The sequence below is a fragment of the Phalangium opilio genome, unplaced genomic scaffold, assembly GCF_054372755.1.
Source record: "Phalangium opilio isolate 3A_F unplaced genomic scaffold, DU_Popi_V2 ptg000062l_1, whole genome shotgun sequence".
NCBI lineage: Eukaryota > Metazoa > Arthropoda > Arachnida > Opiliones > Phalangiidae > Phalangium > Phalangium opilio.
This window is the reverse complement of record NW_028324179.1, coordinates 327,901-453,975: the sequence shown is the minus strand read 5'-3', so window position 1 is coordinate 453,975 and position 126,075 is coordinate 327,901. Positions and strand designations below refer to the sequence as shown.

Genomic DNA, 126,075 nt, shown 5'->3' with positions numbered 1-126,075 from the left:
ACGACATATGCAATAATACACATACAATACGCAATCAAATCCAAAATCTGACGATTCTTTGGGTTTGGGGAAACCGCAATAACATTTTTCAATCCTATTTTCTACGCTTGAAATGAAAAGCAGCAATTGAAAGGAAACTAAGAATTTTAAACTCCTCCTTGAAGTCACGAACTGTGAATTTATCCTGTGAAGGATCCAAAATTGTTATAGATCTTGATTTGCAGCCTGCTACAACAAACATGTGATTTTCCAATTTCATAGAGGAAATTAAAACAAACAGGAAACCGTTTTTGGTCTTTATATTCGCTCGAACCGTGAGAGATACGATAGGCATTAATGTAGGGTCACTTTCTACAAGAGTATAATCATGAGTTTTTGAAAGACTGTATAATTCAGTTGTGTTCGCCTCATAAATTACTGATTCAATGGCTTTCTCTAATAGAGGTATAGAAATGGGTATTTCCGGACTTAGAGATTCAAAGTTTTTTTTCCTTGACCTTTTTTCATATCCTTAGTCATCACGAGGGAATGTATTTATTGCTGTCTTTATCACCTTCTCTAGCATTTCTCGAAACAGAATTGGCCTCGTTTTCGAATATGTCACAGTTTGAAAGAATCCTTTTTCTTGCTGGTTCTCTCGTTTTATTTATGGCTGGTGAGATTTCATTAACTGCATCTGCCGAAATACATGATATGTGTATAAAAAACCAGATGTTATTGAGTGGTTAAGAGAAAAGAAATTAATCGCCAATTCAAGAATTTGCAGCGTTTGCAATGAACCCATGGTATTATCCGTTAGGGAAAATACTATTGTTGAACATGCTTGGCGATGCCAAAGAAAAAGAAAATTGCCCAAAAAGAAGGAGAGAAAGGTGTTTTCCACCGAAATTTTAATAAGGAAAAACTCTTTCTTTGATAGATCGAAATTAAATTTAAGAGAAATTCTTCTCATTGCCCATTATTATGTGTACAATGTCAACCCGCAGACGTATGTCTGGCGAGAACTTTACGTCTCGGCACAAACTCTTGTCGACTGGCAAAATTTTGGTCGAGAAGTTGCCTATGACGCGGTCTTTCGCCGAAATGAAGTGATTTGTGGCGTAGGAAAAACAGTGGAGGTGGATGAATCCAAATTTGGGAAGAGAAAATACAATCGAGGAAAAAGAGTGGAGGGACAGTGGGTCCTAGGAGGAGTAGAGAGGGAGACTGGGAGATTTTTTATGGTGCCAGTAGAGAAAAGAGACGCCGCGACACTGGTTCCGATACTGAAGAACTGGATCCTTCCTGGTACTACAATCCGTAAGGATTGTTGGAAATGTTACGGTAAATTAGACCAGGAAGGATTCCAGCACTACACAGTGAACAACTCAAAAAACTTTAAAGATCCAGTGTCCGGAGTTCACGCCAATAAAATTGAAGGTGCTTGGGCACATGCTAAAGCCGCTATGCCAAGAGAAGGGCGAAGGAAGCATTTTTACTTTGGCTACTTCGCCATTTACATGCCAATTTGGCTTTTTGGAGGCAGCCGCCCTTCTGTATGATCCCTCAAAGCCATCCGAAGAAGATGTACAAGCTAAAGGGCCAGCTCCAAAATACTAACTTTTAAGCCTTTTCTTTTAAATTAAATTTCAAAAAAAAACATTTTTCCTGACAATTCTTTCGTTGGAAGCACTCAAACTGAAGCTGACACGTTTCGATTAAAGAAATTAACCAAAAACCGCAACAAAAAGCACGAAAAATTACTCAAATTAACCGAAAGTCCGGAGCGCGGCAAAAACGCGACTTAAGCAGACGACATTAAATTGAGTCATAGTTACTCCCGCCGTTTACCCGCGCTTGGTTGAATATCTTTACTGATTCAATGGCTTTCTCTAATAGAGGTATAGAAATGGGTATTTCCGGACTTAGAGATTCAAAGTTTTTTCCTTGACCTTTTTTCATATCCTTCGTCATCACGAGGGAATGTATTTATTTCTGTCTTTATCACCTTCTCTAGCATTTCTCGAAATAGAATTGGCCTCGTTTTCGAATATGTCACAGTTTGAAAGAATCCTTTTTCTTGCTGGTTCTCTCGTTTTATTTATGGCTGGTGAGATTTCATTAACTGCATCTGCCTGATCTGATATCATTCGAGACACTTCATTAAGATCTTCATCTTCTTCAACAAAAGCCTTGTTATTGGTATCTAGTTCATTTTCGGATGAATCAAAGCCTAATGAAAGTCTTTTTTTGCGCGGACTTCTAACCTATTTCAATATCTTTATCACCATCTATAGTTTCGCTTGTCACTACCTTCTTGGTGGGGTGAATGTCAAATTTAGAAGTTTCCAACGTTCCTGTAGTGACTTTAGCATCATATTATAAACTAACTTTATCTTCATCAGATGTAAGTAGATTCTCATTTTTGCTTTTGGCATTAATGGAATCAGGGGCATCTAAAATCGTATAATCTACTAGGTTTGAAAAGTTTCCTTTGAGGCCTCTCTTTCCTGTTGATGATGCCTTGTAGCTATCAAAGAGTGAAAACGCCGGTTTTTTTGGCACTAGGAGTACTTCTCTCACATAACATTTTTACAGCTAAAAGGTGAGAACACTGGCCTTTGGCATATCTGCAATAGCATTCTTTTAGAGTCTCTCGCGTTTACAACATAGACACGGCTTTTGTGAAAAGGGTTTCTGACTTTATAAACTTGTAAGTGAGGGCAGAGCTCAATTAGTCCATTTTCAAGAATCATTTCGGCTAATGTTGTAAATGATAGTCTGTATTCATATTTGGAATGCAAGAGACGATTATTCCGTTCTTGACCAGAATATAATCCAGACTTGACTGCTTGAACTACGTCAATAACTGCTTAACTAAATCAACTTCTAAATGCAGGTCTAGAACTTCAGCCTCTAAATTTTCTTTCAAATAATAATTTCCATGATTTTTAGAGGCTCGATTAAATTCAAACAAAAAAGAGTGAAAATTGATACAGCTTCGTCAAAATCATCTTCAGTATTGTTGGTTTTGTCTTTTAACTACTTATGAAAGGATTCACTGAGATTATTAGTTTTCGTGAAATGCAGAAAAACTCAGGTATTTTGCCGCAATAGCATGATTTATGAGATCTTCCTTCAAATGTTTATCAAAATACTCTAGAAATTTCCCTGACCATTTTCTATGAAATTCATCATATAGTTCATCAAATAACTCTCGAGTTTCGCACTTGAGTAACTCCTGTAAGTGGAAATTACAAGCTGGGATATCATCATCCACATCTTTAAAACGGCGAAACCAATAGATAATGTTATCCTTAATATGATTGTGGCAATACAATAAATTTTGACCAGCTGTAGGGCAACTTCTTTTCATAGCCTCAACGATTCCCCTCTCACGATCTGTTACTATTGGAGAATTTCCTCCAAGGTCATTGAAGTTGAGTTCTAAAACTAATTCTGCCCAAAATGTTTTGTGAACAGACCCAAATTTGTTTTGATGTAGTAATTACAACACAGGAAAAAGGGGGTCATTTTCTATTTCTTTGTTTTTCATGACGACGGTGGTGATGTAAAAATTCCCAAGGTTAAATGTAGTATCACAAGTGATGCATTTCTCAATAGTTTCATCATTAAAACACTGCCTTAAAAGACGCCGTGCCAATTTTATCGCTTCAGGGTCACCAAAAAGTATGGAGAGATCAATTTCTCTAATAATATTTTCATATTTTCCTTCTTTCAACATTATTACACCATGAACAGAATCCATGCTTATTTTTTGTTTCTTTTTTATCAAATACTTTGCATTTTCAGCTTGTTTGGTATTTCTTGGCATTGCTCGCGGCTCTACTTCAAGAATATTGGGTTGATTTTCATCTAATTTACATTCTTTTAACTGCTTATTAACATCTGTTACTATTTCATGATACACATCCTTAGGAGCAGTAGCCTACGTTGTTAAAGTTTTCACACAAGTTATCGTTGAACGATTTGTTGGAAACCAATTGCGTTTTGTATTTTTCTTTGTATTCCCATGGGGTCTATCAACCCACAATTTTTCATTCCCTTTGTAATGTACCAAAACAGGATATGGACTCTTATCCACATCAAGGGTATAGACTTGCTTTTGGAACTTTTTACGGCCTTTAGCAGAATTATTAGTCCTTACATAGAAAGTCAATTTAATAATAGATGGTTGGTTTTTGTTTGATGCTATTGCCTTTAACTGCCAACGCATCCCATCATTGAAAAGGTCTTTCACTTTCATCACATCACTTGTCGATAAAATAAAAAATATCACCTCCTTTTATCCCCTTCCTTGGACAGAATTTTAGAACATTTTGATCAAAAGTGCTATCTTCCACTGAATTTAAAACCTTAATCACGTGTCTCATGTCCCGAGTTTGGTGAACATAACTTTTAAAAGCCAAAGACTTCTTGCATTCAGCTTCAACAAATTCGTTACATTTCATTTCATTGCAAGGTATGTCACATTTGTCACTTTCTTTTGGAGGCTCTTTGTTGGCCCGATACTTATAAAATTGCAAATGATGGACACGCTTATCCCAATCACAATCATCAGTACAATTGTTATGGTTTGACGCAAGAACGACTCTGGGTTTAACTGGTTATAAACTCTTTATTAATTTAATTGAAACATTTAAGTTAATTTCCGGGAACGCTACTGACAACTGATATCTGAGAACAGATAACTTGGAACTGATCAACTGTGAACTGATTAACTGTGAACTGACGAACGTTATCGGAATGTTATCCGGTTATATAGTTAAGGCATCGCGATAAAAAATAAAGATTACAAGAATGACCGCGATGCATAAAAAAACACAAGTATAGAAAATAGAATCTGGATATAAATAAAAAACAACCGGTATTATCTCTAATTTACAACAGTCCCTCTTAATATCGGTGGTTTCAATCTTCTATCCAGGGGTGGTCATTTAATTATTTCCAGTCCAAGGGCTTTGACGCAGGGAAGATGCTTCGGACGGAACAGGCTCTTCGTACAGATGTTAGCTGGTATTTCCTCTGTTGGTAGATACCGCAAGGCTATATGTCCCTCTTCTTCCAGGTCCCAGGTCCATTTCTTTGCTCTGGCAATGATTGACTTGTCGAACCGGGTTGACTTGACGATTTCTTCGAGAGATTCTGTTAATCCTTCCGGGATGACCATATATATTTCCTCCTCGAGTTCGCCATTAAGATAGGCCGTGACGACATCCATTTGGTGGACTTTCAAACCGATTTCCACAGCAAGGGCCATAAGCAGTCTTATTGAGCTGGATCTAATGACGGGTGCGAACGTCTCTTGGTAGTCGATTCCTGGTCTCTGTGCAAAACCTTTCGCTACGAGCCTTGCTTTCCTTTTCTCTACTTCTCCGCTGGGTCAGTACTTCGTTCGGAACACGAGACGATTTCCAAGGACCTTCTGGTTTTCCGGACAGTCAACGATGTCCCAGGTTTCGCACTTGATAAACGAAACGAACTCTTCCGTTACTGCTTTCCTCCAATCGTTTTCGTACGGAGAAGCCAGGGCTTGCTTCATGGACAAAGGTTCTGATAAGATGGCTAGGTTTGCTGACTCATCGGACAGGGTTTCTTGCTCGTCAGTAGCCTCTTCAGTAGACTCTTCTGAGACGCTCGAAATCATGTTGAACTTTTTCTTCGGTCGTCCGGGAACTCCAGTTCTTATTTTCTTTGGTCTTCCAGGACCTTTCTTCAGAACGAGGGTTTCTGAGGGCTCTCAAATTCAAATTCAAATTCAAAAATGTTTATTTTTTACTTCTCATTACATATACAGTTTGCTACGGGGCTAAGTCCTCGTTTTCCTGGTCATTAGATTCTTCCGGGGTTTCATCTTTGAACTCCTTTTTGACTTCTTTGAATTCTTCTCTGCCTGACTGTTTTGCAGCGTGTGTAGTGGCCGGGACTTCGATTTCGCCTTTAGCTTTGCTTCCGTATTTCAGGTTGACTTCTGGAGTGACGAAATCGTCATATCCGCCTTGTTTATTAAATTCTCCCAGGAACTTGACATTTCGACTTCGGTAAATTTGCTTCTCGGACGGAACCCAGAGTCGATAGGCCTTCGAGACTTGAGAATAGCCGATGAAAACGCATTCTTTGCTCCTGGCTGCAAACTTCCCCTTCCTTTTATTTTCGTCCAACAGCAAAGCTTTGTCGCCGAAAATCTTCAAATGTTGCAGGGATGGCTTCTTTCGGGTCCATCTGGTAAATGGTACTTCTCCATTTATGCTCCGGGAAGGACAACGGTTTCGAATGTAATTAGCCGTGGCCATCGCTTCTGCCCAGAATGATGGTGGAAGTTGCGCTTGTATCATCATACATCGGGCCATATCCAGGAGTGTTCTGTTCTTTCTTTCAGCAATGCCATTCTGTTCCGGGGTGTATGGTACGGTGAGTCTTCTTTTTATCCCAGAGTCTTTCAGGAATCTGTCGAATTCATTGTTGCAGTATTCGGTTCCGTTGTCGGACTGAGAGGTCTTGATTTTTCTCCCGGTTTCCACTTCAGCTCGATGCCTGAATTCTTTGAAGGCTTTCAACACTTCGCTCTTGTGTTTTAAAAAACTGACTTCACTCCACCGGGAATAATCATCAGTGAAAACGACGATGTACTTGGCTCCGCTCATCGACGTTACTCTCATCGGCCCGCATACGTCAGAGTGTACTATTTCCAGGACATGCGAGGTTCGGCTATCTTCGGTTTTCGGGAACGGCTCCTTCGATTGCTTTCCTTTGATACAGATTTGGCAGATTCCCAGGCTCCCATCTTTTTCAATGTTGAGTCCCGTAGCCAAATTCTTCCGGGCCATTTCCTTTAAACTTCTCTCGTTCAAGTGACCGAGTAGGAAATGCCAGTTCTCCAGGTTGCTTCAAGGCTTTATTTCCGCTTGCACTGCATGGACCGTTTCTTCAGCCTTTCTCAGGAAATAAAGGTCTCCAACTCTGTCAGAAACTGCAATCACTTCTCCGGTTGCCGTTTTAATCGAGGCCTGCGACTTCTTGAATGTGACCTCATGTCCTTTGTCTGTCATCTTGGCAATGGATAGGAGATTTGTTCTTAAATCCGGGACATGAAGGGCTCGTTCCAGGCGAAGAATTCGATTGTCGCTGCCATTCGTTGCGGGTACTTTTACTTCGCCAACACCTCGTATCTTCGTTGACTCTGTAGTGGCCAGGTTTAAAGATTTCGTTGTCTCTTCGTAATGATTGAAGCAATCTCTGTTAGATGTCATATGTGAGGTGGCTCCGCTGTCCAGGCACCAGGAATCTTGATCAGCCTTCAGGTGCAATGCGAATTCTTTCTCGGCCACATTTTCTGCCAGGACATGATGGGCATTTTCTTTCTTTCTGGTTCTTATGCCTGAACCATTGTCTCTGTCGGGGCAACTGGCTACCTTGTGGCCGGGTTTCCTGCATCCATGACACTTGAAGGTCGTGCTTCCTCGTCCACGTGAACCTCTTCCTCTACCCCTATCTGCAGTTGTCCGGGAAAAGTGGTTACTGCCCATCATCGCATTTTGCACGGGTTCGTCTTCCCTAGAGTTCTTGGCGTCCGATTCCTCCAGGATCATTATTTTTAAGGCTTCCGGATCAGGTAACGTATCCCTGGATTCTATTGCGCACCGGAAGTTCTCGTACGATTCCGGTAGACTGTATAACAACATAATGGCCAGTAGGTCGTTGTTTACAGCTACTCCCATGTCAGCCAACTAGTCTACTGCATCGAAAAATTCTCGGACGTGATCCCGGACATCTTCTCCCTCCTTCATTTTCTTGAGGGTCAGTTTCTTCAGCAGCGTGGCTTTCCGGGCAGGTCCACTGGACTGGTAGATGGATTCGAGCTTCTGCCATACTTCCCGTGAGGTCGTGCAATTCTTTACTTGCTTCAACTCCGACGGACTGATCGACAAGATTAGGTCCGCTCTTGCTTTCCGATCATTACTGTCCCAGGTAGCGACCGCCTGGGCGTTGCCTTCCGTTCCCCGTACCAGAGTTGGCCTTGTTGAAGTTCCATCTACGTACTCCCAGAGGTCGTTCTTTTGAAGCAGGGCTTCCACTTGCATTTTCCAGGTATCATAATTATCTTTCGTTAACGTCTCGATTCGTCCCAGGTGATTTCCGGCCATTCTCCGTCTGACTCCGCACCTTAAAGGACAATCTTCCCGGCGTTGAACTTCGTATGACTTCTAAACCTCTGCGCAGTGGAAGCGTGCTGGGCCCATAACCTGTTGTGGTTTGACGCAAGAACGACTCTGGGTTTAACTGGTTATAAACTCTTTATTAATTTAATTGAAACATTTAAGTTAATTTCCGGGAACGCTACTGACAACTGATATCTGATATCTGAGAACAGATAACTATGATCTGATTAACTGTGAACTGACGAACGTTATCGGAATGTTATCCGGTTATATAGTTAAGGCATCGCGATAAAAAATAAAGATTACAAGAATGACCGCGATGCATAAAAAAAAACACAAGTATAGAAAATAGAATCTGGATATAGATAAAAACAACCGGTATCTGATGGGACATAATTGTCTTCGCTATCTTCAACAGACAAATCCTCGATAGTACTCATTGTTAAACGTTTGTCAAAATTTTATCAACTATGACTATTAATATTTTTAGAGTTTTGTTGCTGAAACAGTGGTGTCTTATTTTTACATTATTAGCCAACAAAGTGGCTTCTAGCTCTCTAAAAATGTCATCGAAATAGTCGCATCCTATTCTGAGCCAAGTGGCTTTTCTCAAACTATGACTGAAATAGCGGACTCTTTTACTGTTATGAGCCAAGTGGCTTTGAGCTCTTAGAAATTGTCACTGAAATAGTGGCCTCTTATAGTAATGTTATGAGCCAAGTGGCTTTGAGCTCTTAAAAATTGTCAATGAAACAGTGGCCTCTTAGAGTAATATTATAAGCCAAGTGGCTTTGAACTCTGTGAAATTGTCACTAAAAGTAGCATCCTATTAAAAGCCAAGTGCCTTTGAACTACATGAAATGTAGAAATGTCACTAAAAGAGTGGCACTCTATTATAAGCAAGTGGCTTTCAGCTCTATATTTAAGTCACTACTGTGGCTATTTTTATATGACAAGTGCATGGGTTCAGGCCAAATGGCCTGATTTTTTTTATATTAGTAAAACTAACAAAACTAACTTAACTACATTACTACACACAAAAGGGCAAAGGCTTAAAGTTGCCAATCGGCCATAAGTACTATTAGATTTATGCTTTTAGCAATTAATATATTTCTGAACCTCATTTTAATTTCACAAAATGATGCAAATCGAAAAGTAATATAGATTAAATATGATATTACCATTAACTTAAAAAGTTACAATGCACTAAAGCGGTACAGTACTATACGAACCAAACACGTTCTTTCTATGATACCATGGAATTAGTATAGAAGCTTACGTTTCATGGATATATCACTCATCTTTAAAAACGCACCACATTTATTCTTCGTCTGAAATGGTGCGAACTGGTTTGTGACGTAGAATTTGAGGCAAATTCAGTGGAGGAGGGGGGTTAGTGGCACGCGCGTTTGTGACGTGGAATTTAAATCAAATACAGAGGAGGAGGGGGGTTAGTGGCACGCGCGTTTGTGACGTGGAATTTAAATCAAATACAGAGGAGGAGGGGGGTTAGTGGCACGCGCGTTTGTGACGTGGAATTTAAATCAAATACAGAGGAGGAGGGGGGGTTAGTGGCACGCGCGTTTGTGACGTGGAATTTAAATCAAATACAGAGGAGGAGGGGGGGTTAGTGGCACGCGCGTTTGTGACGTGGAATTTAAATCAAATACAGAGGAGGAGGGGGGTGAGTAGCACGCGCGCGGAGAGAAAAAGAAAGTTGGTCTCCATTTCTACGTCATCAGCGAGCTTGTAGGGACCCGCACGAATTTTTATGACATAAATATGGTTAAAATCGAATAGACATATTCACACTTATGGTCGCGCATGAGCAGTTTGAATGTTTGGGGGCATGACTTATCCGTTTTTATGGAGTTAACGTGTAAACTAAACTACGATGGAGATGCATGTCGGAGAACTTGGAAATTTAATATTAAAATAAATTGCCTAGTATTTACAACCGAGATAGTACAATTAAAACCATGTTAAGAAATAAAGTGTTAAATTTCTTATGGAAACGGTGCATAACTCACTAAGCCTTGGCGACGGTATGGGATCATCGCTTCATCGGCGAATAGACGGCGATGTCCGCCTATGCCGTACCATGGCCAACGTAGATTACCGGTGGTAGAAGGCCAGCCAGCCTCACCCGAGCCCCATGTTAATTAACGACTAGCAAAATCGCTTCTAGTTCCAACTTTCGCCGTTAGGTGCGCTACCAACCCAGCTTTCCTCCTAATGCTTTTTCTATGGGAAAAAAAAGTGGACTCGGTTTTTAGAGCATTTCTATTATATTTACCGATTTTTTCGTGGCCGAGTTTTAAATGAGAAGTCAAGTAAGTTCTAATCTAAATTTTGAGACCAATTTCATAATTTTCCGTCCTTTATTTGACGAATAATCAACATTCAAAGTTGGAGTTCTTTGAAAAATTTTTATTTAGTCACTAAACATATATTATTTAAAATAACACTGAAAAAAGGGGAAATTGATTTAATAATTTTCAAATAGTTTTAATAGAAAAGGAAGATTATTCGTAATAATATCCACGTCCTCTTCGACCCCGGCCGTACGGCCTAGGCCAGCTCTCACCCCGCCCGTATGGGCCTTTGTTTGCATAGCGACGGCCACGCCCCCGGGTTCGGCTGAGTCCAGCAGAGCCTTCGTCCTCTGCATGTTCCTAGTGGATAAAGTAACATATTATATGAAAATTAGTAATTTTTTTTTTCGCGACTTTCGTCTCTTTAAATTAGTCATTAGAGTTATTTCTTTCTTAATTGGAAAAGACCGTAAACGAGATTTCAACATCGCCGAATGTTTCGGTTCTCGAGAAATCTATTTAACCTTCAGAGTTAAGGGGAGATCGAGTTTAACAATGACGGGGGGAACGTAGGTAAAAAAATCAAGAAGAACCGATTTTGTTTCTTCTATTGGAAGGACGAGGAAAGGAATTCGAAAAGAGAGAGTGAAAGGGTTTGCCTCTCCTTCCTCCCTCTCTCGCCCGCGCGCGCACGGGCCGGGCAGCCACCGCAATTTTTCCGCGAGCGTCGATTTTTTTCTTTAGAAAAAATCGCCGCTAATTCCGCTTGGCGCGACGCGTCAGGTTAATTAAAAAACGTTTCTTTCTGACGTTTATATACGAATTGCTCTTCCTAACTTTTCTTATTCGTATTTTATTAAACTTCCTAGAAGGACGTCGAATGATACCGTTCGAGCATCCCGCTTCCGTTTTAATAGCCGGTAGTTCCGGTTGCGGAAAAAATGGCGTTTTGTTGTCGCGTTATTAAACACAGACGATATGTTCGAACCTAAAATAGATCGAGTTGATTGGTATTTTTCCGAATATCAACCTTTTTACGATGATATGAACAGAAATTCTCGAGTTAATTTTATTCGAGGATTACCGGATGATATTTCGATATACGACGGCAGTAAAAACGTCTTGTTAATCATCAACGATTTAATGACCGAGAATAAAAGCGCGTTAATCGCCGATCTCTTTACCAAATACAGCCATCATAGATCTTTGTCGGTCTTCTTTTTAGTCCAAAATTTATTTCATAAAAATATCCGCGAAAAATCTTTAAACTCTAAATACATAATTTTAGTCCGCCAAATTCGCGATAAAATGCAAGTTAATTTTTTGTTTAGGCAAATCGATCCTCGTAATTGGAAATTTATACAAGAAAGTTACGCCGACGCGACTAAAAATCCTTATTCTTACTTATTATTCGATTTAAGTCAGAATTGTCCAGACGAATGGAGAATCAGAACTAATATTTTTTTCGGCGAAACGAACGTAGTATACCAAAATAAATAAAAGAAAGTAGGTATTAATAGACGCCTTCATTTACACTATGACTTCGAAAAGTAATAGATCGTCCAAAAAACGAAACAAAAACTGTCAAAGCTTAGCCAAGAAAAATATAGATTTAATTAAAGTCTTAGCGCGATTAAAAAGGAAACAAAGATTTGGGATTTTAGAAAAAGCTAATAGAGAATTGATAGAAACCCTCGGCGAAGTCGCGTTGAATACTTTAAACGGAAATGTTCGATTAAGTCCGAAAGTTTTCTCACCTAAGAGAACATCACGGTAACATAGTTACTTTATCCGATTCTCTAACCTAAGGGAACACCACGGTAACTTTGTAGTTACCTTATCGTAGTCTCTCACCTAAGAGAACATCACGGTAACATAGTTACTTTATCCGATTCTCTAACCTAAGGGAACACCACGGTAACTTTGTAGTTACCTTATCGTAGTCTCTCACCTAAGGGAACACCACGGTAACATAGTTACTTTGTTGTTACATTATCCGAGAATTTAATGCGAAAAAAACAATACTGACTTTGATAAGGGTAATTTTTATTGATTACTTAGAAATGGTTTACAACATTCATTATTTAACAATATCATGAGATAATAACAAATTAAAAATGATCTGACTTTGATTAGCAAATAAAAATATTCTTAATTCTCTACTTGGGATTCTGTTTTCATAGTTTTCTTTTTCGCATTTTCCTGGAAAAAATTCATTGGCAAAACTTCTGAATGTTTTGTATATTATATTAACCTTGTAGTCATTTATGTCCAGGGTTGGCAAGTTTTAAACAAATTGTTTTAAAATTTGGTTTAAAACTTGTTTTAAACAGCCATGAAAACAAAAACATTAATTTGTTTAAAACGTTTTAAACAAACAGTTTAAAACATGTTTTTTATGGAGAGGAATTTCGAATATTTTTAACTCGTTTTATTTGAAAATGAGCAAAAATATTAAATAATAGAAATAATAAGCTTCAGTCAAAACCTTGCAATAATTTGACTGTTTAATATGAGTGTTTAATTGTTTGGAAACCCTTCCAGTTGATTTATCCGTTACGAATCTGTATTGAAGACTGATATTCAATAATTTGATTTGGAATAACTTATTTTGTCGTCTACCTAAGGTAAAGGAACCACGTTTTTCTACAATGTTGGTACATTTTACAGTTCTTAAGTGATTACGCGTAATATTTAAAGCCATGCCCTTACGCTTAATCCGTAAACGGAAAACATGAATCGCCTACAAAGTAGAAAGGGGTGGTGAAGTTTCAAATGTATGAGTTCTGACCAAGAAACTCTGCAGTATGGAAGCGAAAATTCCTTAATAGTGGCCACAAAAGAAATCAAGCATTTGGACATTTGGGGTTAAATGAACAATTTTACCCATCACCCTCATTTTGTATGCGCTATCAAAAAATTACATTTTCGTTTTGAAAAGATCTCTTGCTCTTAACAGTCAGTAGAACATTTCAACTATTCAAATTTGATCCCTTAACACGTACTCCCTTTTAAATAATTAATTTCATGATAAAATGTTTTCGGAAAATCTAATTTTAAATCGTGTTTTAAACAATAAAGCACAACTTTTTTTTACTACATTTTTGGCAACCCTGGCAAGGACCCTTTCTTACACCTTCAAATTCTAAATTTTAGAAGCTCTTGATTTCGTCTTTTCGTGTTTTTCTTCTCAATACGTTTTCGTGGTCCGTTGGTCAAGCTGTATGATACTCGCTTTGGGTTCAAGTGGTCCCTGGTTCTAATTCCACACGGACAATTTCTTACACCTTGAAATTCTAAATTTAAGGAGCTCTTGCTCTTTTTAAACAGTAAGTAGAATATTTCACATATTCTGTATTGATCGCTTAACACGCACTCCCTTCAAAATAATTAATATCATAAAATAATTTCGGAAAATCTAATTTGTTCTTGAAAAAGCTCAAATATGTTATTTTTCAATTAATATGGAGGGAATAAATCGATTAACAATTAAATAAGTTGATTGAACTAAATTGTGATTAAGGAATAAATTATTATAAATAAAGAAAAATCGCAATGTCGGATCTTCAGTCAATTGATAAACGTCACTCTCATCGTTTTTTTTTTCTGTCTTGGTCCAAACCAAGACCATTTTGTTTAATCAAGCAGGCTGTGAAAATAAGCGCCTTGCGCTAGCAGGAGTAGTGGCTTAAATGGAGAGCCGCGATGTATAATATATAGGCTATTAGATCTGCAAGAGTGATTTTAAACATGTTTAAAACTAGGTTTTTTTTGTGTTTTTTACAGTTTTTTCTACTTGTTTAAAAAACAGTTTAAAACAACAAATCGTGTTTTAAACAATAAAAAACTCAACTTTTGTTTTTTTTAAAAAAAACTCAATATTTGCCAACCCTGTTTATGTCGCTATCCAGCTTCATAATGGCTTTTTCAATATCTGATTTATATTTAGTAATTCTTTGATCCTGGAGGGTGATTTTTGCTTGCTGCACGTTTAATTTTTCTAGTTATTATTTCCATCTTTTCAAATACATTATTTTTTTCCTCTTCTTCACTCAGTATGGAACTGCAGATCAAAAACGTAAAGTTAATTTTAATATTCGTGCATGATTCGGTTCACAGACTAGGAGGATTCAGAATCATCCTTTCTTGGATTCCCAATCCTCACAGTCTCAAGGCTACGTATACCTCATTGATATAGTTTGCGCAATTTTCTCTGGGTCTGAAGTTTCCTCAGTTTTAAAATTTGGGTGATGCTCTGTAACCTCTTCCCATTGAAGATTTAGTCTCGGTGAATTATTTCCAGCTTGACCGATCACTGCGATCAAGGCCAAACGTCGCGAACTGTCTTATATAACTCTCATCGCCGATTTACGTGCCCAATCATCCACTATTACTAACATTAACTATTCTAGGTCTGCTCCTCAATGTCTAGCGCACCCTGATGCTGACATACCTACGTCTGCCACGCCTCCTCCCGCTGCCATTACCGTTTCCGTTCCTCCTCCAACAGCCAAACCGGAAGCGCTGTTTTCGTCCTTCGACTCTTATGTGGCCAATGCTACGACTCCAGCCGATTTTCGTGCCGTCGGCATCTTAGTGCTAGCAGGTGACCCGAGTGCACTCACTGAACTAAACGACTGCTTATCTTCTCGTTTCCAACCGAAACCTGTCCCAGTCTCACGCCGAGCCACTGGTCAGGTAAGTGCTAGAATTAAAAAGAGGCATAGTCCCTTTACAAGTTGAACCCAAAGAACCTTTCTAAGCTCATTCTTGACCCTACGAAAATAACCCCGTTCAACCCAGTGAGATCGACATCGCAGGTACGTTTGGAGATCTATTCTCTTCACCGTCCCCACCTGGTTCCAAGCCATTCATTCCGAAACCATCTAACTGTCATACATACTTTCCGATCTGTGTTGCGGAAATTTCGCAAACACTTTCGCGTCACAAATCGTCATCCCCTGGTCCTGATCAGTTAACACTTAAGGATGTCCGTTCTCTTCGCGTTGAGGACCTCGCGTTCATATTTAACGTGTTATTCTACTAAAAAGACTTACCTCTATCTTTGAAGCAGTGTCGGACGGTCCTTATCCCTAAAACCGGTGACCTTTCACGTGGCACTATTTTGAGGCCGATAACTTTACTCTCACTTCTAGTTCGGTTGTTTCACAATATGCTCGCCGGTCGCCTCCGTTTCGCTTTAAATCTTAATCCGGCTCAGCAAGCATTTGTTTCGGCTGACGGCGCAATTAAACAATATCTGAGCCCTTTTTATAACTCTTTTCTTAGCTCAATTATGTTTGAAGTGATATCGGTCTGTTATAAATAAAACATGTGTAAAAGACATGGTAATTTTGATTTTATTTCTAAAAACCAAAAATAATTGGGTCTAATTCGGGAAACAGCACATGATAGTTTTTGATTTACCGACTGGGAAAGATGGCCTTGATAAACAAAATTTTGAGCAGCCTGATTTGTACTTAAACCGTGTAGAGAAAAAATTGAGAACTTTACATTTTGTTTTCTAACAATATTTTCGATGAATTTGTTTGTTTTCTAAAAATATTTTCATTGAATTTGTTTGTTTTCTAAAAAATATTTTCATTGAATTTGTTTGTTTTCTAAAAAATATTTTCATTGAATTTGTTACACAAATTATTAGTTCTTTGTTGTTTGCGAAAATGGTTACATTCCGAGTTAAAAAAAGGCCCAAGGAAAATTTATTATGATTCCCACTAAATTATATTAATTGTATATGTAAACTGGCATTTCATATCGTAACAGCAGTATGGAAGGCCGATGTATGATCGCTTGTGCCGTTACTGTCACTTAAAGCCACACAAGAGAGATTTTCTTGAAATTTTTGGAAATTTTTCCTTTTTTGGTTTTTACTAAGCTTGATAGTACGTAATTTCTATGAAATTCGCACCTCTGACTAAAATTCTTCGCAAGGTAAAAAGAAACGAAAAAAAAAAACATTGTTTTAGGTTTCCGAGGGGTAACACACTTATCGTAAACGCAGTGGTAACTACAGGGGAGCAGAGCCCGAAAATGCGGGCGGGCCCATTGCTTTTGGGGGGCCCTTTCGAAATTTAGCTCATAGACTCATTGTCTCATATTTTATAGTGTCCTATAATTTTACAAATCGTCCAATAAAGTTCAATATTTCTGAATTTTCAGAGTAATAATTTATAATCCCAGCTGTATGTTTCAAACGCAGAAATAGTGATATCTCATTTGGTTAGATAAAAAAATCGAGAAGCTGGCTTTGCTCGCTCGCTAATTGTTTATCCTCAATTCTCACATAGTTGAATTTACACGATTTTTTAAGGTTTATATATGAAAAAATAACAATTAATTTGCATTCTGAGCCCCACTCCAAAATAACACAATTTAATTTCGCCTCAGACCTTTCATTTAATAAATAACTCAGCCCACAGATTGAACTGCATTATAGCATAAGCCTTTAAAATATGTTTAGTTAAAAAAAAGAGTTTTGAAAATCTGCAGGGGCGATCACTTGGGAGGGACAGGGTAGGGCTCCCCCCTTAAAATTTTGTTGAGTTGGCAAATTGACGCTCACTTGGCAAAGTGAAGATAGGGGAAATTGAAAATAGACCTAAAAGGTCAGGGAAATGTCAGTGAAAAATATTTTGGAGTGAAATTGAAATTCTGGAAAACAGTATCAGAGTGACCGGATAATGTATTATCTGAGATTTGAGCAGAGAGCAAAGTTCGTGGAGCTCGCTCCGACTATAACTTTAATGGAATTCAAACAAAGTAGTTTTCTTATATCTATGACAATGACTTTTGTCAAAATAATTCGAGTCATTGTCAAGACTATGGTCATACTAGCGCCCGCTGTCCTAGTCCTCGGCCTGTCTGTGGGTACTGCTGTAAAGCCCATACTTACGCCCAATGCATTTCTGAAGATGATCCTACCTGCTTCAACTGCTGGGATCACAATCGCCGTCATCGTACCTCTTTTGATGTCTACCACGAAACCAATGACCACCGGTGCGAAGTTTACATTCGACAAGTCTGGCTTTATCATTCGCGGGTTTGCTACTAATTTCTCTGTTTTTTTACCTCGTTTTACCATGACTACTTCACATGTTAATAACCTTGCTGCTAATTTTATTTATCCCGTCTCTAGTGTGGCTTCGTGCCCAGCCTGTGTGTGGGTTTTTGCGGACCACAACTTATATAATGTCCTTAAATTCGGTCTCTTTCAAGGCTATTATCGAGTACACTGAATCAGGACAAATCTTATTTGCTCTTCGTGCCAAATATTTTAAGTTCGCTGCCTGTTTTGTATACCTCGGCAGTGCCATTTTTTCGATGTCGCCAACTTTCGGTTGCTGGACCTCTTTCTGAAGATTTTTTAGGTCAACTTTCACCTCGGCGGTTATTTCCCTAAAAGTTTCTTCTGGGTCATTCTTTTGACCTTTCACTCTAGATTTCACTTTATTTAACGTGGATCGATTAGTAGGATACCAGGGAACTTTTTTTGTTTTGTTTTGAATTTCCATGTGGTCTTTCAACCCATACTGTTTCATCACCTTTGTTAATACAGGATGTGGGCCATTCGAACGATTTCGCGTTTCTTCTGGTTTGAGGCTTCTTGAAATACCACTTTTATATGCAAGGGTTTTTGAAGTTCCCAAAATATCACGCGTGAAATTTCCAATTTCGCGCTCAGATTCTGCTGGACAATTTGGATTTTCGTCTCCGTCAAGGAATTGGGCCACAATGTGCCTTTCTTCTTATAAATTACTGTCATGCAATTCATTTCCAGAGGGGTTCCATTCTCTTCCCATGGACATGGTTTTAGTGCAATCGGCCTCAATAGGTAATTACTCAACCCCTCGAACTGAATTCTTTGCAGTTAAGCTTTTTTCAGAACAGTCATCACCATCAGCAAATCTTTCAGAGTAATCATTACGTTTATGCAAAGAAATGATGTCACAATCGACAGTATCATTGTTCAACGACTCTAAAAGTTCGTTTACTGACGCTGAAAAAACCATAAGGAATTCTTTCTGATCAAAATTTTCAGAACTCATTTTTAACGTAGCTCTTATTTTCGCCGATAAAAAGTACTAAATTTGTACTCCGCAGGATTTTTGTACATCAATTTGATGTTTTTATTCAAATCCGTGAAAACTGGCTCTTTAGTGAAAGGCTCAGTTTAGAGGCACTTTGGCTCTCCTTATTTAATTTTGCCAAGAAAAACGTACAAATTTTGTACTTGGCTTAATTTTTCTACGAATCTTTCTGATTCGATTAGAAAATTAACCGAAAATACTGTTGAAAACAGCTAACGGTTTTATCGCTTGTAATTAAAGCGTTTTGGACCTCCTATTAAGAATCGTGTTTGGCTGAATCACGCTAAAAAGGCTTTTCAAAAGCTGTAAGACAACCTATACGAAAGCAACGTGCGAAAGTCCCAGACGCCAAACAGATTCTGACCGGAATAATTTTGGCGCTCTTCGGCCAGTGGTAGAGCAGAGACAATTAATGAAGGGAGTGGACGCTTCGCGCCATCTAGGTTTTCATCCGATAGAACACTTTCAACTTTTTATTTCTGTAAACCCCTTTCAAGTATTCCCCCCTAATAACCACAAGTGACTCAATGGTGAGAACAGAAATTAAAGTCTATTTAATTAATTACTTTAATGACCATTAGAGTCGGGATTACTATAGTGTTTGGAAACGTTTCATAATTATTCTAGAAAATTAATAATTCGTTTCAATCCTGATTAGTTATTTAAATTTTATTAAATTAAATTTCTTAGAATAGGTCAAAAAAATTCGCCCCTCTCCAGGTAAAATACAGATTTTTTCGAATCGCCCGCCGGAAAGATCCCATTTTATTATTGGTTGAAAAAATATCTCACACTCAGCGGGTGTCTAAGGATGATTTTAATAATTGTAATTTATGAGAAAAACTTGGTTTTATACCCTTGGACCACCTAAAAACAACTAAAGTCAAAATTTTAAAAATCTTAAATTTCTATGGCTTTAATATTTATTATAGGAAAGTCTCAAAAACTATACTAATTTTAATCAAAACAAATCATTACGTTTATCCTAACAATTGTGCTACGACAAACGCTCAACAGACGCCGACAATATAACGGAAAATAATAATAATAATAATAATAAAATAAACAATTCTGTACTAAGTTCAGCTTCGGCCACTTTTAATTTTTTTATATTATCAACCAAATTAATTTCAATAATGCATTACAAACCACTAATCATGATTAAAAAGCCGATTGGAACTTCTTGAATGCCTTTCTAAAACATTCGCCCCTTTTGGCTAATTTAGATCAAATAAATTTTTAAACGATATTTAAAAGCATTTTAAACCATTGGCAAAATTAAAAAAATTGCTATTTTGAACTTCAATAGCTATAATTTTAATTAATAATGCCTTCATCGCACCTAGATCTCCTTAAATAACACGGCATAGGAATTGGTTGTTAAAATACGAAGAAAAAACTATTGCCGTTTCCCATGGACTAATTTTGTTGGGTAGAGAGTGAAAGTTTCCTTATTAGTGAATTAAAATACAGCTACGTCTCCTTGGAAAACGGAATCAGCTTCCTTTTAGGTCCGCTTGAGGGCACCCTTGAGCGTGGTAACGTTTTTTTGTCGTTTACTACAAATTTCGAGGGATTCGCGCTCTGCCGCCACAAACGGTTTAGCTTTGGCCGTGACAAGAACTGCAACAAAATGAACGCGTTAAAAATAGACAATTTAGTCGCGGTGTTACTTAACCCGGAAGGTTTGATAACGGAGCGGGCTTTGTTCAAAGCGGAAGAAATCGGGATTCGAAGCATAAATTTATTAAAAATTGAGGTACGTTAAGGCTAAACTATACTTTAGCTCGCGCACTCAAAATACAGTTTTTTCAATAAATATCATTTATTCAAGGTTAATTTGTTAAAATTAAGGTGCGGAAATTAATAAAAATATATATTTTCCATGTTTTTCTATATTTTTCCCTTCATATTAAAGGTTTGGTTAGGTCAGGTCAGGTTATGTTATGTTATATATTTAGATAGTTTATGGTATTTGGTGGCTATAAAGAAGGAACTGGTCGGGTTTTAATGGTCGTGAAAATATTTATTAAAATAGTTTCCGCAACTTAAATGTAATAAATTATCATATAATAAACCTCCAAGAAATGATATTTATTAGAAAAACTGTTAATAACGAATATCGTATTATGAAAGAAGCCCATCTAGAGGTGTGAAATTACCGTAATTTTAAAAATGGTAATTTACCGGGTAAATTAGCGAATAAAATTTCGGAATAACAAAAATTACCGTAATTTATGGTATTTTATACTTTCACAGGCTTAATACCGCGTTATTTAACGTAGTTCACTGGTAAATTACCGTTTTAAAATTACGGTATGATATAAATCGGTTTTTGGTAAATTACCGACTCACATCTCTAAGCCCAACCCGCTTATAATTCTATTTTCTTAACGTAGGCGTTCCTAAGGTTTGAAAACAAGGCTGAAGAAGAGCAAGAACTTCAAAAACTAGTAATTCAATTACAAAATCTGAGAAGGAGAAATGCGATTGAAAAAATTAGGCCACGTTTTTCGGGAAAAACAATTATTGCGCTACAGTCTATTGAAAATTGGACCGATGAAGAATACCTTTTTGGAGCCCAGTTCCAAGAAACTCTAAATTACCTGGAAGAGGCGACGAAGCAATTCGTAAGTACAATTTGTCTGACCAAAGTAATTTCATGGGCATTGTGAGTGAGTTTTCAAGCATTATTTTATGATTTTATCTAATTTTAATTTTATAATTTTTACTACAGCCTCTTCGGTTTGAACTGTCGAGGGTTCCGGTAAGTTAATTCTTTTTATCAATCGTTCAATACTTTATTAACCCTCTTTTTTCTCTTACCCACAGGGTCATCCTGGAACTCTCGCAGCTCTATGCGTACCCTCGGGCAGCTAGCACGAGTGTACGAGGGCAGGGACGACAAAATGTTCTAATGCTTTCGTACGCTTGTGCAGACCCTGTCGCTGCCATAAAAAAATGTAATTTTTTAAAAAATTATTTTTGCAAATTTAAAAATAATAAAGTTTGTTCTGCATTTATATACTTCTCTTTATTTAAATTACGATTACATTTTTAGCCTCAAAACTTTATTTCTTAGGCTTAAATAGTAAATGAAAAAAGGAAGAGAGATATAAAAAAGGTATGTCTAGTATTAGTTATATAAAATGGAACAGTTTTTCAGTTAAATTCAATTTATTATGTAACATCAAAGAAAAAACCAGTTAGCAAATAGATGTAAATTGAAAAATGAGTTAACATATGCATTATGTTTTTCAAAAAAGGTTTTTTTACCCAAAATTACAGAGAACAAATTGTAAATATAAAAATAGTTTTCAAGATTTTCTTCCTGTAATAGGTTGTTAAATTTCATCCCCACCTGGTACGAGGTTACAAAATTGGTGAAGTAGCCCACAACGGCGTCAAATTTTTCGAGCTGTCCATCTAAACAAGGTATATGATCGTGGTCACAGTATAAATTATCGTAAATGTTGTTATAAAACTATAATAATGTCGGCCATGGTGGTTACTGATCTCGGTAAGATGTTCCTTAACAACACTCGAAACTCTATTCAAGGCCGCTGTTTCTAGACTGTCCAAATCAATGGAATCCTCATTTAACAAATCTTTTATGTGACCAGTATTATGATCCGCCACAACAGTTGTTTTTCGTTCGCGTTATCGTTTTAAACATTTCAAAAGTTGTTGGTTTCGTGGCCCAGCGTCCAGCCTGCTAGTACGGGTAAACGAGGCATTAATTTCTCCCATGTGCTTGTAGAATTAGCGAAACTTTTTACCGATTGCTTCCTACATAGGCGAATCTCTGGATCAAGGGTACAGTTCACGAACCCCGTTGATAGGAACAACTCTTTCGAAATGTGGAATCTGCCATTTCGCCAACTTCTTGATTTTCTATCTTGCAAGTTTAAGGTCTTCTCGAATAATGATACTCTCATCTCTTGAATCAGAGGGTTTTTATACTAAAATTATTACGTAGCTATTGCGAAATATCTATTGTTCTTGACTGTCCCATTGTTAGACTATAAGCCTGTAAGCGTATTTTTTGTCTAAGTTCTGAAACCAGAGATTTAGGAATTCCAGCAATCCCAAGATCAATAAAATAAATAGTACAATAAGTAGTTTTTAGGGGTCAATCTCCAAGATCTGACGTATTCTCGACAGCGTTTCTGTACTTGACTCCATAACACCTTACGAGTAAACTAATTATACAAAAGTAAAATTGACCTGTTTATCTCTTACTCCTAACATTCCTTAAATAGACCTGTCAATATTTGATTGATGGACGAAATATTTTCCTAACATCTTCAAAGACCCAGGGTCATTGTTGAAACCCCCCCCCCTCAACTTATGAAATGACGCACCAACTCTTTTGTTGGGATTAATCCTTTTGTTGAATTATAAAATCTATTGCAAATTTATTCTTTTGTTGTTCAACTATTTGACACCTTTTCCGTCATTTGTAAAAATCAATCGGCCGTCAGTTTTTTTTTGTGAAACATATATTATTTTTGATAAATTTAGCTAAAATTGAACTCAACGTTTTTTATCTTTTGAAATGATTTTCTAATGACTCGTTTAGTGTCAGTAAAATGTCACGTAAACGACTGATTTCGTGTCCATGGTTTATTCAAGTTCTTGAATAAACATTTCAATTATAGCTTTCTTGAGATTCACGTGTTTAATTCTTAACACTAAATCGTCATTCGGAGTAAGTGTTGTTGGTATGGGTTGAGTTGGCGGAAGAACTTTTTCTTTCACCCACTCCTCTTGAGGGACATCTCTGTACTTTCTGGTTGGTGGTATGTCTTTAAACGCGCAAACGCGGATCTTAAAATCTTGCAAGAAAAAATGAGAAGTCCAGAAGCAATGGAGTATTATGGAAGTTAAAAATAAAATGGAGATACATAGCTGATAGGGCCACCTGGTGGTGGATTTTGGGAAAGGATGGTGCGTTCCGTTAAGGAACCCCTCCGCAAGATACATGAAAGAGCCCACCTAACATACGAAGAGACAGAGTATCTTCTCATAGAAGTTGAAGCGACAATAAACTCCCGTCCTATAGCATACATTTACGAAGACCCAGGAGAGCCAAGGCCATGTCGAGACTCTGGGTTCCCCCAAACTAAACGGTCCTTCAAATGAAACTCCTACCATCGAACTGTTTTTAAAGCTTTCAGATTAAATTTATGGTTGAAAAAAATGTGTACATTTCGCTTGAAATAAAAATTTAATTCATACTTGTTTTGCTTTGTTAAGTGGATAGAAGTAGTATAAATTGCGCTTTAGATTTATGGAAAGTATCTTTCTAACCTGACCTGTCCGGAAGTAAATACGGAATTAGACCATGGAGTCTAGCAAGCCCACCATCTGTAGAATCATCTATACCGCGACTTTAGGGATAAAAGCGTAGAGCTGGGAGTATCGAAGATTTTCAGTATCGATACCGGTATCGAGTTTTAAACATTCTACTCATAGCCCAGGACTTTTAGGGTTTGACCTAGAACATTTGAACATAAAGATGAAAATTGGTACATGTGTTATTTTCAACTCAACAAAAAATATACTAAAAGTCCCATGCTGTAGAGCGCGAGCTTTCGCCGCCATCTTGGAAAATGGCCGCCGGGAATGCCAGCTACAATGTATTCCACGTTCTTCTTCAAAGAATATGAAAATTAGTACACATTATTATTGGGACCACTTGATTATCATGGCAAAATTTTATAGCTCTGTGTTCAATAGTTTGGCCGCCATATTGGAAAATGGCCGCCGTTAATGCTAGGTACAGTATATTTCACCATGTTGTTGGAAAATTATGAAAATTGATAGGTATTACAATCAGAGCTTTGTGAACCTCATAGTAAAATATTGAAGCCATTAATTGGATAGTTTGGCCGCCATGTTGGAAAATGGCCGCCATCAATGTCATAGATACAGTATATGGTTCAAAAATTATGAAAATTGGTAATACTTATGTTGAAGACCGTCTAAGCATCATACTTGACTATTGAAGACGTGCTACTGATAGTTTGGGCGCCATCTTCGAAAATGACTGCTGGAAATGCTAAATATATTTCAAATATATAATTCTTTTTGAAATTCCTTTTTTGAATAGATGATTTTCATTAACGTAATAAACAACAAAAAATGGATAACTCGAAGTCGAAATTATCGACGCCATCTTTAAAAATGGCCACATGAAAATCATAGCCCTAAATTCTGAAAGAAAGAAAAGTTATTCTAAGCTGTTATTCTCAACATGTTGATTAGAGAATATGATTTAATATGGGGTTTATACATTCTACTGTTGTTTAAGATTAGAATTTAGACAGATCTCTAGCATTTCATACATATTCATCGTCATCCTGAAGATTTTTCATAATAATTGCATGTCACAACCCTTGAATAGGCGCTACACATAGCTGGGGGCCTTAACAGCGCCCCTCCCCATCATATTCCAAATTGAACCTGCGGAACCGCCGTCATGGCACACGAGATCGGCCAGTGGGACCGACAAACGCCACTTGAGCAAGTGACAGAAGCTGGACACCGTCAGCGGCGAGCCCAGTCAGAGGGTGGTGGGTGACAGGGAAGGATTAAAGCGGTATTATCCCATTGGACCGAATCCCATTCGACCGAAACCGCTTTATGGTTTTTTATGGAGAATATATTTAAATTTCCAGCCCAATGGCGGGTTTCTGCTGAATGGGAATTTATTTGAAAGAATTAGTTAATTAAATGTCTGTGAGGATTTCGAATCACCGCAGCAGCATGGTAGAATATCAGGCTTTTAATTCAGAGGCTCGGGTTCAAACCCAGAGAAGGAAATTGTAAGTTAAGTTAGGTTAGGTTAGGTTAATAATATTTTATAAATCATTTAACAATGTTACGCCTTTTCCAAAATATTGATGTCTTATACCTTCATTGACTTCTCAAATAATATGCCTTTTTCAAAACTTTACTGTTATGTTAGGTTAGGTTTGGGTTCGTTATGTTAGGTTAGTAATATTTTACAAATCATTTTACTATGGTACGCCTTTTCCAAAATGTTGATGTTTAGCTTCATTGACTTCTCAAATAATATGCCTTTTCCAAAATATTACTGTGATGTTAGGTTTGGTTAGGTTTGGTTTGGTTTGGTTTGGTTAGGTTTGGTTAGGTTAGGTTAGGTTAGGTTAGGTTAGGTTAGGTTAGGTTAGGTTTGGTTTGGTTTGGTTAGGTTTAAGTTTGGTTTGGTCAGGTTAGGTTAGGTTAGGTGTGGTTTGGTCAGGTTTGGTTAGGTTAGGTTAGGTTAGGTTTGGTTAGGTTTAGGTTAGGTTAAGTTTGGTTAGGTTTAGGTTTGGTTAGGTTTGGTTTGGTCAGGTTTGGTTAGGTTAGGTTAGGTTAGGTTAGGTTTGGTTTGGTTAGGTTTAGGTTTGGTTTGGTCAGGTTAGGTTAGGTTAGGTGTGGTTAGGTTAGGTTAGGTTAGGTGTGGTTAGGTGTGGTTTGGTTAGGTTAGGTTAGGTTTGGTTAGGTTTAGGTTAGGTTAGGTTCAGGTTTGGTTAGGTTAGGTTAGGTTAGGTTAGGTTAGGTTTGGTCAGGTTAGGTTAGGTTTGGTTAGGTTAGGTTAGGTTAGGTTAGGTTAGGTTTGGTTAGGTTAGGTTAGGTAAGATTAGCTTAGGGTAGGTTAGGTTAGGTAAGATTAGCTTAGGGTAGGTTAGGTTAGGTTAGGTAAGGTTAGGTTAGGTTTGGTTAGGTTTAGGTTTAGGTTAGGTTAGGTTTGGTTTGGTTAGGTTTAGGTTTGGTCAGGTTTGGTTAGGTTAGGTTAGGTTAGGTTTAGGTTTGGTTTAGGTTAGGTTTAGGTTAGGTTAGGTTAGGTTAGGTTTGGTTTGGTTAGGTTAGGTTACTTCTATTATTCGAACCTTACAGGAGGGATTTCTACAATTATAGTAACTAGTTTTATCCTTTTTCTTATTCAATTGAAACAAGTAGCCATTATTAATGTAAAGAAAGCCGCCTTTATTAGCAATTCTCTCCGTTATCAATCACTCTTAAAGTTAAATTTTGCATTTCAAACATCAATATATATATATATATACAACGAAAACTGTAGGGTAAAAAAAAGCCTTAAAAAAAGTGAAAACGTTTGCTTTTTAAATTTTGATATATATTTTCCCAAAACCGCACATTTGGGCTGTTTTCGGTTGAATGGGAAACGCGTTCGGTCGATTGGGATTCGGTCGAATGGGACACAAGCATTAAAGCAGCAGAAGGCTCGAGGGGACGGGGAAGTTCTCTCCAAGCACAAAAGTGCCATACGGCCCAAACAAATAGAGTATCCGCGACCCCTAGAGGCTTGCCAATAGCGGGGGCGAGCCAAGGCAGCACCTGGGTGGGGCCGAAACGGCCCAGCAAAACCTTTACGGAATGGGGCAAGGAACGGTCTGAACCAAGGGTGAACCCAAGGAACTCCCGAACCGTCACACCAAACTCGGGCCCCCTCCGCCACGACAAGTCCTTTGAATTAAAAAGGTTAAGAGAACACTTCTTTCATTTATGTGCTGTAATTGGGTGTGGTTATGATAAGGCGTGGTTTAAAGTAATGACAGATAATCAACATATTACAAATTTGTTGCGTTTTTATAATGACCATATTGCATCTAGGGAAGCCATAGCTGCTGCCGAAGAGAGATTTCTTTTCGCTTTTTTTAGGGTGATAATTGGCACGTCACGCTTTATTTATGAAGATATTACACGTATAATGGAACCGTTGCCACATATACTGCCAAGTCCTCATTTGATCTCGCTAAGCTTCATCCAACGACCGACACCGCAAAACTACATTCTTTCTGAGCGTATCTTCAAGTCCAACAACAGCTAGAAAACGATATAATCCCGAACAGTGGGGATTGGTTCGTGATCACGGAAGTCGAAGACCCATTCACACCATTCTCCTTCCGGCATCAGATAAACTTATTCCACTCATTATTTGTACCTACAGTCTGCAGAACATCTTGTATAAAGAACTGTGAATGTAGACGATCTGTATTAGCTTGCTGGGCAATGTGTGGTCATTTTCAAGGTATAAGCCGTAATAAAGAATCTTCAGGTGGACGAGAAATATGAACGAAATGTAAAAAATGTGTCTTAAAACTAATCCTCAACGACACTAGAATGTAAATACCACATATAAAACGGTTTTTCATAACCAAAATCCGAGTAATATGGCTTTCCTTTTCTTTTTTCCAGATTTTAGGATAGTAATATTTAAGGGACCATTTTTGAAGATGGGTCGATAATTTAGACTCGAAAATATTTATTTTTATGGCGTTTTATACGTTCATGAAAATCATCTACTCAATAAAAAAATATAGAAAAAATTTATATATCGGTAATATATTTGGCACTTCGAGCAGTCATTTTCGAAGATGGCGCCCAAACTATCAGTAGCACGTCTTCAATATTCAAGTATGATATTTAGACGGTCTTCAACATAATAATTAATAATTTTCATAATTTTTGAACCATATACTGTATCTAAATGGCATTGATGGCGGCCATTTTCCAACATGGCGGCCAAACTATCTGACTAATGGCTTCAGTATTTTACTATGAGGTTCACACAGCTCTGATTATAATACCTATCAGTTTTCATAATTTTCCAACAACATGGTGAAATATACTGTACCTAGCATTCACGGCGGCCATTTTCCAATATGGCGACCAAACTATTGAACACAGAGTTGTTAAATTTTGCCATGATGTTCATGTGGTTCCAATCATAATGTGTACCAATTTTCATAATTTTTGACGAAGAACGTGGAATACATTGTAGCTGTAATTCCCGGCGGCCATTTTCCAAGATGGCGGCGAAAGCTCGCGCTCTACAGCAGGGGACTTTTAGTATATCTTTTGTTGGGTCAAAAACAACACATGTACCAATTTTCATCTTTATGTTCAAATGTTCTAGGTCAAGCCCTTTTTTGTCCTATCTGTCCTGGCCTATCAGTATCGGTATCGGTATCGAAGACTAAAATACTCGATACTTTTTGGTATCGAGTATTTTTTTAAAGTGGCGAAAGCGGCACCTATTAGACAAAATAACATTATTAGAAAATCTTTTGGTTGGAAAACTATTACAAAACTAACCCTATGAGCCTCTAAACGACTTGTTCTAAAGAAATATCTGTGAAAGAAACTTTGTCACTGAGTCTGATCAACTGATACAGATTCAAAATTTGTAGCGACTAACGAAGCATCACTTACCTTATGTTACCTATAGTCGATTTTTCTACCATAAAATAATTCAATATATAACCGCTAATTGAATCAACCAAGCCTTTCAAGATCCTAAGCCTGTCGAAAACTCGAAAATGTGCCCATCGTGAAACTAAGTTTGTAAACATCAACATGCATCAGCTGTCAGTTTATACGAAATAAGTTCTGATAACACAAAATACTACTTGGTAATTGAATTGTCCAATTGATTACGTAAATAATAATAAAAAAATCTTATTTTTGTCTCAAAAAATCAGATATTTTATTTTTACAAAACTTTAAAATCTTCGGAATTGAGATCAGCTTTAAATCACAGAAAATACACTTTTGTTTCATTATAATAACATTGGTCGAGCTAACCAAGTGAAAATACAGTTTTTTCATTCAATTTGAATAGTAATGTTAGAAGTTATTAGAACTAATATTTTTGTCACAAAACATCAGGTATTGTTTTGTCACAAAAAATTAGAAAAACTTTGGAATTGAGGTCAACTTTAAATCACAGCAAATACACTTTTGTATCATTAAAATTATATCGATTGAGCTAACCAAGTTAAAATACAACTTTGTGTCATTCAATATAAATAACAACACTAATAGTTATTAGAACTAATATTTTTGTCACAAAAATATCGAGTATTTTTTGGTCACAAAATTTTAAAATTTTCGGAATTGAGATCAGCTTTAAATCACAGAAAATACACTTTGTTTCATTATAATAATATTGTTTGAGCTAACCAAGTGAAAATACATTTTTGTTTCATTCAATTTAAATAGTAATGTTAGTAGTTATTAGAACTAATATTTTTGTCACAAAAAATTAGGAAAACTTTGGAACTTTAAATCACAAAAAATACACTTTTGTATCACTAAAATTATATCGGTTGAGCTAACCAAGTGAAAATACAACTTTGTGTCTTTTAATTTAAATAACAACGCTAATAGTTATTAGAACTAATATTTTTGTCACAAAAATATAAGGTATTTTTTGTCACAACAAATTAGAAAAATTTCTGTATTGAGATCAACTTTAAATCACAGAAAATGCACTTTTGTATAATTATATCGGTTGAGCTAACCAAGCCAAAACACGACTTTGTGGCAATCAATTTAAATAATAACGCTTATAGTTAATTTAGTTATTTGAACAAATAATGGTTAATTAAGCTAACGTAGTAAGGGTGCTATGGCTATTTGAAAATGGCCCCCAGAAAGGTTGTGAAAATGTTGATAGAAACCTACTAGAGAAAAACATAAGTTGTCCCAAAGGGCCAATCCCATAAAATATCTAACTGTAGCTTAACAGCAAAATATAATTAAAGCAAGTTTAAGGTAAAATAGAAGTTCACTGAGCGTCCTCCCATTCTTTTTGACTAAAGGAACTCAAGAAAGTTAAAGTCTTCAAATGTTCCCCAGTTAAACTTTTCCGTTTCTCTGACATGATATTTCCGGCACGAGAAAACAACCTTTCTGCTGGTTTAGAAGTAGCGGGAATTGTCAAAAACTTTAATGCAACCATAGATAACTCTGGGAATATTAATTTATATTTAGACCAAAACATTATAGGACAACTTTTTCTGTCAAGCAATGGAAGGTTCAAATATTGTTTTAAAGATGGGTCATACTGATCAGAGGAACCGTCCAAGTTGTCTTTAGATTTTTGAACTAAACTGTCATGAAAATCCCAAATGCTTTGGGAAGAAGATACAGGTTTAGGTGCTGGATATTCTTCAGTTTCATTTACGAGTGAGTTTATTTTAATTGTCTTGTCTATTTTACTTAACATCTTAGCAACAGCCAATGGTGCTTCAAAAGAGCTTTTCTTAAACCTGGGATCAAGAAGCGTTGCACATGCAATTAGTTCATTTAGTTCTACATTACCAAATCGCCTTTCAATTTGTTCTAAAAGTTTTGCTTTCAATGAAGCACCACACTCTGTTTTACAGTCTTGTCGTGAAATGCATAATTTTAAACACTTAGTTAATGGAATCACTTTCGAAAGCGTCGTATGCTTTTCTGAGGAAATCTCTGATGTTACCTCAAATAAAGGTGCCAAAAGAGATTTCAATTCTAATAATTCATCCATTTCAGATGCTGATATAGTTGGGGGTGCTTGCCTACTTTTAGACGAAGCCACAATAACACATATAACGATCAATCATTGAATAGCAAGAATTCCAACGAGTTGGTACCTCTTGCAAAAGTTTTAAAACAGTGTCATTTCCTGATTTTACCTGTGCATCATTTAAATTTGAAGTAGCTAAAGGGCTAGACTTAAAAAAATGTACTAGTGCTTTCACTTTTTTGACTTAAGCCATGGGTTTGGCAACGGATAACGCTTCTTGAGCAACCAGGTTTAAAGTATGGGCAAAGCATGGTAAATGTTTAAATTCGCCGAAGCGATCTCTTACGGCTTTAACAATATTTGATCCATTGTCGGTTACACAAGCTACCACTTTTAGTAAGGAAATGTCCCAATCAGATAAAATTTCAGTTAGTTTAAGCGCAATATTATCTGAAGTGTGGCTACCTGGGAATTGATCAACCGTCAAATTGTGGGACCGATGCTTTTCCTCACAAATGTAGTGAATAGTAATGCCAATAAAAGAGGCGTTGGAGCAACTCTCAGACCAAATATCAGTAGTTAATGCGACATAGTCTATGGAACTTATTTCAGATTTTCGAACTTCCATCAATTTCTTGTACTTTAAATCTAAACCTGCCGTGATAGTTTTCCTACAATGAACTTTAAATGGGGAACTAGAACTTTCATTAAATGAAGAAACCCCTCTCCTTCTACAACATTCAATGGCAGTAGGTCTCGAGCTACCATGAACTGAATAGCATCATTGATTTCTAAATTTTTATTTCCTCCCAAATTGAAAGCTGCTCTTCTCTTTAAAGTTTCAGTTAATGTGAGCTGTGTCTTTTATATTAAGTCTGAGTTTGATTCTTCACTACGGCTATGGTTTGATTCAGCTGAAAATGTGCTAGTGCTTGGTTCAAAAGTTAAAATTTGCTACGGTAGATTTGCATTTTCAGTTGAAGGTACATTAAGGTTGTTTTCTACTACCTGGTGAGGCTTGTCAGTCTTGGTTTCAACCGTTAAATTATGATTTGTTCGTAAATGTTTTAATAAATTACTTGTATTACCAGATGATGAAACTAGTTTGTCACAATAATTACATGTTGCCATACTTTTAGTTTGTTTAGTGAAGTGATCCATACTACACTTTTTCGCTTAATGGGGGCCATTTTGAAAAACCAATAATTTGGGAAAGTAAAGCAACCTACGTCTACATTTAACTTAAGAGCTATAAAATTAGAGAACTAAATAATCTTGCTAACTTGCTTGGGAACTAAGTTAAAAAATTACAATACATGAATTTTGGAGAGGACTTGCTGATCTCCAAGTAGCAGCTTGTTGACCTCAAGCTCCAAGGCGTATGACATAAAGAGGTAGACGGTAGATGGGATATCAATGGGCATGAGAGCTAAGGTGTGGACTTATATTTAAAGATTGTCATGGTGTGGATTTAAAGATAGTCATGTTGATTGACTTGAAAATAAAAATCGTCATAGCTTGGAACGTGGAGAAGTATATGATCATGATGGACTAGATAATCTCTTTAATGGCAACTCAATCATTAGCAGAACAAACTGGAATAAACAACAGGCTTAGTCTATCTCACCTCTTATTGAATAAACAGTTACCACTGGCAACGAGAAGTGACGAAAGCAGAAATGCAGGATATATTACTGACTGACTAAAGAGTACAATAATAGTGGAAGTTGGACTCAAAAAGTAAAAAACAGTCCAAGATGACATTGCCTTGATTGGATATGTCACTTTGAGAACCACTTGGACAAGTCTATGGTCATGGGGTCATGGTTCTGTATGGACTAGATCTGAAAGGTTAACTCAAGCCCTAGAAGACCAAACTACAAAAAAAGGACTTATTAAATCAACAGTTATTGAGTTACCGACGGCAACGAGAAGCGGAGAAAGGACGAAAGCAGAATTGCAGGATATATCTTAAAAAGTTAAAACAGTTCAAGATGACATTGTCTTGAGTTGATATGTCACTTTGGGAAGCACTTGGACAAGCTTATGGTCATGGTTCTGTATGGACTAGATCTGAAAGGTTAACTCAAGACCTAGAAGACCAAACTACAAAAAAAGGACTTAGTCTCACCTCTCATTGAATCAACTTTACCAACGGCAACGAGAAGGGAGTCAGGGACGAAAGCAGAAATGCAGGATATACCTGACTGACTTAAGAGAGCAATAATAATGGAGGTTGGACTTGGAAAGTTAAATAAACAGTCCAAGACGACATTGTCTTGAGTCGATACGTTAATTTGGGAAGCACTTGGGGAAGTTTAAGGACTAGATCTGAAAGGTTAATCAGTTGCACTATAATACCAAACCAAACTAGAAAATATATAGGACTTACCGTCACCCATTAGGCTGTCACACAGTCACAGTTTCACAGACTAGCGAAAAGACCAAGGTCCGAGACTCCGAGGCCCGAAATTGTTGGTTAATACTTAGCGCGCGGCGCGCAAAGTTGCTAACATTAACAAACGAAGAGCATAAACTTCGCTTAGCTAAGCTAAGGCTTAGAATTGTGATGCACGCCGACCGCTGCCCGGCTGCAGCGGTTCTTCCCGGTTCCCGTCAGTCCGTCACTCGGACTCGCACCGCCTAACTAAAGCTCGGGCTCTGTGTTACCTATCTCGCTGACTGAGTCGTCTCTGACTCTGACAATGACTGAGTCTCTGTCTCTGATTCTTACACTCCTCAATGCTATACTCAATACTCATTACTCAAACGAAAACAAGTCTACTCAATACTCATACTTATGGTCTGAACTCTGAGTAAAGAACTATCCATACTACCATAGCCGGCCGCGGCATTAGCCGCCTTTATTTATTATTGCCTACTCGCGGTGGTGGCGCTGCCTGGCCTGCCAGGCTGCTAGCCCACTGCCCCAGAGCGACGCTTAACGATAACGACTAAATGGGTAAAAATTACTCGATACCTGGAATATTTCGATAGTACTCGAGTATGGTATCGAAACAAAAATCCGGTATTCGATGCCAGTATCGGAAGACTGAAATACTCGATACTAATTTGGTATCGAGTAGTATCGGACAGCTCTATAAAAGCGACGAATTTAGAATTAACATTTAAAATATTTGAGACGATTGTTCGAAAATATCGAAAATCATGGCATAATGGAATTTTTCTCGACGAACCAGCAGGGTGGATAAGAGTTGGATCTTTCTTACCACGCTCATTTAGAAAACATCAGGCAAAATGGACTGAAAAAGAGTCGGGGGAAAGTTAATCTATCCGAAAATCTATATCTTATTTCTGTTTCTATTTGTATTTTTTTCTTAAGGTGGAGAATATCCCGTTGCCGGTGGACGGCGGACGGAAATGGTGGACATCCTAATTTTCTTAGGGCTTGAAGTAGCCCTTCCATTAGCAGTGGTCACCCAACCTCCCATTTTGACGTTAGATCTACCATCCTTCCAACCCATCCCATGTGCCGTGCTGTCTCTGCCGCCCCCCCACACACGAAATCTGGGGTGTCGAGACTATAACCGAACGAACCTTCGTTTGTCCCTAAATTAGGTTCCGCCAGCCAGAGGAAAAGACCTCAGCCTACAGGTTCAGAGAGATCTAAAAAGAAAAGGAGGGTGAAGCCCATCATCGAGACGGAAAAGTTACAAAAACAAATCAATCTCGATGAGATAATGACCCAGAAATTGGCAGATCCTGAAGAGAATTTCGTTTCATTTATATACTAAACAATAAAAAAAAATAAAATACGTTCACTCTCCCTTTTTATTTATCTACTAAACACACTTATCTTCAAAGATAAGAGAGAATGAAAGTTTCAAAGGAGTTCGAGGAGTCAGTTCACCCTGCCATTTCATTTTTTGACTAAGCAGACATTTAACTCCCCAAATAGCCAGTGCGAGATTTCAATAGTCTCAAAGTGTTTCGAGGTGAAGTCAGTTTATAAAACCCCGAAATATTCCTCATTATTATTACACCCTCCATAAACGTAGTAGTATTTCATAAAATTGGTGTAAATTTTTCTGTGTAACACCTGTGATAAGCGGTATAAGAGTGAAAACACGTATGCAAGCAGCATGACGATTTTAAATGCTACAATTGTGCTCGGAAATTTAAGATAAAATGTTCGTTGGAAAGACACATCCGCGAACAGCATGGCAATACTAAATATTCGTGTGTTAGGTGCGGGAGAAGTTTCGCGGGCGAAAGTCGTGTTAACCGTCATTCCCAGATACACAGTCGAAATCCGTTACCATCACCTCAAAGGTTTTCCGTCTCTACCCAACCTTAACAATGCCGAGGAGATGTTAGCTCTGGGTGATGCCGTTCTTAGCACTAGATATACCCCGCCAGATATTCACACCGACTCCGAACTCTTTAATGCCCCTCTAATCCTCAGTTTAATTATTTGACCTATCAAATGTTTAAGAGAAAGGGGATAAAGTGGAATATATTGATTCGAGCACGTTATACTAAAGTCTTGGACGATGGTATAGAAGTTGAACACACCCCATACATCCGAAGGACAACTTAAACTTAACGAACACGTTTTGTTAGGTTTCAATACTACATTTATTTTATCAGCTATCAACGATTTTAGTACATTTTATTCTCCTTGTAGAGCCGAATGCTCAAACCTAACTGCATATTTTTTAATAGAAAGTATAATGCACATGTGTAATGATTTTAAAACGATGCCGATATTTCATAATGAAATATTTCTACTTAAGGTATTTTGGTGAAAAAACTAAGATAAGAATTATTTTCAAATATTAAATGTTTTATAAGCATGGCATCCCATTGTTCTAGGATTCTTTTTACAACCGTTTCCAAAGACAGCCATCTTGTTTGACATTGTCGAAGTATTTTCTGGGGCTCTATTTTTACGAATTCCTGGAATTCTTTCAACCCGGAAATTCTTTTTGCGCTAACGCTAAAATACGAATAAATGTCTCAAGAGAGATCTTCGATTGTGCGCGGCAATGTCTCGCAGGCTGACGAAGCACACAGATTGAATGAATGGCAGACGCAACCCATGACGTATAAATTAGGACAACGCTCTTTTAAAAGAGCTTGAACGCCACTTATGCTCGCCGTCATTACAGATGCATTATCTGCAGCAAATGCGATCAAGTTTTCTAGTGGAAGCCCTAACGCTCTAAAAGTTCAAGAAATTTTTTAAATAACGTTTGTGCGTCTGCTTTAGGAACTTCCACTAGTCCCATGAACGAATCACGAACGCGATTAATTTCCTCGTCAAAATATCTTGCAACAAAAATGTTTCAAGACATTTGGAACGGTCATTCTGAAATGGGTCATTAAATTATTCTTGAATAATTGGTAATTATTAAATTATATTGCTTATCTCTCACATAACTAACAACTGACCCTCCATAAAATTACTAGTAATAAAAGGGAGCTAGTATTTGCCAACCAATATATTCATTGCAAGCGGATTTTATTTGCCTAATTATTTTAACCAATTTAATTTTACATGGGTAGTGTGACTGTTCTTTTTTTCAATTTCGAGTTGGGATAGTTTAAAGTCACAAAGCCCAATTTTTAATAATTATTCCTTTGATTTACTTATTCTTTTTTATTTTTGAAGAAGATAGTGGCAATCCATTAACTCCATGGATATTGGTCCCCATAATAGGGCCCGAAGAGGGTACCCCAGAACTTCGGTTTATGTCAGCTTTTTTAAGGCTAAATGTACCATTAAAAGGTGAAATGGATATCTAAAGCAACGCTTTCGGTGTTTGCTAAAGGCTAGGGCTCTCCATTACAATCCGAAATTCGCGGCACATATCATTATGGCATGTGTTGTTTTACATAACATGTGTATGGCGAATGGCCTTTGGGAAGACATTGACGTAGAAAACTACAATGCCCCATATGTGTTAGCGTGTTACTATAGAAGATGGGAATTAAGAAAAATAACAAAACAGAAATTCAACGCTCGTCGTTGGCTCGGAAAACTTCATTCTTTCAATTAACACCAAAAATAAATAGGGGAAAGTGTCGGACTGCCAAATTGTCCTGCCTTTACCTTAGCTTGACATGCATTTCGAGACGCTCGAGCGCGCGAAATGGTATCAACCAATCAGATTTGTAGTTGATGATGTCATTCTTCCCGAAAATAACGCTCGTACGCCACCAAACGGGAGAATTTGGCATAGGCGTATCTCAAGGAAGAGTCACAACCTGCGCGCTCTGTTCTATTTTCTTTAGTGATTTTTTCGCGTTTGAACGAGGTTAAAGTTTGTTTAAATCGCTAGCACGCCGAAATTAAATTAAAAATGCCCCAGATGTTCTTGAATCATCATTTAATTCAAAAATACTCATCGTTAAAATCCTTTAGAATTTCGTTTAAACTTGGGCCCTGGGTTGTCATTATAAGCTAAAACGTTTTTCTATTAGTAAATAACATCAATATTGTTACGTAGGAATTAGTACCGAGACGGAGTTTCTAACTTTAACTTTACAATTTTATTAACGATAAGCGGAAAATATACAATGACAATAGGCCGTAGGAAACTAAGCCTTGGACGGACGGAGATGTTCCACCCGTGAACGCGACGGTACGCGGAGAGCTCCCGTACGGAGGAGACTTCGCTAGGGGCTAGAGCATTTCGTTCTCGGTACCCTGGCTTAGTCTAAGGGATTAGGAGCTGGCTTTTTCAGCTGGCGATCCTACCCCGAATTGGTAAATAACATCTATATTAACAAACTAAATTAATACAATCATGTACATCATCAAATTAAATTGTGGCGATAAACTGCAGTGGCCACGGTTAGCCTATGTCAAAAGCAGCTAATGTAAAATAAAACCGCACTATTTCTTCACGCGCAATATCACAAATTGTCTTAGGTACGTGGTGAATGGGCGAGGGGGATGAAACAGATTTCGCGAGTATGCATTCACCCCTCCAAATGCATGTCACAGACGAAGGAGAGAGTCCGACACTTTCCCCTATTTATTTTTGTTAACACCTGTTAATTTTTTTATAAATAAGACAAAAATAATACAATAAAGACAACGAAAGTTGGAGAACTTTGACTACACTTATCAAAACTTAACATCCTTCGTAAAGTTTTTATTTAATTTAATCCTTAATAATTTCTTATCACATTATTCAAGCCGGCAATATTTTCTATTTAAATACGGAACTTTGTGTAATAAAATGGAAAGCGCAAAATTACTAGCAACGGTAGTACGTAGACGAAAGCCATTTTAATTTACTCGTGGCCAAGCGTCCGAGTTAGATTTCACCTTCAAGGAAATGGTTAACACCATGCAAGTCATGCACAACATGTACTGTACTTTAATGAAATGGTATGCAGGGAGGGAAGGGGTGTCGTGGAGGTACTTCCGAATGTAGGGAAACTGAAGGAAAAATTCTGCAAATGCGGTGGGGTGATGCAGTTGAGTAATATAAGAAACTTTTATTTATAAATAAAGAGAATGAAAATATAATAAATATATTGTGTCAGCGTGCACTGCGTTAAGTGCAGCTATGGGACCTGAGAACCTCCACTGAGAACCGAGGGGGGGGAGGAGATGTTTCTAAACCTTTTCGTGGAATCGATGGATGTAACAACATCGACCCCATCCGGAGTTCCTGTTGCACCTCCCCAACCTCAGGAATTCCCAGTCACCGTACCATCCATGGCACCACCACCAACTCAGCCGCCACCCCTAAGACGGTCTAGGGGTCAAAAGAGACCAAGATTGAAACAACCAACGGAGGACTCTAGACCGTCCCTAGAGGATGGATTGGTGGACGGTGACGGTATTTTAAGTTTATTTTGAAGAAAAATGAAATAAAAAGAACAATTTAAGATAATAAAATATTTTCCCAATTGGATAAAAAATTACTACTTATTTCTTTGCTAGAGGCGAAGCATACATTTTCTTTTCTTATTTAATTGCTGTTAAATATGCAAAGTTATCATAATTTTATTTAACATAGTATTATTGCAATAGGTATTACACATTACTAACAGGAAATAAACTACAGATAAACCGCAGACGAAGCCCTAAAAAACTGGCTTTGTTTAACATAACTACAAAGTAAGACTATTTTGAAGAATACTACCTGCACCCTGAAATATAATAAAATATATACCAAATGAAAGCTCACACCTTACTCTATTCATTGCACATCATTATAATAAGAGCAAAAGATAATTAACGGTAGTAATTAGTAATATACATAAAGCAGTGCCTATGGCTTTGCCGGGACCCGTTTATATACAAAACGAAAACGCGCATGCGCGAGAGAAAATTAGACATAAACATAACCTCAAAAACAAGAAGTTGCAACGACCCGGTTGCCGAGACGTTGTAGCCGCTACGGCGTGGAACCAGCCTCAGCAAGTACTCGATGTTCGTTGGTCGAGATCACCGAAGATGGGACGAGAACTTTCCATTTATTCAGTTCGCCATCAACTCGACTACACATACAACAACAGGAAGAACTCCTTTCTACCTGAAGATGGGTAATGAACCGAGATTTCCCTGGGACTTGGACGTGGGTATGCCAGTAGCGGACTTTGTTGAAAGGTCCGCATCGCTCTCGGCTTTAGCGAAGCAACTTGCTTTGTCTAAAGAGCTTGCCAAGAAAGCGCAAGCACACCAGAAACGCTACTATGATCAAAGGCGGGAAGGGATTGATTTTCCCGTTGGTGCGCTTGTGTGGAAGGAGACGCATCCCTTGTCTCAAGCGGCACGTGATGTCGCCGCTAAGTTATGTCCCAAATGGGATGGTCCCTACAAAATCGCGAAGAAGCTAGACCGCTTGCGATATCAACTAGAAGACCCAGAGACTGGAGAAAAGAAAGGAATAGAGAATATCGCTCATTTAAAGCTGCATTGGTCGAATAAAGATGTCTGCCAACCTGACGGAAGCCAGTCATCCTCAACGTCAAGTAGTTCATCTGCAAGTTCTACCTCGTCACAGTCCATACCTGTACTTCAGGACGCTGGAGTCAGTACTGGTGACGAACGTCGTGAGACTCGACGAGAACGAAGACAACGACTGTTGAGAGACCAAGAAGCGCAGACCGAGTCGTCTGGAGAAAACCTCATTTTCATCCAATGATGATGATGGATCCTCTTATGTTCCTTCGGAAGAAGTACCAGGGGTGCTATTCTACTCCGATACTTAAGAAAACGTTCCTTAGACGCTAAGGAGAAAACTTAAGGATCGCGTACGGATCGAACCCATTTTTACTCGAAATTCGTATTCTACTCCTTACCCGAGAGTCAATCTTTAACCTGTCCTTAGCGTAAGGAGAGAAAATAATCCTTACCTCTCTCCTCTCAACTTCCGGACGCGCTAGCGAATGAGAGAAGCTCTCAAGCCTTTATTTACATCACGTGGTCATAGTATTTGTTGTCGTCTGTCTCCGACTTTATTTATCACTAAACCTTGGTGTACTTTCTTGTTAGAAGTTTGTTTTATTGCTAAATTTGATATTGTTAAATTGTTTTGAATAATGGCTAAAAGATCGGGTAGAGTTAGTGATCGGCAACGTGAAATTATGCTTGATTTTATGGAAAGTAATGAAGGGTTAGTAACGAGTAGACTAACTGCGGACTTCACAAAAAAAGATTTAGACAAGTTATGGGACAATTTAACACTTCGACTAAATAGTGAAGGGAGTGGCCCAGTAAAAGATGTTAAAAAATGGAAAAAGGTATTTGAATATTTTATTTAAGAATTAATAACATGGAGACCTAAGAGATTTCATTCCTAGTGTTGGCAAAGTTGGAAATCTGAAACCAAATCTAAAGCTTCGACTGGAAAGAGGCAAAAGAACATAACTGGTGGTGGAGATAGGCCTGATGATATTGATCTTACACCACTAGAAAAAAGGTCTTAAGCATTATAGGGATCGTAGCTGTGGAAGGGAACATTGAATTGAATGAAGCGTTTTTTACTGCCAACACAGAGGTTAGTTTGTTTCGCAAGAAATTGTTTTATGATTTAAGTTATTTAACTGCGAACATTTCAGCTACAAAAGAGCCAAGAAAGAGATGTTGCATGGTGTTCGCTCAGTAAAGAATCGCAAGTGTTAGTTGAGCAAAATGAGTGTATTGCGACGCCAATATCATCAAGTCCCGTCCCCATATTCGTAAGTAATAATGATATTGAATTCACTATTGTGAATTCGATTTGAGATAATTTTTCTGGAAAACGTAAGAACAGACACCAGGCAGGGTGACTGATCCGCAATTAAATGGGTCTACGCTCGTAACTTTTAGTAGGAGGGACCGAAAAGTTAAACATCCTAAAAATAGGAGTTGAGTGTCTTTTTCGCACTAATGATAAAGCTCATTTAAAAAATTAAAGCCTTTACCCTTACAGACTTCTGAGTTGTGCCATTTCATAAAGGCGTCCAAGTTTTTCCTGGTAAAGTACTGACTTCTTCTGTAGGCGGTAAAGTATTTTCTAACACGTAGTTAGTCTCCTCCTGTCTATCAATATCAAACTCGTGATCCACTACGTTGAAAAGGAAATGAGGAAAGTACCCTTTAGCAGCATTAGGGAGGCCGAAAGTAGCTGCAAACTTAGATAAAGCGACGGGAATAAAATTGTACGAGTCAAGGAATAATAGATTCGATAGCTTCATTTCTAAAATTCGAGTTCCGTTAATTTTCAATGATTCAGGTACAAATTTCTCGTCTCGGTTAATTATTTCCCTAATTAATAGCTGGTTGTCATAATTGCTGCCAAAATGCGATAATACAATGACTTTCTTCACGTCGAATAAGCTGACCAAGTAGTCTAGGAACGCAGCTATAGGTTTTCCACCAGTGAAACGTTGTTTGCGAGGTCCAAATTGGTTGCATTTAATACAATTAAAATCTAGGGATTGTTCTTCCATACAATCTTCGCAAACAGAGATACTGATGCATAAGATAGCTTGATGTTCATACGCCCCCAACTTTTCCTGACATATTTTTGTTTGTATGCCTTCCACATCAAAGAAAACATACATTAGTTCCGGTATATTACGACGAGGTTTTTTCGAGGGGATAACGCTGGGGTTTTTGTCCTTTATCACTTGAATGTAGCATAAATGATCACTGGGTTGATGTTTTCCACATACTTGACAAAACATCTCCCCACAAGTGTGGTTAGTCTTGCGGCTTGCGAAATCAATTGTTTTAAAACAATTTTTACAAAGGTAGAGCCTCTCACAAAGAGGTTTTTTGTTACCTGCAGGGATCAAATGACTATTGTAACAATCATCACCCCAGAATTTTCGCAAACATGACCCACATGTTTTTTCGCTACCGTGACAAACTGTTGGACGCATCCATTTAAAGCACCAGTCGTTGCAATTCAGACCTGCAATTTACACCTAGGCTTCTCAATGTTATTTGGACATAATCAGTTGCTCTGTACTCATTTAACACGTGCTCTGTAATACTACTTATACTGTCAACGGCATCGTCAGTGATGTTTAGAACTAATTCTCTACCGTACATATTAAATTGCCCATAAAATTTTTCGCTCTGTTCCAAGATTTCGCAATAAGGGACATTCTGAATAGGTGAAGGGGGGCAGCCGCCACCCCATTGATCGTACGCATCGGCCTCGGCTTCTTCCGAGTCCACGAGAGACTCCTGTTCACTGGGTAGGTAGTCGGAGAAGTTCAGAGACAGGTACTCAAAAGGGTCGTTTTGTTGACATTCCTGATTCAAAAATGCCGCCATCTCTATATCGTATTGTGGGTTGTTGAAATCGGCGATTAAGGTTTCTTCCTGGTTAGTGGGTAGTAATTCATTCCGGCGTCTTTCGATGCGTTCGGCGTAGGAAATATTTAAAGGTCTAGGAATTAAGTTACTTAAGTCGTTTAGTTGGTCAATTGTATCGCAGTCTTCTAGGGACGGTTCTCATGTATTCAATGACATCAAGGAATGTCTGAATTATATTTAAACCTCCATTCATAATAAAAGTGGGTAAACTTGAGGGTACATTAGCAGGGTCGATGTGTAAATAGGCACATAGGAAAAAATAAAACTTGTATAATGAAGTTAGGGGCCAAGGCCTATTTACAGCTAATTCATCCAAATTCCAGCGAAGTTATTCGGGATCCATCTTGATGTTACGAGATCTAAAGTACGAATGCGATATTCTGATTTTTTCTCGCGTTATTTTATACTAAATTTCTCTAGGCTTATTAGCAGGGGGGGATGGAAGGTTACCTAAGCTTCTATTGGTCAATGGTACGTTGACCTTCCGGACGTGTTTAAACACGTCTACTATTGTTTGTCAATCAACAATAGGTGACATAAGATTGACAGCCGAGTGATTTTAAAAGGTGGCAGATGGTAACAAAAGGCTAGATTTGGTAGTTCAACAAATGGATTGTAACAAAAGAGATGATGCGTCATTCCATTAGCGGGGTTTTTACGACATTACGTGAAGATGTATTGTTAAGAAAGTATTTCTTCAATCAATCAAATATTGACAGGTCTATTAATATAATAGGTCAAGTTTACTATTGTATAATTTATTTACTCGTAAGTCGTTATGGAGTCAAGTACACAAAGGATGTCGAGAATTCGTCAGATCTTGGAGATTAATACCCAAAAACTACTTATTGTATTATTTATTTTATTGATTTTGGGGGTGCTGGAATTCCTTAATCTATGGTTTCAGAACTTTGACATAAAAATACGCCTACAGTCTAACAATGGAAGAGCTAAGGACAATAGATATTTCGCAATAGCTACGTAAGAAATTTAGTATAAAAACCCCTGACTCAATAGAGTAGAGTATCATTATTCGAGAAGACCTTAAACCTGCAAGATGGAAAATAAAGAAGCTCCCAAGAGGAAGATAGGTGTAACTAATGAACGTAAAATTAACGGGAGATTCCATATATCTAAAGAGTTGTTTTTAACAACTGGATTCGTGAACGGAACCCTGGATCCTGAGGTTCGTCTATGCCGGAAACAATCAGTAAAAAGCTTCGCCATTTCTACGGAAACCTGCGAAAAGCTGATGCCGCGCTTACCCGTTTTAGCAGGTTGGACTGCCGCCCATGAAGCCAACAATTTTGAAATCGTTTTAAACGATACTTCTAATGAAAAGACAACAGTTGTGGCATACCATAACACATGCCACATTAAAGACTTAATAAAGGAGGACTCTATTGTTTTGACCAGTATGGAAACAGCAGCTCTGAACCGCGTTTCAGGAGCTGTAAAGGAGCATCATGTCAAGATAAATAACCATGCAATTGAGTTTACACACATGGCGGATATCATTATAGAATTTTATAATGATAAGTATGACAATTTATACGGAGACCCCGATCATATATCTTGCTTAGATGACCAACCTGAGAAATTCGACGCTGTGGTGGGGTACTTCATCAACTTTATAACGTCGTACCAGGTCGTGACGAAATTCAACAATGTTCTTCAAGAAGAAAATCTTGAAAATTATTTTTATAATTATAATTTATTTTCTATAATTTCGGGTCAAATAACTTATTTAAAAACCCGTATGCATCTACTAACTCATTTTTAATTTTATTTGTATTATGTTTAAAATAAATTGAATTGAACCGAAAAACTGTTATATTTTCTAAATACATATCATACATTTTTAAGCTATCTTTTTTCTTTTACTATTTAAGCCTATGAAATTAGAGTTTAGAAAAATAAACTAAAACTTTGAAGGTAAAAATTTAAGCTTAATTTAAATAAAGAGAAGTATATAAAGCCAAAACAAAATTTATTTATTTTTAAAAATTACAGATTTTTTTAAAAAAATTTACAAAAAAGATTTTTTTTTTTACATTTAATTTTTTTTACACCCGCCCACCCACTTCCTCACGGCCGGCTGAGGATCTGCACTAGTGCCGAGAACCCTTGGAATAATATGTCATCCCAGTTCTCGAACACTAGTGCGGCAGCCGGCGGCACCTCCAAAAATCGTACCCGGCGGTACAGGGCTAACTGCCCTAGCTCGAGGGTTACACTGAGGAAGAGAGAGAGAGAGAGAGAGTAAAATTAGTTATTACTTGTTAATATTGTGTTTATAGGAGAAAGAAATGTATTTAGCTTACCGGAACCCTCGGCAGTTGAAGGCCAGGAGGCTGTAATAATAAAAAAAATTATAAAATTTAGTTTAAAATTTTTACGGAATAAACCCTTTTTAAAAATACTTACTCATCGGGGACGAAAATTGTGTGATTATAAATGACCTGCCGAACTTGATTCAGCAGGTCATTTAAGTAGTCATTATCCCCAATGACCTCCGAAAGTACCGCCAGGTACAATTGGACTTGATAGATGAGGCTACGAATAAACAGAAATTATAATTTCGCGTTATATTACCCCCAAAGATAAAAGGTTGACTTACAAGTCACTATTGACGTTGAAATCAGCCTCTCCCGGCCGAGGCATGGCTAACCATGGATAATAGATAGCCGGGAGAGGTTGATACGCAGGCAGGGGTTCGGGCGTCGGTGGTGGGGTGGGCGGAAGCGATGGACTCGGTGGCGGTGATGGGCTAGGTGGCGGAGTAGAGAGTGCCGGGCTGGGCTGACGCCGCTGCGGCCCGACGACACACTGAGGGCGTTCGGGGTAGGGTTCGGGTGTCCCGGAACGAGATGTCCCCTGTGAGTCCGAAAACTCACAGGGGGAATATGGTGTTTCAACACCATGCACATAACTATAGAGAGAGAGAGATTTTAAGTCTTCTCTTAAAAAACTAAGCTTTAAGAAAAAAAAAAGTTTTTTCTTACCTGGCTGAAGAAAGGTCCATCGGTAGTTGTTGTTGAGACATGGCTGGCTTGAGAGAAAAATGGTGCCTTTGGGGTCTGAACCTCGGCCTTTTATACCTTTTCAGGGCGTGTTCGAGATCAAACACGTGTCCCAAAGATGGTTAACATGTACAAGGGTAAAAATTTTCGTGGGCAAATTGGTCCGAAGCCATGTCATTGGACCACAGTTCTTCAAGTATATCTCCTTTTAAGGAGATTTTTGAAAAATTCCCCAGCATTTCTTTATTTGCTCATCCAAGCTTCTTTGGTTATCAGTACAAGCATCTTTAACCGTATTTACCATCTCGAATAGTGACAGATCATGTTAAAGGCTTATAGAAGATACTATAGTGAAAGGCAAGATGATGTCAACGCGTTTGTGGTGCTGGCCTACCGCGCTTCCCCCCCCCGCGAGCCGTTTGGGGGCGTCCGACCGCGTTTAGGGGATTCGCGAACCGCGCCGCGCATTTTAATTAATCGTGTTTAAGTATGAATGATAATTACAAATTTGTTTCATTCAAGTATTAGACATGATACCATTCACTACACATGGAAACTTAATTATTTTTGGTCCTTCGGGATCAGGTAAAACAGTTTTATGTAGAAGAATAATAGAAAATAAGGATAAAATGTTCGAACCTAAAGTTGATTAAGTTGTTTGGCATTATAGTATATATCAGAATGGTTACGATGAATTAAAAGAAATGGGTGTAATTATGCGTCAAGGTTTACCCGACGTCACTATATACGATGGTACTCAAACAACATTAATCGTATTAGATGATCTCATGTTAGAAAATAAAAATAATATTTTATCCGAAATATTTACTAAACAATCGCATCATAGGAAATTATTCGTAATTACCCTTTTACAAAATATATTTGAAAAAAACTTGAGAACAGCTTCCTTAAACGCTCAAGGTTTACCCGACGTCACTATATACGATGGTACTCAAACAACATTAATCGTATTAGATGATCTCATGTTAGAAAATAAAAATAATATTTTATCCGAAATATTTACTAAACAATCGCATCATAGGAAATTATTCGTAATTACCCTTTTACAAAATATATTTGAAAAAAACTTGAGAACAGCTTCCTTAAACGCTCATTACATGATTCTTATGAAAACCGTAAGAGATCTTATGCAATAAGTGGCCCTTTCTAAACAATTGGCACCCAACAACTAAATTTATAGTAGAATGTTATTTGGATGCGACTGAAAAACGACACGGGTATTTACTTTGTGATTTAACCCAAAAATGTCATTCCGATTTAAGGTTTAGAACAAATATTTTACCGGGAGATCAAATCGTCATCTATACTCCCAAGAAGAAAACTATATAATTAAATAACATTTCCGAAATTCAATCATTCTTTACGATGTCACCACCGAGAAAGGTCAAGAAAACATCGTTGAATAAAAAGAAAAAAGTTTAGCCGCTAAAAATATCAATTTAATAGCCGCTTTGGGGCAATTAAAAAAACCTCAAAGATTATCTATTCTTAAAATTTCTAATAGAGAAATTATTGATTCAATTAGCGAGTGTTGTCACAACGCCTTACAAGGCGCGATCAATTTGAAACCAGACGTTTATAATAAACTGTGTAAACATAAGAAACATATTCGAAAAATCGCTTGCAAAAATACTCATTGGAAAGACAAAAGAGCTATTTTATCTAAACAAACTGGAAGTGGTTTTTTAGCGTCCTTTTTCCTGTAATTTCGAGCCTTTTAGGCGGATTATTTGCAAAATGAATAAACAGTTAGTTTACGCTAATAAAATGACCTTAGTGCCTTTAGAACAACAGCAACAACAACACGAACAAAGTCCTAACCCACCACCCCGTCAATTAATAGCAACAAACAATGATATTTCAAAAAACAATGCAGTGTTATCAGAGTTGGATAAAGAGATGAACCTAATTATCTCAAATCCCACTTTAGATGAAAGAACCAAATGGGTTTTTTACGAGGAAGCCTTCAAACGATACCAGAACATCTTGAAACCCCGCCCATCGAATAAACACGACACCTGGATTAATATTTTTCCACTGAAATATAGGGGGGCAGCGAAAAAGATATTTGATCACTTGACAAGTAACTCTCATAGTATACGCTGGGATGATGCGGGGGTTCTTTATGTGAATGACCTTAAGATCCCTGATTCTGATATAGTTCAACTAGTATATTTTACTATACAACCTATGCTCTTCAACAAATACGGGGTAACTCGTTCGCTTATGGGGATTCCCCCTACAGGATGGACAGAATTTCAACCTTTTGTTCAAAACTTTCTACCTTCAAAAAGTAAATCAAAGACTCTCTCAGCATCACCCTCATCAATCAAGAAATCGCCTCTCTCCGTACCCTTAAAAAACAGGCTTCGACCCCGAACGTATTTAAGAGCGAAGAAGAGATTAACCTTTGACAATAAAGCCAGCCCCTTAATATTAAAGAAACAACCTTTTAATACCAAGGGTACAGTATGGGAGGTCTATCGCAGCTCCAAAAAGAAGAAATCTTAAAGGTCACCTATCTCAACAGCAAACACAGGTCAGGGTTCACGGGTTTAGCCCCCTTGTACAGGGCGGTTCAACATCTTGACATTTCGAGAAACGATGGCAAAGCCTTTCTAGAGGCCACTGACGTTTACAGACTACATAAAACTGCTACAAATAAATTCAAAAGACGTAAAATCCCTGTACTTAACATCTCGGATAGAGTCGAAGTTGATCTAGCTGATCTGGGGTCAATCGCCAAGTACAACGATAACTACAGATACCTTATGGTAGGCATTGATTGCTTTTCCCGAAAAGCTATTGTGGTACCCATGAAAAGAAAACACGCTACCGAAGCTACGAAAGCTCTCGAAATAATCATCGAACAAAGCAAACCTAAAGCCATCTGGTCCGATTTAGGAAAATAATTTATTAATTCAAGTACGCAAAAACTTCTAAAGAAAAATAAAATCAAATACGGTTCTATGACGTCAGAAAAATTCCACTGTCCTTTTGTAGAAAGATTAATTAAAACTTTAAAACATCGAATATTCAAAATGTTGACTCATTTCAATTCTGATAGATATATAGATCATTTGCCAGACATAGTTAAAGGCTACAATGCCTCTTATCACTCCGTAATAAAAATGGCACCCGATAATGTTTCCCCATCTAACGTTCTGGAAGTCTACAAAAACATTTACAAACCTGAATTGAGTAATAAACCTACTAAAAAAGATGTCAAATTTCGTGTTGGTGATTACGTAAGAATAAGAAAGCTTAAACCAGAATTTTCTAAAGGTTATGAACCTAATTTCTCGACGGAAGTATTTGTCATTTCCTCTATTCTGAGTTTCAGAAAACCAGTGTTATATCGTCTGAAAGATTTGGACGACAAGCATAAAAGCGGGTTGTTTTACTCTGATCAGCTCATTCGAACAGTGGAACCCAAACTGTTTAAGATAGACTCCATACTCAAGAAACGTAAACGTAAAGGGAAATTAGAATATTTTGTATCGTTTATCGGTTTACCTAAATCACAGAACTCTTGGGTAACAGCCGAAAATGTCGAGAAAATCTGAATTCTATTTAACGCTACCTAGCGATGCTAGTATGGACATCTACCCTAATAACACTATGGGTAGCTACATCACTAAACTACCGGATCCTATTAATTTACAAGGACAGTGGGAAATTTCGTTAGTAGAGATAATATATACAAACAGCTTCTACAACGTAATATACAAAACCAATAAGAGAAAAACACCTGAAGATCCATTGGATGAAGGTAACTTTAAAAAACCTAAAAACACCAAGTCATGTGACTTAAAATACCAGGTTGAACGAAAAGATGGAAAGCTGACCAGATACGAAATCTATCAGTTGCATAATATACCGGCTGGTCATTACAAATCACTAAACCACGTTGTGGAAACTATCAATACTTCCAAAGTATGCGAAAAAACAGCTTCTTTATTTCATATTAATGAAACGACGGGACATGTAAAACTAAAAACCGATGCCTCTGGTGATACAAAAATTATCTTCAAGACCCACAAATCATTAGCCGACATCTTGAGGTACAAAGACCATCTCAATATACAAGGTTTGAGCGATAGACCTGCCAGGCTAAACTACCACGTACCATCTCAATTATATATTTATTGCGACCTGGTAGAGGGGGAAATTGTCGGTAACATCTACGCCCCCCTCTTACGTATTATACCCATCGAAGACAAGAAACACGGGGATACCGTGTGCCTTACTTTTGTCTCACCCCATTACGTCCCTTTGTCAAAACATTATATTAGCGAGATTGGCATTTATATAAAGGATCACATGGGTGAACCGGCTTTATTTCAGTTTGGACTGTTGCACTGTAAAGTTCATTTAAGATGCGCAAGTCAAACGCGTTAGATAACAAAAGATGTGTCTACACGGATTATTATACCCAACAAGCGATGTCAGGTGGTGGTGGTCTGACTTTTTACGTCGGTAAACAAGGACAACACGGCCACGGCCAAAATGGACACGGGATAGGGTCCTTCTTGAAATCTTTCGGAAGATACGTATCACCTTTCTTAATTAAAGGGGCAAAGTTCCTTGGTAAACAGCTTCTGGGCACATCTTCAGAGATTATAAACGATGTCGCCTCTGGAAAGGATCTGAAAACTTCCGCTAAAAGAAGGTTCATCGAAACGTTGGATGATGTACAACAACAATACGGTAGAGGGGGTGCCAAACAAAAGAAAAGACTAGCTAAAAAGAAAAATACCAAAGAGAAAGAAATCTCTAAAACAAACCAACACAAACAAATTTAAATCAGATAAACGTAAACTTTCATTCAAAACGGTTCGCGATATTTTCTCTCCCTAAAAATGACTGAAGCTTGCAGCACGGGTTTCGATATTTTCGCCACCCCTCCCCTTCAAACGGCCATCGAAAATTCCAAATGGGTTCCGTATCAACCTTTGACTTCCTTGAAAGGTGACCAACCTATTGAATTTGAAGTAACGTCTAGCGGTAGCGAATACGAGGCTACAGCCTTAACAATGCTGTACACCAGAACTAAAATTGTAAATGATGATGGAACCGCTTTAACAGCCACTGACGAGGTTGGACCCGTAAATAATTTCCAACACAGTCAATTTGAGCGTGTCGATTTGGAGCTGGGCGATTGCGCAACAACACCCGCTGCTAGTAACTACGCGTACACGGCTTTGCTTTCGGCTCTGACGTCATACGGTCCGGCGGCTAAAGAATCTCATTTGGGGGCTTCTTTGTTTTACAAAGATACAAGTGGAAGCATGGATTCGCTTACAGAAAATATGGGTTTTGTTAAACGACAGAAACTTACAGCATTATCCGAGGAAGTTGAGATGTATTCCAGCCTTTACGTAGAGATGTTTAATATCCCTCGATATCTGATAAACGGCGTTTCTTTGAAATTAAAATTACACAGAAGCAAACCTAATTTTTGTCTTATGGGTAAACTTCCCGCGGCAGGCACTGGTTATAAACCTGCCATCGTGGAAGCCATATTATACGTCTTAAAGTTGCAATTAGCCCCTAAAATTCTAATTGCTCATGAACAAGCCTTAAGTATTAAACCAGCCCAATATAGTTACACTAGAACGGAAACTAAAATATTTACAATTTCGCCTAATATCTTAAACACATCAATCGGAAACATCTACCTGGGTACCCAGCCCTCAAGGATTACAGTAGCTATTGTAAAGCATACTGCTTACAATGGAACATTGGATAGTAACCCATGAGACTTTGGACATTGGAATGTCAATCATCTAGCAGCATTCATCAATTCCGAACAATACCCATCCAGAGCCTTAAGACCCAACTACAGTAAAAAGCAATTTGTCCGAAGCTATTACACTTTATTTTCGGGGTCAAACTGCCACTACAATGACAAGGGGAACAATATCTCTATGGACGACTTTGCCTCGGGTTACGCCATTTACTGTTTAGACTTAACACCTGACGGTTACGCGAGTCATTCAGATCATTGGAGTCCCACGAAGCAAGGACAATTAAGATTAGAATTGGGATTTGAAAAACCCACACCCACTACTCTTAGTTGTATCGTATTAGCCGAATTCCAGGCTTTGTTACAAATAGATAAAAATAGAAACGCGTCAATCGTTTGTTAAACAAATAATGAACGCCGATCAGATAACACGCTTTCTACGATTCACGCCACATTTCCTAGGTGTTTACCCAAGTGATTTATTACCCGAAAAAATTGACAAGTTTCCTTCATCCATTATAATAAATTTAGACAATCACTATAAAGACGGGTCCCACTGGGTAAGCATTTACTTTGATGGAAACAGAAGGGGTTATTATTTTGACTCACTGGCTTTAGGGAACTTTCTCCCCTCGATTAAAGAATTTGTTAAAAGAAATTCAAGAAAATGGTCCTTTAACAAAAGAAGACTTCAAAACTTGTCAAGTTCGACATGCGGACTATATTGTATTATGTATATAATACAAAGAACAAAAAGAAAGAGCCACAAATCATTCATGAGACAGTTTGGACGAGATTGCTTGAAAAATGACGTCATTGTTACAAACATGTTGAAGCGCGCCCGTAAAGATTAACTTAATCCTTTTGTTAGAAAATACTCTTTGTAATCTCTTTTGTATTTTTAAAAAAAAATGTGTCACCTTTTTTTAATACTGTTTTCTTTTATTTCATATATTAAGGAAGGGGGGGGGGTAAAAAAGGGGGGGTAGTAAATTTAAGGGGATATAACTCAGATAAGGCTATCATCATATTCATTCAGCATCATGAACTCCGAGCTGCAAAGATATCACTCTTTTTACTCCTGGCCTCAAGATGAAAACTATAAAAAAGCTTTAAGCAGAGGGGGTTTTATTCGTTCCATACCGATGATCTAGTACAATGTTTCGAATGTAATGGGATTTTGCTAGCGTGGAAACCGACCGATAATCCTTACGAAGAACATTTAAAACATTTCCCTAAGTGTAATTTTATCCAAGGTGGGCCTACTAAAAACATACCCTTTACCATTGACGAAACCGAGACGTACACCAAAAATATAAAAGTCAAGACCGACGAAAAAACGCCTGAAAAACCTCAAGAAAACAAGGAAGAAACTTATCATACCTTTAAAGTCAAAACTAAATATCTCGAAAGATTAGTTTTGGATCTCTACGTTAGAAAACAACTTAACGCCTTGTATATCAAAGAAAAACTTAATGACTTACGTAAGATTTAAAAATAATATTAAAATTTATCATCTTCCTTACGAAGATAGAAGGAATTATTTTAGATTAAATCAAATACATTTTAAAATAAATTGAAAAAATGTCTTTTTTATTAGAACCTATACTTTTAAAGAAAAGAAAATAACTTTTTTACTTTATATTATGGTCTTTATTCCTACAAAACCATCTTTTGTTATAAGCCTATACAATCAATCAAATACTGACAGGTAAAAAGAGGAGATCGGGAAAACCCGACTCCTCCCCCTTGAGTGGCCGCCATCTTGAATTACTCCATACTGGCTGCACCCTCTCTTACAACGATCTTAGCTAAAGAAAAACACTACTATAAACGTAAGATTACCGAAAGTATCTACATTAAAAAATTTAAACCTAACTTTAACTTAGAGGCAGGTTATGTACTTAATAATAATTGGAATGTGGACAAACTTATAAAAAATAATAGATAAATAATATAATTATACATTGTTAGTAATTAAAAAAACACGCGGCACCCTTATGGTATTCCCTCTAGCGACCAAATGTTATACTTCCCCTTAAAAATTTCTAAAAAATAACCTAGAGTAGAGTAGTATATTAACATGAACGAAATTAAGTTCAACAGACTGAATGACGAGCCGCGGCCCGAAACGTCTCTAAGAAATTTTAAATGTTTTAATAAAATCACGTTGGATATCTCCGTAAACGAAAGTTTTTAATTCTTTTATATCTTAAATAACCGTGACAAAAATAACTATGAGTAACCTTTTTTATAGTAAGCATGTGCTTTAATATTATATTTTTTTAAGGTATAAAAAAAGGGAAGGGGAGTTTGTTAAATTACTCCTAATATACTTAAAGATGCTTTTTAAAAGGGTAGTGATTTGCTATTGTAGAATCTGCAGTTTAGTTCAGAGAGTTAATGAGGTGCCTTGTATTTCGTTAGTGACATCTCCAATCCAGTTGATTTTAGGTTTTTACCTCTCCGAGTGACGTATGTCACGGAGAGGTTCTAATTTCGACGTGCTGTGTGTCTGTCCGTTGTTACACCCACGTGACCGCGTTCGCAGTTTGCAAATCGGAGCAAACGTGTATTCAATTTCCAGACCGCATATACAGTCCCGGAAATTGTATTCCACTTACAGGCTATTACTCCATTGCCTGTCTAACAACTCTGTTCATTTGTCCACCCCACATGGACACCAGTCTGAACTTACTGGCTTCTAAACACCACCATCTTCTAGTCTTTCGCCCATTCCACATGGACACCAGTTTGTACTTACTGGGTTCTAAACACCACCATCTTCTAGTCTTTCGCCCATTCCACTTGGACACCAGTCTGTACTTACTGGCTTCTAAACACCACCACCTTCTAGTCTTTGTCCATTCCACATGGACACCACCAGTCTGTACACCTGGCTTCTAACACCACCATCTTCTGGTCTTTGTTTTTGTCCATCCCACATGGGCACCAGTTTGTACACCTGGCTTCTAACACCAGCATCTTCTGGTCTTTGTTTTTTTCCATCCCACATGGTCACCAGTCTGTACACCTGGCTTCTAACACCACCATCTTCTGGTCTTTGTTTTTGTCCATCCCACATGGACACCAGTCTGTACACCTGGCTTCTAACACCACCATCATCCTTAAGGTTAAGACATACGCGGCGATCGGCTAGGATTACGAGAAACGTCTAGCCTTCCATTGGAGGGGTCTTCCTCCAAGGTTCACGCAATTGCGGTTGTTCTTGCTTTTAACTGTAGTTCGACACCCTAATATACTACCTATTTTAGTAAGGTGAAGCAACCGGCGTATGCTTCATTTCAAACGCCAATATTAGTCAAGTCTCTCAAGAATGTTTAATTGTTCTTTATCAAAACGATGTAACGCTCAATAAGGCGAACAACTAACGAAGAAAATATTAAATATTAATTATATGTATTTTAATATTTAAGATAATCTCTTTTCTCAATTCAAAATTAATACGGAAAGAGTTTAAAAGTAGTCTATTTTTTTGTCTGTGTGTGTCTGTCCGTTGTCACACTAGTGCGCCGAGTTAGCAGTTCGCGTTGTTTTGATGTGTTAAGAAATCCTACAGAACCTTAATATTCACTTTTTCCATAATATAAAGTGAATATGTGGAAATCTTTTTCGTAATTATGATGCATTTAGTACTTTTGTAGCTTTAAAGCTCTGTTTCATTTTGATATTCCAAGGATGTTTTTTAATATTATTATTTGAAATGGCTGTTTATATATTACTTAAGCTATACTAATCTGTATATAGAATAATCCTTGGTTTAGTTATTTCAAGAAGAAAGCCAAGGCCTGGATTCTATCGGGTAAATCAAGTTTGATCCGCAATAGGCTTAGTGAACCAAAGAGTAAATAATTGAGACCTGAGGTGGAGTAAACTTTGGGTTTTGATTATCGTGTCTGTAATGAAGGGACATTAACGGTTCAGAGTGAACCGAAAGTTAAATACACGTTTAAATAATCAGATTTAGATTTTATAATAGAAGAAAGCATCATGGTAGCAATTAGATCAGTGAAAGGGATAATCGTTATCGGGTTAGTGGTATGCATCAGAGAATAAAATTTAACATAGAACTTATATTATTTGTAATAAATGATTTGAAACCTAGGATTAGCGGATGATTATATATTTTGACAATGTAGAGAAAACTTTTCAATGACTTAAGCCTCGTTAGACAAAACAAAGCGAGAAAATGTTGCTCTAGTATTTCGATATTGAGTCGTATACTAGTCTTTTCCCCTACTCGGAGAGGTAATATTTTGGTTTTCCCAACTTGTTTTCTATATTTAATACTATTGAACTCAGATGGCGTTGGTAGTTAATGTCATTAATTGTAGTTTTTTTACGATTGAACAGCCATTTCGTTATCCCTTGAAGTTAAGAAAAGGTTTTTTTCAGTCATTTCATTATCCCTTGACGTTAAGAAACGGTTTCACAGGCATTTTGGTATCTCTAAAAAAGATTAATTTCGCCATCATTATTCAATTTTTTTTGATTAATTTAAATAAATTAACGTTCTGTTCTCATTAATCCATTTTAATAATTATTATCCCTGAACTTAAGAAAACGTTTCCTAGTCATTTTGCTATCCTCGAGGGGGTAGACACTTGAAAATTCAGGTGTACAATGTGTCTTGAACTCAATGTACTGTCAAAGCTGAACTCTGAGTTCCGAAGGCTTTGAACTCAGTGCACTGTCAAAGCTGAACTCTTTTGAACTCAGGTGTACACAGAGATCCAAAGTGTCTACCCCCTCGGCTATCCTTTTATCTTACAAATGGTTATCCAGCCATTTCCTTAGCAACACAAATGAATAATTTATTGTAACATAAATGAATCATTAATTACTGTAAACAAATACTAATTTTTATTAAATAATTAATTTCTTGATCAACTTGCGTTAATAAATTTCTTCACAACTTAATGACATTTCGACGAATTTTTAAAGAAAATAACTAAATATTTGCCTTTCTTTAAGTTTCTGCCTGCAAGCATAGCCCCACTCGATCCGCGCTCATGGACGCAAGCTGCTCGCGCTATATAATAATAATTGACCAGGTCACGTCGTCTGCTAAATTTAGGAATTGGACAATTAAACTATTAGAGCTACGCAAATCGCGTCAAAGCTAGGAGGGTAACACCCAAATCAAATCGACATGATAGAAGGGGCATATGATAGAGCTGTATATTCATAGTTATATAGATTCATGCTTCTATGCGACTAATTCTAGACATTCTTGAACGAATCATCTTGTGAAAATTTTATAAGGCAGGCTTCTGGCGCTGGGTTTTTTATGAGCCAAATTTGCTTTTAAAATTTAAAAAAATTAATTTCAACCTTTTTTCCTTTCTTCAGAAATTTAATAATGATAGTGTGTTACATATTTATCCAAAATTTATATTAATTAATTAACACACTGTACATCCCTTTAATTTGTAATTTCGTGCTTGGAAAAGGCTGAATTAAAAATATTGATTTGATGACAGGAATTAGTGATAGTGTGATTGAATCTCGTGCTTGGAAGAGGCTGAATTAAAAATATTGATTTGATGACAGGAATTAGTGATAGTGTGATTGAATCTATCATTTATTTTGCTATCAAAAAACGTATCTTCGTAGCGGTAACCGTTGTCTAGAAAACAGGGGGATCTTTCCTATTTACGAGGCCGCCTTCGCTAGTGGAATTTTTTTTAGTAGGATAGTAGTAAAAATAGTAGTATTTTTCCTACATCAAAAAGCTACACCGATGACGGAGAAAATACTATGGACAGCTACATTTGAATACTCATTAGGCATATTTCAGAAGCAACGTAATCACGTTTTCGTATGATTTTACTGTTTTAACTATTTTTTTGATTATTTAACCTAATGATCTCAACGATATTGCCAAAAAAAACAAAAATTTTGGACTATTAATGTGCTCAAAATAACGAAACATATGTCACCAAAGGGAACTTCCCACATCTCGGCCTCTCAACCAGGTGTCTATAGTCGCCCTATTGTGAGGCCACTCCTAGTCTCGTCTGTTTCTACACGGAAATCAGTAAACTACAACATCATTCTAGCCTTAGATACTGGCCTCACTAGGACCAAATTAAAGTGGCCTTGTAACTAATTGTTTAAGCGCCAAATATTGAAACATAACCTCTGCCGGGATTTCAAATCTAATGTAAGTTCAATGATCACGAAAACCGTATACATAATTTTAGGCTCAAACGATAAGCCTTATCAGGTATACAGTACTGGCCTTTCAAATAGGCGACTATAGACGCCTACTTGAGAGGCCGTATGGCATTAACATGACTAGACTAAAAGATGATTTGAACAAGAAGACAATAATTATCACGTTTTTATGCGCACTAGTGATATATTTTATTACTTGATTATTACCAAAAAAAGCGTTAATAAGAATCAGAAAGGGATTCTACTTTAGTAGGATTATACAAATTTACAATGTGGGTAAGCATTTCACCAAAAAATATTTTTTTATCCCTATCAGCTTTGTAATTCAACATATTTAAGGCTAAATAGCCTTGAACAGACCCTTTCTTGAACCCAAATCTTGGCAGATATTTCTTCGCAGCATTCCATTTGCCTTCTATTTTGTTTGTATGAACACCCGTTTCATAATCTTTGAAAGCAATACTGTGATTGACCTTCATGTGCACAAACTCCGGCATTTCATCTAATGAATCATACGCTTTCCAGCAATCACTGTATATCGTTGTACCAGGCTTGATCCATCGTTTGATTATTGGAATTAAGGTGGCAGCGCTTCGATCTTCCACAGGGACCATGAAAAAATCTCCCGTGTCGCGCTGCACACCACCAAACACCCAGGTACCTTGCACCCTGTGGCCACGATGAAACTTCCTCTTGCCGAACTTGCTTTCGTCGATCTCAACGATTTTGCCCTCACCTCCAATAGCTTCACTGGTCGTAATGGCAGCATGCTCCGCAACTTCCAGGAGCATGCTGACCCAGTCGGAAACTGTATTTTTATTCACTCCGAGGTGACGTTTGATAAATTTCTTCGACAGGTTTTCACATATCATATACGTTAACATCATGATTTCTGCCATCGATAGGCGAGAGCGCTCAAACCAGCTGCCTTTCCTTATGGACAAGGACGTCCCACACTCCCGTCTAGTGTTGCCATCAGAGATACTCTTTCGACAACGCCACGCTTGTAAATCCCCGCGATTTTTTAAGGGCAACTTGGTTTGCTTCGAGGCGAGTTTCATCGGGTTCCCACAGGATGGACACGATCTCTCAGAGGCAATCAGGTGATGATCAAACAAGAATTTCATAAATTCTTCCGGCCTTTTGGTTAGTTCATAGAACTCAAAAAGGTTGTACTCAAAATCCCCTTGAGAAATATCCTCGTCACTATTCGTACTATCACTATTCGTACTATCACAACTAAACTCATTATCCCGTTGTTCAACAGAAAAACTACAAGAAGCGCCAACATTAACATCACTCATCTTGAAGACAGTGTGAAATGAATCTTCTACTATTAAATTACATTCAAAATTAACTTTTATTTACTCATTTTTTACATTGTATACTTTGATTTTTTTACATATTTCCTTCTCATTTATTTTTTGTTCATATTTTGTACATATTTTTTATCTTCATATTTTGTACATATTTTTTATCTTCATATTTCCATTAAATCTCTTTTTTAAACACAGCTCCACTTTTTGTTCTCATTTAATCGTGTAACGGCCTCTCAAGTAGTTGACCATAAACTCCTACTTGAGCGGCCAGTGTAATAGTCCATGGTTCCATTTAGCTTGTTTATTCTCTACTGGCCTCTCAAGTAGGCCACTACTGACGCCTAGTTGAGAGGCCAGTGTAATAGTCCATGGTTCCATTTAGCTTGTTTATTCTCTACTGGCCTCTCAAGTAGGCCACTACTGACGCCTACTTGAGCGGCCAGTGTAATAGTCCATGGTTCCATTTAGCTTGTTTATTCTCTACTGGCCTCTCAAGTAGGCCACTACTGACGCCTAGTTGAGAGGCCAGTGTAATAGTCCATGGTTCCATTTAGCTTGTTTATTCTCTACTGGCCTCTCAAGTAGGCCACTACTGACGCCTAGTTGAGAGGCCAGTGTAATAGTCCATGATTCCATTTAGCTTGTTTATTCTCTACTGGCCTCTCAAGTAGGCCACTACTGACGCCTAGTTGAGAGGCCAGTGTAATAGTCCATGATTCCATTTAGCTTGTTTATTCTCTACTGGCCTCTCAAGTAGGCCACTACTGACGCCTAGTTGAGAGGCCAGTGTAATAGTCCATGGTTCCATTTAGCTTGTTTATTCTCTACTGGCCTCTCAAGTACGCCACTACTGACGCCTAGTTGAGAGGCCAGTGTAATAGTCCATGGTTCCATATAGCTTGTTTATTCTCTACTGGCCTCTCAAGTAGGCCACTACTGACGCCTAGTTGAGCGGCCAATGTAATAGTCCATGGTTCCATTTAGCTTGTTTATTCTCTACTGGCCTCTCAAGTAGGCCACTACTGACGCCTAGTTGAGAGGCCAGTGTAATAGTCCATGGTTCCATTTAGCTTGTTTATTCTCTACTGGCCTCTCAAGTAGGCCACTACTGACGCCTAGTTGAGAGGCCAGTGTAATAGTCCATGATTCCATTTAGCTTGTTTATTCTCTACTGGCCTCTCAAGTAGGCCACTACTGACGCCTAGTTGAGAGGCCAGTGTAATAGTCCATGATTCCATTTAGCTTGTTTATTCTCTACTGGCCTCTCAAGTAGGCCACTACTGACGCCTAGTTGAGAGGCCAGTGTAATAGTCCATGATTCCATTTAGCTTGTTTATTCTCTACTGGCCTCTCAAGTAGGCCACTACTGACGCCAAGATGAGCGGCCTGACACTTAACCTAACCTAACCCAACCCAACCCAACCCAACCCAACCTAACCTAACCTAACCTAACCTAACCTAACCTAACCTATACTTATCTAGTTTGAACGTTAGGACATATCTGTACTGGCCTCGCAATTAGGCCACTTAGGACACCTAGTTTAAAGGCCAATGTGATGCTTCCATTTCGTTTTTAATATTTATTCACGAACGGCAAAGTAGCCGACGATAAAAACATAGATAAGAAACCCATGTATTGTCCCTAGTTTAATTTTGCGTGTTTATTCTCTACTGGCCTCTCAAGTAGGCCACTACAAACGCTTAGTTCAGAGGCGCGTGTAATTGTACACGGTTCCGTTTTGAATGTTTATTTTCTAATGGCCTCTCAAGTAGGCCACTACCAACGCCTACTTGAGAGGCCCGACATGGAATTTCACCCGCCTCGCCTAAACCTAACCTAACCTAACCTGGTCTAATCTCGTTTGAACGTAAGGGCATATCTGTACTGACCTCGCAATTAGGTTAAAAGCCAATGTATTATTCCAACATTTCGTTTTGCATGTTCATTCTGTACTGGCCTCGCAATTAGAACACTTAAAACGCCTTGTTAAAAGGCCAGTGCATTACCCCATTTTATTTTTCCTGTTTATTCACGAAAGGCTAAGTATGCGCCTCTTTACACGGAAAAAGACAGTAATATAGCAATGTTTTGGAAAAGGCGGCAATTTATGATTAGTGAGAAATAATTTGGAAAAGGCGGCAATTTATGGTTAGTCAGCAATATTTTGGAAAAGGCGGCAATTTATGGTTAGTCAGTAATATTTCAAAAAGGCGGAAATTTATGGTTAGTCAGCAATATTTTGGAAAAGGCGGCAATTTATGGTTAGTCGGCACAATGTAGCAATTCATACTATTTTCTCCATCATAGGTTCCGCTTTTCCTCGTAGGGGGAATACTACTATTTTTACTACCATCCTACTAAAAATTTTACCACTATGGAAAACGGCCTCTAAAATAGGAATGACCCAAACAGGGAATTAACCCTTCTGCGTAGTTTGAAGTAATCTACTTTACACATAAAAATGTATCTAATTTAAACAAAAACGTTCATTCTAAATAGCGGTTATAAATAGTAATTAAAAACGTAACTGTTACCTAATAAAAATGATTGCAAGAGCCGGGATAAAAAACTGGGGTGTTAACAGAGTTTAGTGATCGTGTGATTTAATCTATCAATTATTTTACGACTAATTTAAACGAACAAAATGATCTACGCAGTGTTTACCGTTGGCCGCTTGCACCAGATATAATCTCTGTAGCGTTTATCGTTGGCAATATGGCCATTGTTTATTGTTTTCTTTGGAAACGTTAGAATGAGCGCAAAATAATTAATAATTCAATTGTTACCTAGTACAAATGATTGGAAGGACCTGAATTAAAATTATTGGTTGATTTGGTGACAGGGTTTAGTGATAGTGTCATTGAATCTATCATTTATTTTACCAGTAAAAAACGTATCTTCGTAGCGGTAACCGTTGCCTGATGGCACCAGTCGAGAAACCAGGGAACGAACCGTTGTGCTTAGTTTGCATTGATCTACTTTAAACAACAAAAATTGATTTAATTTAAACAAATTACCTAATTAGCGGCTATCGTTGGCCAATGGCACCAGGTGAAACACCTTAAAACGAACGCAACATGGCCAATTGGTCTCTAGTCTACAATAGTACAATCAGCGTGTCTTGAACTTTTGACCGAGGCTTAGTGAAATCAGTGAATTTAAAAATTATCGGCTAAATCTTAACTTTAAATTCTTTTGTATTAAATTATAATGAAGTTTAACTTACGAGAATAAAATAAAATTGGGACTAATTAACCCCTTCTTTTAGATGAAAAGTGAAAAAATTCGCCTTAAACTCGCCCATAAACAGAGCGGACGACGCATTTAGTAAACAAAAAACTTCGCTCTATTAGCGGTAAAACAGCGTAAGTCCAACAGTACGTTTCTCTATGATTTTAGCTAGGATTATACCACGTAAGTCCAACAGAATAAAAGGTCGTAAGTTTAAGTATGTGCTTAAAAGTACAAAAAGTAATACTTAATATTAATTGGTTTCAATAAAAATTCGAAAGGCACCAGTTTAATGTTCAACCTTTCATTTAAAACCCTTTTCAGACCTATCGAATAAATACTCTTCAAAAAATGGTCGTGAAACTTTCGCTATTACAGCAAACATTTCCCATGTTATTCCTATAGGAAAATTTCCCTTTTTTTGCCAAAATGTCTGAATTTTTTAATGGAAATGAAAACCACCCTTAGCAACTTTATTTTCTATGAAAAAAACTAATGGAGGGATCTCTTTGAAATTTTAACCACATATTAAGGGTCCGAATGTTAGTTCAGTGGATTTTGTTCAAAACAATTAATACAATACAAAAAAAACTACATCCAAACAAAAAACCCTCCTTATACATTAAGAGCAGTATGAGGTCTTATCTAAGAGAGCTAAAGCTCTCCTAGAATTATGTCATGGCCCAATTGACAACGTTTTCAAACCGCTTATCCTCTTCAAAATACGCGGGTTTTTTCTTAATGAACGACGGATTTGTTTCAAAGCATTGCGCCTTAAGACCTAACATAAAGCGCCATAACATCTAACAAGCATTATTTCGACAAAGATTCGATTCTCGATTATTAATTATCGCCATTTAAATCGAAGTTGCCAGATTTTGAATAAAGGCTAATTACTCGTGACCTACTCATCCGAATTGAATTTGGTGAAAACTTTTCAAATATGAATCGACCCCAAGGAATCTGAAAATCGCATTTATAACCGCGAGAATCCAATATTTAAAAAGTTGTTAATTTGGACACTTCCGGTTTCCGGTAAAAGTTTACAATGGACAACTATGAAACGGATAAGATTTGAAAGAGAAATGAAAAATTATTATAATACACTTTATTCCAGAGCGCTAGCTTGCATAGTTTCCGAAATATAGTAAATTATGTGCAAAAACTGCAACGCGCAATGACTTCTTTAACAGTCTGTACTCGGATTCATCGAATACCCCTTCACCGTCAGCGCCATCGCCTCCACCTTCGCCTTTGACACCTCCATTCATATTTAGACCCTGGCACGTATTTCCGGCCAAAAATTTCGAAACTTTAAAATGTAGCGCTGTAGGTGTTATTTTCTTAGCACTTAACCTTTTATAACTAACTTAACCTAAATATCCGACGTGTTTTGGTAGGATTAAAGCGGTGTAACATGGCTGCCAGAATCATTGGAGTTTCCACTCCTTGGTTCTGGCAGGGCATATTTAGCCTCCATGTTACAAGCCACTCCCCCTTCCGCAGTTGTAATCTAGAATAATTTAGAATTCTTATCAGTTCTGTTTTTGATTTCTCCTAAGACGGATCGACTCTTGTATACCAGTTCGGTTAAGGGTTTATCCCTATGTCAGTCAATTGAAATAAACTTGTTGAATTTGGATTAAAACTGTAAGTTGTCTTTACTTAATTTTTATGGCCCTCGGGAGTTTTCTCCCCTTAGTTAAATTATTAGATTGAGGGTTACATAAATGGCGCCCAACGTGGGGCACGAAACATGTTAGGCTTTAAGCCTCGGTTTTGTCCCTAAAACATTGTGTTGTTACCGGCGAGTTTTCAACGCCCCCCTCGCGGGACATTAAGCCTCGGCTCTCTCGTTGATTAATTACGCTGTTTACCCAATTAATTATTATTCAATTAATCCAACTTAATCATAGTTTTCCAAGTCAATAAAAGGAATTAACCTAGTTTTAACGGACTGTAATTAATTAAAAGTCGTATTGTTATTGATTGTTTACCATAAGACTTATTGTTCTATTAATTAAATTTAAATAAACGTAATAATAATGGCCCACGGTAAACTTCCTATGGATAACCAAAAATGGAGATCGACCCAAACTGAAGACGACGACGGCGATCAACCGTCTTACAATAATGAAGAAGATTCGGAGGAAGAGGAGTTTGATTCCTTACTACCGGCAGAACGGGAGGAAGATCTTGCAGCTTCCTTCAATAACATGCTTTACATGGAGGACTTAACAAGAAAGAAAAAGGAAGAGAAGGTTTCCTACTTAAACCCTTTAGCCTCGGGAGAAAATCCCTATCAACTCTTTCCGATGAGAGGCATTCCTCCTCCTGCGGGGTCTTCTACCCCTTTAACTATTCCTTCCTCTGATGCGAATAATCCATCAGGTTCCGATACAGAAGTACCTAGTGTTAGGCCAAAAGTTCGCTTTTTTAGTAATTTACAGTCTAAGACTAGATCACAACGTAATCCTAATAAGGAGGAGAATACTTCCCCTCCTAGGCCTACCGGGAATGATCCCCAACAATCTTCTGCAACAGGAACTACAGGGAATATCCCTCAAATTCCTCCTATTAATTTCCAATTTGGTCCAAATACATCCGCTGAGGATGTGGGAAATCATTTACTCCCCCTATTTCAGGCCATGGTGAATAGTTTAACGGTAATAGCTAATGCCCTACCTCAACTAGTACAAGCTAATGCCAATTTAGTAAAAGCTATTTCTCCAGCTCCTTCAGCTGTTAGAACCCCTGTTATCCCTCCTGAAAGGTTAGCATTTTCGGGTTCTCCAAATGAAAGTGCCGCAGAGTTTCTCATTTCTTATGAGGAATTTTCAAAGTTCCATAAACTTACAGATAAAGAGAGTCTATCTGCTTTACCTCTCTTGCTTAGAGGGCATGCCCTTTACTGGTTTAGAAATCTAACCCTGAGATATGATTCTGTACGCCAGACTAACCCAAATCATCCTAAGCTAACATGGAAAAGTTTTAAGAAACATTTTAAAGCTCAGTTTAGGGACTCTGAAGCAGATTCAAAACTTAGATTAGAAATTTCCCAAAGGAGGCAGAAAGATAAAGAATCTGTTGAAGAATTTATTGGGGAAGTAACTAAATTAAATCTGGGAATGAATCTCCCGCTAACGGAGAAAGAATTAGTTAACATTATAAAAAGTAACCTTAAAAAAGAGTTGGAAGCTCCTCTCCTTTTTATGCCATTTACAACTCTTGAGCAGTTAAGAACAGCTTTAAAAACAGTAGAAAGAAACCTGCACAAAGAAGATAAGCCTATTGAGAAGAAAAAATCTCCTCCTAAGCAGTCGAATAGGGCTAGGGATTCCCGTAATACTGGGGCCTTTGCTCCTCAGCCTTATGCCATGAATTGGATCCCTCAACCTATGTATTATAATCAGAATGTCCAACCTTGGGAATATCCTAATCAAAATATGGGAAACCAAAATAGGTCAATGATCCCAAATGTACAAGGAAATAACTCTCGACCTAATTCAAGGTCTAGGTATAGAGCCAAATCCCCAGCTAGACAATTTAACCCGCCTACTTGTTACATATGTCAGAAGAGTGGACATTACGCTACCGACTGCCCTGATAAACAAACCGTCAAGTCGGGGGAAGCCAAAGCGGGAGAGATCCCTCAGGGTCCCTCTCCCGGTGCAAAATAAATAACCCTATCAAGAAGCGTGTCGCGTTCCCTTTGAGGATTGAATCCGTAAAGAAAGGTTCCATTCACAAAAGGGTTACTATTCCCGTTACATTTGAACACGCGACAGTACACGCAAAATTAGATAGCGGGGCAGATGCTTCTTTTATTAGCTTAGATCAATGGCAAAAGATTTGCAAATTTAGAAATTCTTCAGAACTACCTGAAGATGAACATTTAGATTGTGTTGTCTGGGGCGACGGCCGTTATACGTTTACAAAAGGTTCCCACGAACTTGAGTTCTCTCTTAAGGATAATGGGAATGAAAATCATTTTAAATTTCAATTCTATATTGTTCCTTCCCTCACTAGTGACTTTATATTGGGACAAGATTTCCTTGAGGAATATAGGGTCAAATTAGATTTTGAATCTTCACATTGTTTAGTGGGTAATTTGAAGATCCCCTTTTCAATTCCATCAGAAAAGGTTCCAGTAAACCAGGAGATATTAGATAACATTAGGGAAGCGGTTTCCGCAGCCCCTATTTCTGATGAACAACGTCTTCAGTTAGAAGCCCTCTTAGTAAAATTTCCAGAATTGTTTTCGGATAAGGTAGGAAGAACAGGACTAGTCTTCCATGAAATCCATACAGGTAATAGTCCGCCCATTAAATCTCAGCCTTATCGCGTTAATGATCAGAAGAAGAAAATTATAGAGCAACATGTTAGGGAAATGCTGAATGATGGTATCATTAGACCCTCCATATCTCCTTGGGCTTCGCCCGTTGTTTTAGTTGATCAAACAAAACGGGGTAAACCCTATAGGTTTTGTATTGATTATAGAAAACTAAATCAGGTTACCATAAAGGACCCTTACCCCTTGCCTAATATAGAAGATATGCTAGCTAGAGTGGGACGACCTAAATTTATCACTACCCTTGACTTAAAATCCGGGTATTGGCAAATGGAAATGCACCCGAAGAGTAGACCCAAAACAGCTTTCGTGACTCATATGGGAAAATACGAGTTTAACGTACTCCCTTTTGGGCTTTGTAACGCCCCTAGCTCGTTTCAACGTTTAATCGACGAAATTTTTAGAGACGCCGATTACTTTCAGTTAATTGACTATTTAGACGATCTAATTTCTCTTAGTGAAGATTGGGATCAGCACTTAACGTGTTTGGAATACGTCCTAAATAGATTAAAGGAAGCGGGTCTCACCCTTCAATTGAAAAAATGTCGGTTTGCTCAAAAAGAAGCTGTTATTTTCGGTCATATAGTTAATAAACAAGGAGTGCATATTGACCCTTCTAAGATTGAAGCCATTAAGAAATTCCCTCCTCCTAAAAATATTAAGGAAGTGCAAAGATTTTTAGGAATGGCAGGTTGGCATAACCGGTTTATTAATCACTATTCTCAAATAGTAGCTCCAATTAATAAACTTAAAAGAAAAGGTCAGAAATTCAATTGGGGTACTGAACAGCAGATGGCGTTCGATAGAATTAAGGAAGAAATATGTAAGGCTCCGCCCTTAGCTTCCTTTAGAAGGGATTCCCCTTGCATTCTAACTACAGATGCTAGTGACGCAGGGTTAGGTGCCCTTCTATCCCAAATTCAGGACGATATAGAAGTCCCGATAGCATATGCGAGTACAGGACTTAAAGAAGCCGAAACTAGATACTCGACTAGCGAGAAAGAATGTTTAGCTATTTGTTGGACAGTTAAAAAATTTAGACCCTTTTTAGAAGGTCGTAAGTTTACAGTTCTTACGGACCATCAAGCTTTGCAATGGCTATTCAATATTAGGGAACCGAATTCTCGTCTAGTTAAATGGGCTATGTACCTTCAAACGTTTGATTTTAACATTAAACACAAGAAAGGAGTAGAAAATGTGGTGGCAGACGCTTTATCAAGAGCACCGATAAACGTCTTGAGTATAAACTTTAGCTCCTCCCCTTCTTTATCTATGAATCCAACCAGTAGCAGTACAAGTTCTTATTCTACTAGTAGTAATCCGTCATCTTCCTCTAGTGACACTGTTGAAGGTCGCGTTCGCCCACCAGGTCCTAGAACCTTATATTCTGTTTTCACCTTGGAAGATGTGAGAAAATCACAAAGGGAAGATCCTTTTGCTTCCCCTATACTAAATTCCTTACAAGAACCTAATCCTGTTAGACATAAATTGTTTGAACTGAAAAATAATCTTCTTTATAGAAGACCTTATAGAAACCAACCTGAGAAAATATATTTACCCCCGCGCTTAAGGCTAGAAGCCATGCGGTTATTACATGACCACCCACTATCAGCTCACAGAGGCAAAGATAAAACCCTGAGCAAAGTAATATTTAGATATTGGTGGCCTACTATAGTAAGAGATGTTCAGGATTACGTTAGAGGTTGTACATTATGCCAACAGTTTAAGGCTAGGAATAGAAAGAAGCCAGGGCTAATGCAACCCTCTGAAATGACAAGTCCTTGGGACCAAATTAGCGTTGACATAATGGGGCCTTTCCCTCAAAGTAGACACCATTATAAGTATTTAATAGTCTTTGTCGATTATATGACAAAGTTCGTGGAAATGATTCCACTGAAGACTATTACAGCTAAAACTTGCGTTCAAGCCTTAAAGTCTATTATTACCAGGTGGGGAGCTCCTAAAGCTATTCTTAGTGATAGAGGGGTACAATTTACTTCGAAACTTTGGCTGCAAACTTGCAGAGCTTTAAGAATAAATCCTAAGTTTACTACCCCCTACACGCCTAAGGGAAATCCCACCGAACGAGTTAATCGTGTAATAGGTGAACTTATATCATTTTATGTAGGGAATCACCATGATAGATGGGATGAATCCCTTGACCTTCTTCAATTTGCTATCAATTCTGCACCGCATGAAACTACGGGCAGATCCCCTTTCTTTTTGAATTTAGGGCGGGAGCCACGTCTCCCTTGGGATTTAGAAATTGAAGAACCCATTCAGGACCCTGATGACCCTGAGCGTACTAAAGCTTTAAAAGTTCTTAAGAAGCAATTAAAATTTAGCAACGAATTATCCAAGTTAGCTAAAGCACATCAAAAGAAATACTATGACCTCCGCCATGACCCTCTAGAATTTGAGGTAGGAACTTTAGTATGGATGGAAACCCATCCTTTGTCAAGTACGACAGGTCAGCTTATGAAAAAGCTCAGTCCTAAATGGGCAGGTCCCTTTAAAATTATTGCAAAACATTCTCCTGTAGTATATGAGTTAGAGGATGCTAACTCAGGGCAAAATGTAGGAAAAGTAAATCTAGAGCATCTGAAGCTCTATTGGACTAATGTAGCCGTCTTCGATAATGCCGAACATGCCCCTACTTCACAGTCGAACGTTGCAGATGATCCTGAGCTTAGTCCCAAAACTAACGGTGGTACCATTGAACACCCTCCTACTGCGACTTCCTCAACTACTTCATCTGAATCATCATCATCTTCTACATCACCGTCGCCTCAGGACAATCAGGAAGTCGATCAACAGATCATTCCTGCTATTCCGGATGTCCCGCATACGACGACATCTAGTACACTAGAAGATCAAGCAGCGGATCAACAGATCCCTCCTGAGACTTCCGATGATTCACATCAACCAACAGACTCTGATAGTGAACCGGGCATGGCCCTTTTTGAAGACCCACCTCTCCTTCTCCGTACTAACCATGATATGAGGGCTTTTCAGCTCAATCATCCCACTAACGATAGTCCGCCTTCTGCGGCAGGGGAGGCTTCCCCGTCTGATGGTGAAAAATCAGTCGCGGGAACTAAGCTACATCCACCAACTTCCAGTTTTTCAGAAGAAATTCTAACGCCGGAAGACAAATCAACGTCTTCTGAACAATTAGTCGCGGAACCGGCCTTACACCATTCTCCTTCTTCTGGTTTTTCGGACGAAATCGTATCTCCTGAACCGATTTCTACTCTTTCGGAGGAAATATCAACTCCTGTACAGATTTCTTCTCAATCGCAATCCCAAGCACTGCGTGAGTCCGAAAGTTCATCGGCCACATTATCTGAGTCGATGAGGACCCCAAGATTAAACAGGGCTTCCTTACCCGATATTTATTTAGAGCCTTTTAAATTGGGATGGCGCCGAGAGGTATGTAAGAGGGCGACGGTTCAGCCCGGAGGTAATGAAGTAGATATCTACTATCGACCTCCTGATAATAAAAGGTTGAGGTCACCTTATGAGGTTCAAGTTTACCTTAACAATAATAACGTCACGAACCTAGAAAGGGACTATTTCTGTTTTACCCGAGAACCAATCTCTGTTTTCCCTTGGGAATTTATTTCCCAAGCAACAAAAAGAAAGTACTAAAAGAGGATCATTCTAGATGACCACTACCCATGTACTTTGATCATCCGTAAGGAGAGCCTAATGTCACATTTATAGGGAAGCCCTTCGGATATGAAGATTGAACAGAAGCTCATGTAGCACCAATGAAGAAAAAATCACCGTTTTGTGAACGAACTTAAAAATACTTATACCCCTGCTAATGATTTTAAGGGTTCCTCGGGGTAACCCTAAACTGAAAAAAAAAAAAAAAAAACTTTCTATTCTATATTTTTGTATTATAATAACAGTTCCTAAAGAGGGGGGGGATGTAACATGGCTGCCAGAATCATTGGAGTTTCCACTCCTTGGTTCTGGCAGGGCATATTTAGCCTCCATGTTACAAGCCACTCCCCCTTCCGCAGTTGTAATCTAGAATAATTTAGAATTCTTATCAGTTCTGTTTTTGATTTCTCCTAAGACGGATCGACTCTTGTATACCAGTTCGGTTAAGGGTTTATCCCTATGTCAGTCAATTGAAATAAACTTGTTGAATTTGGATTAAAACTGTAAGTTGTCTTTACTTAATTTTTATGGCCCTCGGGAGTTTTCTCCCCTTAGTTAAATTATTAGATTGAGGGTTACAGCGGGATTCGACATTTTACTTGGATAGGAGAGGGTTTATTTCAATGACGATTTCTACTTTAACGAACTGCTGAATCAATCTATATCTATATAAATCAAAGTCCTGAATGACTGACTGATAATCAACGCCCAGCCCAAACCGCTTGCCCTAGAAAGCTGAAAATTTGCACGAACGTTACTCATAAGTAGTAGGCGCGTACTAAGAAAGATTTTTCCAATCCGCCGCCATCTTAAAAAATGGCGTCCAGAAATGAAAAAAAATCTTCTCTATGCAACAAAGTCCGCGCGTTTCAACCGATTTCACAAATATTTAGTACACTGGTTTCCTTTAACCTATAGACGGGCTGAATGTTTCGGGTTCGGTTTGTCGCCATCTTTTTAAATGGCGGCCAAAAACTTAAAAACCCTTCTTTATGAAATAATGTCGGCGTGAAAAGTAATAAAAAATGTCCCGACGAGCTGACGGGCAACGCCGAGTGCCTTTGCTCCTAGGGTGCTACAAAAATATTAGTCATCAGTAAAATCTACCCATTCTTTATATCCTTTTGATGGAAGTTCTTATTACACGCGAGCGAGTATTAAATATAATAGTTGATCAGCACTCAGTCATTGTTTTCGAGCCAAAGTAAAAATTATTTTTTTTATCAGCTATTAAGAATAGAATATTTAGATTTTTAATTGATCACAATTTTCTATTATTTACGTAGCCTCTTACCATTGAACTGTAAAGGATTTCTGTAAGTTTTCCCTTTTCTTATTTAATAATAATAAGGGAAAAACATCAAACTAGTTTCTAATGGCGGGTGGTTTTTAATAGAATGCTGATTAAACTAATGCAGCTTCGCCAATACCGAGCATGGTGGCAATTAAACACCATGCCAGCCGACGAAAGCGTCCGTGACGGGCAGAGGGACGAGCATTTTTTTGACAAACTGTTTTTGGCCCTAATCGCGGATTTAAAATAAATTTAAAAAAAGTCCATTTATATTTTTGCACACGACATCTAGATGGCGTTTGCAAAAATGTTAGTCCATACAGAAAATTTGACGAGGGAAAAGCCACTCTGTAATAAAGTCTTTCTGGGGGCGTACGATAGGAAGCGAAGTACGCCGTATAACGCGGAAATACACTCGTGATTACTTTTTACAGTTTTTATTTCAAAATTAGATCGGATTGAAGGCATATCGCCCGATTTTACGGCATTTAAACCTCCAAAGAGGTAATAACGTGGGAATACGCCAGTGCCTGATCTCTCGGACGGCGTGCGCTTCTCGTTGAAGAGGGGAAAGCCACTCTGTAATAAAGTCTTTCTGAGGGTGTACGATGGGAAGCGTATTACGCCAGTGCCTTATCCCTCGTTCGGGGCTCTCAAGAGCAGGTGCCGTGGTTCTTTCACGGTCACACCCCCCAGAAACCGTTGCAGACGACGGAAGACCGGACATATTGCTCGGAATATGTCCGGCCCTCTATTGTCTACGTCACCTCCTTCTTTTTCCTTTCTCTCTCCTCACCCCCCCCCCTTTTTATGATTTTTTGCATAAAAGCCAGACCCGTGAAAGAACCACGGCACTAATTTTTGTTCGGAAGCCGTCGGAGGGAGAATCTCTGGTCCCGCGTCTCGCGATAAGTTTTGTTAAATCAAGCCGTCGTCCCTCGAGAGTTTAACTTGTAAAAAGTTTTTTTCTTTGTAAAATTATAACTTCAATTAAAACTACGTTTTTGACTTCAACATGAATAATTTCTTTTATTAAGTTCCAACGGGATGAAGTTGTCAGACTAGGCCTATTTTAGAATCCCCTTTTTTTAAGACTTAACGTTGTCACGAGGTCCCCCTTAGTTAAAATCAGGCCTACCTAACGTCCTGTAACGGAATCTCCTTTAGCGACCGGCCAATTTAATTTCTTACTGGGGCATTCTGTTGCAACCTATCTTCATAATAAGGTTTCTCAGGAAGTTCAATATCTTATTATATAAGATAGCTACCAATAACAACATTATGTTAATGGCGATGAATAATACTAGATCTGACGAGTTAAGAGTAATGTCCGTCATTTTGATTGCTCGATTTTTTCAATATTTTTCAAAATATATGGGTTTTTAATAATTGAACCAACTTTGACTCTCTTCAAGACATGTCAAAATCCATCATATTGATAAGATTCCGAAGGATCGTATCCAGCCGACTGCGCCAATTTATAAGCCTTTTCCTACCTTTTTTATTTGTTTTTATAGGGGTGGGGTGGGGTGTTCGATTCTTACGAGAGGGGTGAAGATGCAAGACAAACACCTACCTCTTTGCACTTATGATTCAACCTCGCTAACGCTAGACAAGATGTTAGAATGCAGTCAGTTGTGGCGAGTTAAGGCCTTTTAATGGAAACGAGGGGCTCATAAAATTTCTGAATCAAAATTGACCGCGTTTGATGGTATGTGTCAAATGATAGTCAAATAGATTCTAATCCAAATTTTAATATTCAACATAATATTCAATCTTTGCCATAAATTTCACAAACTTTTTACAGGGGTCAAAATAAGAATTTAAGAAACTGGTATCGTTCCTTTCAACCGAATTCCCAATGGACCGAAATCCCATTCGACCGAATATGCCGCAATGATTTTAGATTTCCAGCCCAATGGCTATATTCCCGATGGACCGAAATCCCAATCGTCCGAATATGCCCCTAAAAAATACATGAATATAACTTGAAACACTGTAGCCGTCAGCGATTCGGTGGTGTAGTGGATACGATGTTGGACTGCGAAGCGATAGGTTGTTGGTTCGAATCTCCGAAAGGTATGTTAATAATATTAAAAGTAAATGGTTCGTGATACTAATTAAAACGCTCACTTTCATTCCTTTCAAGGCAAGAGATATATAGAATTAATAAACAAATTGTGCTTAAAATGAAGTACAGTCTTAATGGTAGTTCCATCAATGTCTTTAAATTTTAAATTAAAATTTTAATATTTTGGTTTCGGGTGGGTTAGGTTAGGTTAGGTTAGGTTAGGTTAGGTTAGCATAGGTTAGGTTAGGTTAGCATAGGTTACGTTAGGTTAGCTTAGGTTAGGTTAGGTTAGCTTAGGTTTGGTTTGGTTTTGTTCCAATAATTCGTTGACACCTTTTCCAAAATATGCTCCTTTTAATTAGCTACCACCTTTTCCAAAATATTCTCCCTTTAAATAGCTACCACCTTTTCCAAAATATTGTCCCTTTAAATAGCTTCCACCTTTTCCAAAGCATTCTCCTATTAATTAGATGCCACCTTTTCCAAAAGATTTTCCTATTAATTAGCTGCCAATTTTTTCAAAATATTCTCCTATTAATTAGCTGCAACCTTTTCCAAAACATTCTCCTACTTATTAGCTACCACCTTTTCCAAAACATTCTCCTATTAATTAGCTGCAACCTTTTCCAAAACATTCTCCTACTAATTAGCTGCCACATTTTCCAAAATATTCTCCTTTTAATTAGCTACCACCTTTTCTAAAATATTCTCCTATTAATTAGCTGCCACCTTTTCCAAAAGATTTTCCTATTAATTAGCTGCCACCTTTTCCAAAATATTCTCCTATTAATTAGCTGCCACCTTTTCCAAAATATTCTCCAATTAATTATCTGACATCTTTTCCAAAATATTGCTATTATTGCTAATAAATTGTTCGTGGTAAGAGGCTGGCTTTTAATACTCATATAAATAATCTTTTTACCTCCAAACAAGGTTGGGTTGGGTTAGGTTAGGTTTGGTTAGGTTAGGTTAGGTTAGGTTAGGCTAGGGTAGGTAAGGTTCGCCGTAATTAAAACGTAGTTAAAATAAGTGCAGTAATACATTTTCAAATCACATTTATTTTAAAAATAATAAGTTGTGAAATTAAAAATATATTTAATGCAAAACCACACAGTATGTCTTCTTCCAGTTCAATAGAATTTCGGTCCAATGGGACTATAATAAAATCGCACCTTTGGCTACGTTCGGTCGAATGGGACCCCCCAATAAAAACCCTTCTGTCGAATGGGAATTCGGTTCAATGGGACCAAAGCCTTCAACTTAGGGGTTTAAAAAATGTCTCCGAGTTTCTCCAAAAAATTAAGGATTCAAATTGATTAAAAATAAAGGTATCAAAATGAATAAAACAAAATCTCCGATTCTCTTGCGAAAAATTAAGGATTCAAATTGACGAAAAATAAAGGTATCAAAATGAATAAAATAAAATCTCCGATATAAAATAATACTCCGGACTTCTAAGGGTTTCTTAAGGGTGAGCCGAGAGGGTCTCGTTAAGCAGTTCAGGAATCGACTGAGGGTGGGACAGGAGGGACTTCGTATATATAACTTCTAGTTTCTCGCAAGGATTTCTGGGACGTTTGTTGATTGACTTTGGTTTGGCGAATAGTGGACCATATTTATTACGTAGCCGGGCGGATTCATGTTATCAACGAATAGGCAAAACTTATCTCTTGCTTCCGGTATCTTCCCCCATCAATGGAAAACAGCGAAAGTCATACCTATTCATTAATCAGGAAGCTCCCTGAAGCCAGAAAATGATCGGCCTATTTCGATCCTGCCCACCATTTCCAGTTTGTGCGAAAAAATTGTATACAAATTTTCCTACTCATTTTTCAATGAGAACTAGATCCTCTATGAGCTTCAATCGGGCTTCCGTTACGGGTATTCCACTACAACCTGCATGTTTAATCTTTACGAGTCCATTTTGGATGGCCTTAACGAAGGATCTTATGTCATAGTCGTCTTCATCGATTTATCAAAAGCGTTTGACACTGTCCAGCACAACACACTAATTAGAGCCCTTAATAATGCAGGAGTTGCAGATAAAGCCCTTGACTGCTTCAAATCTTACCTATCACATCGTAACCAACTCGTTTCCTGCAAGGCAGTAACTTCAGCAATAAAGGAGATAAAAAGCGGTGTTCCGCAGGGAAGCGTCCTAGGACCGCTACTATTCAACGTCTACACCTCAGACCTACATAAATCCCTGAAGTTTTCAACTGCAAATGAGTATGCCGATGATACGGCTCTCATATATACACACCAAGACTTATCTACATTAATCAAAAATATGGAACTAGACATTGTTAGCCTCAAAACCAGAATGTTGAGCATGGGGCTTATTCTAAATGAATAAAAAACTAAATTCATGTTATTTAACCGCAACTCCGCTAAGCAAAAGGCTTCGGCAAACATAGGGTCACTATGCTCAGGCTCAATTTTGCGTGTAACCACTTTTAAATATCTTGGAATATGGATTGATGAAACCTTGTCATGGAAAAACCAGATTGATTACGTGAGAAGGAAAGTTGACTCACGCTTGTGGCTTCTAAGGCCTCTGCAACCTCATCTTACATATAAAACCTTCAAGCTGCTATATAACTCACTGGTTAAACCAATCTTCGAATACGGAAATATTTTCTACCACAATGTGTCCCCTACAGCGTTAACTAAGCTCTATATAGCCCAAAATAGCTGTGCGAAATTAATTATGAAAAATGTCAAAACACTCGTCCGCCTCTGAAGCTAGAAAAGGTGCCGAGTTAATGGACCTAAATAAATTATACCTAATGAACCTCCTAATATTCATGTTCGAGCCTAAAAACAAAACTGCCCCCAAGTACGTCAACGACTGGTTCCCCGCCACAAATCAACCCCATAACACCCGTGGTAAATCGACGAATTTTGCGGTGGAACCTCTTTCGTCCCGTTACAGAACTAAAAGTACCTAACATCAGGGGGTCCATATGGGGAACAAACTACCGCCAACAGTTAAAAATATAACAAAATATAAATATTTTTAAACAACGCGACTACTCAAATCATTTGAAACGGATCTTAAGTTTTAATTACTTTATAATATCTGAAATTAATTTAATCGGACCCTTTTGTAAATAAGAGTTTTTTCTCTTATAAGGATATCCAAATAAAGCAAGCATTTATTTTTATTTTATTTATAAATCTGTGACCAAATGGGGATTGGTCAGTTTAAGGGTTAAAAAAAATGTTATAGAAGTTTCTCGGGCCAGGTACCAGGATAGTGACTCAAGGTCTTGTTGCTTGGGGTCTAAATAAGCTAGACATTTCTCTGGGTTCTTGGAAAGTACTTTAGTTGCTAGGTATTTCATTTTACACTATGTATATAGGGGTATAGGATAGTTCTAGAAAGTTTTGTGTCAACATTGAAGGGCTGCTTCCTCATCTATTGTACGAAAGAATTTCTTTTCGGTTTATTTTAAAGGGATAAGTTTAAGTTTAAAGGGCTAGTATTATCTTTAAAGTGTTAATTTAAGGTATTTCGTTATTAATTTAAAGATTAATTGAAAATTTAATTTCATTTTCGATTTTCGAAACAAGATGGTTATAGTAGCTAGATTGAAAGCCTCTGTAATGTTTTCTATTTCTTTGGAATGTTTCCCCCATTAATTACCCGAAACTGTTTTTTAAGAGTTTTTGGAGCTGGATTGAAATCCCCTAAACGATCATAAACACTAAGTTCAATGGTTAGATAATCAGTTTCTAAGACCTTAAAACCTGTCATAAAGAAGTGAGCGCTTTCTTGAATTAGTTATAAATAGAGCTTCTTGCACTGCAACTTTTCAAAAGCCCTCTCTGGCCAGAGCGTGCTCCGTGCGGGACTTACTAATAGCATTCGTTTTATGTGGCTGTAGAAATCAATGAAGCGTGTTCGATTCTCGGATGTAGAAGTACATACATTGGAGTATGAGGTTAATTAGATTAAAATTTGAACCATTAATTTCTCCCGTATTAATCAAATGGTTAGGGGGGTATGAAACTCCAGATGATGTTTGGGGGGGGTAAATAAAGAATCCCCAAAAAACCCTACTTTTATATTTTCCCATAAAAACCTAGCTCTACCGAATATTTTAGATCATTCCAGAAAATTAGAAATACCCCATAGAACCCAGGTTGCTAGATTATTCTAGAAAAATTCACTATAAAACCCCAGGTTAACGTTGTTTAAGGCCATGACGTAAAATGTACAGTCAAAGTTGTAGATTGTTCGAGAATAATCTTCCCGAAAAAACCCACGGCGTAAACACCAATAATGTACAGTGAAAGCTAGGATGATGATCTTATTAAATAGTATAAATAGCCAGGACCCCAAATTAAACCACCATCACAATCTCACTCAAGTTCGACGAGGAAGGAACAGCGACCAAGTACAAAGTAAGTATAGTTTTTGTGTACTTATTATTTTAAAGTTAAAGTTTGAACCGTAAATATCAGTGTTTTGTTTTTTTTTTACCCTCACCAAGGCTTAGAAATCCGTGGTCGTTGACTTTGATTTTCTTACCGGGCGAATTGTTGGAGTTGAACGGGAACAAATAGCCAAGGAGGTGGCCGTTACAACCGTAGAGAAAACACCGAGGGTTGGCTCATGGTCTTTCGCGCCCCCATACAGCGAAAAAAACTTACATACGACACTGTGCGTCAGAACAGGTGGCTTCTAAACAACCTGCACGGCCTGGGATGGGATTATGGGGTAACCCCCTACGAAAAACTCGGGGAGTGCCTCCGATCTGCAGTACAAGGCTACGACCGCGTATTCTGCAAAGAAGATGAAAAGTGTTTCTTTTTGTTGAACATTATTAATCGGGAAGTTATAGACTTGAATGGAGTGGGGTGTCCCAAAGCCAACGAAATCGACGATGATGGACCCATGATTACATGTATGCTTAACCATAAAACTGTCCGCAATAATAAGAAGTATTTATGCGCACTCTCTAAATGTATATTATTTTCCGAGTGGATTTATAACCACAAAGAAATTGTAAATAAAAATTTAGGAGACGAATAAAAATTTAAACAATATATAGTCTATTTTACATATGTTTTTTTCTTTATTTTTTTTTAAACTTGATACGCTAAACTTAAATTGTCACACACACTGCGGTTAATCGCAACACCGACATGTTCGATTAAAGCCCTGTCGAGCTGGGTGGCGAGCACGTGGTCCTCACCCCCATGTAAACTGTTGCGGGCATCCCGCCTCCTCATTATGAGCGTGAATATGGCGTTTTGGACACTGTTAACAATAAATAAGAGGCAAAAATGTTTTTGTGGATATATGTGTATTGTAATTAATGTAAATAAGATTAAGTAATTTTAATATATCATACCCATATCCATCGCAGTTAGGTGCTGGGAGCCCAGCATCTGGGGTGGGGTAAGCCCCATTGATATCCGTAGTCGGGCTAAGGGGGGAGAAATCCCAAAATATATTAATAAATAATCTAAAACCTAGCTATATTTTCAACACACACCTTGGGCGTATGTACCCCGCAATTAGATCTTCCAGGCTTGTTAAAAGCGCCTGGATAGAGAGGTGGCCATACTCGGTAGGAGTAGGATCCTGATGGTATCCATGATGCTAAACGAAATCAATTAGCGCTACAAATGGTGGGGTGTATACATATGGATGTTTTTGCCGGTATCCTTCACAATTTATGTTCAATACCACTTCTTCATCAAAATCATCAAAATCGCCGAGATCGGCGCTAGTTATATAGAAGGTACCTTACTTATTGATACTAAAAGAAAACAATAATGGAAAAAATTCACTTACATATCTCCCGGATGGAGAATTGGAAATGTGACAAGGGAATCACCCCCATCATCATCATCACCATCGTTTTCGACAATGAAGTTTAGTACTTCCTCTTCATCATCTAAAATTATCTCATCCTCCATTTCAATTTGTATGGGATGATCATCCGGTGCGCTTATCCACGACATGTCACCCATAGGGACGCAACCCAGAACCATTTTTTAATTTTAATTTCAAAGTTTTTTTTTAAAAAAAAATAATCTACTCGACTTGCGTCTTGGACGGAAAAAATCGTTGTGAGTAGAATATTGAAAATGGCCCATGTCCCTGGGTCTAACATGTAGTATGAAAACCTCTAACCCTTTCACGGATTTTCACCAAATCACAATAGAACTTCAAACTGTTAGTATGAATTGTAGGATTAAAAACCATAAACCTATGAATCACTGGTTTCAATCGGGATTTCCCCAAAAACCCCAAAAACCGCGAAAGAAATCAAGCCTGATTACTGGGTGGTCTGTTACCAGTTCGAAATATACTGATAACTTAAAGAACATGTTACGTAGAATTAGTACGTATCCGACCCCTCCATTCGAACCATCTAGAAGGCGAAAATACGTGCATCCTAACCAAACATGTCAACTTGACTTCTCGACTGAGGTGATATCCAGTCTCTATTCTGGGTGGTCAAACGCTATAACATGTAAATACATTCGGAAATTGGGTGTCAAACCCCTCGTGTACGATTGTACCTGCTACTATAGTTTAAGATACAGTTTGGGTTTTTTATCTGAGGAGTAAATTTCTTAGACTCGAGGGAGTCTTCACATCAAAGCATCATGTTGACTTTACACTACCTACAATATAAGCCGAATTCGGATGTAAAATGAAGTGTCGGTCATCTCGGACCATCTAGAATATTCTTTCCGATTCCAGAACATTCCATTGTTTCTAGAAGGTTCTTTTTGGGTCTTCCATATTACACCATATTAAACCAGGTGCAATGGTTCAAATTTTAATATAATTAACATATTAAAATACTGTTTATTTCTTAAATCATAATTCACCCTATCCTCATACTCCAATGTATGTACAGTCCCGGACAAAAGTTTCTGGACATTTTCATTTGGCTGCCATTTTGTTCCTATTTGAGCTAGAGTAACAAAATAGGACTTTCTAAATAGGTTTACTTCTCAAAATTATTTTAAAATTACAAATGACACTGTGGCGCTAATAGGGCGTTAGCCAAAGCGGAAATAGTAAAACCCCCCGATAATGACGTTACGAAATAATGCTTCAAATGGATCAACAATGCTATCGTTGCACGCGTCGTGTCACGTAGAATCCAAAACTGTTTTCAAATTGTAAATCAGGTCAGAAAATCAAACGTTATGACAAAAAACGTGACGTTCAAAACAATAGCAAATAAGCCTAACGATTATTTATTTCTTCTATATCAACTTAGCTCAGTAGTAAAACATTACGATCAGAAAAACAGGATGTTCAAGCCATAGCATAGTTTTACTCTGAAATTATAGAGATGAGGTTTTAAGAATTACGTTCAGTAATGTGGCGATTTATTAGTTAATTGCCAATAGGGTCTCGATTTTAAAAGGACAATAGGGTTCCAACTTAGAAATAAAGGTTTTGGATGGCGCTTTGGAAAGTAGAAATTTTGGATTTGTAGGCAGAGTAGTGTTAAGTCTGTGAATTTGGAATGATAAGCAAGTTGTGATTGCTAAAGTGGAAGGATTTTCTTCATTAAAATTTTTCCAAATATTCTATAATGCGCCATGTTTGCGTTTTGGGTTGAATTCTTCTGTGGCTTTTCTGAAGTAAATGTTTTAAGCTCTTAAAGAAAAAATAATTTGTGTAGCTTCCGGGTGGGTGTCTTTTCGATGACTAATGTTTTTGTGTCTTTTCGGTAAATAATGATTGGGTGTCTTTTCGGTATAAAAATGTTTGGTTGGATTTTGTTAGGAAATGTTTTGAGTGCTTGGAGAATAAATATCGTGGCAGAACTCCAGTTTGCAGAATAGGTGACGTGTCTACCATGGAAATGTAGCGGAGAATCGGGAATGAAGATTCACGATGACATGAATTAGAGAAGAATGTAACAATGACAAATTCTTGAAGAAGGATGCGAATATTAATTCTCATTGTGAAATGGATGGTAATCTCCGAAGATAATGGTTCGAATTATTATTTTATTTAAATTAAAAAGACTCACTTGTCCTACTGACATGAAAATATTGATATTCGAATTCTTCTCCTTTTGTCTGGAAGTTTAATTTTTCCACCACTTTTGAAATTAGACAACTATCTCTTTAAATTTTAGAATGCCATATATTTTTTGTTAAATCTAAGGTTAATTATAGAACGTTGTATTTAAAAAAGTAGTCTTCAAAAATGAATGAAATGGATTTTTAATGTGTATATAAAAACTTTATAAGTAGTTCACTGGAAATTACACAGTCATCAACATCATAATAATAGGGGCTGGGCTCCATGAAACGAGAAATAAATACCTTTTGTATTTTATTTCCGAGTAGGTAGGCTGCCTTGTTTTTTAAGCTTGCAGCATGGCAATCACTTAATTCATCAGTCACGCCAAAGTGTATAATCTAGTAAACAAGTGCCTGCCTAATTTGGAGATGATGTTACGATTTACGTTTATTCACTAATGAAAATATTCAGGAATTTTATCATGAAAGTTTGCAAAAATTTAATCATGAAAAGTTTTGAAAATTTGATCATGAACATTTTTAAGAATCTCATCATGAATATTTTCAAGAATCTCATCATGAATATTTTCAAGAATTTAATCATGAAAATTTAGAAAAATTAATCATGATAACTAAGAAAAAAACTATCATGAATATTTTGAAAAATCCATCTTGAATATTTTAAAAAAAAATTCTCCATGAATATATACAGAAAAAATGCATCATGAATATATAGAGAAAAATGCATCATGAATATTTTCAAATTATAACGAATGGTTTTATAGATGTTAAGCCAAAAAGTGTCTGACCTTTCCTAGACGTCCTTAAGATTTAAATTGAAATTCCAAACTCGATGTCTTAGATTAGTGGTGTCTTTAAAATTTGAGTAACAAATGGTATAGAGGGCATTGTAGAACATGGGTTTGATTTATTGGTCTTCCAGTACTAATGTCTCTATTGGTATACTTACGACGGTTTATTTACTTATGCAAAAAACGCGATATAGGATTGATTGACGTATAAACAGCTGGAGTGTGTTCAAACCCTGTTCAATATCTCGATTTTCATATAAGAACTGAAAAATAGTTTTTAGGTTTTCTCGATTCACATGGGTATACGGACTAAACACTTCCAAGACAAAGAACCCCAGGCATAATTTCCCATTACTGAAATTGTACAAAATCCCCCATCCCCAGACAAAATCCTCGGTTGTTAACCCTATCCGAGAAAAGTGAAAAATCCCCTGATAATTATCCCCATCATAGAGAAAATACAATATCAATAAAATCCGCAACACTTCAGCAATCCGGTAGTGCAAAAGATCAGGCATTGGACTATTTCTAATTAATTTGTTGACTTTTAATCATTTCAAGGGAAAAAATAAGTTCAACCACTGAAAGAACACTTGTGGGAGTTTTAGAATAACTGATAACATTCACGGGGTCTCAGGAAACTCTTTGCCAAATTTCAACCTTCTGTTTTGGATAAAGAATTCGCGCGAGGAAATTTGTTTTCACGCTATAGGATAGGCAACTCCCCTATCTCCGACAGCAGCTTATTCTGTATATACTCTTTTTTCAGCTTCGGTTGTTAGTACGCGCAAAGCTAGGTCTCTATGTTATGTAGCTTTGTGCGTGCTGACAAGATACGAAGAAAAAAAAGGATTATAAATATCCGCGAGATTTTTATCTCAAATGCATGGACCTGTAGGCTTTAGTTTCAAATACGTGCATAGTCGTATGTATTCAATTGGTGGGTCCTTCAAACATTATCAAGGAACATTATGCTATTAAAAATAGCGAAAATTATTTCTTGAGATTCCCAAAAGATTTATAAACGTAATAAATATTTATAATACTAACTCTAACATCCTTCTGTAATAGTCTAAATTAGTATTACTTGAAATTTTAAAAGTCACTGGCTCGACTATGAAGTCGACACTCGACAGTCGAGGCACTTCAACTTTTTTCGAAGCCTACTAGAATTTCCGCCCATACATTTGAGCTAAAACTCGCGGATATTTTAAATCCAGAGAATCATTATTTTCATCATCTCTTGTCATCACGCACAAAGCTACGTTACATAGAGACCCAGCTTTGCGCGTGCTCACAACCCAAGCTGAATCAGATTATACAGAATAAGCTGTCGTCAGAAATAGAGGAGTTGCCTATCCTATAGCGTGAAAACAAATTTCCTCACGCGAATTCTTTATCCATGCTCCTATGGTACCCAGGCTGGCGATGTCAACAGTTTTTTCATTGATCAAGTTTTAATAAAAAAAATAAGGCATTAAATATGATCGTATAGTTCTTTTAAAATTAATTACACAAGTTATCCTGTGATCTTATTTAAAACCTAATTACTTCCAATAACCGAAATGGCGACATTGAACTGCACGCAAACCTCTATCGCGTTTTTAGCAAAAGTATATAAACCGTCAAAAGTATACTACAACCGGAAACAATACTCGAAAACCAACAAATCAAACCCGTGTCCTAAATTGTTCTCTAAACCATTTATTACTCAAACTTGAAAGACACCACTAATCTAAGACAACAAGTTTAATTTTAAACTCGAAATTTTAATTTAAATCACAAGGACGCCTACGTAAACCTCAGTAACTTGTATGCTTAACATCTATAGTTTCAATTTGACTGATAATCTACTCCGAGTCCAAACAGCTTTACCTAGAGGTATGAAATTTTGCAGGGACGGTACTCAAAGGCAATAGGCGGGCTCTTAGATTTTTTCCAATTCCTCATCATCTTGAAAAATGGCGGCGTCTACGTGTTTCAACCGAATCCATAACATTTAAAACACTGGTTCCCGATTTCCGTAAGACTGACTTCATGTCTTTTGAAGCTCGATTTTCCACCTTCGTTAAAAATGGCGGCCTGAAATGTAATAATATATCTCGATGGGCAACGCCGGTTGTTTTTTTTCTACTCTGTTAATACTAAAGATTGAAGATGGATTTTTTATTCTAAATATTCAAGTTGGAATTCTCCTAAATATTCCAGATCAATTCTTTTCTAAATATTCATGATATAATTTCTGTAAAACTTCATCTGCGAAAAAATACATAAATAAACTAAAATTTCTGTCCGAACAACCTTGGAGAAGCTTCAACTTTTGACAGGGCAAGAAAATGGTATTTAACTCTATACATGGGCGCCCGTTAAATTTCTCATTTCAAGTAAAAAATCCAAGGAGTCTTAGATTATTGTGTAAATCTAAGTGTCCGTCAATCCATATAGATTATGAAACGTAAACTTTAAACTACAAAAGAATAATATCAAATTATTTTAGGGGAAATAGTCAAGGTTAATAATGGAAGCAGACTCAATTTAGTTTTTTGCCAAATTAACGATAGTAAAATTGAGATATTAAATTCTCAATGTCACAAACCAAGGCGCTTACCGACTCAATTGTAACAGGAAATGTATGAGCTATTGAGTCTGATTGTTTCCGATGATCATTGAAACGGCTCTTTTCTAAACTAAAAAAATATATAGAGCAACCTTCATACGCTGAAACACGACACAATTGCAAACGCTGTGCTTTTTATCGTTTGTAGGGCCTCTCTCTCTTTTTGCTCTATGTTCCAAAAACAGCCATAATTTTCAAAATTCTAAAGTAAAGTTTAAAGGGATAGTTATCACGTTTAAAATGTGCTGGGAATAAGAAAACTTGCAGAGTAAAGCCGAGAAAGCGGGAAATACGTTAAAATTATCCACGTCGTAAAATATTTTCATGTCAAAAGAACTTGCGAATAATTCAACCTGTATATATATATTTTTATAATTCAAACCATTCTCATCCATTGCGAATAATTCAACCTGTATATATATATTTTTATAATTCAAACCATTCTCATCCATTTTTAATTGAACAATATGTCTTCTCAACCATCCACATGAATTTGCCGTCGAAATATAATTCCCACAATATTATTTTCAGAGCATTTCTCAACATCCAATTCTCAAGCGTCCAAACATTAATTACCGAACGTCAAATAAGTTCTGTTACACCTGTATTTTAGTCATGCCACCTATTCTGCTCCATAAATTTATCTCTGTTACGCCTGTATTTTAGTCATGCCACCTATTTTGCTCCTCAAACTTTCTCAAAGTATATTCTTGAAACACTGTCCATCATCCAATACCGCGGCTCGTCCAACTTTTAATACCAATTCAACACATAACGCCGTCTGCCGTAAAATATCCGTCAAAAGAATTATCCCTAAATATCGACCCACTGTGTAAGCAACTGGTAAATTATAAAAAATCATTAAACATACCCAAATCTCTAAATATTTATACGTTTACAAACCGCCACCAACAACCCTCCATTTCTGAAGACTGAGTCTAATTCATAAGTTCCCATTTCTCATATGTCAGTGTGGAACTAAAAATTCTCGGGTTGGAACATCTTGTTTTTCTGATCGTAATGTTATACTACTGAGCTAAGTTGATATAGAAGAAATAAATAATCGTTAGGCTTATTTCCTATTGTTTTGAACGTCACGTTTTTTGTCATAACTTTTGATTTTCTGAACCGATTTACAATTTGAAAACAGTTTTGGATTCTACGTGACACGACGCGTGCAACGATAGCATTGTTGATCCATTTGAAGCATTATTTCGTAACGTCATTATCGGGGGTTTTTACTATTTCCGCTTTGGCTAACGCCGTATTAGCGCCACAGTGTCATTTGTAATTTTAAAATAATTTTGAGAAGTAAACCTATTTAGAAAGTCCTATTTTGTTACTCTAGCTCAAATAGGAACAAAATGGCAGCGAAATGAAAATGTCCAGAAACTTTTGTCCGGGACTGTACATCTGGGAAAGTGTTTCGCAGGAGATTCAAATGTCGATTTGGGTTAAAGAAATAAGAGAATAATTTGAGATGGTGAAATGTTTGGCGGGAGATTCAAATGTCGATTTGGATTTGGGTTAGAAAATAATTCAAATAATAATAACTTCAAATAATCTTATAAAAAATATTCTTGGGATATCAAAATGAAACAGAGCTTTATAGCTACAAAACCACTAAAGGAATCGAAATTACGAAAAATATTTCCATATATTAATTATACATTATGAGAAAACCAAATATTAAGGTTTTGTAGAATTTCTTTCCACAAAACAAAGCGAACTGCTAACGCGGTAGACTAACGGACGGACACACCAGACTAAAACATAGACTGCTTTTTTACTCTTTCCGTTTTAATTTCGAGTTGAGAAGCAAGATAATCTTAAATATTAAAATAAATATAATTAATATGAAATATTTTCCTCGTTAGTTGTTCGCCTTATTGAGCGTTACATCGCGTTGATAAAGAACAATTAAACATTCTTGAGAGACTTGACTAATATTGGCGTTTGAAATGAAGCATACGCCGGTTGCTTCGCCATACTCAAATAGGTAGTATATAAACGTGTCGAACTACAGCTAAAAGGAAGAACAACCGCAATTGCGAAAACCTTTGGTGGATAACCCACCCTAGGGAGGCTAGACGTTTCTCGTAACCCTAGCTGATCGCCGCGAATGTCTTAAACCCAACGATGACGATGGAGTAGAAGCCAGGTGTGCAGACTGGTGACCATGTGGGATGGACAAAAATAGAGACCAGAAGATGGTGGTGTAGAATCCAGTTGTACAGACTGGTGTCCATGTGGGATGGACAAAAACAAAGACCAGAAGATGGTGGTGTTAGAAGCTGTAACGAATTGTGAAGTAGTTGTGGTTTTGTTCATCTTGTTTTGGAATTTTTTGGGACTTTTAAGAAAGACCCGGTCAACTTAGTGACTCATGGGTTTTTACAAGAGGGGCTCGACATCGTGGGAGATAAAGAAAATTCGGAGAAAATAGGCGCCAAAAAGGACAGTTCAATAGAGGTTTCCACAAGGTACGGGTCGAGGAGTCGCGAGAGGAAAATTTGTAACTCGCGTTTATTTCAAGTTAATTTAGTCTTTTTTATTAAATAAATTTGCGTTTTATTAACCATAGTTTCTTTTTCTTAATAAACTTCATGGTGCCGAAACAATCCGGGAAGGCCTTTAGATTAAATTAGTTATTTCGCTTTAGGTATAAAAAAGGCGCGAAATAGTTAAAAGGAGGCTTTTGTGGTTAAGACAAAAGAAATTAAACAGTACTATGGCGGACGCAGAAGACTTCGAACAGGAGGACGTTGAAATTAAACGGCTATTCAAGAAAAGATCCGCAGCCCGAGGACAGGTTACTAAAATTAGTAATAAAGTGGAAAATGAACTCAGAACGACAGAAGGTCCGGACAAGCAAAAACTGCAAGTCTGGTTAAAACAATTAAAGGAAAAAGGAGACACCTTATTAGACATGGACACCACGCTTCATGAATATATTCCAATGAATAAATTGGAAGATGATATTCTTAATTCGGACGATTTTCAAGAGACCGTGTTAATCTGGACTTATAAAATAGAAGAAGCCCTAAAACAATCGGATAATTTACTATCGGCGGCAACTTTAAACGCGTTTAATCGAACGGCGAATACCAACTCTACGTCAACAATTATATCTCCCAACATGGGAGGGAGTTCATTTCATCAGAATCTGGTAAATACACAAAATTCCTTGCCTGTAATATCTATATCAAATCAAACAAGTGGAGGGGCGCCAACCTTGACCACAACACCTACTCATACGAACATTGGTACCGGCATGAACAGTATAATGGCCAGTTTACCAAAACTGGAAATACCAAAATTTAATGGTGAGCTTGAAAATTGGTCAAATTTCTGGAACTTATTTGAACCAATGATTCATAATAATTGCGGAATAAGCTTCATACACAAGTTTTCGTATTTAAAATCCTATTTGGAAGGCGACGTTAAGAACATGTTTCGAGGATTAGATTTTAGCGAAGCGAATTATAATAACGCAATTACCTTACTAAAAAATCGTTTCGGGAGAAAGGACGTGCAAATTAGGGCTCATATAAACAACTTAAGGCATTTAGATCCTATAGAAAGTTCCAAAGATGTAGTAAAGCTAAGAAGATTTTTTGATGAATGCGAAATTGAAGTAAAAAGTCTCCAATCTTATGGAGTTACGGCAGATCAAGATTACGGACTCATCTTATGCCCTATGTTGTTGGATAAATTGCCAGAAGATATAAATTTAGAATATACTAGAAGACACGAAGACGATAGTAATGCAAACCTAGAACAACTCTTGGAATTTGTAAGAAAGGAGGTAGAAAGTAGGGAGAGGGCTAGAGCTTTTAGAAGTACCAAAGCGAAAGACAGCGGAGTAACCGCGCAAAAACAAGATGCGCCCGGGTATAGGATAAAATTTAACAACGCGGGAAACTCGAATTGGAGGCGATCTGGACCACCCAGAAACGAAAGCCGCGTACAAAACCAGTTTTCCGCTGCTAGCCTTAGTACAAGTTCCAACCCAACTTGCATGTTCTGCAAAGGCACAAATCACCTAAGCGAAAACTGTCCCATAAGCTCTGTAGAAGAGAGAAAGAGTATTTTGAAGAAAACGGGACACTGCTACGTTTGCGCCACCGGTCGCCACCTGGCGAAATTCTGTAAAGTAAGGGTGAAATGTGAAAAATGCGATAGGAGGCACCACGTTGCCTTGTGCGAGGGTAAAGCGAACGAAGGAGAGAGTAGAGGTGAAACACCCCTCCCGCCGGGAACCGTCCCAGCTAACGCTACGGCCAGCAATGCTGTGGGTTCTAACAATGGGGTATGGCCCTCTGCTATTCTATTGCAAACTGCTAGAGCAAAGGCCGAATCGAGCTCGAAAACCGAAAGGATTAGGCTATTAATTGATAGCGGAAGTCATAGGACCTTTATATTAGAAACTTTATCAAGGAGACTTCAACTACCAGTTGTCGGAGAAATTGAATTAGAGCTACATACTTTTGGTAGTAATCAAGGAAAGAGAGTCACGTGTAGGAAAGTCAAACTTACAGTTAAAAGCTTGACGGACCCGAATCAGTGGGTAGAGGTCATAGCTTTAGAATCTCCGGCTATCAACACGGCGGTCTTCACTGTACCAGGTGAAGATATACGAAGAACCCTGGAGAACAAAAAGCTACAAATGGCGGATTACACAAACCATAACTCAACAGAAGATAACGGCATTTCTCTTTTAATCGGATCCGACTACTATTGGAGAGTTATAACGGGAAGAATTGAAAAACTTAACGAAGATGGTCTCACGGCCTTAGAAAGTATTTTCGGATGGGTCGTTCAAGGACCTTTAGAAGTTTCTAATCAAGGAGGAGGTCAGGGAATGAATACAGTCAGCGCGCTTAATCTGATTCATACGGAGGTTGGGGAATCAGAAGAAATTTCAAGAGAATTGCGCAAGTTTTTCGACTTGGAATCCCTTGGAATCATCGACTCGCCAATTAAAATAAAACCCTCGGAGGAAAAAGCTAAAGCGTCGTTTGAAAACACCGTAAAGTTTGAAGATGGACGCTACACTGTCAGGCTTCCATGGAATAAGATTCCGGAAGATTTATCTCTGAACTACTTAAACGCGAAAAGAAGACTCTTGAGTCTCTCCCGAGGACTTAAAGACGATAACTACCTTCTAGAAGAGTACAGAAGAATAATAGAAGACTATTTAAAGGAGGGCATAATCGAAGCTGTGGAAGGGGAGATAGAAGAAACGGAAGGACCTGTTTATTATTTGCCACACCAGCCGGTAGTAAACAGAGAACGCAGTACAACCAAGGTCCGAATAGTCTGTGACGCTTCGTCACACGAGAAAGGAAAGTCGTCATTAAATGACTGCTTACACACGGGACCTCACTTGAATCCAGACATTTTCGAAACGCTAGTAAAATTTAGATCGCACTCGGTAGTAATTACGGCTGACGTTGAGAAGGCCTTCCTTCAAATAAGGCTCCATCCAGAAGACAGAAACGCAGTACGGTTTTTATGGTTCCAAGAACCCATAAATTTTGAAGATACACCGAAAGTTATAACCTTCAGATTCACGCGTGTTCTTTTTGGAGCATCGGCAAGCCCTTTTCTCTTGGCGGCGACGGTAAGACATCACGCAAACAAATACCGAGAGCGATACCCGACAACGGTACAAAAGATAGAAAACGAAACGTACGTGGATGACGTAACCACTGGCGACGAAAATGAAGAAAAGGCTTTTAAATTCGCCCAAGAAGCCAAGCTAATATTCAAAGAAGCGAATATGAATTTGAGAAAATTCGAAACAAATTCTGAACCTTTACGAGAGATGCTAATGAAAGGTGGATTCAATGTATGTCCCTCGGAAGAAAATTCTACGAAGAAAGTATTAGGATTATCATGGGACCCTAAACTGGACGAATTCTCTTACGACGTGGAAGAAATGATGACAGCAGTCTCGATTTTGGACGACAGTAAACGTAGCGTTATAAAAACTTCGGCCAGACTTTTCGATCCATTGGGTCTGGTAGCCCCTTTTGTCATCAGGATTAAAATATTATACCAACGAATTTGGCAAACCGGGGTCAAGTGGGACGAGCCTTTACCGCAAGAACTCTCTAAGGAATGGCGAGATTGGTGTTCAGAACTGAAATTTCTGAGCGAAATAAAGATTCCAAGGTTTTATCGCTCACAATGCCAAGAAGAAATTTCACACACCCAACTGCATAGTTTTTCTGATGCGAGTGAACGAGCCTATGGAGCGGCTCTCTACGTCAGATACGTTACTGTCACAGGAAAGATCGTCGTATCCCTAGTCTCATCCAAGACTAGGGTGGCTCCAGTAAAGAAGGTTACCGTCCCAAGGCTTGAGCTTTTAGGAGCACTCCTAGGCGCGCGCTTAGCCACACGCGTTAAAGCTCATTTTCCCGTCCAAGAGGCTGACATTTATTTTTGGAGTGATTCTACAATCGCGATCCACTGGATTAAAGGGTCACCTGAACATTGGAAACCTTTCGTTTCCAATAGAGTATCGGAAATTCAAACATTGTCCGACCCTATAGCCTGGAATCACTGTCCAGGGAAGGAAAACCCGGCAGATTATTTAAGCCGAGGTCAAGGAGTTGAAAAGCTTAAGGCTAATGAAGCTTGGTGGCAAGGCCCAACCTGGCTTCGACAATCAAAAGAATTTTGGATTAAGAGCGAGGAGGAACCAAAATTGGAAACGGTTAAAGAAGAACGTAGAATAATACGAACAAGTACTGCTCAAAACGCAGTTGGAATCGAAGAGAAGTTAGAGCCAATAATAAATATCAATGATATAGAAGAGATATGGAGGCTACTTCGCGTGACAGCTTGGGTAAAACGTTTTACCTTAAGAGCCTTTAAGACTACGGACAAGGGTTCGTACTTGAAAGCGGAAGAATTAAATGAAGCACTTGTCTATTGGATAAAATTAGCACAAAAGGATTATTTCCGTGAAGAATGGGTCTCGCTTAGAAATAAAGAAGAACTTAGTACCAAATCAACAATCTTCACTTTGAAACCCTTTCTTGACTCCGACGGTGTCATAAGAATTGGAGGCCGACTTCAAGAGTCGGATTTTACGTACGAGACCAAACACCCTATACTTCTTCCAACCGACCATCGAATCACAAAAATGCTTGTCATGTCAGCGCATCGCGAAGTGATGCACTCAGGAACCGCAACAACTTTGACTCAAATACGAGAGCGGTTTTGGATTCCAAAGGCCCGACAAGTTACAAAAAAGGTTTTAAACGAATGTCTCACTTGTAAAAAATGGAGAGTGAAGCCAGCGGAGGTACCCTGGGCACCACTCCCTAAAGACAGGATAACGGAAGCCGCTCCATTTGTGGTAACTGGAGTGGACTTTGCAGGCCCTATTTATATAAAAGCAACCAATGGCGAGAAGGACAAATCCTACATTGCCCTATTTACGTGTGGCACTACTAGAGCCGTGCATTTAGAACTCGTTTCAAGTCTGTCCACAGAATGTTTTCTTTTGGCATTACGGCGATTCATCTCTAGAAGAGGTCTGATTAGTACCATATATTCAGACAATGCCAAGACATTTCAAAAGGCGGACAGAGAGCTGGTTGCGGTCTGGAAGAAACTAGACGAAAAGAAGATAGGTGAATTTCTTGGTTCCAGAGGGATCCACTGGAAATTCATAATTGAACGCGCTCCGTGGTACGGTGGTTTTTACGAAAGACTCGTCAAAACTATTAAAAGCGCTTTGCGCAAGACTTTGGGCAACGCTTTTCTTAATTTCGAAGAAATGGCCACGGTCCTATCAGAAGCGGAAGCTACTATTAACAGTAGGCCGCTGACTTATCTCAATAGCGAATCGACGGATCCAGCACCTCTAACACCTGGACATTTTTTGATTGGCCGTCGAATCACGGCTATCCCATATCCCAGAACTTTAAAAGATTCTAGCGCGAATGAACTTAGAAAACGTTGGACCTATCAACAAACGGTATTAAATCGATTATGGAACCGCTGGAGGCACGAGTATTTATTGGAACTAAAGACCGCTCACCAAATAACGCGGGTAAAAACGGGTCGTGAATTAAAATCGGGTGACGTAGTCATAATCACGGACGAAAAGGTCCCCAGACAACTTTGGAGAATCGCTAGAGTCGAAGAAACGCATATCGGTCGCGATGGACACATTAGATCGTGCTCCCTTAAGTTACCATCGGGAACAGTGATAAGACGCGCAGTGAAATTATTGTGTTTATTGGAGGTTAACGAATAACATGTTTAATGTTAAAATTAATGTCATTTTATAATTTCTGTTTGGAAATTTGAGTTTGTGTAATTTCATTTCAATCTTATCATAAATGTTTAATTTCTTTTGAATTTTGATGAGCATGCTCATGGCCCGGGAGTGTAACGAATTGTGAAGTAGTTGTGGTTTTGTTCATCTTGTTTTGGAATTTTTTGGGACTTTTAAGAAAGACCCGGTCAACTTAGTGACTCATGGGTTTTTACAAGAGGGGCTCGACATCGTGGGAGATAAAGAAAATTCGGAGAAAATAGGCGCCAAAAAGGACAGTTCAATAGAGGTTTCCACAAGGTACGGGTCGAGGAGTCGCGAGAGGAAAATTTGTAACTCGCGTTTATTTCAAGTTAATTTAGTCTTTTTTATTAAATAAATTTGCGTTTTATTAACCATAGTTTCTTTTTCTTAATAAACTTCAGAAGCCAGTGTGTACAGACTGGTGTCTATGTGGGATGGACAATGACCAGAAGATGGTAGTGTTAGAAGCCAGTAAGTACAGACTGGTGTCTATGTGGGATAGACAAAAACAACGCCCAGAAGATGGTGGTGTTAGAAGCCAATGAATACAGATTAGTGTTCATGTGGAATGGACAATTGACTAGTCAGATGATGGAATAGTGGCCAGTTGTATTGTGGATAGCCTCAAGTTTTGAATTTTCCGGGAACTGTGAATGCGGTCCGGAAATAGCGAACACATTTGCTTCGATTCGGAAACTGCGAACGCGGTCCCCTGGGGTAAGTCAATAACAACAGCCTGACACACCCACACACACACCCACCCCCACACATGTCTGTCGATTTTAGAACCTCTCCGTGACATACGTCACTCGGAGAGGTAACAATCTTACATACAAGAATCGATAATGGTGCTGAAGTATCCATGATAAGCCTAGAGCAATGGAGGGCCATACAAAGATTTAGGGGAGAAAATAGACTTCATCCTAAATCAGAAAGATCAGAATGCATAGTCATGGGGAATGGACGATACTCTTTTACTAAAGGATCGACAGTATTAGACTTGGAAATAAAATTGGAACAAGACATGAGTAAAAGATTTAGGCAAGAGTTCCATATTGTCCCTTCACTCCTTTGTGACGCTATATTAGGCCAAGATTTCCTAGAAGATGGGAATACCATTATCGATTTTGGAACACTAACTTGCTCAATAAATGGACTAACACTAAAACTATTAGAGGTATCAGAGGACATATTGCCCCCGTCACCTAAAATGGTCAATAACATCAACGAGGCAGTTGATTCAACCTCTCTCTTGTACAAGCAGAAGAGAGAGTTGAAGGAACTCCTCAGATTTCCTGAGCTATTCAGCGATAAGCTAGGACGAACCAGTCTGTTCGTCCATGAAATACACACAGGTAACGCTAAGCCTATACATAAAAGACCCTACTGATCTAGCGACGAAAAGATGAAAATCATCGAACATAATATCTACGACATACTAAAGGATGGCATCATAAAATCATACACTTCGCCATGGTCTTCAGCAGTCGTAATCCTTGAACAAGACGACGGATCAGGAACAGGAAAAAAGAAGTACCGCTTTTGTATCGACGTTCGAGAATTAAACGCTATCACCTCGAAGGATCGTGTTAGGCGATGGACGTTATACCTTCACGAAGAGACGTGCGCGAATAGACTTCCGCTTAGGACAGTTGAAACTAAAGCAGGACTTTCACGTGGTTCCCTCACTACCGAACGATTTTATTCTGGGAAAAAACTTCCAGTATAAACATCGTGCCGTTTTGGATTTTGGTACAAAAACTTGTCAGATTGTCGGAACAACGTTTCCATTCGTGCTTAATCTCTCTGGGTTAAAGACACCGACCCCTCAGATTATAGGGGATATTGAACAAGCTGTCGCGTCGCCTACACTGAGTCCTAAACAGAAGGAAGACTTAAAAACTTTATTATTACGATTTCCAAAACTATTTTCGGAAAAAGCGGGTCGAACTAATTTAGCCTATCATGAGATACATACAACCACCGGTGTTCCCGTTAGTCAACGCTCGTATCGTGTTAGCGACGAGAAAAAACGGATAATTGAAGATCATCTTCACGAAATGATCCGCGACGGAATCGTGAAACCATCCGTTAGTGGTACTTGTCCTCCAGAAATGCGGAAAGATACGTTTCTGGGTCGACTATCGCGCTTTAAACAAAGTGATCGTGAAAGACCCTTATCCGCTACCGAGAATAGAAGAACTATTAGGAAAAATGGGTGCCCCAAAGTTCATCACAGCACTGGACTTAAAGAGCGGCTATTGGCAGATCGATCTCCATCAGCAAGCAAAAGCGAAGACTGCTTTCATCACGCATGCGGGGAAGTACGAGTTCGAAGTACTTCCGTTCGGTCTATGCAATGCGCCGTCGTCGTTTCAACGACTCGTCGACGAAGTCTTCAGGGATGGACACCACTTTTCCATCTGTGTCTATCTGGATGACATCGTCATTCCATCTAGTACTTGGGCAGACCATTTACAAGCCTTGGAATTTGTCTTTCACCGACTGTCTGAAGCGGGACTTACGCTTCAGACTAAGAAATGTCGCTTTGCGCAAAGCGAAGCGAACGTGTTAGGGCATATTGTCAATGAACGAGGGATTCATATTGACCCCTCCAAGACTAGGGCTATAGTAGACTTTCCCGTCCCAAAGAACGTGAAAGAAATCCAAAGATTTCTGGGGCATGGCGATTCATCCCGCAGTATTCCAAAATCGTTGCCCCGTTAAACCATCTCAAGAAGAAAGACGTTCCGTTCCAGTGGAAGAAAGAACAGCAGGAAGCGTTCCAGGCCATCAAGGATGCGATTTGCATGGCACCTCCTTTAGAGGCTTACAACCCTAAGTTGCCGTGTATCCTGACAACGGATGCTAGCGACGCCGGACTTGGAGCTTTGCTGTCGCAAATTCAAGATAACGTCGAGGTACCTATTGCCTATGCCAGTAAACAACTGACCGACGTCCAGCGTAGATATACCACCACGGAAAGGGAATGTCTTGCCATCCATTGGGGAGTTGGAAAGTTCCGGCCATACTTGGAGAATATTCCGTTCACTTTGATCACCGATCACAAGGCACTACAGTGGTTATTCACTTTGAAAGAACCAAATTCTCGACTTGTTCGTTGGGCAATGTACCTTCAGACGTATGACTTCAAGATCATACACAAGAAGGGAGTTGAGAACAAGGTTGCGGACGCATTATCAAGAGCGCCTGTCTCTCTATTAGCCATGTCTTTGGAAGACATGACTTCACCGTCCTCGACAGAAGATTCCAGTCCAGCGGAATCCTCTTCAATGACGTTGACTTCGTCCTCAACCAGTAGCGGATTGACTCCTCCCGCCAATCATGCATTGTACATACTTTCACATTGGACGAAGTGCGAAAGGCCCAACAAGATGATCAAGCCACCCATGACATCATAGTCCAGTTATCAGGAGAAAATCCTCAAAGACATCGATACAACGAGATGAAGAACGATGTCTTATACCGAAAGGCCTATAGTAGACAACCAGCGAAAACCTATTTGCCACAGCGGTTCCGGCGGGACGCCATCCGCTTATTTCACGACCACCCTCTATCTGGACATCGAGGTCGGGATCGTACCTTCGACAAAGTACGGGCCAGATACTGGTGGCCATCTTTCCGGCAGGACGTTACCGAGTACGTCCGCAGATGTCCTTTGTGTGAAATGCACAAGGCCCGCAATAGAAAACGTCCAGGTCTCATGCAACCTACGGCCATTACTGAGCCTTTTGATTTGCTGGGCGTGGACATAATGGGACCTCTAACAAAAAGCCGACACCATCACAAATATCTCCTGGTTTTCACGGACTATGCTACCAAATTTGTAGAACTATACCCGATGAAGAACATCACCGCCAGAACGTGCGCGAAGAAACTCGTCCCCATGATAGTTCGCTACGGATGTCCGAAAGCCATCTTTAGCGACAACGGGACACAATTCGTTTCTCAACTTTGGAAGGACATGCTTAAGATGTTCAAAGTCAAACCACGATACATCACTCCGTATCATCCTCAGAGTAACATCGTGGAGCGCACAAACAGAGTTCTGGGCGAAATCATTTCGATGTTCGTTGGTCGAGATCACCGAAGATGGGACGAGAACTTGACATTCATCCAGTTCGCCATCAACTCGACTACACATTAATCAAAACGCGTCTTGGATTTAACCAAGACCTAAAAAGTATCGATAAGAACAAGGTTAATCACTTGACTGAATGCGCAGATATTGAAACTTTTTTTTAATTAAAACTTACATGCTTAAGAAAGTATGTTCCATCACCCTATTCCATTGAATAAACTTACTTTACTGGTAGTAAATTTTTTCCCTCTCAATAATTTGAAAAATTTACTTATCTCGGGTTTTCGAGCACAATTCCATTCCCCGAAAACATTTTATAACTACATTTATTATCACTTTTAAGAGAGTACGTGTATGACATTGTGTCGTTAATAGGTTGCTAACATATCCCCGTTCATGCCCTGAACGCTCCATAGTGAAACCTTTTGTTAATTTTAGTACAAATTTCAACAATGGCAGCACATTCAATAGGGACGTTATGATTTTTACTCTTGGTTAAACTGAATTATGTAATAGACCACTTCGACATGGAAAGACACGGGGGTAAAACTTTGCCTTCCATCTCGCTCGAGTCGATGGAAAGATCATAAATAGAGCAGAGACGGCGAGGGGTCAAACCCCCCTCCCGTATATCCCGATACTGAGGATTGACATCTCTTTTTTTTTACGTAGAAAGGGTCTATAGAAGCGGTACGACAGACAATGGTCAAACGGTTCTGCCATGGCGTTTCTATGGTTCGCAAGCAGTAGGGGCGTGCATGATATTCGTAATTTTTTGATGTTCTTTGTTGTAATTGTTAACTTAAGCGTGGTCGTAGCCTGAAAATTATGACTTGGTTATTTTGCAAAATAGCCTGCGTTCACCGAGTAGCGTGATCTACGACGCTGTGGCTCGACTCTGCTACTTTGTCTGTATATCTTCAGGAACAAGGATAATGTATTAACGGTTTTTAATGGAATATGGGATTTTTAAACTTGTCGCTGCGAATCTTCCTATAGTAAATGTAGTATTTCTAGTAGCCCATGAGACTTCTGGTAGCCCTCTGTATGCATTTGGTAGAACAGTTTTATAGAAATTGAAATGGTAGAAGATATTTATAAAATAAGATTTATTCGAATATTTAAACTTCAATTTGGTTGAATTATTTCGTAGTTGTCCATTTTCAAGGCGAGGAATGCTCTCAAAAACAATTACTATTTGCTGACCTTAAAGGGATACTATTGGCAAAAATTAAGTATTTTTATTCTGATTCCTTATGTTAAAATATGCCGCCTTGAATTTTTTCTGATTTTTTGAAGCGCTATTTATAGTATTAAACAGTAATTGAAGTTTTGTATCCAAAATATGCATTTGAATTTTGCTAAAGCGACCTACCGGCCAATGAGCACCCGCGATTTATAAGAGGCAATCCCCAAAGGTTTTCTCGCGCGAGTCTCATTTGCGTCGTCTGCATTAGGTTCAGAAATATCTATTCTACTTTTTTGTACTCGAAAGAAAGACACCGGTTCGATCGTCTAACGATAAGCGGTTTAGGAACTTTAGTAATTAGCAAGTTTATGCTATTACGTTTCACTTAAACTCAAATTACTCTCGTAATTTTATTATTTTAAAATGTGGCGTGTCGTATTTTTTGTATATCCTGAGTGTCTAGTTATTAGCCTTTGGAATGGGAAGATCTGTGTTCTTAGATTATTGTTTCTATTATTTTTTGTGATTTTCGAGATAGAAAAAATTAAAAACCCATCTTTTACACCTCAGCAGAGTCAAGCTGCAACACAATTACTATCCTCCTCAAACTTCAGCAGACGACGGACCCCGCGGAGTCACTGGTAACGAGCCCTCTCTAAAAAAATACTTATTTCCCGCCCTTGGGAACTCAGCTTTTACTGTTTGAAGCAGACAACATACGACTTAATATTTTCTAACCTTCACGGGATTGGCTGATTTGGCTCTATCCCTAAATATGTTTTTATTGGCCGGTAGGTAAGTGCGCTAAAATCGAGACCCATTGCTGAGCCTAACAAATTTTAAAAAATTGAATTTTCATTGAAAAATCAGAAAAAATTTGAGACTTCATATTTAATTGTAAAGAACCAGGAAAAAATAAAACACGGCACTAAGATTTTCAGCTGAGAGTCTCCCTTTAAAAAGTAATTCACACAGAATTCTCGAGCAGCTTAACGCGTAATTGAGTGGGCTATTGCCTTGGTGACAAGGTCAGCGAAAGACAAGGCATGAGATAGGCACAAGGCGTACTTCTATCAAGGGGGTATACAACTATACATCCTCCTTGTTCGTACCCTAAATCGTTTTGTCAAATTTGTCATTGTTACCGTTACCGTCCGTTACGTGTAGTTACTAGTTATATGGTATTTTTCCACACGAAAACTCTTAAAAGTGATAATAAATGTAGTTATAAAATGTTTTCGGGGAATGGAATTGTGCTCGAAAACCCGAGATAAGTAAATTTTTCAAATTATTGAGAGGGAAAACATTTACTACCAGTAAAGTAAGTTTATTCAATGGAATAGGGTGATGGAACATACTTTCTTAAGCATGTAAGTTTTAATTAAAAAAAGTTTCAATATCTGCGCATTCAGTCAAGTGATTAACCTTGTTCTTATCGATACTTTTTAGGTCTTGGTTAAATCCAAGACGCGTTTTGATTAATATCTGTTACTTCGGTCTTGCTCTCAGTTATTTCGCAAAAAAAAAAGAATTCGCTGGCAACCACAGAGGCAAGCCTATATGTTAGCTGTGGCATGGGGCTAGCTACAGCTCCTCTATGCATTGTAAAGGGACCCACCTGCAGGGCCGGAAATAAGCACAGGACACTGGACATTGTAAAATAAAATTTTAAAATGTCCCATAATTTTGTTTAAAACTAAGGGGTCACTGGACATTTTGACCAATAAATTTTCCCAAGTTTTGATAGCTTGACTATGGAGATGCGACACTATTTTTGCACATTCCAGTGGACAATGTCCTATAAATTTTCCAGTCAAACAGGGGGTCACTGGACACATGTCCTATAAGAAATTTTTCTTATTTCCGGCCCTGCCCACCTGTTAACAAGGCACATGCTTAGTGTGGCCATCCCTTCCCAGACAAAAGCTTAGATTATATTTCGTTATCCCTTGGGCTTAAGAAACAGTTTACCAGCCATTTTGTTATCCCTTGAACTTAAGAAACGGTTGACTAGCAATTTTCACTTCATTACAAGCTCTCAGTCACCTTGACAAATTTATGGTTGAAGTTAAGAAACGATTGAACAGCCATTTCGTTATCCTTTGAAGTTAAGAAAAGTTTTTTCAGTCATTTCATTATCCCTTGACGTTAAGAAACGGTTTCACAGCCATTTTGGTATCTCTTAAAAAGATTCATTTCGCCATCATTATTCCATTTTTTTTGATTAATTTTAATAAATTAACGTTCTGTTCTCATTAATCCATTTTAATAATTATTATCCCTGAACTTAAGAAAACGTTTCCTAGTCATTTTCCTATCCCTTTATCTTACAAAAGGTTATCCAGCCATTTCCTTAGCAACACAAATGAATAATTTATTGTAACATAAATGAATCATTAATTACTGTAAACAAATATTAATTTTTATTAAATAATTAATTTCTTGATCGACTTGCGTTAATCAATTTCTTCATAACTTAATGACATTTCGACGTATTTTTAAAGAAAATAACAAAATATTTGCCTTTTTTTAAGTTTCTGCCTGCAAGCATAGCCCACTTGATCCGCGCTCATGGACGCAAGCTGCTCGCGCTATATAATAATAATTGACCAGGTCACGTCGTCTGCTAAATTTAGGAATTGGACAATTAAACTTTTTGAGTTAATGTCTGGACTCTGGTTACCCTTGAATTTTCTTAGTGGTCCAGTGGTTTTATTTTTAAACTGGTCATTTGCCCTGTGCCATCGCCTTATTTCCCACACTGGACAAGGAACCATTTCTCATGAAGGATAATGGCCATCATTGTTGTGTGAGAGACAGCCTGGCACAGCGTGGGAAATAAAACGGTGGCACAGGGCAAATGAATAGTTTAAAAATTGCCTGAACCAGTTTAAAAATTAAATCGGAGTGGGGTCAGTGGTCCACAGGACCACTAAGAAAATTCAAGGGTTTCCAGAGTCCAGACATTAGCTAATATATAGTAATTATCCACTTCTTCAATTTAGCAGACGACGCGCCCTGGTCAGTGGTCATGGACCAGTTTATTTATTCCAGACCAAGGGGGGGGTCACTGACCCAATGTCCAGTTTTAAAAAGATCCTTATTTCTCACCCTGGCCTGGCAGCCCCGTATTTGTTTACCCTGCCCATAGCCCACTCGATCACGCGTAACACGACGCAAGTTGCAGAGCAGCGTCCGTGAGGATTGAGTGGACTAAACCCTGCCTGGCCAAGTCAGCTGACTTAGGTGAAATATTTATTACTTCTATCATGAATCTATATAACGCTGTCTAGTAAACAGCCCATGAGCTCCAAGCGTGGCAGTGTTAGCTTCTTTAAAGGCGCTACTCGGGCTTTAGACGATACTAAAGTTACTCCAATTACTTTGTTTTCGGTTTCGTAGCGTATATACACGGTAGCGGCGTATGCTTTAGTAGAAGCGTCACAGAATCCGTGGATTTGCATATTGGTAATTTTCGTCGAGCTATCTTGAAAATAACATCTGGCCATATTTATGTTCTTTAATTTTGGTAGTTCTTGACACCATTGTTTAAATTCATTTCCCATTTCCTGCGGCAGTTCTTCGTTCCATTTAAGTCCACGTTCCCAAAGTTTTTGGAACAGAAATTTAGCCCTAATTGTATACGGCGCTAGGAATCCGACAGGATCAAATATTTGCGAGACGGCGCTAAGAATGTTTCGTTTAGTAGGCTTAACTTCTTTTAGTAATGTCGAAAGATCGAATGAGAAGCGATCTAATTGGGGGTTCCAGAGTAGCCCTAATACTTTATGGTCTTTCGGCTCTTCAATTTCAAATTTAATTTTGATGTTTGGATCTTCAGCTTCCATCCCCCACATTTTTCTTAGTTCTGGAGAATTTGTCTGCCATTTTCTTAGACGCATGTTGGCTTCGCCTAGCAGTTCCGATGCTCTTTTTGACAATTCGTATGCCTCAATTGGGGTTCCTTTTCCTCTTAGAAGGTCGTCTACATATAGATCGCTATTTAATACTTGGACGGTTTTTTGATCCGTTTCGCGGTATTTCTTTAAATGATGTTTGATAGTTGCTGCTAACAAGTAGGGACTTGAAGTAACGCCAAAGGGCACACGTGCCATTCTTTGGGTCGTGAAATTATTTTCTTCTAATCTTTTATTTTCTTCTTTTGGCCATAGAAATCTTACACTGTCTTTGTCATTTTGCGCCAATCCTACCTGCAGGAATGCTTTTTCAATATCGGCGCAGACGGCTATGGGATGAATTCTGAACCGCAATAACAGCTGCAATAAGTCCGGGTTCAGGTTTGGCCCGCTTGCTAGACAGCCGTTCAGGGACGGCGCCCCGCTGATATGGGACGACGCATCGAAAACTACGCGAAATTTTGTCGTTGAACTAGCTTCTCTCTTCACGCCTGGATGCGGAATATAATACGTTCCAGGTGGTCCCATTTTCTCGTTCTCGGGAACTTATTCCGCTATTCCTAACTCTAATTGTTCGTCGATAACCCTTTTGTATGACTGATAGAAGTCAGGATCGTTGTTAAATCGCCTAATTAAACCGTTCATTCTTTTCGTTGCTACCGGTAGGTTATCTGATAGCGTCTCTTTCTCGGTTTTCCAAGGAAACTTGACTAAGTACCGCCCCTTTTCATTGTCAAATCTTACGTCATTTTCGAATTTTTCTAGAACTTCCTCATCTTCTGGGATTTTCTCTTGTTTAGCTTCTATTCCTCGCGTATCTAATTCCCAGAACGATTTTAGAATGTTGGAAACATTGTTTTCATCTTCCAATTTTGTTATCATTGTTATCAAATTGCTCTTGATTTCGATACATCCCACGTTTTTAATTGGGGTAGTCATTGGACCTTCGATTGTCCAGCCAAATATTGTTTCCAGAGCTACTAATTTATTTTTCATTCGCTCGTGGTTTCCCTTCACAATGTCCCAATAATAATCTCCGCCAATTAAAAGGCTTATTTGCGAATTGCTAGGGTTTGTTTGGTTTGGATCGTCAGCTAACTGAACGCCAGTTTTTCTGACAAAGCTTTGGATTTCGTCGCAGCTTGATACTTGGGCGCGGCAGATATATGGTACTTCCACGGCCTCTACTTCTATTTTCTTCGAAGGGTCTTGCGCGTTATGGAGGCTAATTTTTACTATTTTTCTTTTTCTTTCTACGGGGTGTTCATTTCCAAATTTCGTTACTAAAACTAACTTTTCTCCGATTACGGGGAGACTAAGCCTTTTTGATATTTCTGCTAATACAAAGGTTCCTTGACTTCCGTTGTCTAGCACGCATCGTACGGGTTCCAAATTGCTATTGTCTGGGTAATTTACGTTCTTGACTATTATTTGCGCGGTTTGCAACAGAACATTTTGCCTGCTAGGGTCAACAATGGTGTTGGCTGCTATTTCTGTGGTACCTTCTGCTTGACTTCCCTGACTGACCTTTTTATGATTTTCATTTTGGTGGCAAACGACAAAATTATGTCCGCCTTTACATTGCTTGCAGGTTCGATAATACGAATCGCACCGTCTCGCATCGTGGCTAAGCTTTAGACATAGGTAGCACCTTCTCGCGTCCCTAATTTGATTCCTTTTCTCCTCTAATGTATAGTTTTTGCAATTTGATGATGCGTGATTGGAATTTTTGCAAAAGATGCAAAATACTGATCTTCTCATGACGTTGGTTTGGAGAGCGTTTGCAGTTGGGATGTAATTTCGTGGTCTATTTGAATTATTCGCGTAGCGTTGTGGTTTTGAGAAGTACTATGGGTTTTCATATGTTTGCGCTTGATTTTGAGGATGTTGTTTTTCTCGTCTTGAGGATTCGCCTAGTAAGGCGCAGGTTTCGCGGCCTTCAACTTCGCCTTTTAAAAATTCTACTAATGCCGGTATATTCCATTCCGCGTCTAAGATATGTTTTTCACTATAATCTAGCCTAATATCTTTTGGTAAGCAAGATAGCAACGCTGGACATATAAAGGTTCCACTCAAGGTGGCATCTATCCCCAGAGCCGACAAACACCTCAAATTTAATTGAATTTTATCATATAGGTTACGCAAGGCTTTAGTGTCGTTCGAGTCCGTAACAGGTTCTAAATTCATTAACGCTTTCCCATGTTTATGTACAACAAAGCCGGTACGTCCGAAACGCTCTTTTAATAATCTAATAGCTTCGTCATAATTTACATCTGAAGCCTTCATTCCCGCCAATGTTTGTTTCGCGTCTCCGTCTAAGTAGGATGCTAAGTAGTTAAATTTTTCTACCTTTGTTATGGTGGTTTTTTCGTGTACTGATGACTCAAATCTGCTCCAAAATCCGTCGAATTCGGTGAAATCTCCGGTGAACTTTGGAATCGCTAAGGTTGGGAGTCGTGTTCCTTCTTCCCTCGTAATGGTGGTGACGACGTTGGTTCCGCTATTGTTTGAACCTCCACCGTTTGATCCACTCGTTGATGCTCCCGCTGATAGTTCCGCTGCTTTTCGAATTCGGCGCTGGGCTTTACTTTTCAATATGGTGATGTTGATCTTTTCTTGGTACGCTATCATTTCTGTCGCTTCCGCGTCTAATTTATCCACCTCCTGAATTGTTGCCAGGATAGTTTGGTCACAATTGTTTATAGATTCCTCTCTTTTTGAAATCGGGGTCTCGGAGGAAGAGCTGGCTACTCTCGATCCCGAGACAGAACCAGCATTTTTAATTGCTGGCCAAAACGAAGAAAACACTGCCGAATTCACTGACGAATACGGCAACGTTTTCTTAGTTTTTGGCAGTAGGCAAGGGGCCTGCCTTATCAAAACTCCCCGGTTGGATTATAGCGGCAGTAGGCAAGGGGCCTGCCTTATCAAAACTCCCGGTTGGATTGTAGTGGCAGTAGGCAAGGGGGCCTGCCTTATCAAAACTCCTCATGAGAAACGACGTGTGGCCACCTCCAAGTGGTGTTTCTCGGGTAAAGTGCCATACTTTACTGCATAGTCATCGGTATAAACAGTTTTGCAGTCAATAGTGTATAATTTTTAATATACACTTCCTTCCAACATATTGAAGCCTTTTTGAAATATTGTTGTTCACCATCATTTGCCCAATAATTGGCCGCCTTTTCAAAAATATTGCTAATTATCTTCATTTACTTAACAAACAATATTATGCCTTTTCAAAAATATTGCTAATTATCTTCATTTACTTAACAAACAATATTATGCCTTTTCCAAAATATTGTGCTTTATCTTCATTTACTTCCCAAATAATATTACGCCTTTTCCAAAATATTATTGTTTATCTTCATTTACTTCCCAAATAATATTACGCCTTTTCCAAAATATTGTGGTTTATCTTCATTTACTTCCCAAATAATATTACGCCTTTTCCAAAATATTGTGGTTTATCTTCATTTACTTCCCAAATAATATTACGCCTTTTCCAAAATATTGTGGTTTATCTTCATTTACTTTCCAAATAATATTACGCCTTTTCCAAAATATTATTGTTTATCTTCATTTACTTCCCAAATAATCTACGCAATTTAGCAAAATATCGCTGTTTATTTTTAAATTTGGAGCTTGCTTGAAATATTTTTCTACCCTGGTATGAGAATTGTAAATGTTTCAGCGGGTGTTTAAAATTTCATAGCTATATTTCCGTCGCGAGTCCTTGTTATTATATTTACCCTCCCGGGTAGTTTTTCAAGATCGAGGGCAGAACTCCCCGTGGCCTAATTAATCAGAATTAAGTGTTGGTTGGGTTAGGTAGGTAAAGTAAAATCCTACCCAATCGGCTGTATTTAAATTTTGACCAAGGCTTAGTGAAATCAGTGAATTTAAAAATTATCGGCTAAATCCTAAATTTAAATTCTTTTGTATTAAATTATAATAAGGTTTAACTTACGAAAAAAAATAAAATGCCCTTCTTTTACATGAAACGTGAAAATATTTCCCTTAAGCCTCAAGCTCGAGCGATAGGCAGAGCGGACCATGGAGAGGACGACGTATTGTCTATACAAAAAAAATGTCTATAGCTGTATATCTCCTACTTACAGTACTACCTACAGCCGAAAACTACTATTGCTAAGACCGAGGCTTAGCAATAATAAATGAAATTCATTTCATAAATTATTGACTAAATCGTACCCTTAAATTTTTTTGTATTGAATCAAAATTAAGTATTACTTACGAAAAATATTAAAATCAGATCTTTTTTAAAGCTGAACAACGTTCTCAAAGTTTAAAAATAATCTTTAAGGTGACAAAACGCGGCCATTGCCCAAAACATATCGTTTCTCCCTCTATACATAGTTTTCATACCTACGTCATAAATGACGGAGCCTGCATAACGTAAGTCAAAGCATGATTAAAAAACATGAAATTTAGCACTTAAACTTAATTTTTCTCAAAAACCTTAAAAATGGTCCAAGAAAAAGGTTTAGATTTTGATATAAAACCGTTCCCAAACGTAACAAACGTATATTTCATTAAAAGGGTTTGCGACAAAATGGGTGAAATGGAGAAAAACTCCATGTTATTTCTATGGGAAAATTTAACTTTTTCACCAAAAGGGCTGAATCATTTTATGCAAATGAAAACAACCCTTAGCAACTTTATTTTCTATAAAAAATCTAATGGAGGGATCTCTTTGAAATTTTAACCACATATTCAGGGTCCGAATTTTAGTTCAGTGGATGTTTTTCAAAACAATTAATACAATACAAAAAAAACTACATCCAAACAAAAAACCCTCCTTATACATTAAGAGCAGTATGAGGTCTTATCTAAGAGAGCTATCGCTCTCCTAGAATAACACAACAGGAAGAACTCCTTTCTACCTAAACATGGGTAGGGAACCGAGATTTCCCTGGGACTTGGACGTGGGTATGCCAGTAGCGGACTTTGTTGAAAGGTCTGCATCGCTCTCAGCTTTAGCGAAGCAACTTGCTTTGTCTAAACAACTTGCCAAGAAAGCGCAAGCACACCAGAAACGCTACTACGATCAAAGGCGGGAAGGAATTGAATTTCCCGTTGGTGTACTTGTCTGGAAGGAGACGCATCCCTTGTCTCAAGCGGCACGTAATGTCTCCGCTAAGCTATGTCCCGAATGGGATGGTCCCTACAAAATCGCAAAGAAGATAGACCGATTGCGATATAAATTAGAAGACCCAGAGACTGGAGAAAAGAAAGGAATTGAGAATATCGCTCATTTGAAGCTGTATTGGTCAAACAAAGATGTCTGCCAACCGGACGGAAGCCAGTCATCCTCAACGTCAAGTAGTTGGTCTTCAAGTTCTACCTCGTCACAGTCCATACCTGTACTTCAGGACGCTGGAGTCAGTACTGGTGACGAACGTCGTGAGACTCGACGAGAACGAAGACAACGACTGTTAAGAGACCAAGAATCGCAGGCCGAGTCGTCTGGAGAAGAAACGAGGAGCAATTAAACCTCATCTTCATCCAATGATGGATCCTCTTATGTCGGAAGAAGTACCAGATCTACCTGAGGAATCCGAGCCAGACGCATTCGCCTTATTCTCAGATCCTTCAGCGGTTTTCCGAGTGAATCATATACAGCCAGACCTTTTTCCTCCTTCCTCTCCTGATAGGAGCTCGAGGGAGAAGTCTCTCCTCTATCTCACCCTGACGATTCCAGTTCTTCCTCTGAGTCTGAGGAAGACGAAATGGAATTGTCCAACCCTGTTCCCATCAATCCTATGAGATTTGTCAATCCTTTTCGTAAAGGATGGAAACGTGAGATAGTAATGGGAAGAAGCTAAAGCCTGGAGGTCCTGAACTGGACATAAATTATCACCCTCCAGCTAATTATCCGCATCAGACTCTTCGGTCTCGCGCAGAGGTAGAACAGTATCTACGCATGCATTCAATCACAGATGTGACGTCTAGTGATTTTAACTTTTCGGTTCAAGCAATCTCGCGAGAACCATGGGAGACTGTACGGGACGCTCATTGACGAGTATCTATGCAAGGGTATTCAGCATCGGCAACGCCGTGGAAGCCTCGGTGAGGTCCAAGACTACTCCACCGCACATAGTCCCTGATGAAAGGTACACTGCGAGGCGTAAAAGGCCCGCCGAAGACAGATGGCGCCGAATCTGCGCCGCCTGACACACACGGGTTCAACTCGCCTTGCAGCAGACGACTTTTCTTTGGGGGGAGGATGTAACCGTCCACAGCCAGCACCTCCTTCCCGGGAAAAAAAACCCGTCGTCTGCTTTACTCATTTTGTATTTTTTATACTAAATTCTGTATAAGGCCAAATTGTCTCGAAGTGGCGCCTTAAGCGCCACTGCTTTCAATGTATAAAAAACGATTATCGCGGGAATAAAAACCCCTGCCTCAGTCTGTAACGGAGTCAGTTCGAGCGCTCAAGTTCAGACGTGTTTTTGATTAATAAAGACAAGTATTATTTCGATTACGAACTGTGTCTTCATTCGACAATGGACTACTTGGTAAATATAGTCAGTCAAGGACAATAAGTCCTTTAAACGGGTAACCTTGGAACTTCTTAGTTTTCTTTTTTATTTAAATTCTTTGTGATTCGTGACATTAGGCCCCCTTTCCTACTTTTAAATTTTACGGTTACAAGTTTTTTAATGTCATGCGGCCAGTTAGTTTTCGGACCAATAACGGCCTCCATTTTCATCATTGGGTTTTTGTTACTTTGAAAGTTAGCAGCCATAATTAGACGCTTAACCTGAACAACCTAACTTTTCGGAAACCGCAACCGAATAAATGCGAGCAGGCGACTCCCCGTTAGCAAAGACCGTTAGCGCCTACAAACGTCAACCCGTAAAGGACACTAGGACAGCGCTACTGTGCGATCTGGCAAAGAGGGTGTGGCTCAATCAACTTTTATCTTGAAGTTTGCCCATATTAGGCGATAATTTTATCTTCAAACCACCCAATAAGAGTGATCGTTTCAAAATCGTCGAAAATGTCCAATCAACGATTAGGAAACAAACTAACTACTCATTTCGTTACAGTTTACTTTTAGATTTAGTTCAAGTTAAGCGTGGCGTCGTTGTTTGTTTAAGATCGGTATTAATCTCTCATTAAGATTGTTTTTCTAGTGCGGTGTTTTATTAAGATTATTGTGAGGTTTGCAGTTTTGCCAAAATCATTATTGAAAAATGGCTTTTGAGTCGAAAAGGCGCGTAATATACAATGGAGCAGTTGGTGGCCAAAATCCTGTGAAGCGCACTGATTTTACCAGCGAACATTTCAGAAAATGGGTAAATTTGAACCCCTCTTCGCAGATGCCTTCTTTGTAAGTTGTATAATTTATATTATTATAATTTCTTAAGGGTTTGATTGACAAACTTGGTTGTTGTAACGCATTTTAGAGTTTACTACGATCCTGACTTCTTTACAAAGTAATAAAGAATGGCGTGCAATGGGAACAAAAGTCACCTACCAAAATGGAAATGCTGGTCCAGTGCCAAGATTAACCTGCTGGTTTTGTCCCTTGCCATACCGATATGGAAAAGGAATATATCACAAACCCAATGAGCAGTGGAACCCAAGCGTTTACACAATCAAGACCAAGATAGAGGCTTACTTAAGAGAGAATGCCAATGGAAACTCGGAAATCGAGATTGCAACGATGGAGTTGCCTGGCATTGTGATGATGAGAAAACCATGGGTGTTTGTCCAACAATATCATCGATATCATTGGGGGAAACAAGGAAGTTTGAATTAAAAGAATTAAAAAAGTATTCGGTAAGATAAATTTGGGAAATTTTAACAAACATAACTAACCACTCTCCATAATGGCTTATAGGGCTCTAATGCTGAATGGCGTGTCCATGTTAGTCATGGTAGCCTATTAATTATGGCTGGCAATACCCAACTTGACTGGAAAGTAAGAATACCTTAAAATTTAATAAAATTAACTGATTTGCAATGCAATTGACAAATAATGATTTACAGCACCGCATTCCTGCGGAATATTACAGCAAACGCCCCAGAATTAACCTCACAAGTTCAAAATCTTTAAGAAGAAATGAAAAACAAATAAGGAAATTTGTGAATTAAAAAGCAAGTATTGGTGAATAAAAATAAGTAAAGGCATTTATTTTTATAACATGTAAAAAAATAAATCTCAAAAACAAGTTTTCTTAAAATATTTTGACAAATCCATTTAATATATAATCAGATATATTTTCCTAAATTTCTTCAAACTTTTTCATTTCTCTGTCATGACTTTTCCCTCATTTCCCTTGACTTCTGAACTATTTGACTAGTAACCTATGGCATTCGCTGACTTTTCCTGGCTTTCCTCCAACAACGGGTAGTTTTATTTTTTTTTGGCAGACCCCCTCGCCTACTGCCAATTAACTAAATCGTTTCTGTTGATTAATTTTGTTAAATTATCTTAATCAAATTTGTTCTGTCCATTTCTTTCTTCTTACTAATGACTTTTTGCCTCATTTCCCTTGACCTCTGAATTGTTTGACTCGTAACCTATGGCATTCGCCGACTTTTCCTGGCTTTTCTCCGACAACGGGGAGTTTTATTTTTTTTTGGCAGATCCCCTCGCCTACTGCCAATTAACTAAATCGTTTCTGTGGATTAATTTTATGAAAAATTTATATCAGATTCGTAATGGCGATCTCTTCCTCTAGTTTCGCAAGCCTAACGAGCGTGTTTTATCTAAGATTAGCACATTTAATTTCCTTATCAAATTGGTTAATCTAATTTTTTACTAATATCATGTGGCTTGGTCTCCATTTATGAAAAATTTATATCAGATTCGTAATGGCGATCTCTTCCTCTAGCTTCGCAAGCCTAACGAGCGTGTTTTATCTAAGATTAGCATATTTAATTTCCTTATCAAATTGGTTAATCTAATTTCATACAAATATCATCTGGCTTGGTCTCAATTTATGAAAAAATCTTGTCATGGATATAGTGATCGAACGGTCCGTGACATTTAGGCGCCGCCACTTAGACGTTGGTTATTTAGGCGCCGTGACATTTAGGCGCCGCGATATTTAGGCGACGTGACATTTAGGCCTCGAGACATTTGTGTGCCAATAATTTTTCCATTATTTCTTCTAAAAATCCGTAATGACCTCTCAATTTGGCAACCCGTGTATTGTCCCTGTGCGTCACTGCATGACTATGTTCGCAATCCCCATTAAAGGACACGAAACCTTACTTGTTTTTACAAAACAATCCTAAAATTATAAAAAAAAACATAACCTAACCTAACCTAAGTTGGAAAGTCTATGAAAATAAACAATAATATTTTGGAAAAGGCATATTATTTTCGAAAGTCAACGAACATGAACATTAATATTTGGGAAAAGGCATATTATTTTAGGAAGTCAATGAACATAAACAACAATAATTTGGAAAAGGCATATTATTTTGGGAAGTCAATGAAGATAAAAAACAACAAGGTTGAACTCTGATGTCATTTGTATAAAAAGAATATAAGCCTAAAAGTACATGTCATGTTCCTTTATTAAATATCTCAAATCTTTCACAAAAATATTACGGCAATGTCGCGACGCCTAATTGTCTCGGCGCCTAAATGTCTCGAGGCCAAATTGTCGCGAAGCCTTAATGTCTCGGTGCCAAATTGTCGCGGAGCCTAAATGTCGCGGCGCCAAATTGTCGCGGAGACTAAATATCGCGGTGGCTAAATGACCGGCGCCTAAATGTCGGCGCCCAAATGTCCCGTTCCTAGATCGAACGCCTGCTGACCTACATCGGTTACAGGTTTTCTCCATCTAACGATCCTCTCAACTCCGAGGCTTTTGCCGATGATTTCAACCTTCTCGCTTCAACCACAGCAGGGCTTCAACGTTTGCTCGAAAGCATTCGCGGAAACAGGTCTCTCGGTGAACGTAGCCAAAATTCACACGATCTCGCTAATACCATCTGGCAGGGATAAAAAGACCAAAGTGGTGACTGATGGGGCCCCATTTACCATCCAGGGGGCCTCTCTCCGCGCGGTTGGGATTGATGATTGTTGGACTTCTCTCGGGGTTGAATTTCGTCCTTTCGGATTGTCGTCGGTAGGGAAACTGGACCTTGAAGACAAATCAGTCCTTCTTCGGAAGGCCCCTCTTAAGCCACACCAACGGCTTAATTTACTCATATTCCACCTTCTGCCACGTTCTACTCACGGGCTTGTTCTCGGACGTTAACCGTCGGCTTGTTAAACAAGCTCGACACACAGATCAGACATCACGTTAGATCTTGTTTTCGGTTGCCTCACGATGTGCCGGTGGCGTACTTTTATACGCCCGTCCGTCTGGGGGGTTTGGGTATTCCGTCTTTTCGATAGAAGATCCCTTCTCTCACTTTCGCATTCTTGTCATCGCTTCAAACATCTCACGATGCTGCGGTCCGTGGGATAACTGATTATAAGTTTTTCACACCCATTTTCGTAGAATCGAGCGGATGACCCTGGATAAGGGCGTCCCTATTCAATCAAAAGCGGCTCTCGACAGTCGATGGTCCTAACTTTTATATCGGTCCGTTGATGGTCAAGGCTTCCGGTACTGCCGAGAGGTGCCATCTTTTAATTCTTGGATCACCAGTGGCGGGGGTAACATGAGTGGGAACGAACATATACAGGCCTTAAAGCTTAGGCTTAATTCTTTGCCTACCCGAGCGCGCACGACTAGAGGACAATATGGCCCTACCCATTGCCTCGCTGGCTGCCGCCTTCCAGGTGGTGTGTTGGCGAAGGAAACTTTATCCCATGTGCTGCAGTGCTGCCATCGGACGCATGGAGCCCGTAATAAACGCCACGATTGGATCGTGGCGCGTCTTTGCGACTTCGCTAAGAAGCGACACCACAAGGTGTGGATGGAGACCCATCATCGCCTTCCGGATGGCAACATTCTTAAGCCAGACATCGTTCTCGCTGCGAGAGATGAACCCAAAGCCATCTGGTTGTCGCCAACCTTAATCGGGCTCAAGAGCTAAAGATGGATAAGTACCGCTGTTCGTCTCCAATGCGCGACCAGATCTGCTCTATAACCACAAAAACCTCGGTTGATTTTCGGGCGGTAACGCTGACGTGGCGGTGCGCCTGGTGCGGCCAATCGGCGCGTTACCTGTCCGAACATGTTGGTTTATCGAACGCCCAACTACGTTATCTATCGTTGGGCGCGATTCAAGGTTCCTTAAGGTGCTGGTGCTGGTTTAATCGTTTGCCGACGGTCACAGGACCGACGATGAGCCAAGGAAGAGGAAACTTTGATGCGGGTTAATGTATCATTATTAATTGGTTTTCCCTTTATTTAACGCTATGTCCAAATTGTAACTTTTTCTACCTTTTTTGTATTTTTTCCATTCGTTACTTTTTCTAATTGACTCCCCCCCCCCAAATTTCATAAAAAAAAGAGCATTCATTTCGTGAGCCCTACCATCTAGTGGCGAATTTACGTAGTCCCCTTCAAGGAGCGTGACCATATGAAACAAGCCAAATGCCTCGTCATCTAATTAGTGATGCGCATGAATGGATTAACGAGATTCCCACTCTCCCTATCTACTCCCCCCATGGGTACCACCTTGACGTGGTGGCGGGGGCTTGAGTGCACCCTTGAAGCGACGAGCGTTGCCGGTAGAGCTTCTCATGACGGTTGGCCGTCTTGGAGGTGCCAGACTAAGTTTACCCATCCTCTGTTGAGGTTGGCAATGGTTCGTGTAAAACTTGTCGCTTCTTACTCTCACCAGGTAGGGTTGCAGATGCATTTAGGATGCGTTGGGCGTTGTCGGTATTGACACACATGCCGGTTGGCAAACGTGGAGATGCTCTGGTGTTTTCTGTCCCTGTTATGCGGAGGGACGCTCGGCCGGGTTTTTCCCAGCGCGCAGGCTGCCGGCTTTGGTCAGGCCGGCAAGTGCCCAGGGGTTGTGGCACTGCGGGTGCCCTGCATGCCTAGTTTGGTGGTTTCCTTTGATTCCGACTGTCCTAGCTATAATTTCCGCATAGGTAAGCCCCCAGGGTCGTAGGGGGGTACGCCCGAACTGGAGTTGGAGAGGCCTTTTCATGATCCCAGGAAGAGACCCCCGGGGTCGAATTAACCGGGGGTATGGTTCGCCCAGCTGGTTGGAGGCCTGGAGGATTGGAAGGGAGGACCCAGCTCCGGTTCAAAGTGCCGAGGGACTTTTGTCACCCGTCCCCGGTTGACCTCTCTGTGCCTTTGGCGGAGGTACTACTACGGCGGCTACTGTTGGGTAAGACCGATTTATTTCTTAACTCCTTGACCATCGCTACACACAAAGTTAATAAGAGTTCCGGTTCAAAATCCCAAAACGAGGCGGGTTCTGTACCCTTTACTATTGCTGAACAAATTGCCCTGAATAATTCATTTAACGTCCTTTGCGACGAAGGTGACAATGTTGATAATGATGAACCTGACTTATTTGTTGAGGCCTCGTCTCACGAACCGAATGCGATTCACGTTGCTAGATCCATCAAAGAGGAGCTAGAAAATCTTCTCACCTGTCCCAATACCAGATTCACCATCAACGAGGGGTCCAAAGTTCGGGCCCTGTTCACTAAACTCGAATCTCTGGTCATTGACCAGGAAGTTTCACAACTACGTATCTCAAACCGCTATGTAGAATTGCAAAATCGTATCCGGTATCTTGAGTCTAGCCAGGGCAAAATTATTGAGCGATTGAATTCCTCACCATCCTGGGCTGCTGTTACTTCTAAACATCCCTCACATCCTATGGGGTTACACTTACCTCAAATGCCTCCTGTAGCTACGCCTCAAGGTGTTCCCGTTTACACGGTGTCGCCTGCTGTGGCCGGTGCTGCCACTGCTCAAACTAAGCTTAAAAAGCTATGCCTACATCTGACCCTGCGTCAGTTGTGCTCGTCCGCTCCAAAGATGCCTCGGTTTCATCATATGCTCTGAAAAAGAAAATAATCAAACATGTCAATCCTGCTTTGTTAAAAATTGGAATCAATACCATTCGTTCCTCGCGGGACAATGGACTTACCATCCGCTGCTCGAAAAAAGAAGACGCTGACACTTTACGGGAGTTTGTTATCAACTCATCTTCCCTCTGTTCCCAAGTGGTCTTCTCAGCACCAGTTTCGAATAACCCTATGCTAATTGTGATTGGTGTTAGCAAGGACATCGAGAAGGATGCCCTTGTTGATACAATCCAAGCACAAAATCACCTAGACATTCCTTCTACTGATATTCGTGTTCTCTATGGCCTTTATGGCAAAGATAACACCTGTAACTGGGTTCTTCTCTGCACCTCCGATGCCTACACCACCCTGAAAAAACTGCACAAACTTAAGATCGGCTGGACTAGCAATCTAGTCCGAGAATACATCAATGTTCCTCGTTGTTACCACTGTGGTCAGTTGGGCCACGTCAGTAAAACCTGTACAGACCAAAAACACTGCACGCTATGTGGAGAAGAACATAACTTTAAAACCTGCACTAACAAAACCCGTTGCTGCCGCAATTGTGAATCTGCCAACTCCTCTCGATCCGCCAACTTTCCCACTGATCATTCACCCATGGACAGAGACTGTCCCTCTTACCTGTACGAGCTCGCTATTCGTCGTACTCGCATAAATTATAAAACCGCTACTGTACTTCCGCCATTATCTACCACTGCCAATGAATAGTTCCCCTCTCCGCTTTGCCCAGCTCAACATCGGCCATGGCCAAGCTGCCACGGCCTACATGCGACAACTTAGTTTGGAGCATAAATTTGATGTTCTCCTAATATCAGACCCATACCTTCTCCACGACACCGTCGTTGGCTACCCTGTAACTGGACGCATATGCGCGTCTCCTACGGCTCCGATTTGCGCCATTGTGGTGCTGAACCGTGCTTTGGACGTATTGTTGCTATCAACAACATCCGACATAGTTACTGTGGACCTTCGTCACAAGGGTTTAACTTTGCGCATCTCCTGCGTATATGCTACACCTACCTGTAATTATAACCGATTTCTGTCGAGTCTCAATAACTCATTTACTACTTCCCATCTCATGCATACTGGCGATTTTAACGCGAAGCATTCCCTTTGGGGTTCTCCGATCACTGATCAGCGTGGTTTACTTACCTCAGACTTCGTCCACACCGAAATTTATGGTCCACAATGACGTCACTTATGGTCCTATCTTTGACGGGCGGGGCACCAGTTTTATTGATCTTACTATATCATCTCTGGATCTTGTCGATTACATTACAGACTGGCGAATACTATCCACCGATACCCTTTCGGACCATTGGTGCATAAGTTTCTCTATTAATGCTCTCCCCCCTTAGCACACGTACAATGCTGGTTACAGTCTCAAAAACGTCGATTGGGCTGGTTTCAGCTCTGACGCCAGGGATCAGCTCACACCTCTTTCGTCCCGTCCACTCACTGATGAAGCATCCATCGAGACACTCATGGTTGATTATACAAATACAATCCAGGGGCTCTGCCATAAACATCTTAGGAAAAAACCAGACCAGAGACTTTACAGGGCTGTTTTCTGGTGGTCCACCGCGCTCCACATTCAACGTCAAAAGGTTAACGCCTTACGTCGCCGTTATCAGAGAACCGTTGACCCCCTCTACGCTCTAGCCATCACCTGTTTTACAAGAGAGAATTGGCCAGCGGGGTTCCTCAAGGGTCCTGCTTAGGCCCTACCCTGTGGAATGTCGTCTTCGACTGTCGACAGACTATTCTAGACCACACCTATTCCTGACACAGATATCCAGGGGTTCGCAGACGACGGCCTCTGTTTTGCATGGGCTCGCTCACGTCGAACTCTTGAATCCCGGGGCAACCTTCTTCTCAATTCAGTTCACAAGTGGTGTGTAAAAAAAAATCACTTGCAATGCAACTAAATCCAAAGCTCTGACCTTTCCCAAGCTCGGTTGTTCCTTATCTCGGCCTCCCCAGTTTATCATGGGCTCTGCTCCCATTCCCAACGTCTCCCAACTACATATCCTAGGCGTAACGATCGACCAGGGTTTCACTTACTTACCCAACTTGGAAAGGGCTGGTAGTAAAGTTAATACTTACCTTCAACAATATATTTCCGCAATTTTACTAAATTAACTCCTTCGCAGTGTTACCCTATTCTTTGCATTAATGCATATCTCAAGCAACAATTATTTTTAGATTTTCAAAATATAATAGCAGCGAAAACTAGTTAAAGTATCATAAAAACGATGTTCCGACGAGAATCGAACTCATGAACTCGTGTTTACGAGACGGGCGCTTTATCCACTAAGCCACGGAGCCCTAGTTCCGAAGCGAGATTAATGCTGAATATTTCAATAAATTTCCTAAATTAACTCGTTTGTAGTTTTACCCAATTGTTTAAATATATGCGTATCTCAAGCAACTATTATTTTTAGTTTTTCAAAATTTAATAGCTGCGAAAACTAGTTCAAGTACCATAACAAAGAGCATCCAACGAGAATCGAACTCATGATCTCCTGTTTACGAAACAGGCCTTTTAACCACTACGCCACGGAGCCCTGGTTCCGAAGCGAGATTAATGCTGAATATTTCAATAATTTTCCTAAATTAACTCGTTTGTAGTTTTACCCAATTGTTTAAATATATGCGTATCTCAAGCAACTATTATTTTTAGTTTTTCAAAATTTAATAGCTGCGAAAACTAGTTCAAGTACCATAACAACGACGTTCCGACGAGAATCGAACTCTTGATCTCCTGTTTACGTGACAGGCGCTGTAACCACTAAGCCACGGAGCCCTGGTTCCGAAGCGAGAAGAATGCTGAATATTTCAATAATTTTCCTAAATTAACTCGTTTGTAGTTTTACCCAATTGTTTAAATATATGCGTATCTCAAGCAACTATTATTTTTAGTTTTTCAAAATTTAATAGCTGCGAAAACTAGTTCAAGTACCATAACAACGACGTTCCGACGAGAATCGAACTCTTGATCTCCTGTTTACGTGACAGGCGCTGTAACCACTAAGCCACGGAGCCCTGGTTCCGAAGCGAGAAGAATGCTGAATATTTTACTAAATTAACTCATTCGCAGTTTTCCCCTATTGTTTGCATAAATGCATATCTCAAGCAACTATTATTTTTAGTTTTTACCTCTCCGAGTGACGTATGTCACGGAGAGGTTCTAATTTCGACGTGTCTGTGTGTGTGTGTCTGTCTGTTGTTACACCACGTGACCGCGTTCGCAGTTTGCAAATCGGAGCAAACGTGTTCTCAATTTCCGGAAATTTCGAAAATTGTATTACATTTACAGGCTATTACTCCATTGCCTGTCTAACATCACCAGCCTCTGGTCTTTGTCCATCCCACATGGACACCAGTCTGTACACACTGGCTTCTAATCACAATCATCTGCTGCTCTTTGTCCATCCCACATGGACACCAGTCTGTACACACTGGCTTCTAATCCCCACCCTCTTGTGGTCTTTGTCCATCCCACATGGACACCAGTCTGTACACCTGGCTTCTAACACCACCATCTTCTGGTCTTTGTTTTTGTCCATCCCACATGGACACCAGTCTGTACACCTGGCTTCTAACACCACCATCTTCTGGTCTTTGTTTTTGTCCATCCCACATCGACACCAGTCTGTACACCTGGCTTCTACTCCATCATCATCGTTAAGGTTAAGACATACGCGGCGATCGGCCAGGGTTACGAGAAACGTCTGGCCTTCCAATGGCGGGGCTTCCACCAAAGGTTCACGCAATTGCGCTGTTCTTATCCATATCTGCGATTCGACACCCTTATATAGAATAGAATATAGAATAGAAAATATTTATATACTACCTATTTGAGTAAGGCGACGCAACCGGCGTATGCTTCGTTTCAAACGCCAATATTAGTCAAGTCTCTCAAGAATGTTTAATTATTCTTTTTCAAAACGATGTAACGCTCAATAAGGCGAACAACTATCGAAGAAAATATTCAATATTAATTATATTTATTTTAATATTTAAGATAATCATGTCTCTAAACTCAAAATTAATACGGAAAGGGTAAAACAGCAGTCTATGTGTTTGTCTATATGTGTCCGTCCGTTGTTACACTAGTGCGCTGCGTTAGAAGTTCGTTTTTGTTTTGATGTGTAAAGAAATCCTTCAGAACCTTAATATTCCCGTTTTCCATAATATAAAATGAATATGTGGAAATATTTTTCGTAATTATGATGCATTTAGTACTTTTGTAGCTTTAAAGCTCTATTTCATTTTGATATTCCAAAGATTTTTTTAATATTATAATTTAAAATGGATGTTTATATATTACTTAAGCTATACTACATCTGTTTATAGCATAACCCTTCCTAAAGTGAATACAAGCGCAACGCTACAATGTTGGTCAAATGAACTGTTATTTGTCAATAGGCCTAGTGAACCAAAAAGTAAACGCTTGGGTTTGGTTTTCGTTTCTGTAATGCAGAAACATTAACGGTTCAGAGTGAGCCGAAAGTTAAATACACTATTAAATAATTAGGCTTAGATTTTATAATCATGGTGAAATCTGGGCCGCGTTCAGCAGAGCCCAGCGCTGTTAGCAGTGTCCTACATAACGGGATTTTGTTTTTGAATTTTGACGTCACGGTTCTTAGCGCTGAGCTAGCGCGGTCTTCAAAGAAAACAGTCGGCTTTTTGGATAACGTGACGTAAAACGTGTAGTTCTCAGCTTGGCGAAAAAACCATGGATGAATTAATACAAATAGCTCTATGGGACTATAGCTATTTAATTGGCGTGAAACCAGTTGATCACGCGAGAATTTTAAGAGATATGTTAGTTTCTAATTTTAATTATAAAAGTTGTTATCTATCTCTATAAATATGTTATCATACAATTTTTGTTAAGCCTTGGTAACTTGCACGCTTTATTGCGCTAGCTTCATTTATAAAACGCCGATGACCGGAGAAAACCTATGACGACAGAGCTCACCGGTAAACATTTCCAAAATCCGCTGTCTTTTTTGGTGAGCTCTGCTGAACGCAGCCCAGACCAGTGAAAGGTCTGATCGTAATCGGATAATAGCTTCGTGTTTTCATGCTTTTTATGGTACGCATTTACTTTCAGTGTGTGTAGCCACAAATAAGCTTTGGTGTTATGTAACGTTAACAGTCATGTTGACAAACTAAGAAAATCGTTGAGGTGAAACGAGAGGATAGTGTTTATATGGCAACCCTGTTGTGAATATGGCTTTGAACATAGAGGGCATACAGTTGATGAGTAGAAAATTGGGCCTTTACAAACACGTAAAGGTAGTATCCCTCCAAAGTTATATCTCTTCATTTCCCGTTTCTCCCCCATCGGATGATTTTAATGTGTACAAGTATAACATCATTGGATGTAAAATGTCGTCTGATTTACAGTATATTTGCTATGCTTTGTATACTGCTTTAATATTTCATAAATTTTAACTTAAGAAACATTTCCATATCTGGGTAAATAAATTTGTAAGTAGTCGTCTTGACTCGGAGAGGTAATATTTTGGTTTTCCCAACTTGTTCAAAATTTAAAAGCTACGAAAACTAGTTCAAGTATCATAACAACGAGGCTCCGACGAGAATCGATCTCATGATCTCGTGTTTACGAGACAGGGGCTTTAACAACTAAGCCAAGGATCCCTGGTTCCGAAGAGAGATTAATGCTGAATATTTCAGTAATTTTCCTAAATTAACTCGTTTGTAGTTTTACCCTATTGTTTAAATATATGCGTATCTCAAGCAACTATTATTTTTAGTTTTTCAAACTGTAATAGCTGCGAAAACTAGTTCGAGTATCATAACAGCAAGGCTCCGACGAGAATCGAACTCATGATCTCCTGTTTACGAGACAGGGGCTTTAACAACTAAGCCAAGGAGCCCTGGTTCCGTAGCGGGATTAATGCTGAATATTTCAGTAAATTTACTAAATTAACTCCTTCGCAGTTTTACCCTATTGTTTGCATTAATGCATATCTCAAGCAACTATTATTTTTAGTTTTTCGAAATTTAATAGCTACGAAAACTAGTTCAATTACCATAACAAAGAGGTTCCGACGAGAATCGAACTCATGATCTCCTGTTTACGAGACAGGCGCTTTAACAACTAAGCCAAGGATCCCTGGTTCCGAAGAGAGATTAATGCTGAATATTTCAGTAATTTTCCTAAATTAACTCGTTTGTAGTTTTACCCTATTGTGTAAATATATGCGTATCTCAAGCAACTATTATTTTTAGTTTTTTAAAATTTAATAGCTTCGAAAACTAGTTCAAGTACCATAACAACGAGGCTCCGACGAGAATCGAACTCATGATCTCCTGTTTACGAGACAGGCGCTTTAACAACTAAGCCAAGGATCCCTGGTTCCGAAGAGAGATTATTGCTGAATATTTCAGTTATTTTCCTAAATTAACTCGTTTGTAGTTTTACCCTATTGTTTTCATTATTGCATATCTCAAGCAACTATTATTTTTAGTTTTTCAAAATTTAATAGCTACGAAAACTAGTTCAAGTAACATAACAACGAGGCTCCGACGAGAATCGAACTCATGATCTCGTGTTTACGAGACGGGCGCTTTATCCACTAAGCCACGGAGCCCTGGTTCCGAAGCGAGATTAATGCTGAATATTTCAATAGTTTTCCTAAATTAACTCGTTTGTAGTTTTACCCAATTGTTTAAATATATGCGTATCTCAAGCAACTATTATTTTTAGTTTTTAAAAATTTAATAGCTGCGAAAACTAGTTCAAGTACCATAACAAAGAGGTTCCGACGAGAATCGAACTCATTATCTCCTGTTTACGAGACAGGCTGTTTAACCACTACGCCACGGAGCCCTGGTTCCGAAGCGAGATTAATGCTGAATATTTCAATAAATTTCCTAAATTAACTCGTTTGTAGTTTTACCCAATTGTTTAAATATATGCGTATCTCAAGCAACTATTATTTTTAGTTTTTCATTATTTAATAGCTGCGAAAACTAGTTCAAGTACCATAACAACGACGTTCCGACGATAATCGAACTCTTGATCTCCTGTTTACGTGACAGGCGCTGTAACCACTAAGCCACGGAGCCCTGGTTCCGAAGCGAGAAGAATGCTGAATATTTCAGTAATTTTACTAAATTAACTCATTCGCAGTTTTCCCCTATTGTTTGCATAAATGCATATCTCAAGCAACTATTATTTTTAGTTTTTCAAAATTTAATAGCTACGAAAACTAGTTCAAGTAACATAACAACGAGGCTCCGACGAGAATCGAACTCATGATCTCGTGTTTACGAGACAGGCGCTTTAACAACTAAGCCACGGAGCCCTGCTGTCGAAGCGAGATTAATGCTGAATATTTCAGTAATTTTCCTAAATTAACTCGTTTGTAGTTTTACCCTATTGTTTGCATTAATGCATATCTCAAGCAACTATTATTTTTAGTTTTACAAAATTTAATAGCTACGAAAACTAGTTCAAGTATCATAACAACGAGGCTCCGACGAGAATCGAACTCATTATCTCCTGTTTACAAGACAGGCGCTGTAACCACTAAGCCACGGAGCCCGGGTTCCGAAGCGAGATTAATGCTTAATATTTCAGTACTAAATTAACTCGATTGTAGTTTAAATAATAAATTTCCCGGGGAAACATCTGAAAAGGTCAATCCCAATGCTGGCGTTGGCTGCCGATTCAGAAGCTTTCCTTAAAACCCGGCTTCTTTGTGGCCACAAGAAGCCCCGGCCATCTAGTTATCTGAACCTCTCTATCTGGGAAAAATAGCGTTCCCCTAGCTTCGTCCCTTTTAGGTTATTTACCCCTCGCTTATTGAGAGTTGCCACGTATTTTTATTTTTCAATAATGTTAAATGTTTTGTATATAATGTATAGTTGTAGTATAGCTTAGTGTAGCTTAGTGTATATAGTGTAAATAGATTATGAGTACGCGCGTGGACTGGGGTTCACCCCACGGTAATTTACCGAAAACGCGAACGGCCCGAGAGCGGGGATGCCCCGCCAACACGACGCTGCCAAGCCGTCGCCACGACGTTACCATGCAGGCGCGAGGGTGAAAACCCTGAAACCCCGAACTCTATCCGAGAGCGCCACACCACGTCATTCTTCCTGACACGAGGAAAGCCTACCGCCTGCCAGGTTTAAAAGCTCGACCATGGCTTCACGAGAACATGACTCGATATCCTGACCTTCCTGAGGAAACGCTGCCCGTCCCGAATCGCCAGCTGGAGTTCTAGCCGCTGGAGACTCTGCCCTTGGAGCTAACGATTAACCATGACGTCCTAACCGGCCATCAAGCACTAAGTTCGGGCGCGCTAATTTACGTTTTAAAACTTCTAATGAACTGTCGTCTGACATTCTCGACGCTCGCGGTCACGAGTCGCCCCTTCCGTCGCTTCCGCGGACGTGTTATGGACAATTGAAAACTCTGTTTTCGTGTTTATCAACGTCGGTGTACCCCACCTCGATCTATGGAAAAACCGTAACGTTACCAAATGCTTTTATTTATTTATTACGAATTCGTATAGTGTATCTCGATTAACGAGATACAATATTTAATATATCTCGCTTAACGAGAAAGAATGGGTCATGACCATTTTGTTTTTATAAATTTAGTATTTCATTGTGCATGAACATTTTTATTTTTATTTTTATTAGTTTCTATATCGCGTGCATGTTTATTATTTTAGTTTATTGATTATTTGTTTGTTAGTGATGTTATTAAAATTAAACATTAAGACCTTGGTAACTCTCAATGTCGTTTAATCATTCCCTCTATAAAAATCCCCTAGACATACTGACCATTAGTATCTTAATTCTTATACGCTACCCCGCTAGAGAAAGTAAGGGTAACGAGCCTGGACCACGTGTTTATATTTATTCCTCTTTGTAGTGAGGTTTTCCTTAACCCTTTTAATCGCGATCTTAGCAATATGCTAAGCGAATATTTTATCTTTGCACAACTTCGCTACAAGATCGATGTCTTTGATATTTAACTGAGATATATTTTTCTAGACGTCGAAGCTTTACTCAAATATCTGGGTATAAAAATTTCCGTAAATGAGTCATCTACAGTTGACGGAATTGAAAATGATAATGGTAAAAACTTCTCATAAGTTTTGTTTAATGGTTAAATCAATACAATTAAATTGATATTTTTATAATTTCATTAATTAAGCTGGAAAACCAAGACAATAGCATTGGTACAACTATAACAGCGACAGCTGGTGATACGATACCGAATATTTCATGGTTAAAAGGAGTAAAATCCACCCTGTCAAAGGCTGGCTTGTATGAATCTTTTTTCGAGGATCATCCTGTACTATCAGATTTCAAAAACTACATGCTAACGGTTGAAAACAACAGAAGCGCAAGTAAGTTTTCAGTTTTAAGCTATATAGAGCTTAAACATACTGATTTTCTTATGTCTTCAGGGTCCCGTAAAAACCTTGAGCGTCATGCGTCGAAACTTTTCAAATACCTTGCCAACAAAAATAACGTAGACGACTTGAAAGTGGACCTTCTCAAAGATAAGGAGGGTATTTTAAGTTTTGTGTGGCGTAAGTATTAGACATAAGGATTCTACGTTTCGATTAATTTGAAATTAATTAATCTTTCTTCTAGATGTCAGCGGAAGGTGTTAAGAATTTGTGGGACGCCATTCGTTGTTTCGTTATTTACCTAAGAACTGGAACAGCTCTTCAGACTGAAGGTATTGTTTCCACCAATTTGTTAGAAATAAAAACTACAATCCAAATTTTAATAAGACGAACACTCCGTTCTAGCATAACAATCAAATACGAAAATTTTTAAATTTAAGCCCCATTGTATCGCTTAAAATTAAGTTCGCGTTTTGTTTCCACTCAAATAACTTATTCATTTTGTTCCCTTTTAGACCAAGACCTTTATGTGTATTTAACACACTTGGAAGATTGCATCGCAGTCTGGAAAAAAGCTAATAGTCGCCTTATAACCAGTGAACTTGCGGACAAACGATTTAAAAATGTTGTTGAAGGAGACGGTGCTCAGAAAATTGTGTATACGCTGCAATTTTTCATGGAGAATGATCTCAAAGGTCCGATTGAACAAAGTATTTTGGAACTACAAGAAAATTTTTCAAACGCTGAATTTGTCATGTTAACTTGAACTTTCATGACCAAAAATATTAAATACCTACCTTTTATAACCATTTTCGTCCTATTAAGGTACCTCGTTGCATATTCTACGCTTTCGAACGGACAAAGGGTCGAAATTCCGGAAAATTTTACAATCAAAGAGTACGAAATGGGAAAATTAAACATGGAAAATACCTTATACAGTGTCTACGTTTTAAAGCATAAAACATGCACGACCAACATCGAATTCCTTCCAATAGATTTACCGATGAAAGCATTATTTGATTCGTAAGTGCATTTTCTTAGAATAC

The 126,075-nt window shown here is 38.6% G+C and overlaps 5 protein-coding genes, 3 long non-coding RNA genes and 3 other non-coding genes across 11 annotated transcripts; 5 read left to right on the top strand and 6 right to left on the bottom strand.

The window, feature by feature from the left end:
• Positions 1-20,938: 20,938 nt before the first annotated feature.
• LOC149663412 (uncharacterized) lies at positions 20,939-21,687 on the top strand. The gene is made up of 3 exons (XR_016368546.1): positions 20,939-21,212; positions 21,320-21,349; positions 21,415-21,687. It is a non-coding gene; the product is annotated as an uncharacterized LOC149663412 (long non-coding RNA).
• An 8,497-nt stretch (positions 21,688-30,184) lies between these two features.
• Positions 30,185-30,925, bottom strand: LOC149663411 (E3 SUMO-protein ligase ZBED1-like). The gene has a single exon (XM_089842195.1). The coding sequence runs from the start codon at positions 30,923-30,925 to the stop codon at positions 30,185-30,187; it is 741 nt and encodes a 246-aa protein (XP_089698321.1).
• Positions 30,926-57,238: 26,313 nt separating this feature from the next.
• Positions 57,239-58,359, top strand: LOC149663410 (uncharacterized). Its single transcript, XR_016368545.1, has 3 exons — positions 57,239-57,971; positions 58,035-58,121; positions 58,221-58,359. It is a non-coding gene; the product is annotated as an uncharacterized LOC149663410 (long non-coding RNA).
• A 32-nt stretch (positions 58,360-58,391) lies between these two features.
• On the top strand, positions 58,392-59,208 carry LOC149663409 (uncharacterized). Its single transcript, XM_089842212.1, has 3 exons — positions 58,392-58,525; positions 58,601-58,798; positions 58,963-59,208. The coding sequence occupies exons 1-3, from the start codon at positions 58,455-58,457 to the stop codon at positions 59,018-59,020; spliced, it is 327 nt and encodes a 108-aa protein (XP_089698338.1). The 5' UTR covers positions 58,392-58,454; the 3' UTR covers positions 59,021-59,208.
• Positions 59,209-63,663: 4,455 nt separating this feature from the next.
• LOC149663408 (uncharacterized) lies at positions 63,664-70,770 on the top strand. Its single transcript, XR_016368544.1, has 2 exons — positions 63,664-63,896; positions 70,265-70,770. It is a non-coding gene; the product is annotated as an uncharacterized LOC149663408 (long non-coding RNA).
• Positions 70,771-87,810: 17,040 nt separating this feature from the next.
• LOC149663407 (uncharacterized) lies at positions 87,811-93,360 on the top strand. The gene has a single exon (XM_089842194.1). It carries the CDS (start codon positions 87,811-87,813, stop codon positions 93,358-93,360), a length of 5,550 nt encoding a protein of 1,849 aa, XP_089698320.1.
• Positions 93,361-101,971: 8,611 nt separating this feature from the next.
• On the bottom strand, positions 101,972-103,141 carry LOC149663406 (uncharacterized). Its single transcript, XM_089842193.1, has one exon. It carries the CDS (start codon positions 103,139-103,141, stop codon positions 101,972-101,974), a length of 1,170 nt encoding a protein of 389 aa, XP_089698319.1.
• An 18-nt stretch (positions 103,142-103,159) lies between these two features.
• Positions 103,160-104,374, bottom strand: LOC149663405 (uncharacterized). The gene has a single exon (XM_089842192.1). The coding sequence runs from the start codon at positions 104,372-104,374 to the stop codon at positions 103,160-103,162; it is 1,215 nt and encodes a 404-aa protein (XP_089698318.1).
• Positions 104,375-122,172: 17,798 nt separating this feature from the next.
• TRNAT-CGU (transfer RNA threonine (anticodon CGU)) lies at positions 122,173-122,245 on the bottom strand. Its single transcript has one exon. It is a non-coding gene; the product is annotated as a tRNA-Thr (tRNA).
• Positions 122,246-122,889: 644 nt separating this feature from the next.
• Positions 122,890-122,962, bottom strand: TRNAT-CGU (transfer RNA threonine (anticodon CGU)). The gene has a single exon. It is a non-coding gene; the product is annotated as a tRNA-Thr (tRNA).
• Positions 122,963-123,128: 166 nt separating this feature from the next.
• On the bottom strand, positions 123,129-123,201 carry TRNAT-UGU (transfer RNA threonine (anticodon UGU)). Its single transcript has one exon. It is a non-coding gene; the product is annotated as a tRNA-Thr (tRNA).
• Positions 123,202-126,075: the final 2,874 nt, after the last annotated feature.

Bases quoted from the DNA above. Each gene is read 5' to 3' on its own strand.
- LOC149663409 (XM_089842212.1), top strand. From the start codon at position 58,455: ATGGCAGCATGCTCCGCAACTTCCAGGAGCATGCTGACCCAGTCGGAA. The intron at 58,526-58,600 runs GTGACGTTTGAT...TGCCATCGATAG, and splicing joins GTATTTTTATTCACTCCGAG to GCGAGAGCGCTCAAACCAGC. The intron at 58,799-58,962 runs GTGATGATCAAA...GTTGTTCAACAG, and splicing joins GATCTCTCAGAGGCAATCAG to AAAAACTACAAGAAGCGCCA.
- LOC149663405 (XM_089842192.1), bottom strand. From the start codon at position 104,374: ATGAGAAGATCAGTATTTTGCATCTTTTGCAAAAATTCCAATCACGCA.
- LOC149663407 (XM_089842194.1), top strand. From the start codon at position 87,811: ATGGCGGACGCAGAAGACTTCGAACAGGAGGACGTTGAAATTAAACGG.
- LOC149663406 (XM_089842193.1), bottom strand. From the start codon at position 103,141: ATGGGACCACCTGGAACGTATTATATTCCGCATCCAGGCGTGAAGAGA.
- LOC149663411 (XM_089842195.1), bottom strand. From the start codon at position 30,925: ATGGATGAATTATTAGAATTGAAATCTCTTTTGGCACCTTTATTTGAG.